Raw genomic sequence first — 141,395 nt, 5'->3', positions numbered from 1 at the left:
AAAGAAATAATTGTTGTGTGACTTGACAGTTCACTTCTATCTTTTGTCTTTGTCACTTTCACTAAAAGTAATACTTGCCATGTGAATTCACTTTGATTTTTCAACTTCTTATTTCTTCACCATTTGCAGCAAAAGTAATAATTGACACGTGAATTGACAGTTCTAATAACCCTTTGCAAGAATGGAGGCCCCACATGACAGTAGAGTTTTCATCAGTCCAGGACCACATAATACTTCAATGCTACCTTTGCAGCAGTCTCATAGGTCCCAAGTCGTGTGGAATGAGCCACATGATGCTGGTCTAATCACATGTCGATGATCTATAGGCCCTACATGACAATAGAGTTTTCATCAACCCAGGACCACGTGATACTTCAGTTCTACCTTTGCAGCAATCTCATAGGTCCCAAGTCGTGTGGAATGAGCCACATGATGCTAGTCTAATCACATGTCGATGATCTACAGGCCCCCACATGATAGTAGAGTTTTCATCAATCCGGGACCACGTGATACTTTAGTGCTACCTTTGCAGCAATCTCATAGGTCCCAAGACGTGTGGAATGAGCCACATGATGCTGGTCTAATCACATGTCGATGATCCACTGGTGTATTACATGGTCATGATATCGATGACAAACTCATCCCATATCTTCGTGCTAGTAGATTTTATGGACCGATTCAACTAGACTTCTTCCACTTAGATTACCACCTCATTACGGCTTTGATTGAGAGATGGAGACCACAGATACATACTTTCATGTTATCTTATCAAAAGTGTACTATTACACTTCAGGATATGAGAATGATATTTGATTTGTTTATTGATGGCAACGTTGTTATTGGGTCTACAGGACAGTCTTAACAATTATTATGTCAAGGTTTGCTAGGGTTAGTCCCGGATCGAGATGTAATGAAGAATAATTCACTTGCACTGACTTAGTTAAGGGATAACTTTGACCACATTCTAGATTACGCCGATAATATTACTATTCAAAGGCATGCTAGGGCATTCATATTACGACTAATAAGTGGATCACTGTTTGTAGATAGATATGCTCACAGGGTCAATATAATGTTTTTACCACTACTAGCAAATTTCAACACAATAGGTCAATATAGTTGCGGTACAATGTGCCTTGCTTGGCTTTATAAAGAGCTATGTAGAGCTACATCACCACAAGTGCAGCAAATGGGCGGCGCACTGTATATTTTACAGATTTGGGCCTGAAACAGAATAAAAACAATTGCACCAACTATCTCCCAGATAGATCCAATTCCAGATACACTAATAGGCAACCGGTTCGTATTATATCCTAATGTTATACTGTTTTATTTTACAACTATAGTATTAAATCCAACATCTTATTAATAATTGAAAACAACATACCGTATAGGTGGATCAATGCTAGAATTATTATCGAAGTTACAACGCATATACTAGTGTAACTTCGGTACCAACTAGACCGCATAGAAGCCAGAGAGGTAACTATTCTTAACCTTTTAATTACATGTCAATTCCAAATAATAAATTTTGACCTTTTATATTATTTTATCTATGTAGTTTTTATAGGAGCAACACTCTGATGATGTGGTGGATGCTATGCCAGATTATTGTCTACAAGGAAGACAAATATGACGATCGGTTGTGCCACTTATTTGTTTTCAAGTTCTAGAGTGGCATCAACTTGACAGAGTATTGCGATAGTTTGGGTTAGCTCAACCCGTTCCACCACCACCACGTTAAACAGATGATATGCACGGAATAAAATTAATATCTTCGACCTCAAACTGGATAACCGAACATCAACACTGGATAGCGCTCTGAGAATTAAGGCACCAACGGATTGTCAGCAGCAATCCTCTAACCCAGCCTTTACATTTCTATTCATAATAAATGGAATGGTACAAAAGGATTGCACATTGGTGGGTGTCTCAAAAGGGTGCGTCAATTAGTTTTATGGTAACATTGTATTTCTTTATTAATTATAAAAATAACTACAATATTTAAGTTTTCATATTGATATCTTAATAAATACATTTTATAGGAGGATGGTCTGGAGAATTGCCGCTTATGGACGAGTGAAGTTCGTCACCCGACAATGGATAAGATTAAAAGTGTAGTCAATTCGATGTTTCATACACTTTAAATGTTTGATCGTATTTCCCAAATATCACTTCTATAGCCGGCCCCCTTTCCAACCATTTCCAGATAATATACATGACACGCCCTCAGCCTCTAGGAACCCTCCACGACATTATCGCCAAACTACCAAGCCATCAAGAGAGATGGAGATTTCACGACCTACGCCAGACTCTAGTGTTATGCAGATACTATCACTAGTTGCATTCTATCCATACTGCTCATACACGGAATTGAACCAATCTTCACACGTGCCCACTTATGAAGATGATTATCAGGGTCAGGATACAGGAAAGGCACCAAGGCATTCTTCTATGTCTTTTCCGTCATTTACTCTAACTCCTTACAATTACGATTAGACTAGATGGGAAGGCATGGCTAGCACATCGTTCGACTTCTTCTCTCCTGCACAGACACATACTTCATCAGAGTCTATTTTTCCTGCATTCTCTCGATAATCACTGGATGATCCCTCAAGCCGACTTAACTTATTTTCTTCAGATTTTCCTGAATTATTTTCCTCAACTCCTTATTCAAAGGATTTTGGCTCTACAATTCAAGATCCGGTTGTTGGGGAGAGTTCAAGATCTTGATCTCAACCTCCTGATTTAAATCTATCTATAGCTGACAATGATGTTGGAGATTTTGAGGAGACTCAACAGGGGCCATCATTTGATGGGCGTTAGTACAATATAAGGCACCCTTAAGAGAGGAGACTACGACATTATTGTACAGATAGTTATCTACATAGTCATCATTAAAGGTGATTCAAAATATTATTATTATCAAATTTATATAATTGAATTTAATTTTTATTAATATTATTCTTATTTGTTAATTTAAATTTATTCAGATCATTATTTTCATTATTATTTTTTTATAATAATTAAATCTATGGGATTTTAATAAATTTTAAGTTTAATAATAATTAAATATATTAAAATAATAATTAAATCTTTTGATATTTTAATTTTACTTTTAAAAAAATTATAAAACCAATTTTGAATGATTGCCTACAGCAATTATTAGAACGTGATACTTATTTAGCAAGTACTAGACTTCTTTAATATTAAAAAAAAATTCACAAAAAAAAGTGGTAAGGCGAGAATAGAGAGCCAAGCACCCAACACTTAGACACTTTTTTATAATTGTTAGACGCTTTTTTAATAAGCGCTAGGCGCTTGGTGCTTTTTTGAGAAGCGTTAAGGATGACACTTTTTTAATAAGTATCACGGCTAGTGTTTCTTTGATAGGTGCTACTCTCTTGCGCATTTTACAAATGTACCAAGCACAATTTTTCATTGCTATGTAACAGAATATTTAAAACTTTTACTTTCAACTCTAAATTCACAAATATAATTCTCAAAATTCTTAATCCACAATAAGCCATTTAGTGAATTACCATGTATTTATAAAATAACTGTCTGAAATATATTAGTATGGAGCAGACTTGTCCAGAAGATGCGTGCTGAACTTTTAACAGCCTATGACATATGTATATATATATATATATATATATATATATATATTTATTTATTTATTTAAAACATTTATGGTTACTTCACAAGCATACAAATCAGGATTCAATATCATAAATAGAAAAATTTCCAATTTCTGTTAAAAAATTAATGATAACGTGTAGAATCTGTACCACGTGTTCAATCAACAAAACCAGGCTTATGACAGATAGGTCCATGTCAAGCACCAGCAATTGCAGTTTAAGACCATCCACGTCCATGTCCAGGTCAAACGCGTTGTTGTCTTCTCTTACATCTTCAATTAGTGCTGCAATTGCCTGACTTTTGGTAGTTGCACACTCTCCAAAACCCATTTTCAATGAACCCAATTAACAATATCATATATAATAAATTATACATTTAAACACAGTTGATTATATTAAGAAACCAACTGATATACACATTCTATCAACTCTTTGAATCCTACAATTTCAATAATCATGAAGCTGGCGAGGGACGTAAAAAACAAAAACCAAAAAAAAGAAGAAGAAGAAGAAGAAAACAGCTTTTGTGGCTTTGGCTTCCTTCTACAACACTAAAACTAAAGTACAAACATTCTCACGTCATCAATTTAAAATTCTTTTCTTTAAAAAGAGATCTTTATGTTTTTCATATTAAATTAATTATTATTAAAAAAAGAAAAATTTACATAAATAGCAAAAAAATCTTGTAAAATATTATATTAAACAAAAACACATTTTAAAAACTCATCAAGTAAAAACTTATAAAAATGCACTAAGTGTTTATAATATGCATATTATTTTAAAATATAATAAAAATCGAAGTCAAATCTCACAAAGTAAATTAAATTAATTAATATATTAGAACTCGTAAATTTAATTCGATGTAAGTACATCAAATTTAACTTTAAAAAGTTTTGGATCTAATCCCAATCTCTTATCCCTTATCAAATAAAAAATTAACTAATGTATTAAGAATAAAACAGTGTTAAGAGTTGGATTATGTTGCTTAAGAGTTACAGGGACAAAATTATTAATAAAAATTAAAAGGCGTTAGATCCGATAATCCGCAGCGGCAGCTGGCAGGGACACAAGCCTCTTGAAATCTCATTTACCCCACCAAAAATGAAAAGAGAAGCATCCAATATGACCAACTAATCGATTGCCAGAAGAAACCCCCCTTTTAAGTGCTGGTGTCTACTTTAAGAGGCTGCTTCATCAACTAAGCTCATATCCTGAGATTTCAAGCAAGAGGAAAGATGGATGCAGAAGCCTTCAAGAGTTCCCTTGAATCCCCATTAATTTCAAACTCTGAAAATGGTATTGAGCCAGCCAAGAAATGCTATGAAAAAGCAGAGATAATTTCTGAACTGAAGAAGCAAATGAACTTGGCAGGGCCACTAGTGCTTGTCAGTTTCTTGCAATACAGTCTACAGATGATCTCCGTCATGTTTGTAGGCCATCTCGGAGAGCTCTCTCTTTCAAGTGCTTCAATGGCTACTTCATTTGCTGGAGTTACTGGTTTTGCTCTCATGGTAGCATCTTTATTCTCCTTATTGTAGGTGCATTTATTGATCGTAAAGAGTGTGTAGATATATATGATCATAAAGTAGCACATCCATTCCTTAGATTTTAGAAACTGGTTAATTTTCTCTAATAATTTTTTTGGCCTGTGATGATAGCTGGGAATGGGAAGTGCACTGGAGACATTCTGTGGGCAAGCCTATGGAGCACGACAGTTCCATATGCTTGGTGTGCACTTGCAAAGGGCTATGCTCGTTCTTGTACTTACAAGCATCCCTATATCATTTATTTGGGTTTTCACAGGCCAGATTTTCATAGGCCTCAATCAAGACCCACAAATTTCAATCCACTCGGGAATCTATGCACGGTGGTTGATCCCTGCCATTGTTCCATATGGCCTCCTTCAATGCCAGTCTAGATTCCTGCAAACACAGAACATTGTTTTGCCATTGGTGTTAAGTACTGGCATCACAAGTTTGGTCCATGTTCTCATTTGCTGGACTTTCATCTTTAGATTCGGCTTTGGCAACAAAGCGGCTGCCCTGTCTATTGCAATCTCTTACTGCATCAATGTGTTCATTTTAGCTATCTATATCAAGTTTTCTCCAACATGTAAACATACTTGGACAGGTTTCTCCAGGGCAGGAACCAAAGATCTACTTAGTTTTCTTAAATTAGGAATACCTTCAGCTCTCATGGTTTGGTGAGTCAATTCCACAACTTTGATTTTTCTTTTTCTTTCTTTTTTCTGTCATTATATATAATTTGTCTATTTCGGTATATCAGCTTGGAATTCTGGTCGTATGAGTTTTTAGTTATTATATCAGGCCTGCTTCCAAATCCGAAACTACAATTGTCAATGATGAGCATCAGGTTTGAACACATCATTGGCACGTAATTTTCTATTCACTTATGCACCTTTGACAACAAAAGAAAGTCTAAAAATTCAAAGATATTGCCATAATTTCCTATTCTCTAATATAGTAAATTCTGCAGCTTGAATACGAGTTCTGTGGTATTCAGAATCCCCTTTGGCCTTGGTAGTGCTGTGAGGTAATATACACAAGGACATATTAATCCTAACCCGATTATAGCAGCAATGTTTGGATTTTTGCCGATTATGGGCCGGTATAGCATAACTGTTTTGATAAATTATGATTGCCTTCAATTTCCTGTTTCGTTTACTTTTCTTGCTTAAAGCACAAGAGTTTCAAATGAGTTGGGCGCCGGGAGACCTGATGCTGCATGTTTAGCAGTACGGATTGTTATATTCTTGGCAGTTGCGGAGAGTTTGTCCCTCGGCTTAGCTCTAGTTGCAGCGAGGAACGTTTGGGGCTTCTTGTACACTAACGAAAAGGAAGTTGTAAGATATTTGGCGTCTGTATTGCCAGTGCTTGCATTATCCAACTTCATGGATGGGATGCAGGCTGTGCTCTCAGGTTCAACACTGGCATAACCATTTAGAAATTTCATATCTGAAATACAAATACATTACTATAGACCTTTTTTAAAACTCGATGTCTTTGCCAAAACCTAGGTACTGCAAGAGGCTGTGGGTGGCAAAAACTTGGTGCATGTATAAACTTAGGAGCTTATTACCTTGTCGGCCTACCTTCTGCTCTAGTGCTGACTTTTCTGTTCCACTTTGGAGGAATGGTAAGATTATTACTTCTTTAAGAGTATTGTTGTTCTTGGATTAATTTCTTTGAGGTTAATTGTTGCAGGGACTTTGGATGGGAATCACATGTGGTAGTTCTGTGCAAGCTCTTTTGCTTTTAGCCATCACCATGCACACTGATTGGGACCAGGAAGTACGTAAATGTCTTTCCTTTTAACGCCATCTTTAAGTTAACCACATGATTTTTTTTTTATCTAATTTTTTTTGTGATTCTCTTAGGCAAAGAAGGCCAGGGTTACAGTATATGGTTCCAGAATCCCAGGAGATGTGCCTGCTGAAGTAGTTTAATAATTAGTTACTACTGCTGCCTGGAGCGTTGGCCGTATGCAGCTGTGGTCATGATCAATGCAAAGTGAGCCCCACGCTCAAGCTCTAAAACATAATATCAAACTATTTATCTAAGCATTTGAGAAATTCAGTTTATGTTCCTGTCTGAAGCCCTTTTAATTTCTTAGAAAATTTTATTAAGAATTATAATATTCTTTTATATATATATATATTGATAATATATAAATATATAAATATTATTTTAATTAAAAATAGACCCACTTAAAAATACCTTAAAGAATATGCCAACACTTTTCACTAAAAAGTAATTTGACAAACGGGAAGGGCTTTTCTCCTTTTTTTTCTTCTCCAGCAGACCATGATGGGGTTTTCTCCCTCTCGAGGAGGGAGGCTCTCTCCCTCTCTATTTTTTTTCCAACTTCTTTTCCATTTTCTTCATTTATTTTATTTTTTTATATTTTTCACTTATCATTATTACTCTAATTCACGAATCTTACTTAAAAATTGAAAGGTATTTATCGGATACATTAAATAGATCCCTGATCTTTTTTTTTCTTTCTATTTTGCATATCACTCTTAAAATTAAATACGTAGAAACCATATAATGAATGCATAAGAAATTTCTCCATCATATATATATATATATATATATATTAAGAATTAAACATGAAATTTCATAAAAATTCAGTATTCGTAAGCTATTTTTTAAGTGCGGCTCTCTCGGATTACACTTAATATGGATCAAGCAGCTTCATTTATCTATACTAATTCGGTTCTCCGAAATTATTTTTTTCTTTTCATAATTTTTCATTTGCAGCGATTTGAACAATCTTATCAAAAGTCTACCATGCTTGTTTAATAATAACCAAATATGAAGCCAGAACAAAATGGAAAATAAAAAAAGGAAATAATAATTAAAATTTGATGGATAAGGAAGAGAGATTACCATAAATCCAAACTCTAATTCAACGTTCTTAACGCTTTTAATGCTCATTGATGTCGTCTACAGGGAGGGGTTGGTGGCAAGTCGATGTTGACTTAGGTGCTTGCCGAAGCACCAGGAAAAAACATTATTGAAATGGGAAAGGAGAAATTTCAGGGGGTCTCGTCTAGAAGGAAACTATCTTATCCAGCTACGCTTTACTGAAATTAATAAATATATTATTATTGTTATATTTATATTAAAATAATATTTTTTTTAAAAAAAATACTATATTAAATTACACTCAAATCAACATTCAGATAGTTTTAAATAGGATTGTAAAGATTTTAGTTTCATTGATATTTTTATAAATCATTTTTTATTTTAAGATTTTTAATTAGGAACTGAACCCAACAAATACTATTCTATAGTTTTAATAAAAAAAATGAAATAAAATTATCAAATTAAAAATACACACAAAGTTGAGGTATCTAATTCTTAGATGATGTTACGTTCGGCTAAGACTTTTCATATCCTGCCACCAATAGGATTAAATGTATTAAATGATAAATTAATTACAGAATGACATCAAAGTAGAAGAAGAATGCAGCTTTAATTTAAAATAGAAATATTTTTTCTGTTCATAATTTTTATTTATTTTATTTTATCACACATATTAAAAAATAATAGTTATTATGGTTAGAAATAATTTTTTATTAATTTTTATCTATTTTTAATATAAAATAAAAATATTAAATTTTATTAAATATTAAAAAATAATTTAAATTCTTATTTTAAAAAATAAAAAATAGTGATATTTTATAAAATAATTTTTTATTAATAAAACAAAATTTTAAAATTAAATTATTTATTATTAAAATAATAAAAATTAAATTATAAATTTTATTAAATTTTAATTAATATATTATAACTTACATGATATAATAAGATAACACTGTAATTTCAAGTATAGGAAAAATTCAATGCATAAATTAATATAATTATTAATTTTTTTAAAATTATTTTAATTTTATTACATAATAATCCTCTAAATTATGAGTTGTCATTAAAATAAAATTACGTGACAATAGTCTAATAAATCAATATGAGAATCTAATAAATCAATGCGCGGTGTCATCCGTGTGGAAGGGAAGATTTGTACACCGTTGCACCTGGTTCTCCATCAAAACTCGCCCCCTCCTGAAAAAGTCAAGTTTTCATATAAAGTTACCATTAATTCTATTTATCTAGTAGATCTCTGTTACATTTGTAATAGTAGAATTTCCGGTCGATTAGCCGGCGAAGATTCCTTATCAATTAGCTGGTCAATTCATTGTTGAATTTCCAAAAAATGTTATAATTACCTCCATTTTTTTATAGTATAAAAGTTAACGATTATAAAAACAAAGGGATACAATTCTTACACTACTACTCTTGAGTGCTAAGCAATTTTTTATGCCATATTTTCTAGTTTACTGATTTGAGCGTTGGAATGGCTGCCGTAGACACTAACCACCTCACATTTTCTTTTTTATACGAGTGACCAATCACAGCACAACTCTTTTTTTACTGCATTATTTGGTTTTATTACCGAGAAATTTATTGAATTCTCTCCGTTTATTTGGATTAAAACCGGTCTCTTATTCTCTTTCTCTTAACAAGAAATCTCTCTTTTCTCTTTCGAAATAGCTGACAATTCACGAGTTGCTGCTAAGGTTGTTACCAATAAGGACGCTATCATTTCTTTCATTCCTGGCAGTGAATAAAACACATCCTCTATGGTCAACCAAGCAGATCTCAATAATCTGAACAATGAGCAAATGCTCCAATACATCCAAAGATTGCAGGCTACTCTTAAGCAATACAAAGTTTCGGAGAGGTCTTCTTCATGGCTCCTAGGATAAGGGAGGAAGCATCCATTGATATTCGAAGGATCCGGATAGAAGTGATTAAAAAGCAAACCCAAAAGGCAGAAATTCGAAGAAATGAAAAAAGTCGTAGGAGCTACCTAGTGTCCCGAGAAAGAGGCGACCGAGGTAAGTATAAGAATTACACTCTACTAAATGACTCATAGACACATATTTTAATATGGATTAAAAAGAAATGACAAGAAAGTCAAATGATCTCCTAATCTCAACCCTAAAAAAGTTGAAAGGCGAAATAAGACAAAGTACTATCATTCTCACGAAAACCACGGACATACAATGAACGAATACCGGTAGCTAAAAGACGAGATCGATAGGTTAATGAGAGACGGCATACTTTAAAAATTTGCTAGAAAGAATAGAGAAAAAATGAGGTTTGAATCCGAAGTAACAATTTCTAAAACCATTTGTCAGGGGTTATTCATGTAATTACAAGAGGACCGGGTGGCAATAAGGATCTACAAAAGCAAACGTCATAGATATTTAGCTTCTGATCAAACTCTGAGATTTGAAATTGATCAAATTAGATGATCGAGTCTTTTATTTTGTTCTTGAAAGAATATTTGTGATTTATTGAAATGTTATAAAACTATGATGCATCCTTCAAACTTTTTTTGATATGGAAATAAAAAATGTTGGATGGATGAAAGCATGGAGACAAGAACAAAGGCCATAAGGCGGAAATCCGCCAAGCATATGACCAAATAGTAGTTCCGATAAACAAGAGTTTCAAGGCTGCAAGGCGGGAATTCGCCAGTCACATGATCGAGTGTTAGTCCTGATAAACAACAATTTCAAGGCCACTAGGCGGGAATCCACTAGGCATATGACTGGGTGTTAGTCCCGATAAACAAAAGTTTCATGGCCATAAGGCGGAAATCCACCATGCACATATTTGGGTGTTAGTCCCATAATAAAAATATCCGAAGCATTTCATACTGAGGCCGCAAGGCGGAAATCTGTCAGGCAAATGACCAGGTGTTAGTTCTAATAAACTAGAGTTTTAAGGGTACAAGACAAAAATTCGTCAGGCACATAACCAGGTGTTAGTCCCGATAAACAACTAGAGTTTTAAGAGTATAAGGTGAGAATCCGCCAAGCACATGACTGGGTGTTAGTCCCAATAAATAAAAATTTTAAGACCACAATGCGGAAATTCGCTAGGTACATGACCGAGTATTAGTCCTGATAAACAAAAATTATAAGACCATAAGACGGAAATCCGTCAGACACATGATCGCGTATTACTCCCAATAAACAAAAGTTTCAAAGTCATAAGGTGAGAATTTGCCCGGCATATTTTCGAGTATTAGTCCCACAATAAGAATTTCCATAAGCAACTGTTTCAAAGTTACAAGAAGGGAATCTGCCAGACACATGACTGAATATTATTCCCGATAAGGCATATGACCGGGTGATTGTCCTGCTAATTAAATCATTCAAGGCATTTTTTATGCCAAGCCTCAATATGTATATTTGCCAAGGTTGAGGATCAGGTGTTAATCCATTAATAAAATTGACCAAGTTATTTATGTTTAATTTGGCCATTGATTAGCGAAAATACTAGATGAGAGTTCTGATTATGATTGAGTACCAATCCTAGTATACTTGACGAAAATAAGGTAACTATCATTTATGCCCGAGCGAGGCAGTGTAAGCCTAAAGAGCCAATCCAGATATGTCACGTGTCCAATATCATGAAGACAATTATAAACTTTAAATTTGAAGAATCGAAAATCAGCGGAGGGACCTCTTATGTTACATAACAATCGCCCAAAGTAAATTATGAGCTGTCACCATAAGATAGGGTTACGTGACAAGAGTTTAATAAACTAATATGTGGTCCCCCTCGTGGAAGAGAAGACCTGGACACAGTTGCACCTGATTTTTCATTAAAACTCATCTCGCTCTGAAAATGTCGAGTCTTCACATAAAGTTACTGGTACCTTCATTTATCCAGCAGATTCCTATTACACTTGTAATCGCAGAATTTCCTGCCAATTAGCCAGCGAAGATCCCTTATCATATAGCCAATCACATCATTACCGAATTTTCAAAAAAATACTATAATTAACTTTATTTTTTTATAGTATAAAAGTTAACGGTCATAAAAATAAAAGGACGTAATTCTTACACAATCATTCTTAAATTCTAAGTAATTCTTTACACTATATTCTCTAAATTATTGACTTAAACGGCATATCTCACCTTTTTTTTTTTTTTTCAGAATGATCAATCATAATACTCCCTTTCAATTGCATTAGTTTGTTTTAGTATTTATAACACTCTCGCTTATAAAATCACCCATAAAATATCATATTGTTTTGCGGTTATATATATATATATAGATGGTGCTATTTATAAAAAAATATATTAATAATTTTTTATTAATTAAATATGTAAATATTTTTAATACTGGAAAAAAGTTTTTCAATCTTTCATTGATAAACTGAGATGACATATGGCTTAATTTATAAGATTGATTTATATTTGATGTTTATAAGTTATTTGAAATTTATAAGTTTTAAAATTTGTAAATAATTATGTATTTATATTAAAATATTTATAAATAGTTAACAACTAGTTATTAATAAATAATATTTTTTTAAATTATAAACTTATATAATATTGTAAATAAATAAATTTTTATAATTTATAAATTAATTCACCCTATAAATAAATATAGTAAGTTCGCTTTTGGAAAAAAAAAAGTGACGACTTAAACGAAGTTTCAGTTTCACGTAGGCGATACACAACTTCTTAGTATGAGTGTGTCCCCACACAATCTAATGATGACGATAAAAGGTGATAATAATCGATTTCTTAACGAAGGAGGTTAGCTATACACGTGGATTCTATGAATTTGGAGTACATGTAGATTTTATGAATTTATAGTGAATTTGAGAGATTAAAAGAAGTCAAATTCATTAAATTTAAATTCAAAATAAAATAAGAAGCAATTGAAAAATTCAATGATAAAATTTATAATTACAAATCCATTAAATCCATATAAATATATTTATGAAAAGATTGATTTGTCAAATGAAATTTTAAAAATATTAATTTGCAGCTGGCGAAAATCTACCTTATAAGGTGTTAGAAAATAATTAATACTTAGTGATGGTGGCAATACAAGTCGTCTGAAACATGATTGATGGCAGCAATAATTGGATGATTATTTCACAGTGAAAATAAGGGATGAACTGAGAAAATCAAATAGGAGGAAGAGATGAAGAAGAAATGTGAATGGATCAAGAACTGAAATGTGTAAATTAGAAAAGAGATAATTTCATTTGTGCACATGAAGTTTTTCAATTGAAAAAAATGAAAAAGAGAGAAATTAGATATGAGAGAATATTATTGGATTAAAATATATTTTTTTTAATAAATTGACTAATAAATTTTTAAATAGAAAGAATTTTAATTTGAACAAATTATAAATTTAAAAATTTAATTTTAAAATTATAAATATAAATTTATTAATTACCCTAAAATATACTTTACCAGGTTTCTTATCCAGCAAGCCAATTGATAAACTGTAACTATAAATATAAATATAAATCCACAGTCCACCCTCCTCGTAACCCTCCAAGCGAAGTTTCACTACTCGTTTTCACGCCAAAAGCGGCTTACCGGTACGCTTTGATTTTGGTTGGAGAATTAGGCTTCTTCGTAACCAGACTCTCTGCGATCCCATTGTTATCTTTTGGACTCTTCATCTCTATCTCCTTTTATCAAAGACTGCTAGTTACATTAGACTTGGGTTTTGTTTCTCTTTGATTTTGCGTGGCTCACTGGAACGCGCTCTACTAGCAATGGACTCTACTCTGGTGATCAAGGTCCCTTCTTTTTTTCTTTTAATTCAATTAATCTTTTTCTGGTGTATTATTTTATTGTTAGTGTTCTTTTCGTGTTCTATTCTGAAGAAGGAATTAGTATTGAGTTGTGTTTTAATCATCTGGGATCATTGCTTGGTGTTTCCCTTCTTTGTTGTCGTTATATTATTTTCTCATTTATTTAGCTGAATGGCTTCGGCGAGGTTCGTATTTGAATTGCTCATTTGATTATGGGCGTGTATCTTGATTCGGGAAAATCCCTCTTAAATCTGAGCTTGTAGGGTGTTATTGGACCTCATAATATAAGGTAGTAGCGAAGAGGCCTGTGGAAATTGAAGAAATTTCTAGTTATGTTCTTTTAACAGGTGCTGTTGCCACTCTTTCTGCAGTACCTTATTGTAGCAACACCATTGTGCTTTGAAAAAAAATAGTCAATATTATCGGGGATCAGTTTTCAATACATAGTTTTGCTAAAGCTCCTGTGTCGGAGCTTGATATTTAGACAAGCGTCTGTACTTCAAAACGAGAGGAGACTTCAGCAGGGTGCTTAATTAAACGACATCTCTAGCACTTTTAGGCCAAGCTAGATACTCCTGTTGTAGATAATATTTATTTTGAATAGTACCAATGTTATTGTATGAAGTTCCCCACTTCATATCTCACCCATGCTTAAGCTTAAGAGTAACATGGAGAGTGTATTGCCTTATTGGACAATTGTAGTGTGCATAGATATAATGCAATTTTCAAGGGCTGTGGAAAATGCATAAGGCTATGTAATTATGTATTGCTGAGTGACGGGATGCTATGTTTCCATTTTAATGTATTTCTTCAACATGTTAGTTCGCTGTACACTTGATATAAATTCAATTTTTTCCCACACAAACTGGATGATGTGATCTTCATGGCTTTTCCCCCTTTTATTTGCTTCAGGTTAAGTATGGTGATACACTTAGGCGTTTCAATGCTTATGTTAATGAGAGTGGACAACTTGATCTTGACATGAGTGGACTAAGGGCAAAAATCCTTGGTCTGTTTGATTTCCCTCTTAGTTCTGATCTTACTCTGACTTATGTTGATGAAGATGGTGATGTTGTGACACTTGTTGATGATGATGATCTGCTTGATGTGATGAAACAAAACCTGAAAATTTTGAGGGTTAATGTACAGCTCAACAATGAAAAATTTAGTAAATCCTATGCCAAATCCAGTGGTAGTTCAACCCCCATGAGATCTCCTCGAGTCCAGGATCCATTGCCAAACATCAACCTGAATGCTGCTGATGTGCTTAAATCTTTTCCAGAGCCATTTCGTGAGTCTCTTTCAAAGATATCCCTTGGCTTGACTGACTTGACATCAAAAGTTGCTGCTCCCAGTCCTGTGATTTCTGAGGTTCTTGACTGCTTGTTGAAAATGGCAAAAGCCTCCTTGAATCCTTCTCAGCAGTCTCAAGTTGGTGCAAGTTCAAGCACCCAAACAGAAGCTACAGAACACCCAATGGCTTTGGAAGTGCCTACTGAGACAAATGCTACCAGTGATGAACCTAGCCGGAAGGTGAGGGTTGCAGATGTGGTTAGAGGTGTAGGTGTACCTGTCAAACCTGTACCTGCTTCTGTTGATTTGAATCTGGATCCTTGTGATTCTAATCCATCTGGATGCACAAATGTTATCTCTGCCTCAACTCCTCGTGTTGTTGATGGGAAAGCAACTAAGGAAAAAAATGATGGTCAGCCAAGTGAGTGGCCTTCCGGTATTGGAGCGTCCTCTAGCTCTACTGATTCAGCAAGGCCTCTTGGTAATGAATGTCCAGTTGGTTGGATGCATGCAGTAAATCACTCATCTAGTAATTCTTTTATGCTGCCTCGAATTATTTCATCTAGGAGGAGAAATGGTCGGAATGGTGCCATGGTTGGCATGTTTCACAGAGGTGTTCAATGTGATGGTTGTGGGGTTCATCCAATTACTGGACCTCGTTACAAGTCTAAAGTGTAAGGAAAATATCTAAAAGTTTGGTGTTCTGCTTGTAAGATAACAAATGTAGATTTGATCCCATTTTTCTTTTCCATTCATGCAGAAGAGAGGATTATGATCTCTGCAGCATCTGCTTTGCAGAAATGGGTAATGAAGCTGATTACATCAAGATGGATAGGCCAGTGTTTAATCGACATCCACGGGCAGTCAAGGGGTTACGTTATCCTGTAAAGACTTCTCATCTTTACTAACTTATATGGCTAATGTAATCAGTTGCTTGAATTTTTCTAAATTGTTTTTAATTTTCCCTTTTGTCTCTAAAGGCACAGAAGCTTGGTCCTCCACTGTTATCAACTGTCATAAAACATTGTGGAATAAAACCAGGTCCAGTTCAAGCTAAGCTGGACAGTCGCTTTATTTTGGATGTAAACGTGTTGGATGGTACAATGATGGCTCCATCCACTCCTTTTACCAAGATTTGGCGGCTTCGCAATAGTGGTAGTGTTGTGTGGCCTAAGGGAACACGTCTTGTGTGGATTGGGGGAGACAGATTTAGCCATGCAGATTCTGCTGAGTTGGAGGTAGCATCTTCAGTTGCTTGCTATATTTTTTCCCCTAATTTATTTTACTTTATTATTTTTGAAATTTATTTTATATGACTTCATTTAGTGGTTTCATGAATTCCTGCCAGATTCCTGCGGATGGTGTGCCTGTGGATGGGGAACTTGACATTGCAGTTGATTTTACTTCTCCCAAGTTACCTGGTCGATATATTTCATATTGGAGGATGGTATCCCCATCAGGACTAAAATTTGGGCAACGTGTCTGGGTTCTTATTCAGGTAATTTCAATTTTTACTGTTCCCTTCTAACTTTCAGGATGTATATATAATATATAATTTGCTTTATTTGTTATTTCAGGTTGATGCTTCCATTAAAGACTCAGTTAGGGATGGAGTTGAAGGTTTGAACTTGAATTTGCCCCCTGACTGCAGTGGCTCCAAATTCCATCAAATTATTGACGTGAATCTGCAGCCTGCAATGGATAGTGGTTTTCAGGGTCCTTGCAATTCCTCAGTTTCAGTGCCCATGGTTGACGTTGAGCAGCCTATGAAGGACCAGGAGATGAATTTTCCTATAAATGATATATTGTTGGTTGGTGATGGTGTTTCTACTCCAACTCCTAATCAGGCCTCCTCTTCTGTGTCATATCCTATAATAGACTTTTCTGAAGCAGCCCCTGCTGTTCCCTCTGAAGTCTTTCCTGCTATGGATATCCCAACTTCATCTGAGGACGTCATTGTAAAAGACGCTGTTGAGAAGTCTCTTCTTAAAGAACTCGAGGAGATGGGCTTTAAGCAGATTGATTTGAATAAGGAGATCTTGAGGATGAATGAGTACAACTTGGAGCAGTCAGTGGATGATCTCTGTGGCGTCTCTGATTGGGATCCAATTCTTGAGGAGTTGCAGGAGATGGTAGGTTTGCCAAGGAGGACGTTTGAATCCTTATTTTTTTTATGATTTCAGGAGCCACTATTGCTCTGTTAATCTGTTTTCTAAATGCATAATGGTTAAATCTTTTAAAGAAGCTTGTACTGGAGCATAGGCTTATAGTTTCTGATATGTGTGTGGGTGCAGGGTTTTCCTGACAAAGAAATGAACAGGAAGCTGCTGAAGAAGAACAATGGAAGTATCAAGCGTGTCGTGATGGATCTTCTTACTGGGGAGAAGGCTTAATGAGATGCTTCTAATCCCTGCGTAGATAGTCTAATAGATGTGAAAAATAAATTGTAGTGATAAATATATGTGGATGTGAAGTGTTATAGCTTTTTCATTTGGAATCTCTAAGAATTTCTGGGGCTGGCTGAATAATTTAATATTATATGAAGATTGTGGATAAATATGTTTAGAACTACTTAATTTGTTCTCATTAGATAATATTCTCATCTTTGTTGTTGTTTATTGTAATTATTTATCTCCTTCATTTGGCTATTGAATTTGAGAACTTGCAGGTTCACCTTTTGAAGAAGTATTAGTAGAAGTAAGATTCATTCTTTGTGTCGTGCGCGTAGATTTGCTGTAATCGTGCTTCGACCCATTTGTTGTTTCTCTTGTAACAGTAATTTAGTGTGTAATTGGATTCAGTAGGTGAAGTGAAGGATTAGAATTTAGAAGCTCGGTCTTATGCTTTTCTGGTTTGGCCGTGGGCTTAGTCCTGACTGTGATAGATTAGGGGATTTTTACCAATTCAGAGTTGGAAAAAATAATTGTCAATTTGAGATTCATTGAAAAATATTTATAAAACCGTTAAGCGTCGTCAGTATCTGGTGATTTTTAAAAAAGTACTAAATTGTTGTTTTTTAAATAATGGCCTGGCATAATGTGAGAGCTATTAAGTCATTGTTTAAGTGGCGCGTGATCTTAATTTCTTTTATTTTTTAATTATTAATATAATATATTTATATTATATTAATTTACTAATTTTATTTATATTATATTTTTTATGATAATAAATTTTTTATAAGATATTTTATTAATTTTAATATATTATTATAATTAAATAATATCAATTATAAATTTATTTACTAGTTTTATAAGAGTTTTATAAAAAATATAATAAAAAATTATATAAAGAATATTTAAAATTATAATATTATTATATTATTAAATATGTACAAAATTATTAAATTAAATTACTAATTAAAAAATAGATAAATAAACAAATATAAACATTTAAAATTATAAAATTAAATTTATATTTTATTAGATTAGTTTTATACTGTACAAATTTAATAGTAAAATAATATTAATTTTATAATACTAAAATTATATAATATTATTAATATTTTAATTTTAATATTAATAATAAAATATATTAAATATATTAATATTTAAAATTATAAAATAATATTATATTATTAAATAGTGTCAATTTATATATATTTAATAGCAGCATAATATTATAATTTTAAATATCTTTTATATCATTAATTTTTATATATTAAAAATAATAAAATATATAAAATATAATAATTATATATCAGTAAATTTATAATTACTTGTTATAATAATAGATTAAAAATATTACTCATATAATTATTATTAATTAAATTAATAATTATTTTTAAAATTATAAAATAATATTATTATGTGATTAAATGTATATTAAATTATTAATATTATTTCATCATAATATTATTATATTAATATATTAAAAATAATAAAATATTATAAAAAAATAATTAAAAAATTTTTATCACTAAATAAATATATACAATATCATAAAACTGTTTTTATATATCTAATTATAATATAATATTAATTTTATAACATTAAAATTATATATTATTAGTAATTTTTTATTTAAATATTAATAATAAAATATAGTAAATATTGATATGTTAAAAATTATAAAAAATATTATTATCATAAAAATATAATATAAATAATATTATTAAATTAATATAATATAAAATATTATTATAATATATTAATAATTAAAAAAAAACAAACACAGTGGCGCCAGGCCACAATTGGAGACGTAAATATTTTCTGATGCGCTTGTGGCGTCAAATCCCAATTTTTTGTAAACATATTCTCTCTGAATTTAAATTGATAAAATTTCTTTTCTTGAACCCTAAATTAATCAAAACCCTAGATTAGGAGCCCATACTAGAAGCAAGCTGAAAAATGGAGCAAGACTGAGCTATTATTTGATGAATTGTTAAAAATCTATTTTAATAGTGAAATACATGGGACTTGAGGGATTGCCTTTTACTCTCTGCGTGTGTATGTAGGGTTTCCAAGTAGCTTAACTATAATGCCACACTAGAACAGGAGCACGCAGAGTTGAAGGGAAAGCACCTTCAGATGTTCAAATGGAGAGAAGATGATATTAGAGTTTTGAGGTGCGGGAAAATGAGCAGAGAGCTTTTATTCGGTGAAAGCGAAAAGCAAGCAATAGATACAGAGGTGGTCCTGTCCAGGCATCTCTCCTCCTATTCAGTGGGGCTGTGTCCCCATGTTTTTGACAATTATCAGTTTCCATGTGCTCTCTATTAGTTTTATGGCTCCCACTTTCTTTATTATAATATCTCCTCTTCTTTTAATCTATTACTTTATTGGACACACACTCAATCTCTTCCATGATTTTGTCTGTAGATCCAGACTGAAGCTCTGTGCCACAGTTTTTAAAAATACTACATATCCCATCTATACTCTTTTCCCCTTTCGGGGGGAGATTCTTCTCTCCTCCTCATCAATTTCAAAGGAAACCTCTTTGAACTTTGAGCTTTCTTTGCTCTTTGGTTTTCTCCTTCTCTCTCTCTCTCTCTCTCTCTGCGTCGCACATGTGGGTTCTTTTATTTCTGCCTTGGAGGGCATGTCAACAATAAATCTCTGATTTTTTATCTCTGGGCCTCAATCTTGAGATGAGGTTTATTATCAGAACACATCACAGAGCATGTCTTGGTTGCTTCTCTGTTCCATTGTCAGCTTATCCATTTAACGACTGTGAACGAGCTTTTCAATGCTTTCCTGTTTGAGGTCTTCTATGTCATTCTAAATATAGAGAAGTCAAGTTATAGATGTTGAATTCTTTCCTCAGTTAGAAACATGGAATCTGGGAGTGGATTTTACTCAGATAATGAGTTCAAATTGGATGCTAAATGGCTCATTGATCCCAAACAGCTCTTTGTTGGGCCAAAAATTGGAGAGGGTGCTCATGCCAAAGTATTCGAGGGCAAGTAAGTTTGCAAATCTTTTGAAATTATGACTTTTGTTCTTCAACTATGTGGCCATAGAAATGCAAATTTACATCTTGATTTCTTGGCAACTACTTGTATTTATTTACATCTGGATGAATGATTAACCTGCCAGGGAAATGCAATTGAGCAAAGAGCTGGGTGAGCTCTTCCAGAGATTCAGGGCTTTTTCATTCTTTGCATTGATAGTTTGGTGAATGGTTTTGTTTCGATCAACTAAATTAACTTGCTTGGATTCCCTTCAGATATAAAAACCAGACTGTTGCCATTAAAATTCTTCATAGAGGGGAAACTCCAGAGGAGATCACAAAGAGAGAAGCACGATTTGCAAGAGAAGTTGCAATGTTATCAAGGGTTCAACATAAGAATTTGGTGAAGGTTGGATTTGATTTAAGACTCTTTGATCATACAAATGGCAAAAGATCCAATTGCTAAACTTATATAACAACTCGTGTGCTAACGTAAATGTTGAAACCTTGTGTCTCGGCAGTTTATAGGTGCCTGCAAGGACCCTGTAATGGTCATAGTTACTGAGCTTTTATTGGGAGGGACACTGAGGAAGTACTTGCTGAACATGAGACCAAGGTGCTTAGACACGCGAGTTGCCATTGGTTTTGCACTTGACATCACTCGTGCTATGGAATGCTTGCACTCCCATGGGATCATTCACCGTGATCTGAAACCTGGTAATATTTTCGTTTCTATTCTCCCATGTTTGTGCTTTAAGTTACTATTTCGAGTCTGCTCATAGCTTCTCAATGTTATTAGATTGGATGGCTTGAGGTTGTGAGTTGCGAATGAATCATAATGCTCGCAATAACCCATTGATGTGATTTGTTATATCTTCCATCTTCTAGTTGTCATTTAATGTGTGCTTAGTGATCTGTTAGTTCTTACTGCCAGAGGAGATTAGTTTGTTGCTCATATTGGCCTTTCTTCCTATGTATTTATTTATTTTTGCAGAGAACTTGCTCTTGACCGCAGATAAAAAGACTGTCAAACTAGCAGATTTTGGGCTAGCAAGAGAAGAGACATTAACAGAGATGATGACAGCTGAAACAGGAACATATCGTTGGATGGCACCTGAGGTACTTCATTAATGGAATGCATAGTTTAAGTTTCTTTCTCTAGATACACTTTCAAGTATCACTAGTTTCATTACATGATGACAGTTGTACAGCACTGTTACATTAAGGCAAGGAGACAAGAAACACTATAACCACAAAGTGGATGCATATAGCTTTGCAATTGTGTTGTGGGAGCTCTTACACAACAGATTGCCATTTGAAGGCATGTCAAATCTCCAGGCAGCATATGCGGCAGCTTTCAAAGTAACTATCAACTTCATTCCTTTTTATTTTGTCAAAGCAATGGTTCTTTTCGAGAGCTGTTAAAAAATTAACTCATACGGAATTCTGCTGTTGCAGAATGTGAGGCCTAGTGCTGAAAACCTCCCCGAGGATTTGGCTGTCATTCTAACTTCATGCTGGAAGGAGGACCCAAATTCACGGCCTAATTTTAGCCAAATAATCCAAATGCTCTTTAACTATCTTGCTATTATTGCTCCTTCTGAACCAGCTATTCCTCCTCGAATTTTCACTTCTGAGAACGCCATCTTGCCACCAGAATCTCCTGGTACAAGCTCTTTAATGGCAGTACGAGACGACTGTGGGGATACTCCCAAAGCAAAGATGGAAAACCAGCCAAAAGGTTTCTTCTTCTGCTTCAACCAGTGTTATTAATCCTCAGCAGCAACAGAAATGACTAAAACCTTTGTCCATCCTTGGGGCTAAAAGTGGTTGGAGAAGTTCGGTAGACAATAGGCACTAGTCTCTGAAGTACATTTTGATAACATAATAAATAGTTAAATTAATAAATTTACATTTTTTATAGTTAGCAGAGATATTGCAATGAACTTGTCTGCTGATGCTGCTGAATTTAGTCACTTGTTAGGATCACAATGCTGGGAGAGTAACTTTGTCACCCATTAGAAGCTTGGGAGATGGGTTCATTCTATGTCTGACTAAAAATTCAAGAGAAAGGAAACCAACTCCAAATTTTGTAAGACAAATAGGGAAAGAAATAAACAGAGGAGCTCAATTCGAGTTCCTTGTAAGAATAAGAGGGGCGAATATGTATCCCTGGTTGTAAATGGTCTTTCATTTTGTTCTTAAAGATGTGCCAGTAGTGAAGAGAATTTAAGATTTGGGATTGCTTGCCTGTTGCTTTATCTGAAGGTTACCTTTGTTTCCTTAAACATATCTTTATCCTGGTTCTTACGTCACGTCGAATTTGTCAGATCCGCTAGACTATTTCCAGAAGTCCAAGAATGCAACAAACGGAAGTCAATGGAGTTGTGTTTTATATGGAGGCTTGGCTGCTGGTGGATGAAAATTATCGAATTTCCATTCTTTTGTTCTTTCTCAATCGAGTATATAAGATAAATGGGAAATAATAAAAATAATTAAATTTTAATTTTCACGCATTCACACAATTTTTCAAATTATACATATTTTAAAAAATAATTTTAAAATTAAATCATGCATATTTTAAAAAATAACATATTTTAAAAAATAATTTTAAAATTATACAGAATTCAAAAATATTTTTAAATTCTGTATATAAATGCTAATTCGACATCCATTGTGTCAAACAAAAGCAAGCTGATCAAGTTGATTGTACTACGGAAGCACCGAACAAGCTGATTGTGTCACGGAATTAGATAATCTAATCCCGTGAAAAATTCTTCGGCACTTAATTTAATATTTTTAAAATAAAGAGTAATTAAAAAATAAAATGTAATAATTTTTTTTATAAATTTAATAATTTTATTTTTTAATTTTTTTTTAAATATATATTAAAATTTAATATTTTTAAAATAACGAGTAATTAAAAAAATAAAATATAATAATTTTTTTATAAATTTAATAATTTTATTTTTGAAAATATTTAATCCGTCTTATTTATTTATTATTTTAAAATTATTATTTATTTTTTTATATTATAATAAAAATAAATTATTTATTATTAATTTTATTTTATATTTAAGTTTTTGTAAATTTTTTTAAATATATATTAAATTTTAATATTTAAAAAATAATAAATAATTTTAAAATAATAAATAAATAAGAGGGATTAAATAATTTAAAAAATTAAATTTTTAAATTTTTTAAAAAATTATTACATTTTATTTTTTTAATTACTCTTTATTTTAAAAATATTAAATTTTAACAGTCTACTTGTTCGGCACTCATGTAAACGCAGTTCGACACCATGGGCGTGGCGCTCACCAGACATCATCCAGTCCTGCGAGCATCCAGGCATCCGTGTACTCCCTTGTCCCATGCAGGCCTGTTGAGTGTTCGGGTGTTTTATCCAGTATTCAGATTTTTCTTGTATGCGGTCCTCACAATACTCGGCAGGTAGTCCCGCTAAAGTCCAACTAGGCAACGGTAAGAGAATTTTAAGGGAATAGCGGAAATAGAATTTCGTGGACAAATGCTCTCATAAACGACATTATTTTATGCGAGCAACACCGAAATAGCGAATAGCGGTAAGAGAATTCGAAGCAGCAGCGAACGACAGCGTATTGACGGCAAAGAGGAAAATAGGAAAATAGAAAATGGGCTTAAATGCGTAGACACATCCTTTTGAAAAATGGCTTTCGTGAGGAAAGGATATAAAGTCAATAATGACAAGTGGAGAAAAGACATTTAAACCGGATAAAAGGATGGCGTTCATGGCCGCATAAATGGGCAGTTTAAAATTTTCAGAGACACATGCAGCATGCAATAAATACTCTCGCTGAAAAGACTTTAAAACCACATGAGAATAGCATGTAACGGCAACAATTAAGGGCAAATTAGTATTTTAATAATATTCAAATCAACACTGTTATCAATTGGAGAAATGAGTTTTAATGTAATATATATATTACTTTGGTATTGCTGCACTTGCCGATCTTTGCACGCAGATTTTTGGTTCTTGTCATTGTTTCGTTTCATAAGACCAAATGCAATGAAATTGCAGCTTCCTTGCCATCTTCATCTGCATCAAATCTTTGCTTCTGCTGTGTTGGGTAAATATCTAGCGATCTGATTTTTTTTATCATATTTTCAGCGGCCTAATAAACTTCTTCGGCGGGTATGCATTCCTTCAGCCAAAAACTCGTGAATATCATCAGCGGATATGTTAAACTAATTGGGATCCCTAGTTTTCATCTGCCTGCATTTCATTAAAAAGATCAAGCGCCTCCTTGCTTGACTGTAACAAGGAACTGTGGCACTCCAGACAACAGATTCCTTGTCAAACAATCTTCGTGCTTCGCCCACTTCAACGCATTTCGCATGCATAGCAACAAGAGCCATAACTAAGTCAACATTTACATCAAGCCCATTTTCCCATGTGTTTTCGGCAATCCACTCTCCCAATTCTATTAGCCAATCTTCCACATGCTGCCAAAATACTAACGAAAGTACTCATCAACCCGATACCCTCATTTCATAGATTAACCCTACAGCAGCCTCATAATACCCACTCTTAACATCCCCTGAAAACGTCTATGCAAAGACATCTCTTTCGGACAATATCAAACATTCTAATGTTCAAGGCTTTGGAGGAAATTGCTTTATTGTGAAGGCCCTTATGATGTCGTTATAAGCTAAAGAATTGGGATCGTCGTTTATGTCGAAATGGACAGTGCGTAGTCCATGGTGGTAGCTGGGGAGGAGGACGGCGGCCGACTCGATAAGGTTCTCCGTTATTGTAGGATCGAGGATAGCGGCGAGTTTCGAGGAGGTGGGCAGGCACTTGGTTCTGGTCTTTGGTTGTTTTGGATTTGTTGGAACGTCAGGGTTTATGGGTTCCGTGGGAAAGGGGAAATGGAAATTTGGTGGAAACTGAGGAAGTGCACTAACCATTTTTCTGTGGCCATCTTCGTTTTGCCATTTTGGATGTTGACGGCCGTCCATATTAAAGGAAGGTAACATTATGGTAGCAGTTGACGGTTTTGCAAACAAAAAATTTTACATTTTAACATCTAATATGTAAATTGAGATTTTATTAGTATTTTTTATTTATTACAGTATCAGAAGTTTTTTTTTTTTTAAAAAAAAATTATAAGACAGATACTCAATTATGGAGCCACTAGATTATGAGTTGATGTAATTCTCATTCTTTTTTAAGATATTCGTGGGTGTTTTTTTTAAAGATATTCTTTGTGTTTAATATTTAAATTAAAAATATTAATTTTTATTATTTAATAATTATAATTTTATAGTTTTGTATATAATTGAATTAGTAGATATTGAAAAACTATTAGAATTTTTTTATATTTATATCATTTTATTTTTTATAAATTTAAATATTCATTCATACTATCATTTTATATTTGATGATTGCTGGATTTCTTCACCCCGGTATAAAGGTCAGGCCCATGAAAACAGTCCATGATCCGAAGGCTTCAATATTCCCCTCGAGAGCCAGGTCCAGCCCGCTCAGTCACAGGGCCGGACTCCGCCTAGACTCCTCAATCAAACCGGCCCAAACCTCTCGGCCCAGTAATCAGGCCCTCACCAGGCTCAACTTCAGCCCTACCATTCAACCCAGCCCGGAAAGGGGAAAATGACCAAGATGCCCCGCTGGTAGGTCCTTCCGCATGCGTATCAGAGGAGAATCATACGTATCAGAGGAGAATTAATGGCCGTTACGCATGGGACAGAGATCTGATTTCCTCGTACGTCCGTATCAACGTAGCAGGGACAGGTGGTCCAATGATACACGTTCTGTTAACACGTCACTAGCAGACAAAAGGAAACATATAAAAGGAGAAATACACTCCTCTAGTTCTAAGCTTTTCCACTTTTACAGAACCCATTGTAAAACCCTATTTTCTGGATTTCAGATCATCAAATGGCGCCGTCTGTGGGAAACGAAGGAGATCTTTTCATCACCGGAGTTTTCACTTTCAAAACCCACTGAGATCCACAAGGGCAAACCACCAAGAAAATAACCTTAACGTCATTCCAAATAATCTGAGCTCTGCCCAAGAGGGGCAACGGTTCTTATTTTTCAGTCCTACAACTCTAAACAACCAACCACCCATTCTTTTTAACCCCTCGCCGAGCTTGGCCGGGAATGTGCCCTCCACGAAAGAGATTTTACTATCACAAAAGTTTTCAGATCCACCCATTGAGATCCACATAAGGTACGAAAGTTTGAGCAGATAACCCAGCTGAAAAGAAAGGTTCATTGTGCTAAAGAATATTTTGATGGTCTTTCAGATAATTTATTTTAATATTTATTAGATTTTATTACGGCTGATTTTTCTTTGAAGTCTGGTGAATATTTTCTGTAAAAAAAAAAAAAAAAAGGGTGAGGAATATATGTATTGTTGAAATTCTGAGGTCCACTGTATATATATAAAAAAATATATATATAAAAAAAAAAAGAGAGAAGAAGAAGGTGAGAGAAAGAGAAGAGGAGTCCGTGAGAAAAAAGGAGGTCGGAGCCGTGTTTAGCAATACAGAAAGAAACTCAGCAAATCCGACGACCACAGCGATAGATTGCTCGTTGAGGTCGGATCCATGTTCGAAACTAGATTCGTGGTCGAGGTTGGAGTCGCATTTCAGGACAGATGGAAAGCATCGGGGCGACAGGGAGACAATACAAAAAAGAAAGCTTACACGAAAAAGAAAGCTGGAGATTTACAGTAACCCAGCTGAAAAGAAAGACCCAGCTGGTGTAAGAATATCTTGACAGTCTCTTAATCTTCATTTTCCTACCCTCGTTGTTTATTTTAACATTTATTGAATTTTATTACTACTAACTTTTTCTTTGAAGATCTGATGAGGTGATGAGGTGAAACTTCAGATTGAAGTGCTTGTCTCTGAGTGTAGATTTTAATCTTTTCTGTAAAAGGAAAAAAGAATGAGAAGTATATATATATTTGTTGAAGTTGTGAGATCGGCTGTAAAATCTCAGGTTAGCAAGTTAGAGAGAAAATTAATAAATGAAAAATAGACAAGTTCGGACTAACATTTCAGGTCGGACATAGCCATCCAACTCTATTGCAGAGCAACGCCCCTCAAGTATCAGAGCAACCTGGAGATAATAGGAAATAATCAAATATCCAGTCGAGGTGGAAAAGTTCGGACGCAGTATGTCATCCAGCTCGAAAACAAGGTGAACTGAGATACCCAGATCGGCATGGTCGGCATTAGCCCGTCTGGTTGTCGAAAGAACGACTGATCAAACACCGCTAGTAAGACCGTCAATGGTTTCGCCGGTCGAAGTAGCAGAACTGAAAAGAGCTCGGCAAATCCAATAATCACAGTATTATAAGTGAAGGCACGTTGGCTTGAGAAGGAATAACTGGTGGACTTTCACTAAAATCAACAACATCGTTAAGAGATTACACGTGGGAGCCGAACCCATGTGCGAAACTAGATCCGTGCTGGAGATCACGCTTGAGATCGGGGCCCTGTTTGAGGAAAATAACAGAGTAAAGACGTGAGTGGAGATGCTTTCAACAAGAAGTCAAGAATTCCTGACCCACACAGGATGATTAGGGCCCACTGCCAATCAGCAACAACTTTTCTCTTTTCTTCTTCTTCATCATTGTTCGGAAAGAGTGAAAAACAGGGAATCTGTTGCTTTGGGTTCACAATGACAGTGATTTCACGCCTGATGAATGGCGTCAGGACAGCCGGCGCGGGAAGGTGACGATCCAATGTCGTGTCCAATCATGGGCGTCACCGGTGAAGCCCGAAGCCGTGCGTTGTAACAGCAGAGAAAGCTCGGTCACCTCGAGGACGGGGAAGACAACCCAGCGGATAACCTAGCTGAATAACTAAGTTGAAAAGAAAGACCCAGCTGGTTCAAGAATATTTTGATTAGTTTTTAAATAGTTTATTTTAATATTTAGTAAATTTTATTATTACTAATCTTTTCTTTGAGATTTAAAGAAGTGAAATTTCAGATGATGAATATCTTTGTTAAAAACTGTGAGATCAACAATACACATATTGTAGAGATTGGATGGGCAGATCTGCTGTGAAGTTCCAGGTAACAGGTTAGAGAAGAGGAGTCCGTGAGGAAAAAGCAGGTCGGATGGTTGAAATAGCAAGAATGGAAGGAGATCGAGCAGCCAAAGACGCGCCGACCTGAGGAAGAAGTTACTGGTCTGGTCGAATTCCAACGAGTGAGGTCGGCACGGAAATAAACGATGTCGGTGCTGCCGATCTCGTCGCCATCGATCTTGAGATGACCAGCGTCACCAGCGCTCCACGAGCTGCCAAAGACGTGCCGACCTGAGGAGGAAGTCGCGGGTCTGGTCGAGCTCCAACAAGTGAGGTCGGCGTGACCATGTAGCAATGCGACCATGCAGGCCGGCGTCGACATGAACGATGTCGGTGCTACCGATTTCGTCGTCATGTGGACTACGTGCTTGGGACAGCCCAGTTCAAACCCAGATGGCAGTGGCAATCTTCAACAGCCCACTCGGTGGGGAATATCACGAGAACAGGAGAATGGAGGGAAAACAACCCGCTGGGAGGAGACGAGTTTTTGTGCAGACTAAGACTGGTTGTGTCTTGAGGACGGAAGTGGATCGTGGCGATAATGCACATACAGTGAAAAGAAGGTTGCAAATTGCTCTTAAAGTCCCCACGGAAGAGAGTTGCTTGACTTTTGGGGATATGGTACTGAGTAATGACCTCAGTCCTGTTCATAATGATTCTCCTCTTCTTTTAATACGAAACATTGGAGGACCCACATTTTGAGTGGATTCATTGGCCTCAAGCTTCAATCCCATTCTGATATGCTGCGAAGGGAGCTTTCTACGATTCGAGAGGTAAGCATCCGTATTTTTCAAATAATAATAATAATAATAATAAATAAGCCTTGCGTCAGTATTGTCCTGAATGCCCTCATATCAAATGCTTGAGTTTTCTATTATTAAGGAAAGAAGAATTATTATTTCAGTTTTTAAAATTAATAATGTTCAGTTAAAAATAAAATAAAATAAATGAAAAATAATTAATATGTCATGGAGAAAATAAATAAAATTAACTAGCTCAATGGAAAAGTTTTCGCTGCTAGTTAAAATAGCATGAATATTCTAATGAAAGGGATTATGTATTTAAACATATTGCTTTTGTAAAGTAAAATCCTGGAGAAATTTACACATGCAAAAATATTGTTCATTGCATCCCTGAAATTGCATGAGTTAATACTTGCATGCATCTGAAAGGTGAAACCGAGTGACATGTGTGACATATTATTTATTGACGGATATTATTGAATTAACAACAAGCATTCGCGTTATATACGCTCTGTGCAAGCTCTTATTTTGCAGAAAAATTCAGAAAAATAAACAAGACCTCAGTTAGGCACAAAACCAGCTGAGATGACGAAGCGACAGTAAGGCCAATGAGCCTGAATCTTGTGCAAAAACCTCAAGAAGGCACAAAAAACTGCCGGCGGGGCCCTGAGGTCACCCCGGAACGGCAGGCGAGGATCTTAAAGATGCCTCCCGGAGCATGAAGACCGGGATCCCCTAGAACTCCCGGGAAAACAAAACAAAAAACTGCCGGCGGGCCCCGAGGTCACCCCGGAACGGCCGGCGAGGATCTTAAAGATGCCTTCCGGAGCATGAAGACCGGGATCCCCTAGAACTCCCGGGAAAACAAAACAAAAAACTGCCGGCGGGGCCCCGAGGTCACCCAGGAACGGCCGGCGAGGATCTTAAAGATGCCTCCCGGAGCATGAAGACCGGGATCCCCTAGAACTCCCGGGAAAACAAAACAAAAAACTGCCGGCGGGGCCCCGAGGTCACCCCGGAACGGCCGGCGAGGATCTTAAAGATGCCTCCCGGAGCATGAAGACCGGGATCCCCTAGAACTCCCGGGAAAACAAAACAAAAAACTGCCGGCGGGGCCCCGAGGTCACCCCGGAACGGCCGGTGAGGATCTTAAAAGACCTCCCGGAGCATGAAGACCGGGATCCCCTAGAACTCCCGGGAAAACAAAGAAGACCGGGATCCCCTAGAACTCCCGGGAAAACAAAATAAAAACGGCCGGTGAGGATCTTAAAAGACCTCCCGGAGCATGAAGACCTCACTGAGGTCCTAGCAAAGGAAGACCTCAATAAGGTCTTGACAAAAGAAGACCTCACTGAGGTCCTAGCAAGAGAAGACCTCAATGAGGTCTTGACAAAGGAAGACCTCAATAAGGTCTTGACAAAAGAAGACCTCACTGAGGTCCTAGCAAAGGAAGACCTCAATAAGGTCTTGACAAGAGAAGACCTCAATGAGGTCTTGACAAAGGAAGACCTCAATAAGGTCTTGACAAAAGAAGACCTCACTGAGGTCCTAGCAAAAGAAGACCTCAATAAGGTCTTGACAAGGAAGACCTCAATGAGGTCTTGACAAGAGAAGACTTCAATAAGGTCTTGACAAAAGAAGACCTCACTGAGGTCCTAGCAAAGGAAGACCTTAATAAGGTCTTGACAAAAGAAGACCTCACTGAGGTCCTAGCAAAGGAAGACCTCAATAAGGTCTTGACAAGAAGACCTCAATGAGGTCTTGACAAAGGAAGACCTCAATAAGGTCTTGACAAAAGAAGACCTCACTGAGGTCCTAGCAAAAGAAGACCTCAATGAGGTCTTGACAAGGAAGACCTCAATGAGGTCTTGACAAGAGAAGACCCCAATAAGGTCTTGACAAAAGAAGACCTCACTGAGGTCCTAGCAAAGAAGACCTCAATAAGGTCTTGACAAGGAAGACCTCAATGAGGTCTTGACAAGAGAAGACCTCAATAAGGTCTTGACAAAAGAAGACCTCACTGAGGTCCTAGCAAAAGAAGACCTCAATAAGGTCTTGACAAGGAAGACCTCAATGAGGTCTTGACAAGAGAAGACCTCAATAAGGTCTTGACAAAAGAAGACCTCACTGAGGTCCTAGCAAAAGAAGACCTCAATGAGGTCTTGACAAGGAAGACCTCAATGAGGTCTTGACAAGAGAAGACCTCAATAAGGTCTTGACAAAAGAAGACCTCAATAAGGTCTTGACAAGAGAAGACCTCAATAAGGTCTTGACAAAAGAAGACCTCACTGAGGTCCTAGCAAAAGAAGACCTCAATAAGGTCTTGACAAGGAAGACCTCAATGAGGTCTTGACAAGAGAAGACCTCAATAAGGTCTTGACAAAAGAAGACCTCAATAAGGTCTTGACAAAAGAAGACCTGCCTGAGGTCCTAGCAAAAGAAGACCTCAATAAGGTCTTGACAAGGAAGACCTCAATGAGGTCTTGACAAGAGAAGACCTCAATAAGGTCTTGACAAAAGAAGACCTCACTGAGGTCCTAGCAAAGGAAGACCTCAATAAGGTCTTGACAAAAGAAGACCTCACTAAGGTCCTAGGTAGAGAAGACCTCAATGAGGTCTTGACAAAGGAAGACCTCAATAAGGTCTTGACGAAAGAAGACCTCAATAAGGTCTTGACGAAAGAAGACCTCACGGAGGTCCTAGCAAAAGAAGACCTCACTGAGGCTGAAGACCTCAAAGAGGCAGAAGACCTCAATGAGGCAGAAGACCTCACTGAGGCAGAAGACCTCAATGAGGCAGAAGACCTCAAAGAGGCAGAAGACCTCACTGAGGTAGAAGACCTCACCGAGGCAGAAGACCTCAATGAAGAAGAAGACCTCAAAAGAGGCAGAAGACCTCAAAGAGGCAGAAGAACTCAATGAGGCAGAAGACCTCACTGAGGCAGAAGACCTCACCAAGGCAGAAGACCTCAATGAGGCAGAAGACCTCACTGAGGCAGAAGACCTCACTGAGGCAGAAAACCTCACTGAGGCAGAAGACCTCAATGAGGCAGAAGACCTCACTGAGGTAGAAGACCGGCGAAGATCTCAAAGATCTCCCGAAGCAAAAATAGCCGGAGTCCCCAAGATCATCCGGTGCTACAAGCAAAAACAACTCATAAAGAACATAGTTCTGATCTCACATAAAAGATTGGGGCACGGGACCATAAATGAAAAAGCTAAACTCCGACCTCCCAAAGGAGCTCAAGTCATCAGGTAGAGAGACTTTAATCTCACACCACAGCCAAAAGTACCAAAGCATCATGCCGATCTCAAGAAAACGAGCGCAGTACTGGTAAACCCGATAAGACATACCGAATTAAGGCAAGGCGATTCCTAAGCAAACTGCATACCAAAATACAAAGCCAAACAGAGAATCAGGGGCAATCATAAGAGGCACCGACCTCGGGAATTGACCGCTCACACTAAACCATCTCAGCTGGCCTAGAGAAAGGTCCAGGCAACAAAGAGCCCGCAAAACGCTCGAGAGAAGACAACCCATAAATACTCAGGGGCAAAAAACATACACGAGAGTCCAACGCTCAGACAAAAATAATAAAAAGGCAAGAAAGGGATACTTTCGACAAGAGCAGTTCTCAGACCGCACGATCATGAATAGAGTTTAAAGATTTATCCCCTCACCAGTCATGGAATAACTGCTGAGGAGATAAAGGGGCAATTGATGATCGCTGGATTTCTTCACCCCGGTATAAAGGCCAGGCCCATGAAAACAGTCCATGATTCGAAGGCTTCAATATTCCCCTCGAGAGCCAGGTCCAACCCGCTCAGTCACAGGGCCGGACTCCGCCTAGACTCCTCAATCAAACCGGCCCAAACCTCTCGGCCCAGTAATCAGGCCCTCACCAGGCTCAACTTCAGCCCTACCATTCAACCCAGCCCGGAAAGGGGAAAATGATCAAGATGCCCCGCTGGTAGGTCCTTCCGCATGCGTATCAGAGGAGAATCATACGTATCAGAGGAGAATTAATGGCCGTTACGCATGGGACAGAGATCTGATTCCCTCGTACGTCCGTATCAACGTAGCAGGGACAGGTGGTCCAATGATACACGTTCTGTTAACACGTCACTAGCAGACAAAAGGAAACATATAAAAGGAGAAATACACTCATCTAGTTCTAAGCTTTTCCACTTTTACAGAACCCATTGTAAAACCCTATTTTCTGGATTTCAGATCATCAATATTTAATAGCTAATCTTATAATGATTTTGAATTAAACACTTTAATTTGAATCACTATATAAATATATAGCTAACCATTAAATGTTAATATCTATCGGCCAAGAGCTATTCAAACGGCTAATATACCGAATAAGACTTTTTCTCTTACAATTAAAATTCTACAATTATTTTTAATATTTTTAAAATAATAAATTTATATTGTCTTTTTTAATATATTTTTCATTCATATTATTAAATTATTTTTATAACTAATAAATTTTATTTTTTCGATGCATATAAATAAGTGTTTATTAAAAAATTAACAAATATCAAAAAGGAAATTAATTTACGATATAAAAGGATGAGAAAAGAAAAATACATCTATTTTTATGAGAACGTGAGTGAACGATTTGTTGCTACTTAAATATCTATTGGTATAGGTTATACCAGATTCCAGTATTTATGAATGACAGGACCATTTCTATCAAGCACCATAAAGTTTGGAATTGGGAAGGCAAATGTGGCATTAACATCAGAGAATCCATTTAGGCTCTCCTCTCCACTTCTCTGAGCATTTGATTCCCTCTCTAAAAATGTGGTGTATACTACCTGCCAATTTGACAAGACGTAAGGAATTAGATGCAACTATTATCTCTAAAGAATAATGGTATAAGGCATCAACTCTATAAATTCGAGCGTGTCTTCACAATAGCCAGGTAGACAGGCCTGAAGGAGCTCAGGAAAAATCATCAACAACAATCAAAATGGCACAACCCCGGGTCTCCCAAACCAGGCAACAGCACGGCTGGGAAACAACCTCCCACGATTACCATGTCCACGTTGCAGGAATAGAAAGGATGCCCAGCATTCTTCCTGATGCCCCTCGCTACCCAAATGTCTTCAGGGCCTTAAACAACAGGGTAGCTCATGAAGAGGAACCTGAGGAGAATTCCCATAAAGAGTGTTTAGTTCAAAAGCAGCAGAGTCCTACTAAGCCACATAAGAAGGTTCAGATAGCAGAGCAGGACAAAATTATTGAAGACAGCATTGATGCGGAAACCGACGGCTTTATCCGGCAGAAGCACAAGGGTTTTGAGCTATGCAAATGGAAGACCTTCAAAATACACTAATTAATTTGTCTTGAGAACAAAATGACAGGCAGAAGTATCTCAGCTGTAGTGTTACTATTAGACCAGCTATATAAATAAAGATGGCCTGTCTTTCTCGTTTCAGCAAAGTTTCTACTTACTACTTCCTTTTTGGGTTTGTTTGGGATATATAGCATGTTCATGCCATGCATTTTACACTCTTACTACAATCAATAAATCAGTTAATGTAATATTCTTTATGTTTTGTGTTGCGCTGTTGTTATTCTCTTGTAATGGTTTTGATTAATTACACTTTATAAAGTATTAATTTTAGTTATCGCTAGTGTTGCCTCATTTCCTTTAAGTTCTTAGCCTGTGCGAGAGTCACTGCGATTATTTCGACAAAAAGTGCAATGGATGATTTTTATTGAACAAAAGATCTGTATATGTACATGACTGTTCTTACAAGGCTATTAATTCAATAATACTAAAGTCCAACAATTAAAGAGCTGCCCTCTTTGTGTAGTAGCCGTCATTTCTCCACTATGAAGTTGGTGCTCCGAGAAAATTTTTCAGGAGAACGAAATCATTATGAATAATACTGATGCAATATCGGATCCTATCTCGTAATGCAAAGCGTTTAGTATTTCAATCTTGGCTTTCCTTTCCCCTACTAAGAATTTTTGAAATGCCAAGGTAAAAAAATGACAACATCATACGTCGCTGTTGATGAATAATTGGAGCATGATGTAACCGTAGGCACAGGTAAGTTATGCCAATCCTATTGCCTGGTGCTGTGTCGGCAAATTTATTCTTCGTCTTTGACAACTACAATCGACTTCTGGTGGTAAATATTTAAGGTTAATTGCAGGGAATCTGCCAGAGTTGGGACTAAGGACCCCTCACCCAATAATCGTGCTGGGAATATCACTATATCTCTGGTTCTTGAAATTGCATCAATAAAAAGCTCAACTCAGAGAATCCTACAACTGGTTGCATTCCCATGTGTGATATTGACAAATTAAGGACCCAACTCAATCATGCAGTTTTATCAATACCGTCTATTAATGGAATCACCTTTTATCTGGAAAATTTATGTTATGTCAAGTTTATGATGAGATTTTGGACGGAGAAGTCATGGAAGCACTAAATATTGAGACCATATTTCAGATTTGCCAATGAAAAATCTGCTTAAAGGAAAACAAAAAAAAAGGGGAAATTCATCATCGGAAAACCTGATCGATTCAGGAAATCAGATTTCAGGAAAATGAGAACGAGGCTGTAAAAAAAAAAAAAAAAAAAAAAAAAAAGAAGACGGTATCAACATTTAAAATAATTAGAGATATCATTACCATTAATATCAAAGCGAACTATTAAACAATTTGGACTTGAAGACGATTGATTTCAAATTGAAAACCAATCCTACTTATGCAGCAGAAAAAATATTTACAAAAAATATAAATAAAAGAAACTGACAAAAAAAAATTTCTAAAATTAAGTTTTCCCTTTTTTTTACTATGTATACAATAAAATTGTATTGACAAATTACAGAAAATAAATTCTACATTAAGTGAGCGCACCATTCTAAAATGCTTGAGTCAGTGTGGGCAGGTCTCACCTCTGAGCTCCAACAGAAGCCAAAAACAGAATATGGAATGGAGGTAGAGCGAGTGAGCCGTCTTCCTTCTTTTGAAACAAATCTGCAAATCAGTTGCTGAGTCAGCTTTTAATAGTAAAAGACAAAGATCTGGGCCCCGCCTTGTTTTCTTCGACGCGAAGTTTCATCAGTTAAAAGAGGAGTCCCGGTCCCACCCAATCAGACCACTCTTACTCACTTACTTCCTCTGTAACCGGGCGTGCCAGACAGCTCTGCAATTTTCATGCCATGTGTCATGCATTCTTTCGCTATCAGGGAAGTGTGGGGCCAAAGGGACAAGTGGACCTGAAAGGGAACGGCTTCAGAAGAGCTCACGCCACGCGACTTCAGTGGTGGTCCTTCGCTAGCATTAGCAAACTGACAAAATGGCCGTTGGAGTTGGATTGACAGAGGTTGTATTTTGTAGTCCTCTGGAGAATTTTACACATTGATCTAATACTTCTTAATTGAACAATGCACACTCATAAACCTAATTATATCGACAATGTTTAAATTTAACAATGTTTTTTATAATAGGTCTAACAAAAAAATTTAAATTTAACCTGATCTTTAACTTTACTACATTATTTTATTTTCGCTATAATAATTTTTAATATGGATAACAATGGTAATCCATTTAATGAGAAAAAATAATAATATAAACACAAATCCTATATAACTATATCAATTAACAAATTGAATTTAATTACTATGAAATATATTTTATCTTAAAGATGTTTATTTTTCATTATAGAAAGTAGAAAAATAATTTATGTTTAAAAAATAGTTTTTGTGCAGGAAATATTTTCAGTAGAATTAAAAATAATTGAAACATGATTAATGTATAGTTGCATGGAGCTGGTATTATCATCAGAATCCAAAGCTAGCAATTAAATGATGATAAGATGATAAATTGAGACATAGCTCAAGAAAGTAGCATTAATGATGCAAGCTACAATTATATATATATAATTAAGGCATTTGATGAGATTTGGAAATTCATTAGGTCACAAGGGATCTTCAATGCGCAGCTACTAAAAAAGCCAAATATCCACACGACACCAACGTCTCTGTGCAAAGAAATTTGCAAGAAAAGTTCTGCTCCTTTCGACACAACCGACCCAGAAACTTTAAATAATGAATAAACAAATACAAAGATTAACCCTTTACTATATACATATATAAAGAGCCTTTTGGTGCGCAAGCAAAGAGTAGAAAAGGAGACCTGGCTAGCTTTAGGGCACCATGCTCTTTAATTTGTCTTACGAAAGAAAAAAAAGAAACACTTCATTTCACTGTCTGTCTCTTTCTTTGCCTTCCTTTTTCCCCTGTGGAAACGTGCCGACACTGTATATATTAAAAGAGAAACGTGCATGCGGGAATTTAAGATCAGTGAGTGCTTGGGGTCTCTCAAGATAAAAGCTTTTCTCCCTACCTCTTCTACTATATACTTCTCTTTCATCTTTCTTTCTCTCTCAATTAGACTAATTACTTGGATTTTAGTTCTTCTCTCACCATGACCATGGTAATAGCTTTCAGCTTCATTTCATTGCTCCAACCATGGAAGGAATTTCATTTCTTCCTTGAGTGGCCATTCAAATATAAGCAACTTCTCCTTACAAGCCATGGATAATGACATGGAGGCATCCATGCAAGGGGAATCAAGAGTTCCTGGTCCGACTACTACATTTATTTATATTTTTTTTTACTTCCATAGCTGTAAAATTGTCATCATCGTCATCATTATCATCATGCATGTTTCCCTTCTTCGTTTCGTTTCCAATTGTGGTCTTCCTCCGTTTTTTCTTTTTGCGTCAATATCTATTTTCTCTTGAGCTTTTAGGATTTGTATCTTTACCACTTATTATTAGAAGTGTTTGTTTGATAATTAAAATAAATAATGACTAGTTAATAGGGAATGCTGTTGCTGATATAAGGTATTGTTTGATGAAGCACTCAGAGACTTGAGATTGTAATTAAACAGTACCGTGTTCGAATATGCTTGAAATGAAATATAATAAAATTTTCTTATTATCTACTGATCTGCTACTCCTATTTCATTCTTGTATAGTTTCAGCTGCTTAAATTCTTCTCTCTTTTTCCCTCTTTCCTGATATTCGCTTATTTAAAGCACCTCCAATGGATGATTATATGTTAATTGGCAGCAGCTTTGGTTGTTGCCCAGCTCTCCCAGTTAATAACTTTTTGAATCAAGCATTTCATATCTAACTAAAGTACCCTTTTTATTCAATAAGTGTTGGATGTAATGTTAAAACTCATAACTCAAATTCAATATTTGAAAAAGAAATAGATGATGCCAAACAGATAGATCATGTTCCAATATGTGTGTGTTCTTTCTTAAACTAGTTGAGTGACACCATTAATTATGGCTAGTGGTGACTCTTATTTTGTCTTTAATTTTTGACCTACTGCGAGCATTCCCCACATCAAACTCAAATCAAATGGAAGTATGTAACCCAAACACTAGCCATTAGTTGCTGAAATTTTAAACATAACAAGCTGCAATGACCATTCTTTTTCCCTACATTTTCTTTTCTTTAATCATGAAAAGCTCATCTAAGTTGACTATGGGTTTGGGTTGTGCCTGGGGAAGATTCCACACGTTTATAGAGATCTCAGATGCCAAAAACTAAAAAAAAGCTTTGTTTTATGGTAATCATTAATCTCTATGTTCATTTTCTAACAACTTAATCATCACCGATGGCTAAATCTATGGTCGTTCCAAGAGAATTATAAAGTTATGACAGAGAGTCAAATAGTTACTTGCTAATTGATATCCCAACATCATTTTGGTCTTTTTAATAATTGTGGACCCTAATTATAAGATAATAAGCTTGCATCTTGTCATATAGGCTATAGCTAGCTAGGTAAATATAGGGGAAGGTGAATTTTTGTTTTGCCTCGATCTCTACTTTAAATTAATCATGATGCCCATTGAACCCCACTCGATGGATGGATGATGGATCTCTTTCTATCAAAAGTCTAAAGCATTTCAAGTCCATGCATCCTTTGTGCAGCAAATATCTTGTTAAAGCTTAGAAGGCTTGACTTATATATATATATCGTCGACTTGGTGGTGGGGGAAATGATGATGATAGAAGCGAATGCCATTGAAATGACAAGTAATGCTTTTGTGAAACACTGTGTTTCTAAACATTTGATACTGTTCAATGGAGAATCTATCCTAAATAATACAGTGATAGATGGAGGACCATGATGTTGGGCTCTCCTGCTTCTTAATAAATCCACTTGTTCCAAATTCTTTATTATAAGGAACCTCATGCTTGGCCCAATAACGTTCAATGAAGCCCAACAGCCCACTTCTTGCTTAACAAAATAATGTTATCCTTTTTAAATACATCACATTAATTAACATTTAAAGTCATATGTGTGTTGATTATGATTGAATGAGAGTAATTGTTTGATGGAGGATGTAATGTCCCACCACAAAGCCTTTGATTTTTGGCATAATTCAGCTTCCATAGCCAATCTTCACATCCTCATGTGTATTGAATCAATAACCATCCTTCACATCAAAGCTACAATTCTTCTCCAACATGCAACCTGCCTGCTTTAATACATGTCTACGTCTCTGTTTGGTGGTTGTCTTTTTATACATAATTTTTATTTTATGATTTTATCACCTAATTAACTTTTAAATCACATGTCCACTAATATATTTACATAATGATATCAATTACTTTAGCTTTACAACATTTAACGGAATTTAAGTGACTGCTCGAATTAAATTTTAATAATTTAATATCTAGAAAATATAATTTTATAAGAGTTCTGTGAATTAAAGAAAAATTTAGTTCGTGAGGAGGATATCTCTCCTTTTATTCTCCTTTTTTATTGGTGTGCCATGATATTTCTGTTATAGGACCACATTTTCTGTCGTATGGACTTGTACGTATGGATAATGCAGTGGTTGTAAAGTGACTGGACTTATTGTCCTTTCCTCTCATGATAGAGTTGGAGAAAAAGAGACCGAATAACCTGAACCGATCTGACTGGAGTCTCAAAATTGAATGAGTGAATCAGACTCAACCGAAAAGTCTAGGAACCTCCAAGTCGCTGCCGTCCTGATGCCCCTGCAGTTATCAAATCCTTATTAGAAACATCAATTAAAAATATCTCATGGACTTTAAATGGCATGGGTACAAGAAAACAAAACTCATTAAAGATTAGGTTTTTCTTCCACCAATCAGTACTGCAAACCAGAAAAACCTTTGTTTTTGGCTCTTCTGTGAAGCAAACAAACTTAACTCAATAATGCGAGCAAATCAAATGCAAATTAATTAATTTATTTAAAGTGAACAAAAATTAAATATAATTATAATCAATTTCTACGTGTCAGTCATCCACGAAGTAGCGGTACTCGATTTCTACGGCTCAAAAGCTTTTCTCAATGAACATAAGAGCAAGTATAGGAGAGATGGCAGCTCTACTCATCGCGTGTAATGTGAAATTTTACCGCCACAACCCTCAAAATTCAACTCCGCCTTCCAGGAACTGACGTATCTCGGCGGACAACGCTGACGTAGACCCAGTCGTTGGGAAGCTGACTCAATATGGATGTTGATTTCTGGCCTTCAAGAGTCCATTCTAAGCACCTCTCTGCTGCGCAAGCTGCTAGATACAACTCTGGTACTAAATGGTTTCGTCTTTTTTCTTTGTTTTGTTTCTGGAATTGATTATCTATTTGAGAGGTTTGTAGTCTGGTTCTGGAAGTTTTGAGCGATCTTTTTCTAGTTAACACGTCTCAAGAGTCCTTCTCTTTTGTTTAAGTTGTTTGCACATACTTCTATTAGTAAATTTTCTGGAATGATCTGTTATTTGAGGGATTTCAGAAGAGCATGTGTTTGGGAAATTATATATATATAGTTTTGGTCTCTGAGCTAGTGAGGACAATGCACAACTCCTTATTTGGTAGAAGTTTTGTAGATTCACTTTGATTAATGCCCTGGAATTTAATTAATGGGTCCACGGAATCTTCGAAGATTTTATTTTCATGCGCTAATTATAATTAAGGAATTAGGGTTGGAGCCATAGAAGGTCATAGTGAGCAGCTTCCCTTGCTAAGGAAGGAGCTGAAAGTTCAATATTAGATAATGGGGGTTAATCAATAATAAACCACCAAAAAACATGACAAATTATAAAAATTCTAAAGGGCAGAATCCAGGGGAGGAGTTCTTTGAGATTTGTTTAGATCTGTCAAAACTCCAGTAAACTTCAGATGAACTTGAGGCATTGAGATTGTTGTTTTCCAAGGAAAGAACAAATCTTCTGAATGCAAAATCAGAACCTTCAAGCCAAAATTCAAACCTTTTGATCAAGCCATCCGGTTCCTTAAAATCAAAACATCTGCAGGACAGCAAGAATATTCTAGTATCTAATATCTATCATGCCAATGGTGTAGAAGAATGCAATGATGAATGTGATGAGAAATCAAAAGATGAAACCAGTTTCAGTGAAGATGAGAGGTTAAACCTTTCATTTGACTAGCCCAGTTAGCATGTGTTAAATGCATGTATTTTGGGGAATTTTCAGTGAGAGCTATAGAAAGGAAAAAAGTTCTATAACAGGTGTAGTTTGAAGTGGTCCACGAGTTATGAGAATGCACATGGGAAATTTCTCTGGGTGCTGGTATTTTTACGTCGATTCAAATGTGTTGCTCGTTTCTTTCGCGAACCAAAAAACAAAGAGAAGAAAAATGTGTTTCTCATTCTGAGTAGTTGTTCCTAGATTTGAATATTGAACGATTATAGAGAATGAATTAAAGTTTTTGTTTAATTCTGAGTAGTTAAAGTGCAGAATGATATTTACTTGTTAGGGACATGTTTGGTTGGAGCTTAGCAATCATCTGTATATGTACAAGTATCCGCATGAAATCACTCCTGCAGTCCTGGCTTCCTGCTACTATAATGGATATAATTTTCCTCTGTCTCTCTTTTTCTTTTCCTTTTTGTTTTTTTCCATTTTTCACTCTTTTGATTTGCATTCGAATCAGTCGCCTTGTGTTAGTGGAATCCTAGGTGTTCCTTGGTTTCAAAACCATGGTATCCGCTTTTCTGGTCTTTATTGGTCGCTGCTGCTAGATTGATGAATATTTAATCCATGTAACTTTTCTTTTCTTCTGTTGTTCAATGTATCAGCAGATCATTTGGCAATGGATGATTCAGATGGAGATGAGGATACAAGAGCATACTTTCCATGCCCCTTCTGCTATGTAGACATTGAAGTCCATGTTCTCTGCAGCCATCTGCAGAATGAACACTGCTTTGACTTAAAAAATGCAGTATGTGCTTCCTTTTATATGACAATATGGTGTGTGTAATATTGCTTAGGGGCCGTGACTGTGTGAGTTCGTATGTGTATGACTGTGGGGCATAGCTATCTATGAGCTGCATGTGTGTGTCTATGTGTAAGCTTGTGGGCGGTATCTATATGTATGTATAGATGTAACTGGCATCGGTAACAAGTCTTTTCAATAGTTTAATAATCATCAAATTGCATTGGGATGGATCCTCTCTTGTCCAACCTAGCTGTTTTAGCCTCCTCATGGGGGCTTCAACTGGGGGCTGTACTCGTATTAGCATCAGTAACAAGGCTTTTTGATAGTGAATTAATCATCAAGTTCCATTGATATGGATACTCTCTTGTCCCCCCTAGCTGCCGTGGCCCCCATTCCAACTAATGGGAGCTTCTTCTGGCCAGTATGACAGATTATAAAGTGCCTTAAAGGATACTGTTCAACCTGATTTGTTTAAGGGGACAAAGGTCATAGCAAGCATAATAATTGGGCATCTTGCAATGGAGCACTCAATTCCTTATGCTATCTTTTGATACTTGAATTTGACGGTGACTTAAATGTTGTGCTTTCAGGTGTGTCCACTTTGTGGGGCAAATTTGGGGAAAGATGTGATTGGGCATTTTATTGTACAACATGCAAGTTCATTGAAGGTGCTATTCACTTGTTTTTATCTTCACATGCTTGCATGCAACTCATCTCATCTCTTGATTCTTGAACTAGATTGGGTTTTTATATTAATTGCTTTTGGATTTAACATATGCATGATCTCGGATCTCGAACTAGTTTTGGTTTTAAATTAATTAATTTTGGATCTAATATATGCATGATATGTATAAGGGTAAAATATTGTAGGGTCTCTAGGTTTTAGGAAAATTAACTATTTAGTCCTTATTATTCTTAGAGGCAATTAAAATGTCTATGATTATCTTAAACTATAGTAATTTGATCCTTCTGTTAGGAAATTCATCTGTCAAGGGAAAATGTCAGGCAATGGAGAGACTAATTTTTAATTCCAAAAATAACCTCCTCCATTTTGTCCGCCCTTCATTTTCAAGAACATAAAATAGAACTCTTAAAATTGAAAAATCTCCCAAACAATCAATGAGTGATTTCCATCTACACAATCTGATTTGCAAAATACAACCCATCAAGACAATCTGAATGTAAAGAATATAATTCTCCATATTTGCTTATGAATATAAACACAGAAGAGCAATGGAAACTTGGAACAAGTATGTAGAGGTGATGTGTGAGCTCTTAAATGCAACCAGGACTGTTTCAGAGTTGCTACGCTGTGAGCTCATACCTGCTCTTTGTGATGCTTCCAAGATTTGTGATGCTGATGAGGATTTGAGGTGCACGATCAATAAGGACCTGTGGCTGCCGACTGAACTGAGAATTAAGGGAGGGATGTTGCAATGACCAACGAAGATCTGTGATTGTGGCTAAGAGTGAGAAAGGAAGGAGATGAACGATCAGTTGAGAGTGAGAAGGGAGAGAGAACTTCACCCTACCCAATCCCTAAAACCAAAACCACCGCAACAAATAGAAGCTCAAATGAAATTAAAGCACAAGAATTCTAAAACTGACAGAAAAGGAAATATTCTTTCCAGCTCTATTTAGTTGCGGAGAAAATCAAGAAGAAAGTAAAGGAAACTGAAATGTGTCGAAGGCATAAACTTCTTTTCCATTTTTCAAATTATAAAAGGGTATATTGACTTTTCACTCAAAACAAACAGATCTGTTAATAAATCCTAATAGAAGGACCAAAGGGTTATATTTTAAGATTATGAAGGATATTTTAATTGTCTTTGAGAATTACAAGGACTAACTAGTTAAATTCCCTAAAACCCAGACCCTACAGTAATTTACCCTTTGTATAATCCTGTAAGCACCACCTTCATCAGAACTTTTTAATGCTTTGCAGCGCAGGAGAAAGGCTCTAAAATTTGGTCTCTGGACTGGTAGTTCATCTGTGATTAGCAAGGAACTTAGCTCATTTCTTGGATCTTCAGCAAATGGTAGGGCAAACACAAATGAATCTGCTCCAGATACTCTTCTCTCTCCATTTCTTGGCAGTGGAAGCCATTCACACCTGCAAGGAAGCCAGCAAGGTGAATCTTCCAATAGAACAGCCCATTCAGAAAGGTATGCTCTTCGCATGGCATCGTGACATATACTGTTTCTGGGATTCAGGCCCCCAAATTCAGATACGAAGTGTTGTGGTTCTTTCTTGAATTGTAAAGATAATTTTGGTGTCATCCCTTCATTTGTATTATCTTTTAATTTTAGATTCGGATCTCGTCAACTTTTTGTGGAATTTTCTAAAGTATCATGCTTCACTTCTATCTCCATTTCATTCTCTTTCCTACTTTGCATTGTAAAGATAATTATTGTCTCATCCCTTTCCTATGTATTATCTTTTCATTTTAGATTTGGGTCTTGTTAACTTTCGTCTTGCACTTCCTTTTCCTATGTATTATCTTTTCATTTTAGATTTGGATCTTGTTAACTTTTGTCTTGCACTTCCTTTTTTGTTGGCTGACCTTGTGTATTTTTGTATTTAATTAGTGGGAGGTGAGGAAACCAGTTAAGGAACAACAATCCTGCTGATTTTATATTTTTTTGCCTTCCATCTTTACATGCATAATAACTACATTACATGTCATTAATGATTGAATAATGTTAGTTATCATTCTACCAGCATAATGTTGCTCATTTCCGTAAATATTCCTTATCATATGCCGTTTGATGTGCATGTGCTTGAGTAAGGTCTGTGATGCATCCTTTGACTGAACTACATGGTGAAGGAAGCTTGTGTATAGTGCAGTTGTTTCTGTTGCACTGTTCACTACCTTTCCATTATGGAGATCGAGATTAGAAGTTGATGGCATTTAATGAATGATGAATGAGATTTTTGTTTCAATTTACTCTGATTGTTTCACTAATTGGAGGTTTGAATATTTGGGGATGCCTTTACGAATTACGAATGAAAAGATTGCTATGTTTATCTATTTAGCAAATTAGACAATGGGATAATGCTAATTGCATATCTTATTTGCAGCACTGCGATATATTCACGTGATGGAGGTGAAGCAGTGGACTCTGAAGAGAGGAGGCTGAGAGCAGCATTTGTTCAACAGTTGATTTCCTCAACCATCTTCTAAAGCCTTCTTAGTTTTCCACGTGAATATACAAAAAATTGCATCACTCATCGTTTACCACCTAGGAATGATGCAACATCTACTTGGTTTGGGGGGGTGTTCACTACAGGAACATGGTTTTAGGAAACGTATACTAGGAATAATATTCCTGGAGTGGATAGTGAACGGCAAATAAGTGGGGAATCAAACACACATTGTATTTAATGCCTCTACATGTATGTAGCTTCTTTAAAAACTACATTTATCTAATGAATACCAAGTAGAAAACTGATCAGTTGGTACTTTGCTAAAGCTAGTCTTCACTGCGGTCTCCAGAACATAAAATTCACCAGATATTGGTGAACCTTTGCTTTTTAAGATATTTAAGGTGATATTAAGTTCAAGAAATCTATAAACTGCAAAAAATAAATTGATTCGAGTTATTTTCTACTTCAGCATTATACAAGTATAGTTAGGCGAGGAAACAGATGAGGATGTGCAAGAAACCGGTACTTCGATTCCCCTATTTAGCTCAATAAGCGGCTGTACTGGGATCTCAATACCCAACTGGCGCAGTATGCTTAACCACATTGACTCGGTTGAGCACATAATACTAAACAAATGATGCATCTGCCGACTTACTACAAGAGCCCTTCGTGTACCATTTAAAGGTATAAACCTTTAAAATTAAGGTAAAATTGACAAAATTAAAACAGCTATAACACGCTGAAGCTTTGGTTTTTTCCTGGCTTTGAAAAGTTTTGCTGAAACAGTGAAAACTAATTGCACAAATCTGAGAAGATAAAGTTCAACACCATAGAAAAAGTCTAGCGCATTTTAAAGTATCTACTCAATGATGGACTGAATAACACCAGCCCCAACTGTCTTCCCTCCTTCTCTGATAGCAAACCTCATCCCTTGTTCACAAGCCACAGGCACAATAAGCTCCACAATCATCTTCACACGATCACCAGGCATAACCATCTTTGACTCCTCATCCTTATCATTCATAATGGTGGTCACCTTGCCAGTGACATCAGTGGTTCTCATGTAAAATTGAGGCCTATAACCAGCAAAAAATGGTGAATGCCTACCGCCCTCTTCCTTCTTCAACACATAAACAATGGCTGAGAACTTAGTATGTGGAGTGATTGTGCCAGGTTTAGCCAAGACCATTCCTCTCTGAATATCAGCCTTTTGGACACCTCTCAACAGCAATCCCACATTATCACCAGCCATGGCATCGTCCAAAATCTTTTGAAACATTTCAACTCCGGTCACCGTAGTATTCCTAGTTTCCCTTAAGCCCACAATATCTACGGTATCACCCACCTTAATAGTTCCCCTTTCAACCCTGCCCGTGGCAACAGTACCACGACCAGTAATTGAAAACACATCTTCAATAGCAAGCAAAAATGGTAAATCAGTTTGCCTTTGCGGAATAGGAATGTAGGTATCCACAGAATCCATGAGTTCATAAATCTTATCGACCCATTCATTGTCTCCGCGCTTAATGTTCGGATTAGCCATCAAAGCCTCCAAAGCCAAAAGCGCGGAGCCAGAAATGATGGGTATGTCATCACCAGGAAACTCATAAGAAGACAGTAACTCACGCACCTCTAATTCCACTAGTTGCAAAAGCTCCTCGTCGTCCACCTGGTCCTGTTTATTCAGAAAAACAACCATGTTGGGAACTCCAACTTGTTTTGCCAGCAAGATGTGCTCCTTGGTTTGGGGCATGGGACCGTCGGCGCCGGAGACGACAAGGATAGCGCCGTCCATTTGAGCAGCGCCAGTAATCATATTTTTCACGTAATCAGCGTGACCAGGGCAGTCCACGTGGGCATAATGGCGCGACTCGGTCTCGTACTCAACGGTGGCCGTATTGATGGTAATACCACGGGCGCGTTCCTCAGGAGCGGCGTCAATTTCATCGTATTTCTTGGGCGCACTGTTGCCAGTAGCGGCTAAAGCCATGGTGAGGGCAGCTGTAAGAGTGGTCTTCCCATGGTCGACGTGGCCGATAGTTCCAATATTGACATGGGGTTTCTTCCTCTCGAATTTCCCTCGGGCAGCACGGACGGTGAAGGAGCGGCGGCTGGTAGTGATGGCTGTGGAGGATGACGGGGAGGTGGAGGAGAGGAAAGGGGAAATGAAGGAAGAGGAGAGAAGGGTTTTGGGAGTTAACTTAGCTGGTTGTGCAAGGAAAGAGGAAGGGGATAAGGAGAAAGTGATGGAGGAGGAAGGCGAGGCATGAGGATGAGGATAAGCTAATTTAGAGGTGGTGGAAGCCGTGGCGGAGGCTGAAATTGCCATGGGAGAGGGAGCGTAGATTGGATTGGAATGGAATGGATGGGGAAGAGAAGAGGATTACTTTTGTTATCTGTTGTTCATCAATTAAAGTGGGTTTTGTGGCTCATAGCAAGTTAATAGGGCCCCTATCGGCAGCCCACAAATCCTGGCCTCTGTGGTGCAGCCACGTCGTCAATTTATGTCCTCCAATCTCATGAACCGGTTGGCCTCCAATTCCACCAGAAGAAATTCAATGGGGCAGTTTGTATGTAAAATTTTTCACTGTTATACGAATTAATTTAAAAATTAATAAAATTATTAAATTTATTATCATTATATCTAAATTTAAAATTTATAATTATAATTTTCTACGCAAAACATATAAAAATAAAGTATAATAATAGAATTTTAGTGATTTAATAATGAAAAAAATATATTTAGAAAATTTGAGTTGAATTATATTTATTTATAAAATTTTAAATTAAATTTTTTATATCAATAATATTTATTTATATAATATATGAGTATAATAAAATAGTTTACATTTTGATACTCGAACAAAATATATTTTTTCTATCTAAATTTTAAATTTAATATAATTATATTAAAGTTATAATTTTAAACAATTTTACTATTTTTTATAATTTTGATTAAGTTGTAAAATATTTTAAAATTTTCATCTAAATAACCCCAAGACGAAAGAATTAATCAGCAACTTAACAAGTAAAAATTAATGAAACATATTTTTCATCTACAAACTCAAAAACTCTCAGCTTTGAAGATGAATCTGATTTCAATTAAGATACACGAAACTTCAAAATTAGATCAAATTGATCGAAAAGATCAATATAATTGAAAATTAAATTAAAATTTAGTTTGATTTATTTATAAATCTTTAATTTCAAATAACTAGTTTTAATGCATTATTATTGATATTTGCGTTAAGGTGATCATCTCTCTCCTTACCTTTTTATTATTTGCGCGGAAGGATTATCGACGGTTTTATCTAAATTTGAGGCTCAAGATTGGTTGCATGGTGCTACTGTTACAAAGAGAGCCATTCCGGTTTCTCATTTATTTTTTGTAGATGACTCCCTCTTCTTTACTAGAGCTTCGGATGAGGAAGCACATCAGTTGAAGTATTTCTTGACTCTTTATGACCAAGCATCTGAATAGAGAATAAATTATGATAAGTCGGCAGTGATATTCACTCCTAATACAGATTATGGGCTTTGTACAAGTATTTGTCAATGTTTGGACGGTAATTATCTTGGCATGCCTTCGGGCATTGGCAGAGATAAGAAATTAATTTTTAATTATGTGGTTGACAAAGTGGCGAAGCGTATTCAAGGATGGAAGACGAAATTTCTTTCTAAGGCTGGGAAAGGTATTCTTTTACGTACTGTTGCGCAGTCAGTTCCCAATTATGTTATGTCATTGTTTTTGTTACCGGTGAATACTTATAAAGATATTGAGACTATAATGAATAGTTTCTTTTGGGGCAACGGGAATGACACTGGTGGTGGTATAAGGTGGTTTCGATGGAAACGGCTTGCAGTTCCAAAGGTAGCTGGTGGTTTAGGGTACCGGGACTTACGACAGTTTAATCTTGCTTTAGTGGCTAAGCAGGGTGTTGGAGGCTTTTGAAGTATCCTAATACCTTGGCTTCTAAAGTGTTAAAGGCTAAGTATTTTCCCCATTCTGATTTTTTCCAAGCTCCTGTGGGTAATGGTCCGAGTCAATTTAGAGAAGTATTTGTGCTTCTCGCTCTATTTTAACTTATGGCTGCAGGCAACAGATTGGGGATAGGCATTCCACTCACATTTGGACTGATCCTTGGATTTTAGAAGCATGTGATCCTTATATTCGGACTGAGGTTGCTGAGAACATGCCTTTTGTTATGGTTTTCGATTTGATTTTGAATAGGACGTAGAATGCCGAGTTAATTCGGACTCATTTTCAGTAGCATGATTCTGACTAACATTTTGCGTATTCCTTTATCTCTTAGGGAATGCGATGATGATTGGTGCTGGGTTTTAAATCGAAAGGGTGAGTATGTTGTGAAGGAAGGTTATCGTGTGGCAATGGAGGATAAGCTTGCTGAAGTATCTGACCATAGTTTTCCATGGCATCTCATCTGGAAAGTTGCTGTTTCGGCTAAGGTACAGCTTCTCATTTGGCGTATTTTACGAAATGCTTTGCCTTATAAACATAATCTTCGAGTTCGTCATATGGATATTGATGAGTGTTGCCCTGTTTGTGGTGTTGGTCTGGAAACAAACTTTCATGTTCTCTATTGTTGCTTTTTTGCAAGATCTTGTTGGTTGCTGTCAAATTTAGGTTGGGTATATTTTTATTCTCTCAACACTATGCTATCTTATATTCTTACTTCTTTGCCTGTCTCAACGTGAAGAGGCTTTTATGTTGATATGGAGTTTGTGGACACACCATAATGATGTTGTATGGAATTAGATTTTTCAGCAACCTATTTATTTATGTGGTTAATAGGGCTAGCATTGAAAGAATGGCAGCTGGCTCGGTTACATTTTAGAGATTCTGGTACTAAATCACTAGTTGCAGCAGTTTGGCAACCTCCTCCCCTTGGACAGTATAAATGCAATATAGACATTTCAGTTCAAGCTAATGGTTCATATGGGTTGGGAATGGTGGTTTGAAATTCATTGGGATACTGTTCTGAAGGTCAACTTATGGTTGTGCCTGGTTTAATGGATCCTCTATTAGGGGAAGTGTTATGTTTTAGGGAGGCATTGAGCTGGTTGAAGTCTAAAAATTATTTTCCAATTTGTGTGGAGACGGATTGTGAGCTGATCGTTAATGCTTTGAATTCTCCACACACTGATTCTTCGTATTTTGAGTTGATGATTAATGATTGTAAGGCTCTTCTTCAAGAGTTGCAGTATGTTTCATTTGCTTTTGTTAGGAGATCAGCGAACCAAGTTGCTCATACAGTTGCAAGGGCGGCTAGTTCTATGTCTGATTTTGATTGGGTATGCCCTCCTTTATTCTTGTACGACACTTTATCCTTTGATGTTAATAATATGAGCTGAGCTCTCATTTTGATTCAAAAAATAAATATATGTACAATAAAAATAATTTTTAACATATAACCGATTGTTTATTTAAAAAAAACCTTTTTGAAGTGCAAAAATATTTTGAATCTCAAAATTTAAGGGAATTTATTTTAATAATATAGAAGCTGAATGTAGAAATGAAGAAAAGTGATACTGATAACAGCTGAAGAACTTATTTTTAAATGAGAAGAGGAGGATATTGTTAAATTCAAACTCGACTCATTTAGAAAATAAATGGAGACCGATCGAGATTTTATAGAATTGAATTTCGAACCGTTTATGAATAATTTGGTTTGTTTAGGCTACTAATCAAACAGCAGTTCAACTTCACCAATATCCAAATGCAACGGGTATTTGCAGGTGAATACAGGAGTAAATCTGCAAAAGCGGCAATTTTTTATAACCCACATTTCTATGCACCTTCAGAATAAACGAACTCAAATACTTGGGGCTATCTTCATGAAAAATCAATCGAGCAGATACCTACTGCAACATGAGTAACAAAATTCTTCCTAAATCAGTTTCAAACTTAAGATATTAATATCTTGCTTCAAGTTGTGCATTAAAAATTTGGAGGAACTTGAAGAGCTTGGTCATTTAATTTGTTAATCAAATATTTGCATCAATATGTTACATTAACTTCAGATTGCAAGATGTTCTTTAAGTGGTATATACAAAGATTCTCAGTTAAAATTGAGGCAGCATAAAAGCTATCCAGAAACTTTCCTACTGTTTTCATAGTCCTACTGGGGAATGGAGGTCCTGCTGCCACCCTCAAAGACAAATTTGGCGTAGAACTTGTACCATTACCATTGAATAAAATCAATGTATCTGTTCCGCAATCAATTTTTGTTTGCGAAAAGAATTCCAAAGTGATTTGATTTAAGGAACTGTTCTAGAAAATGAGAACACTTTTTCAGACGATTCCAGATAAAGTCATATCCTGGGCGTGGAATCTTTCACTTCAATAACAACCAGAAAATGAGAACTTATTAAAAATACTTGATTAAAAATATTTCACTCAAATCTCTTCATTGGACTTCAAATGCTACCGGCAACAAAAACAAAACTCATTAAAAATTAGATTTTTCTTCCGCCAATCAGTACTGCAAACCATCCAAACCTCTGTTTTTTGCTCTCATGTGAAAGCAAACAAACTCAACTCAATAATCCGAGCAAAGGAAAATACAAAATTATTGGTAGTATTAATTAATTTATTTAAAGTGAACAAAAATAAATATAAATATAATCAATTTCTACGTGTCAGTCATCCACGAAGTAGCATTACTCAATTTCTACGGCTCAAAAGCTTTTCCCGATGAATATGAGCGCAACTATAGGAGAGATAACACCTCCACTCATCGCATGTAATGTGAAAATTTACCGCTACCACCGTCAAAATTCAACACTGCCTTGCAGGAGCTGACGTATCTCGTCGGACAACGCTGACGTAGACCCAGCCATCGGGAAGCTGACTCAATATGGATGTTATTTCTGACCTTCAAGAGTCCATCCTAAGCACCTCTCTGCTGTGCAAGCTGCTAGATACAACTCTGGTAATTGCTTCTATCTTTACAAAATGCTTTGGTCTTTTTTCTTTGTTTAATTTCTGGAATTGATTATCTATTTGAGAGGTTTGTAGTCTGGGTCTGGAGGTTTTGGGCGATCTTCGTCTAGTCGACATGTCTCAAGAGTCCTTCTCTTTTCTTTAAATTGTTTTCACGTACTTCTGTTAGTAAATTTTCTGGAATAATCTGTTATTTGAGGGATTTCAGTTGATCCTCTGTTTGGGAAAATATATATATATATATAGTTTTGGTCTCTGAGCTAGTGAGAACAATACACAACTTCTTATTTGGTAGAAGTTTCGTAGATTCACTTGATTAATGCTGTGAAATTTAATTACTGGGCCACGGAACCTTCGAAGATTTTATTTCATGCGTTAATTATAATTAAAGAATTAGGGTTGGAGCCATAGAAGGTCATAGTGAGCAGCTTCCCTTACTAAGGAAGGCGCTGAAAGTTCAATATTTGGATATTGCAGGTTAATCAACAAACAAAACTACCAAAGAACATGGCAAATTATGCTGAAAATTCTGAAGGGCAGAATCCGGGAGAGGAGTTCTTTAAGATTTGTTTAGATTTGTCAAAGCTCCAGAAAACTTCAGATGAACTTGAGGCATTGAGATGGTTGTTTTCCAACGAAAGAACAAATGTTCTGAATGCAAAATCAGAACCTTCAAGCCAAAATTCAAACCTTTTGATCAAGTCATCCGGTTCCTCGAAATCAAAACATCTGCAGGACAGAAAGAATATTCTGGTATCTAATATCTATCATGCCAATGGTGTAGAAGAATGTGATGAGAAATTAAAAGAGGAAACTAGTTTCAGTGAAGGTGAGAGGTTAAACCTTACGTTTGACTAGCCCAGTTAGAATGTGTTAAATGCATGTATTTTGGGGGATTTTCAGTGGGGGCTATAGAAAGGGCAAAAGTTCTATAAGAGGTGTAGTTTGGAGTTCTGTTCATGAGTTATGAGAATGCACATGGGAAATTTCTCGGGGTGCTGGTATTTGTACGTTGATTCAAATGTGTTGCTCATTTCTTTTGCAAACCAAAACAAAAAGGAGAAGAAAAATGTGTTTCTCATTTTGAGTAGTTGTTCCTAGATTTGAATATTGAACAATTAGCGAGAATGAATTAAAGTTTTTAATGCTGAGTAGTTAAAGTGCAGAATGACATTTACTTGCGTTGAATCCCACATCGGTTGTGGAAAGGGGTAATGTGCCCCTTATATGGGCCATAGACACTCCTCCCCTCAAAGGTGAGTTAGGTCTGGCCCAAATTGAATATGGTATCAGAGCCTCCCCATCCGATGTTGGGCCTTCTATAGATATGTCACGCACTAGTACAATACTGGGCGTTAGAGGGTGTGTTGAATCCCGCATCGGTTGTGGAAAGGGTAATGTGCCCCTTATATGGACCATAGGCACTCCTGTTCTTGAGCTAGCTTTTGGGGTAATCTTGTAAGCATCATCCTTCATCAGAACTTTTTAATGCTTTGCAGCATAGGAAAAAGGTTCTAAAATCTGATCTCTTGACTGGTAGTTCATCTGTGATTAGCAAGGAACTTAGCTCATTTCTTGAATCTTCAACAAATGGTAGGGCAAACACAAATGAATCTGCTCCAGATCCTCTGCTCTCTCCATTTCTTGGCAGTGGAACCCATTCACACCTGCGAGGAAGCCAGCAAGATGAACCTTCCAATAGAACAGCCCATTCAGAAAGGTATGCTCTTCACATGGCATCGTGACACATACTGTTTCTTGGTTTCAGACCACCAAATTCAGACACTAAGTTGTGGTTCTTTCTTGAATTGTAAAGATAATTTCCCTTTCATATGTATTATCTTTTCATTTTAGATTTGAATCACGTTAACTTTTGTCTTGCACTTCCTTTTCTTGTTGGTTGACCTTGTTGAAGATTGATTTAAAATTAGTACATGGTTAACGTTAGTTTGATTTAGTTTTTGTTAGTTATTTTCAGTTCAGATTTTTTAGGTTCTATTTTCTTGTCTGTTATTGAGTCAAGCCAGTGACAGAATTTTCTCATTCTGTTTTATTAGTTTCTTTGTAATGCCTATTTAAAAGGTACTGAGCCATTATTGCAGTGTACTAAAGTGAATAGCAGATCGAACTGTCAGATATATTGCAATCTCTGAATAAAGTCGTCAATTCTCAAATTCAGTTTGCTAGTTTCAGTTAACTATAAATCGAATTTCAGCATCGTCCGAATTTAGATAACTAATTTTATCCTCCGTTCTTTGCGATCACCAATCCCCTTTCCCTAACAAAAGTGGTATCAGAGCCTCGTTCGTTCAAAACATTAGGCGTTAACTCATGGCATCAAACGGCAATGCTATGAGTATTTCTCAATCGGCAATTCTTGTTTTCAAAGGTGAAAACGAATTCAGGAGTATCCAGATGATAATTCTATTTAAGTCTCAAGATTATGGGACTTGGTTGAGAAAGGGTATCCTGACGCAGATGAAGAGACCAGCATTGTCCGAATTTCAGCATTGTCCGAATTTAGATAACTAATAGTTAGCTATAAACCAAATTTCAGCATTTTCCGAATTTAGATAACTAATTTTATTCTCTGTTTTTTGCAATCATCAATCCCCTTTCCCCAACAAAAGTGGTATTAGAGCCTCGTTCATTCAGAAAATTAGGCGTTAACTCATGGCATCAAACGACAACGCTGTGAGTATTTCTCAACCAGCAATTCTTGTTTCAAAGGTGAAAACGAATTTAGGAGTATCCAAATGATAATTCTGTTTAAGTCTCAAGATTATGGGACTTGGTTGAGAAAGGGTATCCTACTATCCTGACGCAGATGAAGAGACCAGGTTGAAGGAAACTAAGAAGAAGGATTCCAAAGCATTATTCTTCATTTAGCAAGTTGTGCACGAGTCAGTTTTTTTAAAAATAACAACAACTACTACTAAAAATGCTTGGGCGACCTTGCAGACGGCGTACCAAGGCGCTTCTAAGGTAATCACGATTAAATTTCAATTCCTTCGTCGTGATTTCAAAACCTTGCAAATGAAGAGTGGAGAGACAGTGAAAGATTTTCTCTTAAGAGTAACTGCAATTGTTAATCAAATGAGGTCTTATAGAGAATAAATCTTGGATCAAACTGTTGTTGCAAAGGTGTTAAGGACTTTAAGTACAAAGTTTGATCATGTTGTGATAGCCATTGAAGAGTCTAAAGACTTGGCCACATACTTATTTGATGAATTGATGGGATCCTTATAATATCATGAAACGAGATTATACAAATCAAATGAAAAGAATGAAGAGAAAGCCTTTCATGTAAAAGGTGAAGCAGCTAGCAGAGGACGTGAAAAAGGAGGATACAGAGGTAGAGGAGGTCGTGGCAGAAACGATCATAGTATAGGAGATGAGCCAAAAAATGAGCAGCATAAACAAAGAACAGAGAATCAGGGAACTAGCAAAAGCAGTATTCAATGTTATTATTGCAAAAAATATGGGCATGTAAAAACAGATTGTTGGAAACAAAATCAACAAGCTAATTATGCAGAAGAGGAAGAGGAGACCAAGTTGTTCATGGCTTATGAAGATAGTAGAATAACTTCAGGTGATATTTGGTTTTTAGATAGTGGATGCTCTAATTACATGACTGGCATAAGGTCATTGTTCAAAGAGTTTGATGAGTCATACAAGTTGACAGTGAGGCTTGGTGATTGTTGAATCCCACATCGGTTGTGGAAAGGGGTAATGTGCTCCTTATATTGGCCATAGGCACTCCTCCCCTTAAACTAGTTTTTGGAGTGAGTTAGGGGTGGCCCAAGTTTAACAATGATGATAAGGAAATGCAAGTTGAAGGCAAAGGTATCGTAGCAATTAAAAATAACAACATAATATAAAGCTCCTGCACAATGTTTATTTCATTCCAAGTTTAACACGGAATTTGTTGAGAATTGAGCAACTCATGGGTAGTGGATATTCTGTTTTATTTGATGATGGATCATGTGAAATTAGAGATGAAAAATCAGATTAGATTATAGTCATTGTTTCCATGTCTAAAAATAAGTTGTTTCCTCTTGAAATCTCTAGTATTGAGAATAATCATGCTCTTATTGTCAAAGAGAGCAGTGAATCCATGTTGTGGCACTTATGGTATGGGTATCTGTATGTAAAGGGTCTCCAGTTGTTGAGTAAAAGACAAATAGTTTTTGAGTTACCTAAAATAGAGTCTCTAGATTTGTGTGAAAGGTGTATTTATGAGAAACAATATAAAAAATCGTTTCCTATGGGAAAGTCTAGAAGAGCAACTGAATGTCTTGAGATTGTGCATGCTGACTTGTGTTGTCCCATGAAAACGCAGTCTTTTGGTGGGAGCAGATATTTTTTATTGTTCACAGATGATTTCAGCTGAATGAGCTAGGTGTATTTTCTGCAATCCAAGTCAAAAATTTTGTGGTTTTCAAGAAATTCAAGGCATTTGCTGAGAAGCAAAGTGGGCAAAGTGTAAAAACACTTCAAATCGATAGAGAAGGAGAGTTCGTGTCCCATGAATTTAATCATATAGAATTAACAGCTCCATATACGCCAGAGCAAAATGAAGTAGCTGAACGAAAGAATCGCACGATGGTGGAAATGACAAGAAGTTTGTTAAAAGCCAAGGGATTATCAGATGATTTTTTAACAGAAAGTATTGCAACTATCGTTTGCTAAATTTATTACCAACAAAAACTGTTTTGAACAAAACACCATTTGAAACTTGGAGTGTTAGAAGACCCTCGATGAGCCCGTGAGCCATTTGAAAATTTTTTATTGTATTGCCTATGCTTTAATTGATTCTCATAATTGTAGCAAAGTTGATGATAAATCAATAAAATGTATTTTTGTTGGTTATTGTATTTAATTAGGCTGTATAATTCTATTAGTGGCAAAGTAATTGTGAGCAAGAATGTTGTCTTTGATAAAGAAGCAAGTTGGCCTTAGCAAGAAAATCCAGACAGTGTATAGATTGAAAGTTCAGTTGAAATACGACAAGCAGATTCTCTACCTATTTAAATATAGCAAGCTACTTCTCCAATTTCAGCAATCTCATCTTCATCTGAAGATGAAACTCCTCCTAGAAGATTCAAATCATTGGCTGAAATTTATGAGACTCGGAAAAAGAAGAGTGGCACAATACTATGAAAGATGAAATTGCAGCAATTCAAGGGAATGAAACTTGGGAAATGGTGGATCTTCTTAAAAACAAGAAAGCCATTGGTATCAAATGGGTCTTTAGAACAAAGTTTTAAGCAGATGGCAACATTCAAAAATGAAAAGCTCGACTTGTAGTAAAAGGCTATTCATAGCAACAAGGTGTGGATTACTATAACACCTCTCCCGTTGCACAGTTTGAAACGGTTGAGAACTCTTTTAACCTTAGCTGCTCAATGAAATTGGCCAATCTACCAATTTGATGTCAAATCTGCATTCCTAAATGGAGAGTTAGAAGAGGATGTGTACGTGTCTCAACTTGAAGGTTTTGTTATTTGTGGGAAAGAACAGCAAGTGTATAAGCTAAAAAAGGTATTGTATGAGCTTAAAGCATGGTACAACAAAATAGATAGCTATTTTTTGCAGAATAGTTTTGAACGAAGTAAGAATGAACCCACTCTCTACTTAAAGAGGCAAGGTACAAATGATCTTATTGTTTACCTTTATGTTGATGGTATGATATATATGGGTTCTTCTTCTTCTCTAATTAATGAGTTCAAGTTAGAGAAAAAGTTTGAAATGTCAAATTTGGGGTTGTTACATTATTTTCTTAGATTACAAGTCAAGAAAGTTGAAGATGGAATCCTCGTGTTTCAAAGGAAATATGCAATTGATTTACTTAAGAGTTTAATATGTTGAATTGTAAGACTACAGCTACTCTCATGAATTTAAATGAGAAGTTACAGGTTGATGATAGAACTGAACTAGCTAATGCAAGTTATTTTAGAAGTACGGTTGGTGACCTAATTTACTTGATGCATACAAGACCTAACATTACCTTTTCAGTTGGGGTAATTTTCAGGTTCATGCACTATCTTTAAAGCATCATCTTGGAGCTGCAAAAAGAATCTTGCATTATGTAGCTGGTACTATTAATTTTGGGTTGTTGTATACAAAAACTGCAAACTTTATACTGTTTGGTTTCAGTGATAGTGATTGAGCGGGATGTTTAGAGGACAGAAGAAGTACCTCAAGCTATATGTTTAACTTTGGGTTAGCAGCTATTTGTTGGAGTTCTAAAAAACAAAATACAACAGCCTTGTCCTCATCAAAAGCAAAATATGTAGTTGTAACTGCATCAGCATGTCAAGTAATTTGGTTAAGAAGAATTCTTGCATACTTATGGCAAGAACAAGATGGAGCAACTGAGATTTATTGTAACAATAAAGTAGCAATTGCAATGTCTAAAAATCCAGCTTTTCATGGAAGAACAAAGCATATAGACATTTGAGTTCACTTTATTCGTGATGCTGTGGCACAGGGATGACTTCATTACACTATGGCAGTATAAATGATCAAGGATGACTTCATTACACCATTGCAGTATAAATGATCAAGTGACAGATATTCTTACAAAGTCATTTTCTCAAGATAAGCATGTCTATTTCTGAAATTAACTTCGAGCGTGCAATTTTAAATCAGAGGAGTGTGTTGAAGATTGATTTAAAATTAGCCTACGTCAGTTTGGTTTAGTCTTTATCAGTTGTTTTCTGTTCAGATTTTTTAGATTTTATTTCCTTATATGTTATTGAGTCAAGCCACATTCACTGTAGTGGCAGTATTTTCTCATTTTTATTTTATTAGTTTCTTTGTAATGTCTATTCAAAATGTATTGAGTCATTATTCAGTGTACTGAAGTGAATAGCATATCAGACTATCAGATATATTACAATCTCTAAATAAAGTCGTCAGTTCTTAAATCCAATTTGCTAGTTTCAGTGAGCAATATTTTTTAACTATCTAGTATGTTATTTAATTTCAGTATCGTCCAAATTTAGATAATTAATTTTATCCTCTATTGATCACATCAATCGTCAATCCCCTTTCCTCTGGACCTTGTGTATTTTTCTATTTAATTAGCGGGAGGTGAGGAAACCAGTTAAGAAACAACAATCCTGCTGGTTATATTTTTTTGCCTTCCATCTTTACATGCATAACAACATTACATGTCATTAATGATTGAATAATGTTAGTTATCAATCTGCCAGCATAATGATGCTCATTTTCATAAATATTCCTTGTCATATGTCGTTTGATGTACATGTGCTTGAGTAAGGTTTGTGATGCATCCTTTGACTGAACTACATGGTGAAGCAAGCTTGTGTATGGCGCAGTTGTTTCTGTTGCACTGTTCACTGCCTTTCCATTATGGAGATCGAGATTAGAAGTTGATGGAATTTTGAGGAATGATGAATGAGATTTTTGTTTCAATTTACTTTGATTGTTTCACTGATTGGAGGTTTTGAATATTTGGGGATGCCTTTACGAATTACAAATGAAAAGATTGGCTGTGTTTATCTATTTAGCAAATTAGATAATGGGATAACGCTAATTGCATATCTTATTTGCAGCACTGCGATATATTCACGTGATGGAGGTGAAGCAGTGGGCTGAGAGCAGCATTTGTTCAACAGTTGATTTCCTCAAACCATCTTCTAAAGCTTTCTTAGTTTTCCACGTGAATATACAAAAAAAATTGCATCACTCATCGTTTACCACCTAGGAATGATGCAACATCTAGTTTTTTTTTTTTTTTTTTTTTTGGGGGGGGGGGGGTGTTCATTACAGGAACATGGTTTTAGGAAAGATATACTAGGAATAATATTCCTGGAGTGGATAGTGAACGGCAAAGAAGTGGGGAATCAAACACACCTCGTATTTAATGCCTCTACATGTATGTAGCTTCTTTAAAAACTACATTTATCTAATGAATACCGAGTAGAAAACTGATCAGTTAATACTTTGCTAATGCTAGCCTTCACTGCGGTCTCCAGAACATAAAATTCACCAGATATTGGTGAACCTTTGCTTTTTGAGATATTTAAGGGGTTACTAAGTTCATGAAATCTATAAATTGCAAATATAAATTGATTTTATTTTCTACTTCAGCATTATACAAATATAGTTAGGCGAGGAAACAGTTGAGAATGTGCAAGAAACCGGTACTTCGATTTCCCTGTTTAACTCAATCAGCGGCTGTACTGGGATCTCAATACCCAACTGCAGTATTCTTAACCACATTGATTCGGTTGAGTAGATAATACTAAACAAATGATGCATCTGCCGACTTACAACAACCTGGTCCCCTGATGGCTAAGAAGAGGCATAATAGCCCTTCATGTAAAATTAAGGGAAAATTGACAAAATTAAAACAGCTATAATACGCTGAAAGTTCGGTTTTTTCCTGGCTTTGAAAAGTTTTGCTGAAACAGTGAAACTAATTGCACAAATCTGAGAAGATAAAGTTCAACACCATAGAAAAAATCTAGCGCATTTTAAAGTATCTACTCAATGATGGACTGAATAACACCAGCTCCAACTGTCTTCCCTCCTTCTCTGATAGCAAACCTCATCCCTTGTTCACAAGCCACAGGCACAATAAGCTCCACAATCATCTTCACACGATCACCAGGCATAACCATCTTTGACTCCTCATCCTTATCATTCATAATGGTGGTCACCTTGCCAGTGACATCAGTGGTCCTCATGTAAAATTGAGGCCTATAACCAGCGAAAAATGGTGAATGCCTACCGCCCTCTTCCTTCTTCAACACATAAACAATGGCTGAGAACTTAGTATGTGGAGTAATTGTGCCAGGTTTAGCCAAGACCATTCCTCTCTGAATATCAGCCTTTTGGACGCCTCTCAACAGCAATCCCACATTATCACCAGCCATGGCATCGTCCAAAATCTTTTGAAACATTTCAACTCCGGTCACCGTAGTATTCCTAGTTTCCCTTAAGCCCACAATATCTACGGTATCACCCACCTTAATAGTTCCCCTTTCAACCCTGCCTGTGGCAACAGTACCACGACCAGTAATTGAAAACACATCTTCAATAGCAAGCAAAAATGGTAAATCAGTTTGCCTTTGGGGAATGGGAATGTAGCCATCCACAGAATCCATGAGTTCATAAATCTTATCGACCCATTCATTCTCTCCGCGCTTAATGTTCGGATTAGCCATCAAAGCCTCCAAAGCCAAAAGCGCGGAGCCAGAAGTTATGGGTATGTCATCACCAGGAAACTCATAAGACGACAGTAACTCACGCACCTCTAATTCCACTAGTTGCAAAAGCTCCTCGTCGTCCACCTGGTCCTGTTTATTCAGAAAAACAACCATGTTGGGAACTCCAACTTGTTTTGCCAGCAAGATGTGCTCCTTGGTTTGGGGCATGGGACCGTCGGCGCCCGAGACGACAAGGATAGCGCCGTCCATTTGAGCAGCACCAGTAATCATATTTTTCACATAATCAGCGTGACCAGGGCAGTCCACGTGGGCATAATGGCGCGACTCGGTCTCGTACTCAACGGTGGCCGTATTGATGGTAATACCACGGGCGCGTTCCTCAGGAGCGGCGTCAATTTCATCGTATTTCTTGGGCGCACTGTTGCCAGTAGCGGCTAAAGCCATGGTGAGGGCAGCTGTAAGAGTGGTCTTCCCATGGTCGACGTGGCCGATAGTTCCAATGTTAACATGGGGTTTCTTCCTCTCGAATTTCCCTCGGGCAGCACGGACGGTGAAGGAGCGGCGGCTGGTACTAATGGCTGTGGAGGATGACGGGGAGGTGGAGGAGAGGAAAGGGGAAATGAAGGAAGAGGAGAGAAGGGTTTTGGGAGTTAACTTAGCTGGTTGTGTAAGGAAAGAGGAAGGGGATAAGGAGAAAGTGATGGAGGAGGAAGGCGACGCACGAGGACAGGGGTGAGGATGAGGGTAAGCTAATTTAGAGGTGGTGGAGGCCGTGGCCGTGGCCGAGGCTGAAATTGCCATGGGAGATTCTGGGATTAGAGCAAGAGAGCTTAGAGTCGGAGAGGGAGCGTAGATTGGAATGGAATGGAGTGGAGAGGATGACTTTTGTTATCTGTTGTTCATCAATTAAAGTGGATTTTGGGGCCGGAAATCAAAGGGTTCAATGTCATTCAGAATACCTGCGGCTCATAGCAAGTTAACAGGGGCCCCTATAGGCAGCCCACAAATCCTGGCCTCTGTTGGCTTCCAACTCTTCCATAAGAAATTCAACATCGAAAGATTATGGTACTAATTAGCAAATTAACAAATAAAAATTAATGAAGCATTTTTTACGTGCGAACTATAAAATTCTCGGCTTTGGGGATGAATTCGGTTTCAATTAAAATACACGAAACTTCTCCTGTTAGCAGCATTAAAAAGGATTGCTAGCTTTCCATGCTTCTCTTGTGGCTTGAATCTATACTTCAAGGTCACAATTGGGGAACCTTATGCCATACCAGAGATTACTCAACTCTATTGTAAGTACTTTAAAATTAGCTACTCTAAACCAATCAACTGTATGTATACCAACCCCTCATCCTACAAAGATATTCCTACTTATTTTTCACATAACATTAACAAAATATAATCAATATAAATTAAACAGTAATTTTTATATTAATTTTTAATACATATTAAATAGAGATATGTGTTATGAGCAAGAAATAAAAAAGTATTAGGTTAATTTCGATAGTCAATTGTAATCGTAGAAAATAGTTGTGATACTTAAAGTAGTATAAATAAAAATTTATTTATAAAGATAAAGATATTTAATTGTTTCTTTCTCCCTATTTATATTTTTTTTTCTCAAAATCTATTTCTCTCTTTCTCTCTCTCCCTATTTCTCATTCAAAGGGAATTAAAAAAGTAAACATGATCGATGTGATATAAAATATGATCATAAATAATAAAAGTGAAGGATCTTAATTAGGACTCCATATGTCTATTTCTTTCGAATGCTAATTAGATTCTTTTACCAGATATTATCAACAGACTGGAGCTCACATCAACTGATGTGTAACATTGAAAATTGTTGTATATATCGAGAATACAAAAGATAGTTCTTATAAGATGGAAATATATTCTCCAAAAAGCAATTAATACTCTCTCAGGCATAACGTCGGCTCGCCAGTAAGAGGAAACTGGGAAACATAGCACCCGGTCCTTGCCACCTCTTCATTCTAGTTAAACTCAAACCAAGCATTCACTCCTGTCTTGAACATTCTTATTAACACCAAAACCAGATTTCACTGGAAGATTACAGAGGATTAAAATAAAAATATACTTATAAATACAATAATAATACAATAAATAATTGAATATAATATGAATTTTAATGATGTATTATTCTATTTCAGCAAGAATCAAATATTGCCATCCCAGTTCTTCGAACCATAAATGGTTAAATAGGTCCCAAAGGCCTCAAAGTTGTGAGGGACATCACCCACACGTTTGCTTGAATAGGTCAAGACATATAACTGCATCTAAGGTAATGAGGCCATTACATTACACGCTCAATAAAGAAAATCAATAGATAGCATTAATAAAACAGCAGAAAGCCAAAGCCAAAGCCAAAGCCAAAGCCAAGCATATGAAAGTACGAATCTTTCTGTGATGACACAGCTGTAAAAAACATTTCTATCTTTTTACAGCATGTGGCGCCTGCCAAAAGCATAGCCTCAAATATTTTCACCATCCTAGTTCTCACAATTTCCTAGAGGAACTAAACTTGAATAACAACAAATTCCGGAAAAGGATGCAAGCTCGCATTTCTATCATCAGCATGACCATGTCAACTTTCTAAAGCAAAGTTGCATTAACCATACAGCTTTACACTATTTCTTAAGTGCATTCATCTTGTCTCTGAGATAGTAAAGCTTGGCCCTCCTCACTTTCTTCTTCTCGAGCACCTTTATTTCCTTTATGTTCGGCGAGTACCTATAATCACCATTCATTTATATGAACATAAAAAGAAGCTGAATGTAGTAATGAAGAAAAGTGATTCTGACAACTGAAGAACCTCTTTTTGAATAGGAGGGGGGAGGAAACATTGTTCGCTCCCTTGCGAGGTTGCAAACTATCACTAAATCTTACATTATATCGCTTATCTACAATACATATTACATTATTCAAAAGATCATTCAGATGGCGCCAAGAACTACAACTTTATTTTATTCAATACTAAGTTTTACATTCAACAATGAAATGATGATGACATTTCACCAGTTGCTTATGCAACAAAAGACAGCAATGGATTTTCTTGCGTCAAGTTCTACCTCACTCTACAATAGATGCACCTCCCTGATCCTTGCAGGGTGGGGAGCCTGGTGCACTGGAGACGCCCTTATTTTTATAATAAAGGAAGATGTCGACAGACGTCAGCATCTATGAAGGAAGGATTCTAATTTCTAAATACATATGCTGCTTTTGTCTCATATATGGTAATTTCTCATACTATCAAATATATAAGCCAAAAAAGAACACATGCACCATAAACCCAAAATCCAAAGTGAATACTCAGGCAATCACATTTTGGAGAAATTTGACCATTAGAATTAAACAGCAGTTCAACTTCAACAATATCCAAATGCAACAGGTATTTGCAGGTGAATATAGGAGTAGATCTGCATAAGCAGCAATTTTTTATAACCCACATTTCTATGCACCTTCAGTATAAATAAACTCAAATACTTATGCATTATGTAAGGTTATCTTCATGAAAAATCAATCGAGCAGATGCATGAGTAACAAATTCTTCCTAAATCAGTTTCAAACTTAGATAATAATATCTTGCTTCAAGTTGTCGATTAAAAATTTGGAATAACATGAAGAACTTGGTCATTTAATTTGTTAATCAAATATGTGCATCAATATGTTACGTTAACTTCAGATTGCAAGATATTCTTTAAGTGGTAGATACAAAAATCCTCGGTTAAAATTGAGGCAGCATACAAGACATCCAGAAAGAAAAGTAAAATAAAAAGAACAAAATGGAAGAGTGTTTAAGGCAGCATCTAAAGAAAATAGATACATAAATGGTTCAAGTGGAACAATGTATATGACAGTACTTACAGTGGGAAGAGGGATTCAACTCCAACACCTGCCACTAGCCTCCTTAATCTAAAGGTAGTATTTAATCCAGCATTACGCCTTGCTATAACAATGCCTTTCACAATTGACACACGTCTCTTATTCTCAGGTACTTCCTAGTCATATCAAGCATCAAGATGAAAATTAATTTTATCAACACCATTTTTATAAATAAATAAATGTCTACCATCCCCCAGGAATTAACAACAACACATTAATAAATAAAAAAAGATAATAATAACAAAAAGTAGTTATATTATACCACTTTGAGTTGCACAATATAACCCGGCTTTATATCAGGTATCTCCCTCTGTGCCCTTGTCTCCTGCACTGCTTCCTTGTCCAGAATCTGCAAACAATAAAATCCTCAATAGCTATAATGATGGGGAGAGAAACAAATCAACTATGGTCAGCAATATTCTCTTAATATGGAGAAAAGAATGCATGCCTGCATTATATGCCTTGCAGTTTTATCAAGTCTCTTGAATTTGATATGGGGGACGTCATCTGTGATAGGTGTTGAAGGGACTTTGGAAGCTGATTCAACAGACTTTCCTACTGTTGTCATAGTCCTACTGGGGAATGGAGGTCCGGCTGCCACCCTCAAAGACAAATTGGGCCTAGAACTTGCACCGTTACCATTGAATAAAATCAATGTATCTGTTCCATAATCAATTTTTGTCTGCGAAAAGAATTTCAAAGTGATTTCATTTAAGAAACTGTTCTAGGAAATGAGAACACTTTTTTCAGACGGTTCCAGATAAAGTCATAACAACCATAAGGTGCAATGTTAAAGAGAAAAGCAGGTGCTTGATATCTCTCATAAAGCTTCCAATAAGCAAACATCCAGAATTATTAAATATAATTGAAAGCAACGACATTAGATAGCCATGAGCAATGAAGCCATCAACTGCTAATTAAACAAAGTGGACTCAAAATTTTCCATCCTATCTTCATGTTAAATATCAAAAAGTAGCATAAGATCCGAAGAAAGAACATACTGATGTCACAGAAGAGCGAGAAGCAAGATGGTGAAATGACCGGAAGATTTGATTCTTCGAAGCAGGATTTTCATCTAGAACCAAAGAATCGGACCCCAACGAGCTTAGTCCATGAAAATAACTGCTAGAAATAGCTAAACAAGGTCTTGCGGATTTGAAATGACCAATATAAGAACTCTGTCTCCGAATTAAACTCCCGCAGAAAGACTGCATTTCTTTTCTGTACCTGGAAAATGGAGAACTAAACACTGTTTGGTTGATGCGAAATCGAGAGAAAGTATATAGGAAAATGAAAAGAATTTGAAACCCTCTGGCGGTGGTAGAGGATCGGATCCTTCGGACCGCAGCAATGGTGTCTCCCCAGTCCCCAGTGGAAACAAAAAACCCTTGGCTCCTGATTGAATTGGGGGTTTATGATCGAAGCACGTTTATAGACCAAAATGCCCTTAGTCTAGACTTTCGTGAAAAATCCAAAACCATTTATGGGTCATGTCTAGATCCGCAGTTGAGTTCGCGAGGGCCCTGATTGAATCGGGCTTTATATAAGCCTCAGAATCAAAACAATGGGCGTGAGATATAGGTTTTTAAAGTGATGCCCATTTGAGTGCAAGACTTTTTAAGTAACAATTTATTTGTTGTTATTAATAATAAATTTCTTAACGTTTTTTTACTTTATCACTAGATAAATTTTGAGAAATTTATTGAAGAATTACATCATTATGAGAAAAGCATATTATAATTAATTATAAAAAACTAATAAGTTGTTTAATATTTGTAATTAAAACACAGATGAACAAGGGTGAGAATATGGGAGACCCACATTGGAAAGCCAACTTTTATGTTTATGATAATCCTTTTCTTTCCCCTTTTGACTGATCAGCTTTTGCCTTTTAACCTTCATAATTTCATGTGCACTAATGCTTCCAAGGTCCCACTGTCACTGTGCACGTAGAAATCTATACCACAAATCTGGTGAAAAATGCCCCTTTCTGCTTTTAACCATGCATCTGAATAAGTAATTTAGTTATATATCTCTATAGAATAACCAAAACTACATCGGATTCAATAAAGTTGTATTGTTAATGACAAAAAAGAAGGGAAAAAATAAACAATTTGATTAATCAAATATAAAAAGTCCAGTTAAGAGTTTAAGCACAATTGAATATAAAAAGAGAGAGGGGGTTGGGGTGGTGGTGGTTCTTCTTCACTCACTGCCATCTATTTGCCCCTTCGAAAATATTTCTTTACTTCCATTAATGCCGCGAAGAACACCTCGATCTGGCAGCATCTTTCTCTTCTCTCTCTTACTCTCTGTCTCCGCTTATTTAATTGAGTTCTTCCCAACTCATTCACAAAGCTTGCTGTGTCATCTTGATATAGATTAGGCTAAACAAACATCAACCAGTTTCATTAAAGGTGATCGAAGCCATGCAAGACCACCCGATTGGAATTCCTGCTTGTTTCATATCTAGCGGTAACCAGGTAACTGATGATCCTGCCACGGTAACCAGGTCAGGTCAGAGCGTGTTCATGTCTGTTTATCGTACAAAAATGATGGATCAGTGCCGTCTGATCACCATAACATGGTGCAAGAATTTGTTGCTTCATGGCCTATCAGTATCAGTAGAAGGCCCTGAAGGAGAAAACCAGTACACCTGCAAAGTGGAGCTGAAGCCTTGGTACTTTTGGAGGAAACAAGGCTCGAAGCGCTTTATAGTGGATGGTAAAGCTATAGATATCTTCTGGGATCTCAAGGCTGCAAAATTTAATGGTGAAACTGAGCCCCAGTCTGAATATTATGTTGCTGTCGTTTGCAATGAAGAAGTTGTGCTACTTCTGGGTGATCTAAAGAAAGATGCATACAGGAAAACTGGGTGTAGGCCTGCTCTCATTGAACCCATTTTGGTTTGGAGAAAGGAGCACATATTTGGCAAGAAAAAGTTTTCCACAAGGATGAAGTTTCATGAGAAGGGCAGGCTTCATGAGATCTCAATAGAGTGCAAGAACGGAAGTCCGACTAAAAGCAATTCTGCTAATGGGGTTGAGCCAGAATTGGAGATAAGGATTGATGGGCATTTAGCCATTCATGTGAAGCATCTCCAATGGAAGTTTAGAGGTAATCAGTCCTTTAATCTTAATAAGCTAAAAGTAGAAGTGTACTGGGATGTCCATGACTGGTTATTCAGTCCTGGTTTAAGACACGCTTTGTTTATCATTAAGCCAATATTGCCACCCACATCCCATTCCTTGCCAACATCACCCTCATCACAACCATCATCGTCCTTGACATCAACACCAATGTCTTCTCAGACTGGAAGTTCAGGTTCATTAAAGAGACTTAATGCCAGTGCATCATCTGATTTTTGCTTGTTTCTCTATGCTTGGAAAGGTGAATAATAGAGACGAAGAAGCAGCAGCAGCAGCAAGACTGTAATGACCTCAAACGCCATCCAAAAAGAATAAGGTTGTAAAAAGGAAATATGAGGTGTTGGCGTTATGGGCCAGGATATGGATACAGATTGGGGTGACTGGTGAGAGAGAGAGACAGTGGTGATTGGGATGAGAAAGGAAGTGGGACCCAGGAGAGAGGTTGGGAGTTAGTTACAGCTGGGGTTCAACAAGTGGACATAACTGGACAAGACAGATTGTATCACATACAGGACCAATAATGTCATCTCCATCTGTTTTGCACAAAAATTTCTTATTTATTTTCTCTTCTCTTTCCTGATCTGTCCTTGAAATACGAGCAATTTGCCTTTCACATTACCTAAATCTGTCAATTATATGTACGCTCCCTAAATATTATATACAGCAAAAAATCTTGACAAGGTGTTTTCAACAGCTTACTAATGTCTGTATGCGGCAAATTAAACAATGTTGACTGGTGCATGTGATGATAGGTGAACGAAAGGATTTTTTAGTGATGGGAATAACTAATATTGAAAGAATTGATTGTCATTTGTGCTGCACATGAACATAAAAAATCTATAACATCTTTTTTTTTTCACTCTTTCTTTTCAAAAAAAAAAAAAATGAACATTCTTTTTGTGGAAATAAGATCAAAAGTAAATATTCTCTCTCTGTTTTTGATACTGCAGTTTATGCAAAATGTGCTCTCTCCCTGACCTACTGTCAATTTCATGCACTATGATACTAGAAAACATCATAGAACCATTTTTAAGTCGAGGGCGTTAGGTGGTACTAAAATATTAAAATTATTATAGTAATTAGCTGTAATAATATAATAAGGTTAGTATTTCAATCAGGAAAATTGTAATCTTTAATTAAAGTAATTAAGCTGCAAAACAATTTTTTTTTAAAAAGTCATTAGAAAGATGATGTGCCACTAGATGAAAACAATTGAAGCTATGGAAAATTACACAATCTAATCCTTTGGTGTACGAAACAACAGTTTAATTTCTTATTTGATCTAATTCTTGCAATTATTTCACAAGAGTAAGATTTTTCCTCATCAACCAATATGGCTAAGCATTAAATGATGTTGTTGATCATCATTATTAACACCTTTCAACATTATTGCCTCACATAAAATAAAAATAACAATAGAATAAGAATAGCTACATAACCATTTGACCATGACTTCAGAGTATTTATAACTTCATTTAAAAAAAAAATAATAAGGTTTTTACTATGTCAAAAGCTGCAATAAACAAACGATCAGTACAGATATTTTGTCATTATTTACCGAAGCAAACCACTTAGCAAGGAAGAACTTATTCTTTCCGCAAGAGGCATCAGGGTTTGCTGAAAGAATTATTAATAGATGAAGAAAAAAAATCTAACTACTGAACATTGAATTTCAAAGTTTGGTAAGGGTAAATGCTTTTCTACCTACAAACTTAACTGCCACCACCTGGTTGTGGCGTGTCCCAGCCGTTGATTTTTTCGTTTTTCACATCCTTAGAGATGTCTGAATTTTGTACAAAAGCTTCATTGTAATAAACAGAAGAAGCTGATTTCTCTGTTATCCATATGTGCCTTGCTGAGAATGTAGCCTATCCGAGAAGGTAGCCTATCGTTCATCAAGCACAGAAAAAAAAAAAGTACGAATCTAAACAAAAATTATTAACTCAAGTCATAAACGATGTGGGATGGTAGATCTTCTTGTAATTCTATTTTGTCACGTCAGATATAATGGCTAAGTTAGAACTAAACTTTCGAGTAATGGTATTGTGATTTGTTAGTATTTTGGACAGCTCCATTTCATTTGATTAACTCAAATCATTTAATAATTTTTTAGTTAAATTATATAAACTTCGTTAAATACATTTTTCCAATGATGTGGGATGTTGCATTGTAAGTGGAAGAGAAAGCTACAAAAGCACAAGCATGTTCAAGGCAAATAGAGATGTGGATAATTGATAAATGTTCAAGGCAAATGAACGAATTTAATACAATTTTGTATAGCACTATCAAAATACTAAGTATTTGACCCGAATAATATTGTAGTGGAATGAAACGTAGATTGAATCTAAATCAAACCAAATAAGTGAAATAGATTGTACATGTAACGACCCCAAAATGGACCGTCACCGGCGCTAGGATTCAGGTCGGCTTAAGGCCGCCAGAACCCGTAGCAAGCCTGCTATACCCTCTGTGTACCTGTAAATCTCATACATGATCAAACATAAACTGTGAACATAACAATTCTTTTCTCTGTACCAGGGCTTACCCTGTGCATGCACTATCTCAGTACCCAGTACTCTGTACCCCTGACTAGAGCTTGCTCTAGATGGGTTGTCTCATACTTGGTAAGCCTGGTTTTTCACATACTCTATAAACACATATACATATACAGATCATGTACACAACAAAAGATTTACAATACAAACCACTAAGTCAAGCACACATCTAACTGAATATACCACAAGCATATCTCTTTAATATTACATGTCCACTCTAAGCTATTACAAGTCTCTTCTCTTTTTCTGACTTCTGACTTCTTCTGAACATCCCCTGTACACTGTACACTGAACCTGCAAGACTAGGGTTAAGGGAGTGGGATGAGCTCTATAGCCCAGTGAGTAGAATACGAAAACATTTCAATAAAATATGATCTGATGGAATGCATCATAACACAGACAGTCCACATCAAGAGTAAACCTGTCACCACATAGTCCCAGTAAACCGTGCCAGGCCGTAGACTGGGGTCCTGGTCTTCCTGTACCATATATGTATATGTGTATATAACACCTGTACTTACCCTTTGCCAGCATAGACCGTTTGCCTATACCCGCCAGGCCGTAGAATGGGGTCCTGGACTTCCTATACCTGCCAGGCCGTAGAATGGGGTCCTGGACTTCCTATACCTGCCAGGCCGTAGAATGGGGTCCTGGTCTTCCTGTCTGGAACTACTGGATCATTCAGCATTTACCCACACCAATAAGGAAGCGATGCAATGCAACATCTTTATGCATTCTAATGCACTCACCCTATGACATAAATATGATGCATGAGATATGCTAAAAGTAGTTAATGTCTGAATTAAATCAAGAAATCAGTTTAGTTCCACTCACCTCTGGCTCTGGACTGACTCTGCAGGTTCTGTACACTCTGGAGCAGTACTCACTGCTGCTCTCTCTGGGTCCTCTGGTCTGTATAAGCACATAAAGACTCAATATGAGGGACCAAACTATCATAAGCATAACTCTATAACCTCCCCAAGAATCCCCTTAAACTCACTCTAAAACTCAAGCAAAGCATGCAAAAGAAGAGCTGAACAGAACACTTTCGGCGGCAGGTTCGGCGGCCGAATGTCCTCTCCAGAGACGAAACTCAAACACCTTCGGCGGCACCTTCGGCGGCCGAATCCCCCAAACAGAGCCGAACATGCAAAAACACTCGGGGGCAAGCTGTGGCAACCAAGTCACCAAGCAGGAGGTTCGGCGGCCGAATGATCCTTCGGCTGCCGAACCTGAGTTCATCCAGAACTCAGCTTCAACGGCAAACCATCTTTTCCTTCCCTTCAACCACTCAAACCATATATACTCCACCTCCTCAACACACATATACTCATGTATATGATCACAGGGGTCCAAACTTATCTAATAACCCCAAACCACAAATCACACATAACACATAAACATGTATAACTCATCAAAACTATCATTACTAATCTACACATGCATCTCCTTCCATAACTCCCATAAAAACCTTCAGAAAAACATAAAAACATGTTCACGAGCATCACTTACCTCCTGTAACAGGAAGATGAGTGATCTAAACAAAGGAAAATGGCTCAACTCTTCTTCACCCTCACTAACTCTCCAAAGCTCACTTTTGCTTCAAACCCTTCACAATTTGGTAAACGAGCAAACGCCTGCATGAGCTGCTCAAACTGAGCAGATAAAGCATAGGAGACGTGGCCAAGTTTCTGGCAACAAGTTGGACATAACACCTGTCCACAATGCTGACTCAGGATTGCTCAAAAGCTGGCTGACCAACTCAGCTTCGGCTGCCGAATCGCATGCAAAACCATGCAACATTCGGGGGCCGAACCTGAACTTCGGAAGCCAAACATGGGGCACTTTCGGCGGCCGAACTTATCTTCGGCGGCCGAACTTGGCTCCTCTGCCTTGGTTCATTTCAACTCAAAACTAAAGAACTGTAAACCCATAAACCATATCATAACACTTAGAAAACATAACTCCTACCCGTCTATAGAATCCCAACACCCCGGATTCCACCAGACAACAGGAATTCCGGTGCCGGACTCTAACTGGGTATTACATTCTCCCCTCCTTAAGAACATTCGTCCTCGGATGTTCCTAAAACATACAAAAACAAAACACAAGGAGGAAAATAACCTTAAAACAAATATGGATACTGCTGGAGCATAGACTCCCGCGTCTCCCATGTACATTCTTCTAGATTATGGTGGTTCCATAAAACTTTTACCATCGGAATCTCCTTGTTCCTTAGCTGTCTGATCTGCGTGTCCAGAATCCGCACTGGCTGCTCTATATAGGTGAGATCTGCATGAATCTCCACCTCAGGCTCACTCAGAACCTGATTCGGATCTGACACAAACTGTCGAAGCATAGAAACATGAAATACCGGGTGAATCCGATCCATAGAAGCAGGTAAATCCAGCTTATACGACACATTTCCGATCCTCTGCAACACCTCAAAGGGTCCAATGTACCGTGGAGCTAATTTACCTTTCTTCCCAAAACGAACCACTCCTTTCATTGGAGACACTTTCAGCAATACCCAAGTACCCTCCTGAAACTCTAACTGCTTCCTGCGAACGTCTGCATAACTTTTCTGTCTACTCTGAGCTGTTCTGATTCGTTCTCTGATCATGGGCACCATTCTACTGGTAATGTCTACTAACTCTGGCCCTGCAAGAGCCTTCTCTCCTACCTCTTCCCAGCAAACAGGGGATCTGCACTTCCTCCCATACAATGCTTCATAAGGAGCCATCCCGATGCTAGCATGATGACTGTTATTGTAGGCAAACTCCACCAAAGGTAGATGTTGCCTCCAAGAACCGCCAAAGTCTAACACACATAGTCGAAGCATATCCTCTATGGTCTGGATGGTCCTTTCTGACTGTCCATCAGTCTGTGGGTGGAAAGCAGTACTAAAATCTAATCTCGTGCCCATTGCACTTTGCAGACTCCGCCAAAAGCGAGAGGTAAACTGAGGTCCTCTGTCTGAAACTATAGACACTGGAACTCCATGTAATCTCACTATCTCATCCAGATAGACCTGTGCCAGCTTATCCACAGAATAGTTACTCCGTACTGGAAGAAAATGAGCAGATTTCGTGAGTCTGTCCACAATCACCCATATCGAGTCTATCCTGTTGGACACTACTGGTAAACCCACTACAAAATCCATGGCTATGTTCTCCCATTTCCACTCTGGAATCGGTAATGGGTTAAGCATTCCGGCTGGTTTCTGATGCTCTAGTTTCACCCTCTGACAAACCTCACAGGCTGTCACAAACTGCGCCACTTCTTTCTTCATGGCTGGCCACCAATAGACCCTTTTCAGATCCTGATACATCTTGGTGGTTCCTGGGTGAACACTATACCTCGCATTATGAGCTTCCCTCATAATGTCTTCCTTCACACTGCCCCTATCTGGTACACAAAGTCGACTCCCATAGCGAAGGATCCCTTTGCTGTCAAATCTGAACTCTACACTATTGCCTGACTGAACAGTCCTGGCAATTTTCATCAACTCAGGGTCCTCATGCTGTCTCTGAGCTATCTGCTCCAGAAACACAGGTGTCACTCTCATCTGTGCTATCACCGCACCTGTACCAGACAACTCTAGCTGTAATCCCTCGTCAAAGAGCTTATAAAGCTCCATCACAACTGGTCTCCGCTCTGCTGCTATATGGGATAAACTGCCTAGTGACTTCCGGCTTAGGGCGTCTGCGACAACATTCGCCTTACCCGGATGATACTGGATCTTACAATCATAATCACTGAGCAATTCAACCCACCTTCTCTGCCTCAAATTCAGCTCTCTCTGACTTAAGATGTACTGTAAACTCTTGTGATCAGTGAAGATCTCGCATTTAACCCCGTAGAGGTAATGCCGCCACATCTTAAGTGCAAAGATAACTGCTGCCATCTCTAGGTCATGGGTAGGGTAATTCAACTCGTGCTTCTTCAACTGTCTAGAAGCATAAGCTATTACTCTCTCACTCTGCATCAAAACACAACCCAATCCCACTCGAGATGCATCACAGAATACTGTGAAATCCTCATTACTGACAGGCAGAGCTAACACTGGTGCTGTTGTCAATCTCCTCTTGAGCTCCTCAAAGCTCTCTTCACACTGGTCTGACCAGATAAACTTCTGGTTCTTCTGAGTCAACTTGGTCATAGGAGCTGCTATCTTTGAGAAGTTCTGAACGAACCTCCTGTAGTAACCTGCCAGTCCCAGAAAGCTTTTAATCTCAGTCACTGTCATGGGTCTGGGCCAGTTAGCTACAGCTTCTATCTTCTTGGGGTCTACCTCAATACCCTCTGCTGATACCACATGTCCCAAGAAGGCAATGCTCCGTAACCAAAACTCACACTTCGAGAACTTGGCATATAAACCATGCTCTCTCAGTGTCTGCAAAACTATCCTCAGATGCTGGGCATGCTCCTCTGCATCTCTGGAATACACTAAGATATCATCGATAAACACAATGACAAAGTGATCCAGAAACTCACTGAATACCCTGTTCATGAGATCCATAAATGCTGCAGGGGCGTTAGTCAACCCGAACGGCATCACTAAGAACTCATAATGCCCATATCTGGTCCGGAAAGCTGTCTTAGGCACATCTGCCTCTCTGACTCTCAACTGATGATACCCAGATCTCAGATCTATTTTCGAGAAACAACCTGCTCCAGCTAGCTGGTCAAATAGATCATCAATCCGTGGTAAGGGATACCTATTCTTGATAGTGACCTTGTTCAACTGTCTGTAGTCGATACAAAGTCTGAGGGATCCATCCTTCTTTCTAACAAAGAGCACTGGAGCACCCCAAGGTGAGGTACTAGGGCGGATGAAACCCTTATCTACCAAGTCCTGCAACTGCTCTTTCAACTCTGTTAACTCAGCTGGCGCCATCCTGTAGGGAGGAATAGAGATAGGTCTGGTACCTGGCAGTAATTCAATTTCAAACCCTATCTCCCTATCAGGTGGTAGTCCTGGCAAATCGTCTGGGAACACATCGAGAAACTCTCGGACTACTGGTACTGTGGCTGGTTCCCTCACCTGACTGTCTAGCTCTCTCACATGAGCTAGAAACCCCTGACAACCCCTCCTAAGCAAACGACGAGCCTGAAGGGCTGAAATCATACCTCTGGGTGTACCTCTCCTGTCTCCTCTGAAGACACACTCTGACCCATCCTGGTCTCTGAGACTCACTAGCTTCTCTCGACAGTCCAACGTAGCACTATATGCAGATAGCCAATCCATCCCTAGAATGACATCAAAATCTGTCAAGTCTAGAACCACAAGGTCAGCTGGAAGGCATCTACCCTCTATGAATACTGGACTGAAACGACAGACTGACACTGCCACTGATGGGTCACATCTAGGTCCACTGACCCAGAGAGGATACTCTAACTCAGAACTGATCAAACCCAACCTCTCTATGGCTCTCGAAGCAATAAAGGAATGAGAAGCACCGGGGTCCATCAAAGCATACACATCTGAACACCCAATGATGAGATTACCTGACACCACTGTGTTCGACGTGTTAGCCTCCTCCTGTGTCATTGTGAAAATCCGTGCTGGGGCTACCGGATTTCCACCTCGGGAACCTGCTGCTGAAGTAGAGGCTGCCCCTCTCCCTCTACCTCTGCCACTACTCTGAGGCATGGCTGGAGCCACTGGCTGCCCTACTGGCTGTGCTACACTGCCTGAACTCATCTGCTGGGAAGGTGCCCCAAAAGTCACCTGAGGACACTCTCGAGCAAAATGCCCCACCTGTCCACATCTAAAACAGGCTGAAGATCCCAACTGACAAGCTCCTCTGTGTGGTCGTCCACATCTCCTACATGCTGGAATAGCTGTGCCAGAGCTTGAGCCACTACCCATTCCCAGACCAGACTTGACTTTACTCCAGAACCTACTCTTTGTTCCTTTTGTCTTATCCCATCTTTTGCTATCTGAGGTGCCTGAACTGGGGGCCTTAGAACCCGAAGCCTGTGCCTGAGACTGTTTTTGAATCTTGGCACTAGCTTCCATCTTTCTAGCTGCATCCACAATAGAGTGGAAACTCTCCTTTTCTGCTGGAAGGATCAAAGAAGAATACCTGGGATGTAGTCTCATGGTATATCTTCTAGCTTTCTTCTGATCAGTATCATAGGCCTGACCCACGTACTGAAGCAAATCTAGGAACTTATCCGTAAACTCATCAACCGTCATCTCATCTGTTTGTCTTAACTGCTCAAACTCTATTAGCTTCATCTCCCTGGAGCTATCAGGAAAAGCCCATCCTGCAAACTTATTAGCAAACTCTCCCCACGACATACTGTTCATTCTAGGCTCAATATAGTTTCTGAACCATTCCCGAGCCTTTCTACACTTTAGTGTAAATCCCGCCATCTCAATGGCTCTACTACCATCCGCACCCAACTCATCAGTAATCATTTTCACACATCTCAGATACTCAAATGGATCATCTCCTGTATTAAACTTCGGAGCATCTAATTTAAGGTACTCAGTCATCTGCACCTTACTCCCAGATGAACTAGGTGGAGGTATTTGTACACCAGGGACTACTGGTTCTGTTTGTGGTGGTGGAGGTACTGGTTCATTTATTTCTGGGTGTGCTGCACTTGGATGGATAGGGGAGGATGGATACATAGGATATTGAGGATATGGGGGATATAATGGGTAATAATAAGGATATGGCATATATGGCATAGATGTAGGATATGGGTCAAATCGAGAGTACTCCGACATACCTTCCATCGGATACTCTGGATCTTGGGAAACAGCTGGATAATCAAACCCTGAGGCCTGAACACCTCCCAGAGATTCTCCCATACCTTCATCCATAGACGGATCAGTCTCCATGGCCTCCCTCCCTTCCTCTGATCTACCTCCTCTAACTATCCCTCTTCGGCTCTCGTCTACAGACCTTCTAGGGTCTATTGACATGCCTTCCCTGCTAGATCTCTGAGACCTTGCCCTTGGCAATGCAGGAGGACGAGCAGCGAATCCCTCACTATCTGATGGGACTCCAGTCAATCGAGCTGATCGACGAGTTCCTCGCATCTTAACTCTGAAAAACAACACATACTTTAGCGTATCAGCACAGAAACATATAGCTCAATCAGAATACACATGCACATTGCATAGAATCAAAAAGACAGGACTCCACATCCTATCCTAGTGGACATGATTCCCTATTGTGCTTGATCAACTGTTCTCTATGAGCCCGACACTCTCTCTATAGGTCCGATCATGTGAACCTAGGGCTCTGATACCAATCTGTAACGACCCCAAAATGGACCGTCACCGGCGCTAGGATTCAGGTCGGCTTAAGGCCGCCAGAACCCGTAGCAAGCCTGCTATACCCTCTGTGTACCTGTAAATCTCATACATGATCAAACATAAATTGTGAACATAACAATTCTTTTCTCTGTACCATGGCTTACCCTGTGCATGCACTATCTCAGTACCCAGTACTCTGTACCCCTGACTAGAGCTTGCTCTAGATGGGTTGTCTCATACTTGGTAAGCCTGGTTTTTCACATACTCTATAAACACATATACATATACAGATCATGTACACAACAAAAGATTTACAATACAAACCACTAAGTCAAGCACACATCTAACTGAATATACCACAAGCATATCTCTTTAATATTACATGTCCACTCTAAGCTATTACAAGTCTCTTCTCTTTTTCTGACTTCTGACTTCTTCTGAACATCCCCTGTACACTGTACACTGAACCTGCAAGACTGGGGTTAAGGGAGTGGGATGAGCTCTATAGCCCAGTGAGTAGAATACGAAAACATTTCAATAAAATATGATATGATGGAATGCATCATAACACAGACAGTCCACATCAAGAGTAAACCTGTCACCACATAGTCCCAGTAAACCGTGCCAGGCCGTAGACTGGGGTCCTGGTCTTCCTGTACCATATATGTATATGTGTATATAACACCTGTACTTACCCTTTGCCAGCATAGACCGTTTGCCTATACCCGCCAGGCCGTAGAATGGGGTCCTGGACTTCCTATACCTGCCAGGCCGTAGAATGGGGTCCTGGTCTTCCTGTCTGGAACTACTGGATCATTCAGCATTTACCCACACCAATAAGGAAGCTATGCAATGCAACATCTTTATGCATTCTAATGCACTCACCCTATGACATAAATATGATGCATGAAATATGCTAAAAGTAGTTAATGTCTGAATTAAATCAAGGAATCAGTTTAGTTCCACTCACCTCTGGCTCTGGACTGACTCTGCAGGTTCTGTACACTCTGGAGCAGTACTCACTGCTGCTCTCTCTGGTTCCTCTGGTCTGTATAAGCACATAAAGACTCAATATGAGGGACCAAACTATCATAAGCATAACTCTATAACCTCCCCAAGAATCCCCTTAAACTCACTCTAAAACTCAAGCAAAGCATGCAAAAGAAGAGCTGAACAGGACACTTTCGGCGGCAGGTTCGGCGGCCGAATGTCCTCTCCAGAGACGAAACTCAAACACCTTCGGCGGCACCTTCGGCGGCCGAATCCCCCAAACAGAGCCGAACATGCAAAAACACTCGGGGGCAAGCTGTGGCAACCAAGTCACCAAGCAGGAGGTTCGGCGGCCGAATGATCCTTCGGCTGCCGAACCTGAGTTCATCCAGAACTCAGCTTCAACGGCAAACCATCTTTTCCTTCCCTTCAACCACTCAAACCATATATACTCCACCTCCTCAACACACATATACTCATGTATATGATCACAGGGGTCCAAACTTATCTAATAACCCCAAACCACAAATCACACATAACACATAAACATGTATAACTCATCAAAACTATCATTACTAATCTACACATGCATCTCCTTCCATAACTCCCATAAAAACCTTCAGAAAAACATAAAAACATGTTCACGAGCATCACTTACCTCCTGTAACAGGAAGATGAGTGATCTAAACAAAGGAAAACGGCTCAACTCTTCTTCACCCTCACTAACTCTCCAAAGCTCACTTTTGCTTCAAACCCTTCACAATTTGGTAAACGAGCAAACGCCTGCATGAGCTGCTCAAACTGAGCAGATAAAGCATAGGAGACGTGGCCAAGTTTCTGGCAACAAGTTGGACATAACACCTGTCCACAATGCTGACTCAGGATTGCTCAAAAGCTGGCTGACCAACTCAGCTTCGGCTGCCGAATCGCATGCAAAACCATGCAACATTCGGGGGCCGAACCTGAACTTCGGAAGCCAAACATGGGGCACTTTCGGCGGCCGAACTTATCTTCGGCGGCCGAACTTGGCTCCTCTGCCTTGGTTCATTTCAACTCAAAACTAAAGAACTGTAAACCCATAAACCATATCATAACACTTAGAAAACATAACTCCTACCCGTCTATAGAATCCCAACACCCCGGATTCCACCAGACAACAGGAATTCCGGTGCCGGACTCTAACCGGGTATTACAGTACATGCTAACCAAATGATTGAATTATACTGATGGAGTGCCATCATTGTCATACAAACATGGTGTTTGAATCCTAATCCCATACAAACTCTTCTGCTATAATTTCAATGGCCAGACTCAAACATCTATTTCAAACAAGAGTCTATATTCAGAGAATATTGGCCTTATGAGGAATCCTAACAGGGATTTGACACCATATATAAACAGGAGGGGCCATATTACAACCTAATACACTTGATCAATTACTATAGTAAAACCATTATACATGCAATAGTTGAATTATAAAATTTCCCCTACTTTACTAACTTAAACTTTGGAATGGTTGCACTAGCCAGCCAATCTGCTGCTGTTGGTTCAAACTCAGCTAAGGAGCATAATACCCAAAGAAATTATCCATGTACTAGATTAAGTCTTGAGTGTCAACTTCATGCTACATGGTCATTCAACCTTCTTCTATATCCTTTTGTTTTTATTTATCAAAAAATAATTCAGAAAGAAGGAATAGGTTTCTAATCATTGAAAGTTGATTTGATTAATTAGTCTAACTAAAAATTTCACTAATCAATTAATTAGTCTAACTAAAATTTTCACTAATCAAATTGAATTTTGCTGCCTTCATGAGGCTATTTCAAGCACATATATTGTAAATTAATACAGCCAACTTCAATTAACTAGACAAAATGAAATACATAAATTACATAAATTGCTCCTAATTCATTAAATTACTCTAATGATTGATCAATAATTCATTTGGTTAGAATCTATGTACTACAAAGACCTGGCAATCTAGTGATCATAAGCAAACTTTTGCCAATATCACATAATCCTATTAGTTTGTAAAAGAAGAAATTGTCTCTTTGATCTTGCATTACTAAATACAGATAATTAGTGAAATAGTCCCGACCCAAACTGACCCAAATAACTTTTGACCCACCTTTCACTTAATCTAAAATAGTTAACCCAAGTTATTTAATAGTTTCGTGCTAGCTATTATATACAATTTCGATTTTCTATAATCTCCGTGTCACAGCTTCCGCAGCGGAAGCATATGGCTGACCGTTATAATTAGACAACAATAAATTAAGTAATATAATGTTTTGGAGAAGCAGATGAATTCATTTGATAATTGGGGGGCGCTTGTCATTGATAATTTAGTAGATGCATTTAAATTTTATGTATCTAAAAGGAAACCTACAAGCTGTATTATAGGGAGGCAAACCTCTTTCAATACAATAGAGCTTTGATATGATTTACTAAAAGTTTTGAGCACTAGGGTTCCAACCACAAGGATGGTTGATTTTCCTGCCACAATAATTAGGCTCTCTAAATCTACCTAAATCAAAATAGCAATTACAAAGTGGTAGTAATCTTTTAAAAATGAAGTTTCTGATGATAATTTCTTTAGCCCACTTGAGAAACCAACAACAGCAAATATTAGTCGTGCACTCTTTAAACAAAGAAACGCAAATGGCATGTCAAAAGTAATTCTGAAGTACCTTCTAAAGGATATTATAAAGAAATGTATTTTATTATAATTGAATGTAGCTCAGTATATCAATGAGCTAAATTACACAGCTTTAAATAAGTAGAAAAACAACCATAGTAGCAAATAAACAGGAGAAAATAATTGAACTAACTTAGGCAATCAAACTCATCACTCGCAGAATCATAACCACTTAGACACATTCAAAGTAAAACATATTTACAAAAATACACCTTATCACTCCAATGCTCTAGCACACGGCAATCACCTTATTACTCCAGAGGGATGAACACATCCTTATAACTCCTTAAGCTATTATCCCCCCTCAAACTTTGTCGGGGCTGAAGACAAAGTTTGTGTCGAAATTGAGCCAGGCGAGCTTTAGTCATTGACTTAGTAAATATGTCAGCCAGTTGGAAAGTGGACGGAATGTGCTTAGTGATTAAGACCCCTTGAGCAACTCGTTCTCTCACATAATGATAGTCCAAAGCTATGTGTTTGCTACGGGCATGAAGAACCGGATTAACAGTCAAATATAAAGCACTTAAGTTATCACCATAAAGTATAGGTGGATTACGTTGAGGAACTCGTAAATCATCCAACAGATATCCTAACCAAGTTAGCTCTGCGGCGGCATGAGCCATAGCTCGATACTCTGCCTCGGTGCTGGAACGGGCAACAGTAGTCTGTTTCTTGGCACACCAAGAAACAATATTAGACCCTAGAAAAGTGCAGTAACCAGTTGTGAAATGTCTTGTCATCTGACAGCCGGCCCAGTCTGCATCAGAAAAAGCAGAAAGAGCAAGTGACGTATCTGCTGTAAGAGAAAGACCTAAGTCAAGAGTGCCTTTTAAATAACGTAAAATACGGCGAACATATTTGAGGTGGGACATGTGAGGAGAGTGCATAAATTGGGAAACATAATTAACACTAAAAGAAACGTCTGGACGGGTAAGCGTGAGATACTGCAATGACCCTACAAGCACACAAAAATAACTTGAATCATCAACAAGTGTGTCAATGGATGTAGACACCGATTTTTGGACCAATGGCGTGGGCATAGGCTGGCATTCTAGCATTTGAGCACGCTCCAAAATGGAATAGGCATAATGAGTCTGGGATAGATGAAGTCCAGTGGTTGTGGATTAAACCTGAATGCCCAAGAAGTGATGTAAAGGACCAAGATCTTTCATAGAAAATTCTGAATTTAAAACCTGCAAAAATGACTGAACAAGAGTACTGGAAGAGCCTGTAAGAAGCATATCGTCAACATAAATTAGAAGAATTAAAGTACCAGCTGCCGAATGGAAAACAAATAGAGAAGGATCTGCAAGACTACAATAAAACCCATATTTCAGTAAAAAAACACTCAGTCTATCAAACCAGGCACGCGGCGCCTGTTTCAATCCATAAAGAGCTCGTTGGAGCTTACAAACATAGGAAGGATTATTAGAATCAATCATTCCTGGTGGCTGTTCCATATAAATATTCTCAGAAATAAATCCATGCAAGAAAGCATTTTTCACATCTAACTGACGAATAGGCCAATGCCTGACCAACGCAACAGTTAAAACCAAACGAATTGTGCCCGGTTTAATAACAGGTGAAAACGTTTCAGTGTAATCTACACCGTCTAGTTGATGAAACCCTTTAGCAACAAGACGGGCCTTTAACCTATCTAAAGTGCCATCTGGTTTCAACTTAGCTTTATACACCCATTTACACCCTATAACATGCAAATCAGATGTACGGGGAACCAAAGTCCAAGTCTTATTTCTAGTCAAGGCATTAAATTCATCAAGCATAGCATTTTTCCAACCATTATGAGCAAGAGCATGTTTAACATTTTTTAGTTCAGGCAGAATAACAGAAGACATAGTAACATTCAAAGCATATCGTGGATTGGGTTTAACAATACCTGATTTTGAACGAGTAATCATAGAATGATTAGGTGTTATATCCTCAACATGCTCCTCAGGTACATTAATTTCAGCTAAAGAAGAATTACCTGCTCCTGCACTAACCGAATCACCTATGTGTAGAACCTCTAAAGACTACTCCTGTTGTGCACTAGATTCAATCATGTGCTGATCCGTGATGGGTTGATCATGGAGCAACGGAGCGGCAATAGGAAGCTCCTCTGGTTCCTGGTCTTGAATCAACTCGGCTTCTGGTTGTTCTGCAAATACCCCAACTGCAGAAAACTGATCGGCTAGTACATCTGAAGTATAAGGCAGAACGTGGTCTGTTAATTGGTGTTGAGATGTTGTAGATGAACCAGCTTCCTGAGCTGCTGCTGGTACAACAGCAGTTTGGTCCGTTTGCAAGGGCTGTCCAGCAGACACAGCAGTGGCTGTTTGTTGAGCAGCTAGTGGGTCAGCTGGTGACTGTAACACTACTGCTGACTGTGTGCCTGCTGCTGGCGGGGGCAGCACATCAGACTCTTCTTCACACGGCAAAATACCTGCTACATCAACAGCTGAAATAAATGGTGCACATTCCTGTAAACTAAGAGAAGAATCAGTTACATTAGTTTGGGTATTTAAACCAGAACAATTAGGTAGCCAAGAATTCATAATTTTAAGAGCAAAGGATTTATCAAAAGATGACGACTTGAAAGGAAAAACTGCCTCATCAAAACTTACATGACGGCTTATGATAAATGTTTTAGTTCTAGGGTTAAAGCATTTATAACCTTTGTGTTTTTCACTGTAACCAACAAAAACACATAAGCAAGATTTTGGATCAAACTTATGACTTCTAGAATCCCAAATGTATGGAAAGCACTTCGAACCAAAGACCCGTAATGAACTATAATCAAAATGGAATCCATGTAGCATATAAAATGGTGTCTCATTGCCCAACACAGTAGTAGGTAACCTATTCAAAAGAAAGACAGCAGTCTGAAAAGCCTCTACCCACATACATAACGGCATATGGCTATGGTACATCATAATTAAACCTAGTTCACGTATTACTCAATGTCGCCGTTCAACGACACCTGTTTGTTCAGGAGTATATGGACATGAAATGTGATGTTTTATGCCATGTGCAAGAAAATGAGAAGACAAAGCATTATTAACAAACTCACCTCCTCCATCGGAATGAAAAACTTTAATTCGCTTCCCAAATTGTCGAAATATAAATTGTTCAAATGCTAAATAAGTAACAAAGAAATCAGATTTCTTCTTTAAAGGAACTATCCAAGAATATTTTGAAAAGTCATCAACAAAACATGCATAAAACTTAAACTTAGAAAAAGAAATTACAGGGGTTGGTCCCCATAGATCACAATGAATCTTATCAAAACTAGATGAACTAGTATGTTCTGAAGAATTAAAAGGAAACTTACTCAATTTGCCTAACTGGCAACTATCACACAAAAACTTAGATTGCAATGAACCTTTTACATCAACTAGATTTTTATTAAATAAAACTGAAACTGCAGAAGCTTGTGGGTGTCCTAATCGTTGATGTCAAATCTCAGTGGTACCAGTCCTAAACCGATTCGAGAAATAAGCTGTAGGTACTCCAGACAACGTATACAAATTACGCCTCCTTGGTCCTGTTAAGAGCACCTGTCCCGTTTCCCGATCCTTTACATTAACAGACACGGTAGAGAATTCACAGTTTACAGGATATTCATCAGTCAGTTGGCTAATGGATAACAAGTTCTGTTTTAAATCAGGAACAGATAACACATTAGAGATAGGCAAATTATATTTTTGATTTAAACAGGTTGTACCTACACCATCAATTGGCAGGAAGGTACCATCCCCTATCATAATCGAATCAGGTCCATCATACTTATCAATATTTTTTAGAAGAAGTTTGTTACCTGTCATGTGATCAGACGCGCCCGAATCAGCTACCCAGTCCGTTTCCACGACTCCATTGTTAAGCGTGAGAGCTGCAAGGGCTTGTGGAGGATCTTCACGTTGTGCTTTAGATATCCACCAGCAGATTTTGGCTATATGCCCCTTTTTGCCACAGTATTGGCAAATTTCATCCTTATAAAGTTCCCGTTCAGCGGGAGTCATTCTTCACTGACCAGGTGGTGGAGGGCGACGTTGAGAGGAGTATGATCCTCTGTTCTGACCCTGTCCTCGAGTTTGTTGGGCCTGAAACCCCCGTCCATGAGAATCGAAATTGTTGCGTCGATTCGAACTGGAATTGGCTTGTTTCTGTTGATTACCATAAAAGGCAACATGCGCGATCTGGTCAAGCGCAGAATCCGACTGATTGGAGAACCAACTTCGCCTCTGATCCAGATTTTTTAATTGGGAAACCAGCTCGTTGTAACTTGGCCGTGGTGGTTTGAGCATGGTGGTGGTGAAGGTCTCATATTGCGGACCTAAACTTGTGAGAAGACAGAAGATCTTTTCATCGTCTGGAACTTTCTTCCCGATTGCAGCCAGATTATCACAAATCTCCTTAAACAAGCGTAAGTGCTCTGTGATTGTTTTATTTTCATCTTTTCGAAAATAAGTTAGCTGTTGGCATAGGGTAAATACCCTTTCTTGTGAATCTTGTGCATAGCCCTCTTTTAATGCACTCCAAACAGCACACACAGTTTCTAGCCCAATGACAAGTCCCAGAGATTCTTCGCTAAGGGTTCCGTAGATCCACCCTCGAAGCAATCGGTCGGACTTTTGCTATGTCTTAAATTCATTTGACTGCTGTGGTTGATAATTTTCTGGAATTGGTGTTGGAGGAGGAGTGAATTTCTGATCTGCTGGAAATTCCGCCACTAAATGATCGGATAATTCTTGACTCTCAGCTAAACTCAACACATGTTCTCTCCAAAGTTGGTAATTGGTTTGTTTCAACTTTAGTGTAACGAAATTCGCTACATTCAAGGTAGAAGAAGCCATGGTGAGTGGACAGAAAGAAAAGAAAAAAAGAGCGATACTTTTGCTCTTTCAGGCTCTGATACCAAAAGGATATTATAAAGAAATGTATTTTATTATAATTGAATGTAGCTCAGTATATCAATGAGCTAAATTACACAGCTTTAAATAAGTAGAAAAACAACCATAGTAGCAAATAAACAGGAGAAAATAACTGAACTAACTTAGGCAATCAAACTCATCACTCGCAGAATCATAACCACTTAGACACATTCAAAGTAAAACATATTTACAAAAATACACCTTATCACTCCAATGTTCTAGCACACGGCAATCACCTTATTACTCCAGAGGGATGAACACATCCTTATAACTCCTTAAGCTATTACCTTCAACAAATAGTAGGGATAGAATATCCCTGAAAATTTAATTATTCAAATTCAAATTCGATTTTTATCTTTAACCCGATTAAAAATCTAAATTTATTTCAAATTCGATTATTATTATCCGAATAAAATTCGAATATTTAATTAATAATTTATATAAAAAAATATTTTTCATTAATAATTTTTATTTAAAAAATTTAAAATTTTTAAAAAATATTTAAATTTTATTTTTTAAAACAAATATATAAAAAAACTATAAATATTATTGTAAAATATATATATTTTTATATTAAATTAATTATTTATATAAACAGGTGTAGGTAATCGATATTCTATAAATAAATAAAACGCGATCTGAACTTACAACGGATATTATTTTTTAAAATCGAATCCGTTCGAAATCCGATTATAACTATTCGATTTAACTTATTAAATTTTCGTCAAATAGGATACCAAAAATATCCTACTCCATTGCGGCTTAAGGCCACCATGGGGAAGAGTCAAGATGCCCGCCTTTACTTTCGCATTTTCCTGCTTCATAAAAACGAGGCCTAAACGAGACAGGCTGCCTAAAAGGACCAACAACAAAAACAATTCAACATACAAGCCCAGTCCATCCAGCAGACTACAATGAATTCAAAAACGGAACTGGAGACAGGCTGCCCAAAAGAACCAGCTACAAAAACAATTCAAAATACAAGCCCAGTCCATCCAGCCAACTACAATGAATTCAAAAACAGAAGTGTAAATGGATTTAAATTCAAAACACAAGCCTAGCCCATAAAGACGCATATGGACTCTAGAACTAAAGCGCTCGTGTCTATTAGTAGTTTAATTTATTTGGTTTTTTGACAAAAAAAATTTTTATTTCATTTCTTTCATAATAACACAAAGAAAAATATAAATTTTTGAAAACCTATAGACTTGAATTCATTGTATTCACTCTCACACGGTCCTAGCAATTCCAACCCTAAAAATCAGCTCGCGTGCAGTACTTAACTTAATTCATCGAATTAAATCAATTTTAACTTAATCAATCGAATTAAATCAGTCTTTTCTTCAAAATCCCAATAAATAAAAAGATTATATTTTAAACTCTATTATTTTTTAATTAAATTTTTTTTAAAAAAAATCCCTTTTTTGACATCAATACTCCAATAGTCAAATTTAATAGCAAAGTTCTAATCCCTTTGTAAAAGGGTTGTAAATTGCAATGTCGTCAACTGTGAATTAATTAATAGGTTAATTGCCTAAGGATAAACTCAACACATTCACAATCAACTTATTACATCTATACAAACCATTAGTTCTCCTCTAATATCATTTTAACTTGACCTATCATGATTGATTTTCTATTTCTTGCTTCACATTATTTTTTTAAATAAATTTAATATAAATTAAAAAAAATAAATTAAATCAATTTCAATTTAAATATTGAATGGAATTAATTCTCCATAATGCAAATTTAGACTAATTCAAGTATTGAAACTGGTTTTAAACCTATTTTACTTTAATAAAAATAGTTTTGAGTGATAATAATTAAATATGCCAAAAATAAAAATTCACTAGATTTTTTTTATTTAATAGAATAGATAGTTTATCTCATAATTTTTTAGTATAGCTAATAAAATTAAATAATCTCAATCTCACATATTCGTTATATTTATAAACTTTTAACAACTATACCAATTAAATTTGGTTGGTGAAAAAGTTTGTTGAGAAATTTTTGAATTTGCCTTTTAAAATAAAATTAATGTTTAAAGGATAAAAAATGGCACTTGACACTTTATTTTATATTTTATTTTTAAAATTATGAATTCGTATATAAAATAAAAATATAATTGTTTATAAAGATTATAATTGTTATATTCTAAAGGCATGTCTCTGTTAGCTTGATCACTGTTTATGTTAATACTGATTAGATTATTTGATATAATTCATCTTTATTAAATTCATCTCTTATTTACTATTTATTTCTGAACGATTAAATTTATAAAGGATTTATATAATTTCATTGGGTTTGTATTAATTTTAAAATGAATCTGTCATGTTTCCAAACCACAATATAATAGGAATATAATTTCTTAAAATACAATCTGATGCAAAATATTTAATCTTGAATTTTATGATAAATTTAGATTTATCTTAATTTTTGTTGTGAATGTCTGGAGAAACACAATAGTCTTTCGAAAAGAAAATTTTAAAGCGCACCAATAACTTAACGGATAAATTGATAAGTCGAATAGTCCTGACCCACCAAGCGAAACCAGTAGTTTATTGATCTCGACCGATTAAAGATAAAGTTTCATTAAAAAGCGTTTCCACGTAGTAGAACCTCCTCATAAAATATAAAATTTTAATTAAGCTGATCATGAGCCGCCATCTAGTCGTTTAAGAAAATATTTTTAGTAATTTTTAAAAGTATGACAAGAGTTACAAGTCTGTAATAAAATTGAAGGCGAATCAATTTTATAATTTTATAATTTTTTAAATTTTTTATATTATAATTTTTTCTTGATCCACCAAGCGAAACCAATAGGTTTTTTGTCACTACCAACTAAAGATAAATTTTCATTAAAGAGCGTTTCCACTTAGTTAGGACCGGCTAAAGATAAAGTTTCATTAAATAGCGTTTCCACGTGTTAGAACCTCTTCAGACTGATCATGAGTCGCCATCTAGTCGTTTAAGAGAATATTTTTAGTAACTTTTAAAAGTATGATAAGAGTTGCAAGTCTGTAATAAAGTTCAAGACAAAAAATTCATCGTTTAGGATCAATTTTATAATTTTTTATATTATAATTTTTTCATAATTTTTTATATTATAATTTTTTTTCTAATTCACCAAGTCAAACCAGTAGTTTTTTTTGTCACGACTGGCTAAAGATAAAATTTCATTAAAAAACGTTTCTACTTAGTTACACCGGCTAAAGATAAAGTTTCATTAAAGAGTATTTCCACATGGCCGCCATCTAGCCGTTTAAGATAATATTTTTAGTGATTTTTAAAACCATGACAAGAGTTGCAAGTCTGTAATAAAGTTCAAAGCAAAAAATTTATTGTTTAGACATCAATTTTATAATTTTATTATTTTTATAAATTTTTTTATAATTTTTTATATTATAATTTTTTCTTGACCCACTAAGTAAAACCGGTAGTTTCTTGATCACAATCAACTAAAGATAAAATTTATTGATCACGATAAGCTAAAGGTAAAGTTTCATTAAAGAGCATTTTAACGTGGTAGAACCTCATTAGAAAATATAAAATTTTCATGAGGCTGATCATGAGCCGCCATCTAGTTATTTAAGAGAATATTTTTAGTAACCTTTATAAGTATGATAAGGTTTCAAGTCTGTAATAAAGTTTTATGGCGAAAAATTTATCATTTAGGAATCAATTTTATAATTTTATTAATTTTTAAAATTTTTTTATAATTTTTTATATTATAATTTTTTCCTGATCCACCAAGCGAAACAAGTAGTTTCTTAATTATTACTAGCTAAAAATAAAATTTCATTAAAGAGTATTTCCACTTGGTCACGATCCGCTAAAGATAAAATTTCATTAAAGAGCGTTTCCGCCTGATAGAACCTTCTCGGATAGTATAAAATTTTCATAAGGCTCTCCATCTAGTCATTTAAAAGAATATTTTTAGTGACATTTAAAAATATGACAGGAGTTGTAAGTCTATAATAAAGTTTTCGGAGAAAAATTCAACGTTTAAACATTAATTTTATAATTTTATTATTTTCTTAAATTTTTTCATAATTTTTTATTATGAATAAATATTTTTTTAATCGTTTCAAATGCTTTTTAATTTTTTAAAAATTTAATAAAAAAATTTAATTTTTAATATTTTAATTTTTAAATTTTATTTTAATCAAACATTATTAATTAAAAAGAATAATAATTTAATTTTTTAAAAAATAATTATTTTACGTAGAAAGTATTTTTCTGTTATTTTTATTATTTAATTCAACAATAATAATTCTTTATTTTTTATAATAAATAAACCCAAAATGAAGGCTCTATTTGTATTTAAACTTTATATAATTGTTAACATGCGTCTGTTTAAAATAAAAATAAATCATTATTATAAGTAAAATATGAAAAATAAATAAAATCCAATTCATATTTCAAACATTAAAAATTTAATTAAATTTAATGAGTTTCTGAATTAGAGTTGTCATGGCTTCCACACTTGGAAGTTGAAGCACGATAGTTTTTAATTTTATGCCATTTGTATTTCCGTACAATATAATATAAGTGGATCCGTAGCTTTTCGTCCGATTATGTAGCTCTGCTTCTTCTCTGACTTTGCTTTGCTTTGCTTTCTTCTTTGTTTACTCTTTAAGATGCATTAGGGGACAAATCACAATGGATTAAACAAATCAACAACAATCATCACCCGTTAAAGGTCATTCAATTAACTAAACATCAGCCGCATCTGATCTGATTTCCTCTTCTCAACTTCGCATTTAACCCTATCTTTTCCATGTGATTAAGGGTCATTTCATTTCCATTTTGTTTTTACTTTTATAATCTCTTCAATTTTTTAAATCTCCCACGCTAAGCAACTTGGGCAGTTGACCTTCTCCATCTTTTCTGCAGCTGTTTTGGCCTTGAATTGTATAAAAGGCAGCCCAAGCTCCACCATTTTCCATAATCATCTCTCACTCTTAACTTCTCAAGCTTTTTTGGGGATATTGTTCTTGTCTGAAAGAAGCTCTACAGCTCAAGTATCAATGGCAGCAACACCTGCTTTTCTCTTGATTTCAATTCTTCTCTCTTGTTTATGTTGTTCCTCTCATGGACTTATTCTCTTCTCTTCCCTCCGGAAAACTCTTGTGGTCTCTGCTTCACCAAAAGCAGGACAAGGTAACTCAGTTCCCTCCATTTCTCTCTCTCTCTCACACATACACATATAAGCTTGTTATCTGTTTCCTTTTCAATCTGAATTCTCTATTTTACATAAAATTGACCTTATCATGATGAAAAATTAATCTTTTTAATCCACTAGATATAAATTTTGCACATTTTTAAAATTGGGTTTATCAGATTCAGGCTTTTTTTTTTTTACTTGATGAAATTGTCTCTCTTCTGTTTGCAGTTCATAAAGCTGGTGTGGACAATATCACTGTAACCTGGGGAGTAAACCAGACGTTCCCAGCTGGGACTGACTCAGCCTACAAGACCATCAAGGTGAAGCTGTGTTACGCGCCTGTAAGCCAATCGGATCGCGCCTGGAGAAAAACCGAGGACAACCTATCCAAGGACAAGACGTGCCAATTCACCATTGTTTCCAGGCCATATACTTCTGGCAGCAAGAACCAAACGTTTACATGGACCATCGAGCGAGACGTGCCCACTGCCACGTACTTTATACGCGTCTATGCTTACAACTCTGACGAAGACGTGGTGGCTTATGGTCAGACCACAGATGCTCACAAAACCACCAACCTGTTTGATATTCAGGCGATCACCGGCCGTCATACGTCACTTGATATTGCCTCAGTTTGCTTCAGTGCCTTCTCTGTTTTGGCCTTGTTTGGGTTCTTCATGAACGAAAAGAGAAAGGCCAAGAAGACTCAAGGAAAGTGAAGACAAAAATGTAGACGCATACTGAAGAGTGGCATGGCATATGTTTCAGTTATACTTTGTGTTATTGGTTGGCAAACTTAGTAGTTGTAAAATTGGATTGGAGGCAAAGAAAAATGTTATTATTTGCAGCTGATAGTAGTAAAGGTGGTCATTCTCAAATAATGTAAGCAGAGGCTTTCTAATGCTAAGTATCTCAAATTATGTTTCAGTGGCAAAAAAAAAAAAAAAAGAGTTTGGAATGAGCTGTAACAGATTCATTGACTTGACTTCCATTTCATTTTACTATGATGTATCATTGATTAGGAAATGATCACCACAAATGCCTACTTCAATTTAATATAATTTCATTGACTCCATTAAAGAAAACCACGAATGCGTATGCGTGGATGAATTTATTATTTTAGTAGATATTATAACAATCAACACCAAGTGGTGCTGCTTAATCTCATAAGAAAAGATTGCTCCAGTATTCCTGATCAGAAGACGAAAACTGATGATTTCATTAGCTTCAGGTTCAGCAACCAATAAAATGTTTGTTAACGTGAAGTTTAGCCATAAGAGGAAAATCCATATACATGCAACAAATGGTTACAACACAATCATGAATTGCTTCCTTTCCTTTAAACAGCTCCTATCCTTATTTTGCAAGACAATATATTTATTTACATTCTTATACAATTATGCATTATTTTAATTCCTTTAAAATAATTTTTAAAGTTAACAATATTTAAATTCTTTTATTCTAAATATCAAAATTAACAGAAATGATATCAATCGAGTTACAAATTTCTCGATTATAAAGAGGAAAAAGATGACAATCTAATGCTAAACTATACTGTTGACAAAGTAAAAAAGCAGTGTGGCTAAAAAAATAAAGATTGAACCACATGCTAAGGTGAAAAATCTTCTCTTATGGGCGAACTCTCTCGCATTTAGGACCCCTTTCGTGTCTGGCTTCTCTATAAATTATCATCTCATCAACTTCTGAGACGAGGAAGACATTTTCAGCTTTATGATATTGTCTTCCCGTTGGTGTTGAGGTGAAGAACATCATTAACAAGTTTCTCCGGCAATTCTTTTGTAGTCTGAAAATGGAACCAAAAGAAAGTCAAGCTCAGATCTGAAAATGTGCACTACGAAATGATCTGATAGAATGAAGATTCTAAAAGGCTAACCTGGAAGTGTCTCATATGCAGTATAGGTTGACATCCAACATCTGCAATTGACTTTCCACTGGGAGTTTGATGTTTAAATCGCTCAGCCTCGTATGAGGCAATGGCATTTTTTTCATCAGGCAGGTGCTGGCAAACTTTTATAAGGGAACTAAGAGAGTTCATCTGGCAGATCACAGCAAACATCATCTTAGAGGCCAAATTCCAGGCATAAATTTTTTCAGGAAGTTTGGATGATGGTTATAACTCTAAATAAGAGGCAAACCTGCTTCCTTCAGCAAATGTTAACTAAAATGACTAATGTTAATGGAATAATCAACGCTTCAAACTAGCAAGTTCTTAGAATTGGAGTGTGAATGGAACTGCAAAGCCTATTGGCCCTTCCAATAATTATGCAGTCAAGGCATGCAATGATAAATATCCCAGGACTATAGTTTTTCAAATATTATATGAGATAGACTCTAGCACACTAACGTATAAATTAATACAAATTAGGTCATGTCATGCTGCACGCAAGTGTAATCTTCAATGAAGATTACTAACAGCAGGGCAGAATACTTGCCTATAGTGAAGGTAAGAGATGTTCCCAGTAGGTCAGCGTGGTGCATGTAAAAATAGAAAACTTGATTGTATTGACAATCAACAAAATTTATGCAGTAAGTGGACTAAGAAGAATATACTAACCTTCATGTATGGACAGGAAGCACAGCCGCCATGAATAGAACATCCCTCCCCGCTAGAAACTCCAGGTACAACAGGTAAGACAATGTCCCCTGCTTCTACTGATTCTTGATCAGGAGATGAATTTGTTGATGTTCTGGTTATCGAGTCTGATGAGACCGGAAAGACAATTTCAACGTTAATTTTTGCTCCCCCAGAAGACTTTGCAGAACCCAACAGATGCTGAACTGCTGCAACAATTGAAGTAATCATTCCTGATTCTGTGCCTAACACAAATTGGAGTTGATCATTCACATTCCTATCTAGTGCTTCTTGAACTCTCTGCTTTATAAAATCTAATATGTTTTGGGTGGAACCTACTACCCCCATTCCTCTCCTCTTTGCTTCCATTGCTAAAGAAAACATTTCTCCAGGGACCTCAAGGTGAGCAGTTAGGAATGCATCACAATACATCTCATTTATTCTATCCACGACTTCCTGCCCAAAAAGATGATGAACAATACACGTTCCATCCTGAAAGAAAAAAGGCACATCATCAAGAAATTTAGAAAACAAGATAGCAGGAGGGCATTAACCCAGAGAAAACAAATAAGATCTAAAATGTCCTGGACCTCAAAATTGTAAGCTTGCGGTGACAATATTTAAAGGAAAGGACTGAAGAAGCAACTTCCAAAGCAAATATTCTAAAGGCATTTCTTCCTACCCACATGCAAGTTACCAAAATAAATGCACAAGACATAACATCTTTTGCAAAATCTCTCTGCCAGACATGTATTCTTGTGCATTTCAATGACAAAAAGCTTCCTTTCAGCAGCAGTGCCTCTGTAGTAACAAATATAATCCGACTTTTCCATTCAATATCTGAGAAAATTTTACACTTGTGTTGCTGCATCTTCTACTATATTTCAAAACAACTACATGAACAGAAGATAGTACTACAATCAATAACCAAAACAACACCAGACCAGTCTTCAGTGGGCATATTGAACAAATACATTCCTTCCCCAATAATATCCATAGTACGCACCATATATTGTATAAACCACACACAGTGATTTAATTAGTACGCACCATATATTGTATAAACCACACAGAGATTTAATTCGACATTTCCACCCTAGTGCAGCTAAAACTAAAATGAGAGCTCACCTGATAATAATGCAAACGAGGTAGCAACGCTCTTATAGTGTCTCTATTATGTGCTGGATGTACTTCAGTAATTTCATCATCTGTCATCGCTGTCATTTGTTGAAACAGTTTAGCAATATTGGCACCCATGTATGAATCAGGCCCATACCACACATTTAAATCTGGAATTTGAGTAAAAGCCTGCATGTAATGAAAAAAAAGGGAACCCCATAATTAGATGCTTCATGCCACACAATATGCTGACTTGAGACAATTCTAATACTACTAACCTTCAGGATAGTCTGCACAACGTTAGAAGAAGTACAGGTGATTGTAGGCACAAGCTCATGAGCATAAGCTTTTGTCTCAAGTGAAGTATTTATGTAGACAACATGCAAAGAATTTGGAGACCTCGAAGCTGCTTCAAGATAATTCATGTAAGCAGGGCTAGATGCAGCATCTGCCAAAGAACAACCAATGCGCTCTTTTGACATCCTATAAACACCAACCTGCAGTTAAATCACAGTGAAACAAAGTTAACGACTGCTTCATGATACTTGGAACAGTATAGTTAACTTATCCTATCGCTGGAGCTCCATTTAAAATATCCACAAAAGTGAAAAGGTGGAAACATTCTCCGTCTAGGCTAGAAGTTCTAGAATATGAATCGCCCGTCCGAAACAAATTACATCCCTTAATTAGTAAGAATGAGTCAAGAAAAACCCAAAAAGAAAACCGTGCACGCACATGGAGATAGAGAGAGAAGACAAAGAAGCATTATATCATTATAGCTATTAGCCTTTCAGAAAAGGGGATCTTAATAATGTAATATGTCTAGTGCTAGCCTTTATATTTTTCATATTTTTGCTGGATTTATCACTTCTACCGAATGTGGCAAGTAGCATAAACGTTTAAAAAAAAAAACACGAATATAAAGGATGGCCCACCTCTCCAAATCCAGCTTGATCAAGAATTGCACGTACATTTTCTGACATAAAATCAACACCCAAGACCGTTATGAATTTGCATCCAGCTTTTGCCATGTTGACAGCACTATCTGCCATGACTAATGAATCAGATACATGGATGTGAGGCCAGTGCTTTTGTGCAGCAGTTAAAACGCCTTGAACTTCAGGGTCCATGTAAAAGTGAGCAACAACACCAATTTTCTTCTCCTTTAGCACGTTGACAAGTTCTTGAACCTTGGACTCGTCCGGTAATAGATATCTTGCCTATGAGAGAGACCAAAATGCTCTAGTAAATGCAAATGAAATGGAAAACAATAGTACTGCCAAGTTCCACAATGTCGGGTAAAAAACCTTCCTATTGTTTAAAACATGGTTTCCCACTAAATTTTACAAACAAAGAGCACAATACTTTTGGTGCTAAAAGCGTTAAAGAAAGACCATCACAGTGAAATCAAATTATAGGACTTCACAGCTAACCTGTGCTTCAGCGTAGCTTCCCTTGGCCTGTATACCCTCTGAAGTGATAACCAATGAAGGAAATGGATCGAAAGGCTTCTTCCCTTCCCTTTCCGCCACCAATTTCTTCGTCCTCTTCTGCATACTCACCAACACATTATGCCAAGTGTTTACTCTTGATCTTTCGCTGCCTGGTAACCCCACGTTCAGCGCCGCCAAATCCTCTGTCTTCACGCTCAACACCTCTTCAGGTGCAGCCCCGTCCAGCACCGATAACAAACAAGCACAAAACCCTCGCGTAATCTCCGAATCGCTGTCAGTTAAAAATCTCATCTTTCCATAGTGATCTAACTGGGCATCGAGCCATACTCGGGCCGTACATCCCATGACCCGGTTGGAGTCCACCCGGGAAGAGTCCGGAAAAGGAGGGAGAACAGAGGCATAGTGAAGGACCCGTTTCACGCGGTCGATTGTTTCCGGCAGGGACTGGAATTCGTTTATCAGGTGCTGTAGTTTAGCAGGCACGAGATCAGTGGTAAGTGAGGGAGAGAAAGCAACAGCGGAGCATGAAATGCGAGAAAAGTTAGGGTTATGAGAAGAAATGGGTTTGGAATCAGAGTGGACGCAATTGAGCGACCTAAAGGAAAAAGAAGGAAATTGGGTTTTGTGGGAAAAGTGGCTGCGGTTGGGCGCAGTGGTTGGGGAGACAGAGAAACGATAAACATAGTAGGAAGAGGCTTTCATGGAGATGGTTGCAGAGGACTCCATGGAAGTTCAGAGGGAGAGGGATCGGCGTAAAAAGTGAGTGAACGTGTCAGAGTGAGAAATGTTGAATGAATGGTTGTTAAGGATGGATGCGGAGAAAAGAGAAGAATGGCCTTTTAAATAGGGCAGCGGATGTGCTCAGTACCTGGAAAATGAAGTTCGCGCCACTCAGCATCGCTATTTTTTTTTATTCATACGAATGTTTAAAATAATTTAGTTTACACAATAACTCTTCCCCCATTAACTTTTACCACTTAATTTTTATAAAATTGTAATCATTTCATTTAAAAATTTTATAAATGACAATTATTACAAATTTAATACTTGAAAAGTTACAGCATATTTAAGCTAAATTTACACGTAGTAATTAAATAAGTATATTTATAAAAATTAACAATAAAATTATTAAAATATCAATTGATTTTTATATAAAGATTATAAATTAAATTAAATATTTATTTTTTAAAAATTTAAAAGTATAGTTTTAAAAATTATTTTTAATTGCATTCCGAGATTTAGTCTGGTGGAAAGTGCATCCTTATAGCCTTGAGAGGTCTAAGGTTCGACTCCCTCAACCCCTATTTCAAAAAAAAAATTATTTTTAATTAAAAAATTATTCTTAATTAATGCATAAAATGAAAATATTAAATTATGTTTCTATAAAATTAATTAATTTATTTCTATTTTAAAATCACTCAATTAAAATATATTTATATGAGATAAAATGCACTTTTTTAATTTTTTTATTAAAAAAATATTAATTATTTTGAATTATTTATATTATTTAGTTATTAAAATTTTAATTATATATATTATTTAATTTTTATAATTTTAAATATTAATATTATTTAATTTTTTTAATTAAAATTAAAATAAATTAATCATAATTTTTTTATAATTCTTTAATTTTATAATAAATTAAAATATTTTAGTTGAGCGATTATTAAAATAAAAATGAATTAATAAATCTTATGAAAATACATAAATCTTTTAGTAATTCTTTCAAACGAAAAATTTAGGATATAAAATCTTCATTTTCAAAACTAAAATCATCTCAACATGATATTAGAGATCATATAGAAATAGTTAAGGTTTTTTTATTGTCATTATTAATAAAAAATAATGCAATTAATAAATTAATAAATTTTTGATATTGCAACTGTTTTTAAGATTAAATTGTCTCGACTTTAAACTTCATGGAAAGAAGAAGGAAAATTGTTGTTGAAGCTGAAGTTTCGTCGCAACTTGTGTGGTGGTGTGTGGAGATGAGGCAAACTAGTCAAGACTCATGGAGGGCAGACATCCAATTCCAATTTTTCTTCCTTGCTCTATTTGTGCCCTTTCCCTTCTTCCAATAGTCAGAATTACTTGGAAAAAAAAAAAAGGAGGAATTATTCAGGCTCAAATTCTTTTTTTTATTATTAGAAATTTGGCAACCCCTCAATTAAAGGTGTCCTTGTTAAATAACCATCAACTTTTTGTTTGATTTCAAAAATTTCAATTTTTATTCCTTTTCTGCAATCAAGCATTTTAAAAGAAGGAACGAATTTATTTTTTTTAATTAAAAATTTTTATTTAGAAAAAATAATAATTTTGTATAATTTTAAAATTATTTATTTAAATTCTTTTACCGAGAAATGAGGAGTAAAGCATCAATTTTAGTTATAGCACTTATTGATCAATTATAGCTTGGAGGAGATGATGACAGCAACTGAGGATTTTTGTGAGGCTTCAAATTCAATTGTATCAAAGGTAGGGGTGTAAATGAGCCAAAACGTTCGTGAGCTATTCGAGATTCGATTCGATAAAAGCTCGACCGAGCTCAACTCGATTTCTAAACGAGCCAAGTTCGAGCTTAATTTTTAGGCTCGTTTAGTAAACGAGCCAAGCTTGAACTCTATAGTATTCGGCTCGTTAAGGCTCGTGAGCTCGACTCATTTCTGAATTCATGAGCAGGCTCGCAAATAGGCTCGTGAACAGTCTCGTTAAGTAAACTAAAATAACTATTATAAGAGAAATAAACTAAACCCTGCATATACTTTCATGAGCCAAATCTGAATTTTTTAAAATTCAGCTCTATATAATTTAGTTATACTCTTAAACTTGCATATATTTAGATCATTAAGATTTAAAAACTCATCTTTATAAGTTTACATGCTAATTTATAGATATACTTATTTAACTAAAATTATTTTAGTTTTAAACTCATTAGTTTTAAACTAAAACTCATTATACATGTAAATAAATTAAATTACTCGTGAACTATTTGAGACTCAGCTCGATAAAAACTCGACTCAGCTCGATAAAAGCTCGATTCGTCTAAACTCGTTTGCTAAACGAGCCAAACTTGAGCTTCTTAATACTCGATTCGAGTTCGATATGAGTAAAGCTCGAATTCGGCTCGAGTTCGAAAAAATTTTAACGAACCAAGCTTGAGTTCTTCAAAACTCGGCTCGGCTCGATTCGTTTACACCCCTAATCAAAGGGTAGGGTGTTGAGAGGTCTTGGAAAAGTTGAGAGTTCTTGGAGAAATTCATGGATTCAGTTTTGGAGGGGATTTATCCATCTGGAGATAATATGTGTGGCCCATATTTACATGTATTTTGATTTATGGCCAGATTTCTTTATATTTTTCCCCTACTTGTGGCAAAGGCCCATGTTTGTCCATTGCAATTTGTGCACGCCCTAATCTCGTGCTAAAAGAAAAGCAATGGGACATGTTAAAAAATTAAATTTTTTAATTTTAAATAAAAGAATTCTAACTCATTTTAATTATTAAAAAATTAATTCAATTAAATTTTTTTATTGCAATTTGAGGGTAAAAGAAACGGGGAGTTGCCTTCCGTAGTCGGGGATTTTGAATTGGATGTAAAAGTCTAAGGTGTCGGAATTATTTACTAAAAAAAAGTAAAAGAAAAGGGCCCACTTCATCCCAATTGGGCTCAGCCATCACTAACATTATTCTTAAATCTGAGTCGACGAAGATGCCCTTGTAGGGCTTTTGTCTTTCTTTGTTGCTTCCGTCTCTCTTGACCATATCTCGTTGGTTTTTCGGCTATGTCTGCAGCCAATCATAAAAAACCTCACCATAATATAACCAGCAGCAGCGAAGAAACTAGGCTATTTTAATCAACTACTCAATGCAATTATATTTTATTTAAAAATAAAATAAATATATAATTTTATATTATGTACCTACGAATTTGACAAATTATTGTTTTCGTTATTTTCAAGTGGCCTTCCAAAAATCTTACTTATGCATGGCTGCCTGAACTGTGAAGTAGAGAGAACTTATCTAAGAGTGTCTTGAACTGAGGAAATTCATTAAGACTGTTTCAAACCCATGCTCACATAATGCTACCTCTTTCGTCAAATCGATAACTTTTGCTTGCCCCCTTTACCAATTCCTATTGTCAAGTATTCTCCAATGGCTTAAATTATTTATGGATTTTTAATCCAGACCAGACAAAGCAGGAATAAATTAGTGCATCTTACTGATTCAATCAATATGTTTCGCATAGTGTCAGACAACATATACTAAAACTAAAAAGAACATAATGCTAATTTATTTAACTCTTCAAATATTATTTTTTAATCCACAATGCATTATAAAGATAGACCAATCCATTATCTGAAGCTTAGCACCACAAAACATTAATTAAGAAAGGAAAATAACATAGAGCATATAACTAAATTAAATCCCAGCCTTACAATCATGTCCGCTGTGGATTAATAGTTATTGGTTAATGCACAGTCGGCACAACCATGAGAGGTACTTTCTTACGAATCACAAGATAAAAGACTTCGCTCATGTCGAGATCTTCGTGTCCTTGACCATCAGGTAACTTCCAATCGAACAAGAAGAGGAGATTAGCCAACACATATTCAACTTCTTTGAGTGCATATGATATTCCAGGGCAAAGCCTTCTTCCAGAACCGAAGGGAATGTACTCTTTGTGTTGCCCCTTGAAATCTGCTGGGTTGTCAATAAACCTCTCAGGGATAAAATCATCAGGCTTTTCCCATAATCTTGGATCCCTTTGAATTCCCCATGCATTGATTAAAACTCTTGTATTTGGTGGAATATCATACCCATCTAGCTTGGTGCTTGTAGTTGTTTGTCGTGGAATCATTCCCGAAACATGGTGCCTCAGTGTTTCTTTCACAATGCATTTTAGGTAGGTCAACTGATCAAGATCGGATTCATCTACTTTCGATTTGTTTCCGGCCACTCTTCTTACCTCTTCTTGTGCTTTCTTCATTATGTTTGGGTTTTTCATCAGCTCTGCCATTGTCCAATCCATGGTTGTTGCAGTAGTATCAGTTCCTCCAATAAACATGTCCTGCAATTATTAAGAACAATTTAACTACATAACCATGATATTAATTTGTTGACAATGAAAGAAGAAAGAGAGATAGATGTATACCATTAGGACAGCTTTCATGCTTTCACGAGTGAAGTCTACAGTAAGCATGCCATTCTTTTCAAGCTGGAGAAGAATGTCCACAATATCTTTCCTATCTTCAGCTTTGTCTTGGCTTTTTGATGATTGATGCTCATCAATTACTTGATCAAGAAAACCATGCAATTCTTTGGAAGCTTTTTTTACCTTTCCGGTGAAGCCTGTTAAAGTGTCAAGCCACCCCAAATAGGGAAAAGAATCTTTAAAGCTGAAACTTCCCACAAGGTCTATTGCTCCCCTAACCAAATCCCCTGAACTACTCTGACGCTCACTTTCATTATCATAAACTGTACCAAGAGCTGATCTTGATACGATGTTGTTGGAGATTGTAACAAGCATCTCACTCAGATCAATCGGAGATCCTTCAACACATGCATCGCGCAACGTCTCCACTAGCTTAGCAGTTTCCTCCCTTCTTACAAACTCAAAATAATTCACCTGCTTCTGGCTCAAGAGTTCAAGAACGCACACCTTTTTCACTTGTCTCCAATATTCACCATAGGGGCAAAAAGCGAGATTTTGGCACCCGAAAAACAGGACGTCTCCAGCGCTAGTTTTTGGCCTATCCGCGAAAGCAACGTCATGATTTTTAGTGATTTCATGAGCAATCTCTGCAGTTGAAACTACAAGAGTTGGAACTCTGCCGAAATGCACAAGCATAAGGGGGCCATATTTATCAGAGAGTTTCTTGAGGGAGCGATAGGGGAGAGCACCTAGTTGGTGAAGGTTTCCAATGATTGGGAGCTTTGGTGGTGATGGAGGTAATTTGAGTTTGTGAGTTCTACTTAGCCTAAAGAGATAAACCAAGGATAAAAGGAGAAGAGAGGAAACGAGCATAGGATTGAATGGAACGATTTTGGCAAACTCTTGCCACCATTGTTGCAACAAAGCCACGGTTTCCATTGCCTTCTTCAGGTAAGAGATTAGAGTTGAGTTGCAGATCTCCACCCCTGAAGGCCTCCATTATATAGCGGCGTAACTGGGCCCACAAATATATATATTATATCTATCGCCGTCAATATAATCTGTGCTTCTGTATTCAATTTATGATTAAAAAAAAAGGTACTGTAGTTTAATGCAGTTAATAAAGTGAGAAGTTTAGCTCTACTATTCTTAAATATTATTATAAATTAATCCTTAGAATTTAATAAGATATATAAACATTTTTAAATTTAACCTTTAAATTTTATTTTATTAATAAAAATATTTTTTTAGAAATAGTTTCTTTAAGTACAAATATCCCTTTATTTTTATATCGAATTAATTAAAGTGTATTAGTAAATGTATAGTAATTACGTTTTTAAATATTAATTTCTTTATTATATTAAAAAAAGGAAAAGAAATTGTCAAAGTCCATATGCAGATGTCATCCAATAGCTCCTTCAGCTCATAGTACATCAATAAAGATAGTCGTTTCTATGAATTGAATATCATGATATGACTAGATCTTTTTTTCAATATAATAAAAATAAAAAATCTAAATCAGCAGCCAAGATTGAAAATTATATAAAACAAAGAGTTGCTAATTTTTTAATAATTAGATTATATGGTTAACGTCAAAGTATTTAATTGAAATAATTAATATCTGTACATATAATATTATATATATATATATATAAAAAAAGGATATATATAGTTTTCACATAAAATGATATAATATAGCGGCCCAATATGACCAGTAACAGTATTTCTATTATCTGTCAATCATTTTGACTTCTCTTTTTTTTTTTTTTCTTTTTCTTTTTATAGAGAAAGTTATTTAAAATTTTTTTACTAACATTGCTATGTATAATTTATTAATATTCTCTATTTTTAAATTATAATTAAATAATTTAAAAAACTATTTTATACAAAAAATACCTTTTATATAAGAGTAATTTTGTAGCTTAAACCTTTGGCAAAAAATTCTCAGTGGCAAAGCAGCCTATAATGATCAGCTGCAACATTTAAACTTGACTTTTTAAGGTATTTTTTTAATCAGAATTCAAAAATCAAAATAAATAAATTATTTCTGAATTTTGCTTAATTTAACTTGATTCAATGGTTGAAACCATATTAATCATTTTATAATCCAAAATTAAGCTTTTTTTTTTTTGTCTAGTAAAAAATAATTCCAACCATGCCAAATTTAGAATTGTAAGGTAGTCAAATTTGGAGCCTTTGGCTTGGGCATGGAGCACTGATTGCAGAATAATCAAAACTCAGTCTAGAAGAGTAATACTTACTATACTTTGATATATTGAGAAGGCAGGCATGCCCAAATTCCACATATATATTTAATATAAATATTAAAATTAACAAATTATATATTAATGAAAATGTGTAAATAATTGATGTACATTTTTTTTATTTTTATATAAGATAGTCACATAATTGCAGTTCCAAATTGAATTCAAACACTTGCACATGTCACCGGTCTAAGAACAATATGTCAGATTTTTATTTTTATATTTTTTCTTTTATTTATAAGCAAGGTCCACTAATTTAATTATTATTTTTTTAAAGTTTAAATGATGAATTTATAGATTCAAAAAATGTCAATTTTTGTTTTATAGTTTATAAACTGGTTTAGTCTTTAAAATGAGAATTTTAAACAATTAATTTAAAGTGATTCCATATTCAAAGCAATATATCACTCATATTCAAATTTGATTCAGAAAATTGAAAAATCTATCTGCGAGAAAATTAAGTGGCTAGCTAATATTGAAACTAGCTAGTTAAAATGAGACTTCGCCGGCTAAAAGCGAGATTTCTCAATAACTTAATAGAAACTGACTTTTTTGCAATGTTTTTAGAATAATTTATTGGAAATTAAGATGCGCCCTTTTGCCGATAAGCTTCTTCTTTTTCTTTTATGTATGTACAAGCCAAATTGAAGTTCAAAGCCTAATATTCCTCGAGACCGTTAATTTTGAACTCACAAGGACATCTATCCAACGTGGACATGCTCTTATTTTAGTAGTAGTCCCTACTCACTTGGCACATTAATAACAAATTTTAAATTGTTTTCGCATAAACTTTACATACTCATTACATCAATTCTATTAAATTTAATTATCATGAAAATAAGCTTTGGTGTTATCTTCATAAAATAGCTTATAACAAAATGAAGAAGCAGGATGTAGTAAAAACAAAGACAGGATAGACTCAATACTACCTTGTTGAAATCGGAGAACTGATCGCCTGTACTTTGGGCACAATGAAACACTACAAGAATTTTAAAAATTACGAACGAAAATTTCCGTTAGTGAATAATTTTACTAACGGAACTGTGACGGATTCATTCCGTTGGGAAAAATCTCGTTGGTAAATTATTCACTAACGGAATTTGTATCCATTAGTGTCACTAACGGATCACCAATGAAAATATCCGTTGGTAACACTAACGGATTAGTAATGGAATGCAATTCCGTCAGTAATACTAACGGAATTTGCTCCGTTAGTGAATATAAAATGGCGTTGTTTTCCTTCGCGACAGACATGGATTTGTTAGTGACACCAACAGAAATTCCGTTGGTAATCCATTGGTAAATCATAAAATTACAAAATCATTCCTATATTTTCATACATTATTAAAATAAGCCCTGCACCTGTACCCTGTACATTCATATACATCCATCATCATCATCCTGGACATTATTAAACTATATACGTAAAAAACCAAATTAATCATTAAAATATATTTAAAACTTAAAGATTTTGTACTACAATTATACTTTAAAATAAAAATTACCAACTGGTCATAACAAAAGAGACATACTAAACTAAACTAGCAAACTCATCATCTGTATCATTATCACTGTCTGTATGATGATCACCAATGACAGGGGCATCATCATGCCGCTGCTGTGGAGACGGAGCTGGAAGTGCCCTAGGAGCAGATGTCTGAGTGGATGTCCCAATACCCTGTTGTGCCATCATCCTATGCATAAACGCCTGCAACTCCTCCACCACTGTGGTAATTCGACCATTCTCTGTCTCTAGCCGATCAATTTTATTTTGCATCCTGTTCATTGCTTCAATTGTAGGAGGATCCAATGAGGGTGCAGACGTGTATGAAGCGGAACAATGAGATGGCTTATGAAAATATGTAGAAGGCTGGACCCTAATCCATAAACTCGACTCTTTTTTTGCCCGCCAACCACTTCGTAGTAAAGCTGGGCCTCATTTATGGGTGTCAGCTCATTGCTTCCCTCTTGTTGCTGTGTTGCTGCCTCCTTTAGTTGTACGTATTTATCTTGCATTATAAATATCAAATAACGTATTAGTAAAACGATTTAAGTACATCAAAATTGTTTATAACTACATTTATTATCAACTTATATAAATAGCTTTTGACTTAGCATCAACAAACTCCTCCGTCCCCTTTTTCTTATGTGTAGCCTCGAAAAGCTCATAAGGATGTGGTTCTCTTCCTAGTCTTTCTCTCTGTTACCAATTATAAGAAGGATAACAACTAGCATCGCAAAAAAATATTTATAATAAAATAAATATTTAAGGGATTACTAATATCATCCTCTGCTGGTGGGTATACTGTGAAACTGATTCGCAAGCGTGCCTGGAAATGCCAGATCCTGACCCTCCAGCCTCACTGCGCCTATTGGCAGAAAACTTATCACACTTCTCTTTATATTCAGAAGTGTGACAAGTTTCCTGCCACTTTCTCAAAATAGAATCTGGTGTAGCCAGATTCTTCGTCTTCCCTTTCCTGATTTTCCACATTTAGCCCCTATATCTCTCAGCAGCCTTTTTCTGCCATGCAATTTTGACCAAGCTGTCAATTGCTTGGTCCCATAGGAAGTATTTCTGCAAAACGATTAAAGTATATGAGTAGTTAGTAATTACACATTTCATAATATAGCTCAAAATGTTTAAAGAATTATGCTTCACCTTGAATTCCTGCCAATAAAACTCCTTAGTGTCATTTGGCACTGTCTTCCAACAGTGCCCTTCCGCGACCAATCTTTCTTTTATTATCAGAGTAATCCTGCGACTGCACATCTCCGACGGATGTAACCTACATGAACAAAAGTGAGTTAGTATAGGGAAACATTGAAATTAATCGTAATTAAGAAATAATTAACTATTACTTGTTATTAATGAGTGAAATGGTCTGTTGGAATGACCGTGTGCCGCCTACAGTAGTGGTCGAACCCGCAGATGCTGGAGCAGATGATGGAGTAGATGCTGATGCAGATCCTATCCCTCTAGCTGATGCAGTAGCAGAAGAGGATGCAGGTTGAGCTGAGTGTGAATGTGATACCGAAGGTCGTGGAGCTGGAGGGGGACGGTGAGGAGCTATAGTATGACGGTGAGGAGGTGGAAGGGGACGGGGAGGCAATGCATCGGTACATGGTGGAACTGGTGGACATGATCGATCCCTATGACATGGCTATACACCGGATGCAAGTGGTACCCATATCTGAAGTTCCGTATTCCCAAGTCCCGTCGATGTCCGCGGTAACTGCAGCTCATGCTCTTGTACGTCATCTGCAGTTGCCTCCTCTTGACTTGTATGAGCAGGAAGTCGAACCGGTCCTCTGGGCTTCTTAACCCTTCCACGTCCCCTCATCTGTGAACAAAAAAAAAAGTCAATGCAAATTGAACCTAATATAAAGTTCATAAACATTAAATTAAAAACATACAAACGTAGTAAGTTACTCACTGAGAAATAATGGAAATATACTACTCCAAACTGATTTAGAATATAAATTAATTCATTATGATTCATACGAATCGAACTCATTATCACCATTTACATCTGCATCAGAATCAGGGTCACTAAGAAACTTATCTTCATCTGTCGAAACATCATCATGAATCTCAGTCATTCCTCCACTAGGATCATTCAAGCAATGTTGTTCAGTAACATCATCCAGATTTACTTCTGCGTAATCAATCTCATCTTCTTGAAAAGGTTCATATGTCTTTGAAGACGTTTCAGATACTTCAACAACGGATCTACCTTTAACTTTCATTACAGCCCACCAATCATTTTTGTCACGACGCTTGCTCGGGTATGAAGTATAAACGACCTGTGTTGCCTGAGAGGCTAATACAAATTGCTCGTATTTAGTGTATCTTCACTTATTGTTAACATCGACTATGCTATACTGTCTATGCACCTTGGTACCCGTATTTGGTGTTGGATCAAACCAGTCACATTTGAAAAGTACAGTCCGCTTAATTGGTAACCCTAGATACTCCAACAGCAACACCTCAACCAACTGTCCATAGTAGTCACTTTCTTCAGAACTGTAATTACTTCCTTTTATACATACACCAAAATTCATTGAGTTAGTACTTGAATTTCCATTGATTGTGTTGAATTTACATCAATTAACACAATACCCATCAAAAGTGGTGACACTTCTGAGTGGTCCATTTGGCAAGTGCACCAGTTGGTGAACTGGATACTGCACCTGCTGGTGCACTGGATCTATTGAATCATCAAATTAAATTATAAACAGTTAAATTTGGAAAACACATAGTGAGGTACTAAAAAAATTAACTGACTCCACCATATAGTTACCGTCACACTCACCAAAAAAAAAAATAAACATGCAAATTCATAAAATCTATAGAACACTAGAGCTCCAATCAAAACACTAGTTGGAGAAAATTGTGATAGTGCTTAATGGAAAAATAACTATTGAAAGTAGTACCATCTGACGTATTGGTACAGTTTCAAGTTGTCGATGAAAAAATCAATAGTCCTCTTTCAGATGGCCAAAAATCATAGTAAAATCCTCTCAATAAAAACCACCACAAGAATAGAAAAGATAAAGATCCAAAGAAAAATAACAAACCACCCAACAAAACTCCGATCCATACAAGATAGCCTCCACATATACATGCACAAGTTGGAGAAGATTAACTAGATAACTCAAAAACGAAGAGGGATCAAAGGGGGAAGCCACTTCTTCTAGGCAAAACCAAAACCAACTAATGACCTTGAGAGCAAACGAACCCCAATAATTAGTATAAAAAATAATAACCCTTGCAACGGATACCACATTTGGCCACCAAAGATCCAAAACTTTCTCAAACTCTTTTGCTCCCTCTTCTTGACTTTCTTTCTCTTTCTCTTTCTCTTCTACTTGTTAAAAAGATTCTATACACATTAAATTAAATATGATAAAATATATTATTGATAAACTATTATAATTTTAATCATTGTTATTCTCATATAAATTTCCAAGAGTCTTATGTTGGGTATTATATTGAAACTAAACACCCTTCCTTAAACCCTTCTTCTCTTTCCCGTTTTATCTCTCTTAAATCACATAATTTTAATACCAATTTCTCATCTATTTACATTTCTAATGCCCCTTCAATTAGTTCCAGATCACTATTATAATCTGGTTCCATGGTAGTGCCATTAGAGCCCTGCTCGAAATGAGCTTTACTTTTAATGAATTTATTAGAGTTGTAAACAAGTCAAAATCAAACACTGGCTTTTTAAATTTCACGTTTCTCTTTAAATTCTTACTTCTTCCCTCTATTATTCTTCTTCTATATTTTCTTAAATGATAGCAAGATCTCATACATATGATAGGTTTTGATAATTTTTCGAGATCTCAGTAATAGAATATTCAAGGTGACCATCTTTCGAACAAAAATTTATAAGGTGCATTTTTCAGTGTTGTGCACTTAGCAAGTGCACCAGCAGTACACTGGAAAGAAATTACAAATTTTAAGAAATCACAAATTTGACAAAAATCAAAAATTTCAAAAATATCAAACATTTCACAAAATTTTCACAAGACTGGAGTACATGATTAAGGCAAAACATGAATCAGGTAAAATATGAATAAAAAATCAAGTGAACATGAATGAGGAAGAAAATAGCTCACCTGTGGACACTGTCTGTCGAAAATGGTAAGATTGAAGAGAGAGAAGGGCTCACTTGTGGATCGTGATGCCGAAAAGGGCGCACCTGTCGACGGTGGATGGCGGTGGCGGTGAAAGACCTAGAGGTTGGATGCAATTTCAAATTTCACAGAGATTTTAATTTTCCAAGCACAGAATATAGGGATTTCAATTAGGACATTTTATATTTGGGTTTATAATTCACTAATGGTCCGTTAGTGCAAAAAACATTACATAAAAAAATAATAAAATCAGCTACGAATTTCTAACGGAAAAAATATCCTTTAATATTTCACTAATGGACCTGTGACGGATGGTTTTGAGCGTATTCTTCACTAACGAAAATACTTACGGTTATGTATGTCCGTTAGTGAATAATACGTTTTCATGTTCCGTTAGAGATAACCGTTAGTATCAATAAGGGACTTCAATCGTCAGTGCAGTCCGTTAGTGATGAATTGAATTCTTATAGCGAGAAAAGGAGCAGTTTAGTCAAAAGAGGGATCCCCTGCATGGATGACTGGTGTCCAGCTTCCGGAAGTGAATCATGTGATCTCCTGTACAGACATGAGCATACATATCTTCAATCCTACCTCACTTGGAGATGATCACTGTAGATGAGTTTTATTGGAAATTTTGAAACACAGCTACAGAAAGACGCTGATGATAGAAATAGAATTGGTGGTGACAGAATAACCACAAACGAAATTATATGACTGAATTAAAATTTGTAAGAGTGATGATGTAAAGGAGCAAAACTGTATTTTGGATTACGTCCGGAGCATTGCACCAAATTGACTCGTCGCTTTGAGCAACACTCCTCAGGTATAGCGAAATAGCTGCTTTACAAAACAAGCCACTCATTGCAGATAACACATAGGACCTACTGACAGACAGTTGCGCTAAATGAGTAAAAAAGATAATGGAAAATTATTATTTTTAACACATATTGATCGCTCGCTTAACCTTTGAGCTTGGAACTTGGAAGCCCCAGCTAGATGGGACACGTGTTCACTGAAAAATTTTTCTTTTTTAAGTTTTTCTCTATTATAAATCGTTAGCAGGCGTGGATTTTCCTTTTTATTCTCTTTTTCTCTATCCTTATGATATCAATTACGATGTTATCTTCTCCTGTTTCTACTGTGGCCATTACTTAGTGGCAGCGGACGTCCCCTGCCTGTATTGAGCTTTAATGAACAGCAGTCAGCTCATTAATATGAACCATAACCAGAACCAGCTGAATAAGACACAGGCTATATCTTTTTGACGCATATCCGATCTCTGACGTGCTGGAGTGAAATAACGATATTGCTTATTGTGGTCATAGATTTATCTTAATATGATATATGAAGCTGCAGAAAGAGCCTGACATATGGCTTCAGTTATTTATCAGAAAGAGCGTGGGCTTAAACCGCTTCCAGGTTTCACTAGCCAGATAAGAGAGTGATTCATGTACAATGGACTTTGAACGATAATACTAGAAATGCTTGTGTGAACCTGCTTTGGGCTTCATATAACCAGTTCATCATTATAAAATCAAACCGTTTAGTTTTAAAGGTTTCATCAACTCATTTTAACATTTATATAAAAAATCATATAATGTGAATACTTGAAAAACTCAACAGTACAAATCTTCAAAGAATCTTTTTTTTTTCACAGAAATTAAAATTTTAATTTCCCAAAATACAATAATGTTTAAATAAAATGACTTAATTTGAAGGAGAAACTAATAAAATTCTTCAAAATCCAGACCAAATATAATTCTTCAACAAGATAATGGCAACTCGCATCAAAACAATCCAACTGCCAGAATGCTAATCGAAACGGGCGAGTTCTCGTAGAGGACGATTCCATGTGAAATAATGAGATATTAAAGTGGATCCGACGACAGCACCAGATTTTTCTCATCTATCCCATTTTCATCGACTAATTGGGCTGCTATCTCCCAAACCCGGTTGACAGATCTTAGCTAATAAGAATTTGCCGGCCATCTTGAACAAAGAAGAATTCGCCAAGACCAGGAATTGCAAAATCATATAATCATCAGTCGGGCAGAGAGGCCTTAACCAGCCAACCCTTCCCACCACACGAACATAAATTACCACCCACGTCCTCGAACAATAAAGTTATAAATTAATTCCTGGATTCCACATTAATCGTGTACATCTAATTGGACTCTCATTGAGTTAAAGATTAGGATAGGTATGACGGTACAGTCGCTGCAGATTGATCAACCATAATCACGTACGGCCACATAATAGAGGGAAAAAAAACAATGGGAAATATATTTACATCCGCCAGCTTTATATAGTTGGACGCCAACAGTAATTGCCCAGGGGCCCTGGAGGTCAATACCCGATTTTGTCATTTACAGGGTTAAGCATTGGTAGTCTACAATCTGGCAATCACCTCCTGAATTGGCCCCTCGCAAAAAAGGGGTGCCTTAGAGCTTCCCGAGCAGTTAGCCTATCCGAGGGATCATACCTAAGCAAACCTTGCAAGAGATGAATCAAATCTCCAGCTGAATGATCAACATGCTGCATTACTAGATTCTGAAATAATGGAGGTGGAAAAATATCAAATTAAAAAGAACAAAAAGAATCCTAAAACTCATTCTGGTTAATATATTCCAAAATAATACCAACCTGAAGACGAGGTAACTTCATAACAGCTTTAATACTTTCCCTCGAGGTAGCACCTTCAGGCCAGTCCAATCTTCCCCTCCTGATATATTTCTCAGCATGCCGACTGACCAAGACGTAAAAGAATTATCAAGCAAAGAGAACATGAAATAAGAGACATCCATGATGAAGTTGAAGATAATATGCATACTCGACTCTCTTCAGCATATGCTGTGGTAGGGGCCCAAGGACCCTCTCCATCATTGCTAGGTGCTCCAAATTCTCATGGGTTTGAAATAAAGCCTCCCCCTGCAAATCAGTTGCAAAGTTGTACGGTTAATGCACACATTATTAATAGATAGCAGTAGATACATATATGGTTCCAAAGAATTACTAGAAAGTACAAAAGCAAAGTTAAGATTCATACAGTACATAATTCCACTAAGATGCAACCAACACTCCATATATCACAAGGATAACTCCACCCAAGTCCTACATGAATCCCAAGAAAATAATCTTCTGACAAATAATTTAAATAAAATAGGAACATTTAACGCAGAATTAAGAACCTACCTAGAATAACTTCTGGAGCCCGGTAATGACGTGTCGATACAATATAGTTCTGCTCTTGGCGCTCATAAGTAGTACTACCAAAATCAATCACCTTAATAGAACTTGACTTTGGGACTCTCTTGAAGTAGGAGCTCTCCTTTGGCATTCGTGACATGCCCTGCAGAGACCACAAGACAATGTGATATGCCACCCTCTTGTGAAAACAGCAAGAACCAAAAGTATTTTGTTGAAAATAAAATTACAGGCATTAAATTAACCAAACATTAAGACCCTAATAACATGGGTACTACCTTGTAGTCAGGAACTTTAACATATTCAGGAGAAACTAGAAGAATATTCTCAGGTTTCAAATCAGTATGAATCAAGCGCAAGTCATGCATAACTGCAGAGTTCAACAAATACCGACAAATCAGGCGTCTGGATACCAACATAATTATATCAGCCCTCTAAATTGATACAACTATGCAGTGAACCATTTTTTAATTTCGTTGGAAGAAAAAAAGCACAACTAGCTACTTCCTTAATAAGAAACTGTATTGTATGTGTGTGCAAAAAAGGACATCTTATAATCATAAGTAAAAATCATACCGTAAAAACCTCGATTACAATGCTAACAAGAAAAAAGGAAAATGCAAGGATTTGTTGAAAGTAACTAGCTTAGGTAATTATTACACACATGCTACACATTCCAACAGTTGTCTTCCAATCTCACGGACAAGATCAATGGGAAATGAGCGATAATTGTTTTTGCGAAGAAAATCGTATAAGCTTGGTCCAAGCTTCTCAAAAACCTGTTCAAACCATTTACATCCACCCACAAGTCTTAACCCCCAAATTATTTATTAAGTGGGGAAATTAATCCATTACAAATCAATCATATACTTACAATACAAATATGGTTACGATAGTCAAACCAGTTCCGTATTTGCACACAACTGCAAGGAATAAACACATTTAACCAGAAACATAGCATTTAAGATAGCTTGTTACTGGACCTGGAACTGCCAATAAAACCAGTCAAGATATGTTGTAGCCTACTCACCGGTTTCCACCTTTATCATGTTTACCAAGCTGTTGCAGTACTTCAACCTCTATCATAGCTGCTTCACGATACTTCTTGATCCCTCGGACAATTTTGATAGCAACCATCTCCTTTTTTTCTCTATCCCAGCATTCCAAAACCTGACCAAAGGTGCCTACACAAGCAGCAAATAGTCCAGGGAAATATGATGTCACATATGAATTGCAAAACAATGATACTCAAATATTAAACTTCACAACAAGACTTACCTTCACCCATCTTACTGTGTATTTTATCTGCATATATGGGAAAGAAAAAAGGAGAGAATAAATTTAGTCGGTTAATAACAAGCACAAGCACATAACATGAGCAAAACTACTCGATCATCTAGGGCAGAATAGTTTATTAGGAAATGACAAGTCTTAATGCATGGAGTTCTAAAAGTTTCTGGTAACCAGTGACAGAAAAATAAGCAGCAGCAGCAGCAGCACCCCATGCATTATAACATCAACATGGAACCTCAATATAATTTTTTAAACCAGAAGTAAATGTACTACATGAATAACATTCAATGTCATTTTAGAAATTGACTTATTACAAAAACCAATAACGGTTTAAAAGGTAAAGTTGGTAAGCATAATTACATCGAGAAGTTAAATTTTCTCCAATCGCAAACATGTAATGGCCATCCTTGTTATCTTCCCGCCATGGGGGAGAACCATTTGTAGCCACCCCCTTTACAAAGAGAGAAGTAGAGGTAGTAAGGTCTGAGGTTGCTCCAGAAGATGCATAGCTTGTTTCATTCCCAACCTCTTGTCCACAAAATAATCCTACCTGAGCCTACACACAGCCACCCATTCATGTACCACTCAAGAAATTAAATAAAAACTTCTATCCTGAAACCATCATACCCTGGGATCCCCTTTACAAATGCAAAAACTCATCCACGACAGGAAACAAACAAATTTCAGTTAACAAGATGCCAAGACCATATTAGCAGAACACCAGAAAAGCAGATAATGCCATACCCAGTGAGGCATTCCTTTAAACATATTTATATAAATGTCTACAGCAAATTAAGGAAATATTAAGAGACACTACGCAGCTCAAACAATATACCATCAAATTTCTATATATTTCATGGAATAGCACATGCATGATTTGTTGGCATAAACTCTGTAATAAAATTCTCCGATCATAATCCCGTAAAGAAAATTTTAAAACGCGGGCCGTGATAACCCGAAACAATATAGACATGCATGCGTGCCTGTTATTATAAAGGCCAAATATAGGTCACGAACAAAACGAAGCAAAAGCTAAATAATTTTTGTTGAAAAGGAATACCATACACAATAAAAGACTCAGATCAGAGCAAAGAAAACAATCTTATGCGTAACTAAGTGTATAACCAACGATAAGCATAATAGATCTATTCCATAAGTAATTTAAAAAAAAAATCAAATAAAGAAGAAAGCTAGAATACAAAGAATAAAAGCAACTACCTTAGGAAGTTGAGGAACGTCCCAGCCCAAACGAGCTCTTTTCCTGGGACGGCGATCCATGTGAGTATGGGGAAACTCGGTTATGCGCTCCATCTCCATAATCGAAAGCAAGATCGAGGCGAACTACACAGAAAATCAATAAACAAAGGAAAAAGAAAGGAACCCTGAGGAGAAATAAACAACCAGACAGAAAAATATGAGGATTAGGTTGGATGAAGGCTTCATTCAGCTAACCCTAATTTTAACCCTCAATAATACGAGGAAGAGTCGGTGGACACGATATTTGGCCGTCCACGTGTTTCTATCTTAGCTGTGCATTGGACCGGGACACGTGTTCACTGGCTTAAAAAAAATGGTTTTGTATTTTTTTTAAAAGATAAAAGTCATAAATTCATTGATAGAGATGGTCTTACAGAAATGGAGTCATGGGCCTTAAAATTGAAAGAATAAATGAACATTGGCAAAAGCAACAGAATTGAAGCCCAGAAAACAAGTCCATAAACCGAGCCCGAGGCTCAATGAACCCTAGGCTACCAGAACAAAAAAAGTGCCTTCTTCAGTGTTGCCGGTGATCCTGGATTTAGTTTCCAGAAAACGGCTAAAGTGTGACAACACCATTTCGAGCTCAAAAACTTGTATGCAAACCATATCCAAGCATAGAAGCCCATTACCAGCTGTCTACCAAAAGTCTTTAAAAAATAGTTAGAGCAAACGGAAAGGAAGAGAAAAAAGCTAGGTATTCAGTTAGTCCAACCGATCACAATCAAAATACTTACTATGGTTCAATTAGCATTTGACAACAACACGGGCATTCTAGTCTATATTTGGATGCGTAGAAAATAGAAAGATTTGTATTTGGATACGGAAAAAATAACTTTAGAAAAAGGCCTAACTATTGAATTTTAATGTAATTTTAGTTGATTTATGGACCCATCAAGCTTGATTGATTTCCCTTAAAATTATTATTTTAAGGTATGACATCAATCATTTGTCGTTTTCACTGAGGCGCAAAAATTGGGTTGGACTTTGGAGCCACTGCGCTGTTGTGGTGGGATCCATCCTCAATCCGGCCAAAAAGCAAAGGCAACCTTACATTGCATTTCCTTCAAACTTTCTTTAGATTATTTACTTTCCCAAAAGTCGATGCATACGGATAGCCTCCACTCCACAAGATCATTATCATCAACATGCTCCTTATCCAGCAGATTTTAATTACTCTCTTTTCTTTTCTTTTTTTCTTTTAATAATTGACTATCATTTGAGTTTACATTTAAAATCTTGTCACTTTAAAGATAATTTTAATATTAATAAATTAAAATTTATTTATTAGCAGATTATTAAAATATAAAACGTCTATTATATATTCAATATTTAAATTTGAAATATTTAATTAAAAGAGAATGAAGTATTATCATAAGTATAATATTATTTACTGTTACAACGGATTCTTTATAATTTTATATTCATAATTTTTTTGATAAAATATGTTGTTATTGGAAATAATCAGATGCGGACAAACATAATTGATTGGGTTGAACATATAGATCACATATCAAAATTATTAATAAACAATTCTAATAATTTTATTTTATTGTATACTAATTAAATTAAAAACTAATTTGCTTTTAAAACGACAAGATGAGGTTATAAAATTTGCTAACACATTTATATTTGGCCGCTAAAATAGAAAGCAAGATCATATTGACATGGTCAAGTGTATTTTTAAATCAAATTTGTGGACAATAGCTAGATGTGCTTCCCTTGTAGTTTAGCCACATATGACTTTACCACGTGCTCTGTTGTCGTTTTCCCTCTGGATTCTAGTGGCACATTTTCTCCGTGACAGACCAAACTGACTCATTTTTCCAGAAAAACTAATGTTTAGTAATTTTTTAAATTTATTAATTTTAACAGTTAAATATTATTTAAAATATTTTTAAAATAAAAAATTAATTAATAATTTTTTTTAAATATTAAAATTTTAAAAATTAATAAAATAAATTAATAAATTTTTAAAAATATTAAAAATATTTAATATATTTCAAAAAATAAGACACTAATTAATAAATTTTTTTATATATAATAAAAAAATTAAATAGTAAATTTTCTATTTCTTTTCAGTTTAAGGAAATTCTTTATAAGAGGAAGCTAGGAAGTTAAACTGCCTTGCCAAGGTTCACACAAGATAAAGTTGCTTAGTGTTGAGCATCATGTGGCAATTCTTCATCAACATCCTTCCCCTCTTCTTCCTCTTCTCATTCTTAGTTGTTAGAAGGTTCCTGAATCCTCCTGTAACCAAAAACCTCCCACCTTCACCACCAAAGTTTCCGATTCTTGGAAACCTTCACCAACTAGGCCCGTACCCCCACCGCTCTCTACGCTCGCTGGCTCAACGTTATGGTCCTCTTATGCAACTCCACTTTGGCAGTATCCCTGTCCTTGTTGCCTCATCTGCAGATGTTGCGAGAGAGATCATGAAAACCCATGACCTCACTTTCTCAAACAGACCAAAGTTTAACATTGCTGATAAACTTCTGTATGAAGGGCAGGATGTGTCCACAGCACCTTATGGTGAGTATTGGAGGCAGATGAGAAGCATTTGTGTGCTTCAGCTTTTAACTAACAAGAGGGTGCAATCATTTCGAAGTGTAAGAGAAGAAGAAACCACCATCTTGGCCGAGAAGATCAAAGAATCTGCTTACTCGTCATCCCCAGTTAATTTGAGTGAAAACTTTGCATCTCTCACAAATGATATTGTATGCAGGGCGGCTTTGGGAAGAAAGTACAGTGAAGGAGAAGGTGGGAAGAAGTTCAAGGAGTTGTTAGGGGAGTTCATGGAATTGTTAGGTACTTTCACCGTCGGAGACTTCATCCCATGGCTTGGTTGGGTAAACGGCATAAATGGTTTTGATGCAAAAGTGGAGAAAATTGCCAAAGAGTTTGATAAATTTCTAGATGAAGTAGTTGACGAGCATATGGATATTGCAAAAAGAAGAGGCAATATTAACCACAGAAATATAGAAATAGAAGACCAGAAAAATTTTGTGGATGTTCTGCTTAAGCTTCAGGAGGATGACATGGCTGGCTTTTCCATGACCAAAGTTAACATCAAAGCCCTCATCTTGGTATTCATGACTTCCCTAACTTCAACTATAATTAATTAGAAATTAATGAAGTACAGCATGTTCTAATTAGTTAATTGGCAGGATATGTTTGCTGCTGGAACTGATACTACTTACACAGTCCTAGAATGGGCAATGTCAGAGCTCCTGAGGCACCCAAGAGTGATGAAGGAAGTGCAAAACGAGGTCAGGAAAATTGGCAATGGCAAAGCAGAGATAACAGAAGATGATTTGGGTCAAATGCATTACTTGAAGGCAGTGATCAAAGAGACTTTAAGGTTGTATCCCCCAATCCCATTGCTAGTTCCACGAGCATCGACCCAAGATGTGAAAATACAAGGATACGACATAGTTGCTGGTTCGACGGTATTTACCAATGCATGGGCCATTGGGAGAGACCCTGCGCGATGGGACCAACCTGAGGAGTTTAGGCCTGAGAGATTCCTGAATAGCAGTTTAGATTTCAAAGGACAAGATTTCGAATTGATTCCATTTGGAGCTGGTAGAAGGGGATGCCCTGGAATTTTATTTGCCATGATAACAAACGAGCTAGTGTTGGCAAAGATTGTTAATCAGTTCGATTGGGAATTGCCTGGCGGTGCCAGTGGAGAAGATCTGGACATGACTGAATGTCCTGGTCTTACCATCCATAGAAAATTTCCTCTCCTTGCTATTGCAGTTCCAAGGTCTTAATCCACCCATATAATTCAGACAAAGTTAGGGTTTTAAGATTAGAGAAATCATTTTAAAAAAGGATTAAAATAAATTTAGTCTCATTATTAGGAATTTTGAATTATTATATTAATTTCATATTTTTCAATTTTTCTTGTTTCTTTATTGCTTTATATTCTGATAAAAGAAATTCTAAAAAAATAAATAAATAAAGATTGTTGCACTCGGCCAATCAGTCAACTAGTTCCGTAGATTTTGATTTTTAATATGGTTTTTAAACCTGGTCGGTCTAATAACCGATGGAAACAACGGATTTAAAGGTTAAATTTCAATCGGATCGTCGAATTGGTATAGTGCTGATTTTAAATACTTTTCAACAAATACAAAATTCATGTTCCTTAGCGTTATTCATTCAGTAAGTTCTGATAAAATTATATATAATTTCAATTTCTTTTAAAATAATTTTTTTAAATTAAAGAATTAAAATTTTTTATTACAAATAATAGTTATTATAAAAAATCAATTAAATTAAATTCTTAAAAATATATCAATTCTAAATGGAGAAATTACTTAAATAATATCTATTTATATATTAATACTAGTATACTACTCTTTCCATTCTATAATTTTTTTTTCATTTTTTCTATTTTTAAATATTATTTATTTATTTATTTTATATTATAGTTAATATTAAATCGATTTTATTTTATTTTATTTTTAATATAATTATTTATTAATTAATTATTTTTAAGTTCAAATAATAATGATTTTTAATTTATATAAAAAAATAAATTAAATAATTATAAAATAAAAGAAATATTTTGTGAATACTAAAATAAGATAACTCAAACCAATAATATATACTGAATTTTTTTTTCCTGATTGAAATCGCCATGTCCGTCCCATATGAAAATTATATCATTTTGACACCGACCGTAACGACCCGAAAATCGGACCGCTACTGGAGCTAGGATCCAGATCGGCTTAAGGCCGCCGGGACCCATTTTATTTTATTTTATTTTTAATATAATTATTTATTAATTAATTATTTTTTAAGTTCAAATAATAATGATTTTTAATTTATATAAAAAAATAAATTAAATAATTATAAAATAAAAGAAATATTTTGTGAATACTATAATAAGATAACTCAAACCAATAATATATACTGAATTTTTTTTTTCCTGATTGAAATCGCCATGTCCGTCCCATATGAAAATTATATCATTTTGACACCGACCGTAACGACCCGAAAATCGGACCGCTACTGGAGCTAGGATCCAGATCGGCTTAAGGCCGCCGGGACCCGTAGCAAGCCTGACATGCAACCTGTAAACCTGTTTAATCCCATACATGATCAACAATAATACATAAAAATTTAAAACTTTACTTTCATACATTCTATCATCCACCAAACTCAACCTGTGCATGCACTGAATCATATACATAATCATAAACTTGACCCCTCTGTGGGATCTCATCAAAGCCCCCAATGGGTGGCATAACAAGAGTTGAGTTGGCTAAATATGGACATCAATAACATTAAGATCATGTTTCAAAAGGGATTACATTAAACTATGGTCAAGCACACTTCTAACCTCAATATCATTACATTACATATCTATACATCATTATACAATCTGTCATGTCCACTTTCTAACTATTACATACATAAGACTTCATTACTCTTCTTGACTTCTCTGTCTAACCCATACCTGCAAACCTGGGGAATTTGGGAGAGGGGTGAGCTACTAGAGCCCAGTGAGCAGAATAGTAAAGCATTTAAAACATATGATAACATGAAATGCATCACATCACAACTAATCATATCAATGATGAACTTGTCACCATTTAGCCCTCTACATAATCCAATCATGCCAGGGGCGTAGTGCAGGCCACACCTGGTCTTTCTCTTATACATAACATAACATAACATACATAATCCATGATGCCGGGGGCGTAGTGCAGGCCACATCCGGTCTTTCTCTTACATAGTGCCAGGGGCGTAGTGCAGGCCACACCTGGACTTCCATATCATATCATCATGTCATAACATATGAGGGCTAATGGATCATTCAACATTCATCCACATCAACAACATATTATGCAATGCAACATATTCGTGATTTCTAATGCAAGCATCCTAGAATATCACATGGCATCCGTGATGCATGAACATGCTCAAAACTGATTTATTTATTTATTTAAAAGCATAAGAGTCATTCCACTCACCTCTGGCTAGCTCTGACACTGACTGAAGCAGCTGACTCACTGCTGGGGTCCTCGGTTCCTCGGGTCCAAACCTACACAGGTGGACTCAAATGAGGGACCAACATACTAGAACATAACTCTAAAAACATCCCCCAAAAACCCCCTAAAACATCTCAAAACATCCATGCAAAACATGCAAGGAAAGGCTGGACAGGGCACTTTCGGCGGCAGGTTCGGCGGCAGGTTCGGCGGCCGAAAGTCCCTCCAGAGCCGAAAGTCAGGCAGGTTCGGCGGCACCTTCGGCGGCCGAAACTCCCAGACAGAGGCGAAACTCATGCATGTTCGGCAGCACTTTCGGCGGCCGAAACTCCCAGACAGAGACGAAAGTCTCCTTTCGGGGGCAAGCTTCAACTCCTTTTGGAGCCATCCTTTTGGAGCCATCCTTCAACTCCTCTGGGAAGACGTCTAGAAACTCTCTAACCACTGGCACCGAGGCGGGCTCTCTAACCTGACTGCTAAGCTCTCTCACATGAGCCAAATACCCCTGACATCCCCTCCTAAGCAACCTACGAGCCTGAAGAGCTGATATCAGACCTCTAGGTGTACCCCTCCTGTCTCCTCTGAAGACAACCTCTGACCCATCCTGACCTCTGAACCTGACTACCTTGTCCCTGCAGTCCAAGGTAGCACCATGGGTAGATAACCAGTCCATCCCTGGAATGACGTCAAAATCTGTCAAGTCTAGAACCACAAGGTCGGCGGACAAGCATCTTCCCTCAACAAACACAGGACTACACTGGCAGACTGACTCTGCCACTGATGGGTCACACTTGGGTCCACTGACCCAGAGAGGACACTCTAATTCAGAGATCATCAACCCTAACCTCTGGACGGCTCTCGGTGCAATAAAAGAATGAGATGCGCCCGGGTCCATTAAGGCATACACATCTGAACAACCAATGACTAAGTTACCTGCCACCACGGTGTTAGATGCATCTGCCTCCTGCTGAGTCATCATGAAGATCTGTGCTGGAGCTGATGGACCTTCACCTCTGAAACCCGCTGAAGAAGAGGCTGCCCCTCTCCCTCTGCCTCTGCCACTGGCCTGAGTCATGGCTGGAGCTGCTGGCTGCGCTACACTACCTGAAGCTGTCTGCTGGGACTGTGCCATCGGGGCTGCTCTTGGACATTCTCGAGACATATGCCCCTCCTGACCACATCTGTAACAGGCCGTCGTCCCAAACCGACATACTCCTCTGTGTGGCTTACCACACCTTGCACAAACTGCATTATCCGCACCAGAGCTTGAGCCACTCCCTAGTCCCAGACTGGACTTAACCTTGTTCCAGAACTTGTTCTTCTTAGACTTCCTGGGACCTCTGTCCCACTTCTTGCTACCTGAAGTTGCTGCACTCATTGAAGAAGAGCCTGGGGTCTTAGAACCAGAAGGCTGTGCCACTAACTGTTTAACTGTCCCCTGAACGATGGCACTGGCCTCCATTTTCCGGGCCATATCCACTATGGCATGGAAGCTCTCCCTATCTGCTGACTGGATCAAGGAGGAATATCTGGAGTGGAGTTTCATGATATACCTCCTTGACCTTTTCTGGTCTGAGTAAAGGCTTTGCGCTGCAAATGGCAACAGCTCCAAAAATCTGTCTGTGAACTCCTCTACACCCATCTCATCAGTCTGCCTCAACTGCTCAAATTCTATCATCTTCAGCTCCCTTGAACTATCTGGGAAAGCCCATCCTGCAAACTCGTTTGCAAACTCCTCCCAAGACATGCTATCCACTTTCGGGTTCACATAATTCTTGAACCACTCCCGTGCCTTCTTGCACTTAAGTGTGAACCCAGCCATCTGGATGGCTCTACTATCATCAGCCCCAATCTCATCTGTGATCACCTTGACCCTCTCCAGATACACAAACGGGTCATCCCCTTTTTCATACTGGGGAGCACCCAACTTCATGTAGTCAGTCATCTTGACCTTGCTCCCACTGGCTGAGCTAGGTCTAGGAGGTTGGGTAGCTGGGGCTGCTGTTTCTGTTGGAGGAGGAGGAGGTGCAGCATCCCCTGGGGTAGGGTTTGCTGGATTTGGATAGTAAGGTGGGGGTGGATACATTGGGTATTGTGAATAAGGTGGATAATAAGGTGGGTATGGCATCTGTGTGGGATAAGGGCTAAAGCTGTGGTAGTCCGATGTGCCTCCTATCGAATACCCAGGGTTTTGTGAGAAGGGTGGGTAGTAAGGTGGCTGAACAAATCCCGAGGCCTGAGTGCCTCCTTGGGATTCTCCCATTCCTTCTTCTGACATACTGACTCCCAGACTGCCATCCCTCCTCTGCTCTACATCCATATCATCCCCCATGTCCTCTGACGCTCCTCCCTGAACTGTTCCTCTGACTGATCTGCTTCTACCCAGATCCAAAGACCTTCTAGGGTCTCTCACTGCTCTTTCTCTACTAGACCTACTAGACATTGCCCTAGGCAATGCTGGAGGACGGGCGCTCGTGCCCTCATCCTCAGGTGGTACTCCAGTCAATCTTGCTGATCGACGAGTTCCTCTCATCCTGTTTTCTGAAAACAGTACACATCACATAAACATTAGCATCATATGGTTCATGTGGGCACACATGAACCCGCATCACATATTGTAACAGCCCGGCCCCGTACGACCGGCCCTGTTACCGCTCACAGCCCGTGACCTTCCTCTGGGCCCAGCCACTGTGAGCAGCTCTTAACATCCCTTCACCCTCACGGGTTCCAGGCAGGATTTGTCCCTCGGGGGAGCCATTACGGCCAGCCCTAGCCCGAGTGGATTTGGCCCAATTCCTTCCTCTGGGAATTAGGTCGCCTCCCCCACTGCTCGAACCCTTGACCTCCCACTTTAAGGGAATAGTCTGGTGAGAGTGAGTACCAATTGTTCCAGTGGAACAATTGGTACTCACTCTCAACCGACTATTCCCTTAAAGTGGGAGGTCAAGGGTTCGAGTAGTGGGGGAGGCGACCTAATTCCTGGAAAAGTGGGAATTGGGCCAAATCCACTCGGGCTAAGGTGGGCCGTGCTGGCTCCCCCGAGGGACAAATCCTGCCCCAAGAGCCCGTGAGGGTGAGGGGATGTTAAGAGCTGTAGCAGGGCCGGGAAGAAGCCCGGACTGCTACGGTAACAGTGCCGGTGGAAAAGGGCCGGGCTGTTACATAAAAAGGCGCCTTTTTTATGTAACAGCCCGGACGTGAACCCCGGCACTGTTACCGCTCACAGCCCGTGACCTTCCTCTGGGCCCAGCCACTGTGAGCAGCTCTTAACATCCCTTCACCCTCACGGGTTCCAGGCAGGATTTGTCCCTCGGGGGAGCCATTACGGCCCGCCCTAGCCCGAGTGGATTTGGCCCAATTCCTTCCTCTGGGAATTAGGTCGCCTCCCCCACTGCTCGAACCCTTGACCTCCCACTTTAAGGGAATAGTCTGGTGAGAGTGAGTACCAATTGTTCCAATGGCACAATTGGTACTCACTCTCACCAGACTATTCCCTTAAAGTGGGAGGTCAAGGGTTCGAGCAGTGGGGGAGGCGACCTAATTCCCAGAGGAAGGAATTGGGCCAAATCCACTCGGGCTAGGGCGGGCCGTAATGGCTCCCCCGAGGGACAAATCCTGCCTGGAACCCGTGAGGGTGAAGGGATGTTAAGAGCTGCTCACAGTGGCTGGGCCCAGAGGAAGGTCACGGGCTGTGAGCGGTAACAGTGCCGGGGTTCACGTCCGGGCTGTTACACATATCATAGCATATCATTAATACACATGCATATAATCATGGCATTTCACATCATCATGTAAGACAGGACTCCACATCCTATCCTAGTGGACATGACCTTTCCTATTGTGCTTGACCTTCTATAACATCTACGAGCCCAACACTCTAGGTCCGACCATATGAACCTAGGGCTTTGATACCATTCTGTAACGACCCGAAAATCGGACCGCTACCGGCGCTAGGATCCAGATCGGCTTAAGGCCGCCGGGACCCGTAGCAAGCCTGACATGCAACCTGTAAACCTGTTTAATCCCATACATGATCAACAATAATACATAAAAATTTAAAACTTTACTTTCATACATTCTATCATCCACCAAACTCAACCTGTGCATGCACTGAATCATATACATAATCATAAACTTGACCCCTCTGTGGGATCTCATCAAAGCCCCCAATGGGTGGCATAACAAGAGTTGAGTTTGCTAAACATGGACATCAATAACATTAAGATCATGTTTCAAAAGGGATTACATTAAACTATGGTCAAGCACACTTCTAACCTCAATATCATTACATTACATATCTATACATCATTATACAATCTGTCATGTCCACTTTCTAACTATTACATACATAAGACTTCATTACTCTTCTTCACTTCTCTGTCTAACCCGTACCTGCAAACCTGGGGAATTTGGGAGAGGGGTGAGCTACTAGAGCCTAGTGAGCAGAATAGTAAAGCATTTAAAACATATGATAACATGAAATACATCACATCACAACTAATCATATCAAGGATGAACTTGTCACCATTTAGCCCTCTACATAATCCAATCATGCCAGGGGCATAGTGCAGGCCACACCTGGTCTTTCTCTTATACATAACATAACATAACATACATAATCCATGATGCCGGGGGCGTAGTGCAGGCCACATCCGGTCTTTCTCTTACATAGTGCCAGGGGCGTAGTGCAGGCCACACCTGGACTTCCATATCATATCATCATGTCATAATATATGAGGGCTAATGGATCATTCAACATTCATCCACATCAACAACATATTATGCAATGCAACATATTCGTGATTTCTAATGCAAGCATCCTAGAATATCACATGGCATCCGTGATGCATGAACATGCTCAAAACTGATTTATTTATTTATTTAAAAGCATAAGAGTCATTCCACTCACCTCTGGCTAGCTCTGACACTGACTGAAGCAGCTGACTCACTGCTGGGGTCCTCGGTTCCTCGGGTCCAAACCTACACAGGTGGACTCAAATGAGGGACCAACATACTAGAACATAACTCTAAAAACATCCCCCAAAAACCCCCTAAAACATCTCAAAACATCCATGCAAAACATGCAAGGAAAGGCTGGACAGGGCACTTTCGGCGGCAGGTTCGGCGGCAGGTTCGGCGGCCGAAAGTCCCTCCAGAGCCGAAAGTCAGGCAGGTTCGGCGGCACCTTCGGCGGCCGAAACTCCCAGACAGAGGCGAAACTCATGCATGTTCGGCAGCACTTTCGGCGGCCGAAACTCCCAGACAGAGACGAAAGTCTCCTTTCGGGGGCAAGCTTCGGCAGCCGAAGGCTGCCTCCACAAGGGGGTTCGGCGGCCGAAAGTCCCTTCGGCTGCCGAACCTGATTTCTCTAAAAGGGCAGAAACTTGGTTCAAACATGCACAAACGCCTCCAAACTCAAACCATCATGCATTTAGCTCAACCAAAACATGCATACAAGCTCCTAGGGGTCTCAAACTACCTTAAACCCCAACTACAACACATCAAACACACATTACAAGCCACATTGTTCATGAACATACATTTATACCCATAAACATGACTATAACCTAAACATGCATTCTACCCCCATGAACTTCATAAAACTTACTTAAAACATAATATAGGCTAGAGATCGACTCTTACCTCTTAAAGATTGAGAGTAGAGGCGACCAAACTTGGAGTTGGGAGAGATTTGAGTTCTTGAACCTCAAACCTCCAAAACTTTACTCAAAAGCTCAAATCTTCAAAACAAGGTTAAAACAAATGAAAAACTTGAAAGATCTAGAGGAAAAACATCAAAAATCGGTGAGGGACGGCAGAGAGCTCACCTTGGCCGAAAATGGGGAAAAACTCGCCTGTTTTCGGCTAAGGGACCCTTTTATAGTGGCTGTCCAGGCCACGTTCGGGGGCCGAATGTGCCTCCGCATGCATGCCATATTCGGCGGCCGAACTTGAGGTTCGGCGGCCGAACCTGGACTTCCCTCACTTATGCCTTCGGGGGCCTAAGGCTCACCCGAAATGCATGCATGTTCGGCGGCCGAACTTTGAATTTCGGCGGCCGAACCTGAGCTTTCCTCCAAGGTTATTTTTATTCAAAAACTCATTTCCTCTTTACTTAAAATCATCAAAAATATTAAAACATTTCATGAAAACATGGTTTTACCCATCTAGAGGTCTCCGACATCCGAGATTCCACCGAACGGTAGGAATTTCGATACCGGAGTCTAGCCGGGTATTACACCGACGCTTGAGACCATCATGTCGTATACAATTGTCTGGCTTAGAATTTGGCAACGGCTTACATAGAGAGATTCGGGAAACAAAAAATAATGAACGAAAAGCACAAATTTAAGGAAAAAATTTGTTCAAACGACGTGAACATGTACTCGTAATATAAAATTAAGAGATTTATAATTTAACTTTTAAATATTATTATTAGTAATACGTAAATTTTTATAATTTTAAAAATTTATTAAAATATTTTTTTTCATAAAAAAATAATTATTTTTTTTATTTTTATCATTAAAAATATAATAAAATATCAAATTATCTAATTTTTTTTCTTTCTCCTCCTCTTTTTTATTTTTTTTCATTAATTCATCGTGCTCTCTTTCTTTTTCTTCTTTTTTAATTTTTTTTTATTTTTTTTATATTCTTCTTTTTTGAGGAGGAGGTGGAGAAAATTTTTCTTCTTCTCTTTTACCGTCACATTGTTAAAAATATAAGAACTGACTAGTTAATAATAGTAATATCTAAGTACTAAATAAAAAATTTATTTGAGGATAAAATTAGATTTTAAAAATTTTCAAGAAAAATAAACGAAAAAACTATTTCGGAAAAAAAAGATAATGACATTTTAATAAATTTTTAAAAATACAGGGACTGATTTGCTAATAATGACAATATTTATAGACCATTATAAATCTTTCTATAAAGTAATACCGAAAAATATTATTTATGAAAAATATTTTTTTAAAAAGATAATAATAATTTTTTTATTTTTATAATTACATCTTCTTTTTATTATTATTATTGATCATTTAAACTCTATATTTTTATATTCATTTTAATTATATTTTATTATTAATTTTTTTATTAAAAACTAACAAAAGTGTCATATCATTTGACACAATATTATCACATCACTTTGATATACAAATTAAATTTAGAGTAGAATTTATTACAATTTAAAAAATTAAGATTTAATTTATAAATTTTTAAAGTTTATTACAATTATATTTTTTTAAAAAAATTAAGTTTTTTTTTTATTATTTCTCTTAAAATTAAAATTTATAATATTAAAAAAATAATTTATATTATTATTATTAAATTTTAATTTTATCAATAATTTAATATATCAATTTATTTTATTTTAATTTAAATTAATTCATATTTTAATTTTTTTAAATTTGTACTAATTATTATTGTAATTATTAAAAATATAATTAATAATTATATTAATTATATTTTATAATGTGTGATGTGACTAAAAAATAAAATTATATTCTAATAATTAAACTTATAAAAAGGAAAATATAAGGTGATGGTGAGTGTTTACGGCAGCTATTCTGACACTTAAATTAGTCTATTAAAAAAATAATGAATACAATATTTACAATTTCAATATTTAAGTCAGTATATGAGAGTGGAGAATAAATGTAATGAATTGTAGTGTGAAATATAAAATTGATTTAAAATTATATTTTATATAATTTATTTTTGAAAATATAAAATAATAAAATAGTTATAACTATTTTTTAAAATAATATTTATTTTTACTTTTAATTATATTATCAAGTATGTATTTTTTAAATTACAATAATTTAATTTAGAATTAAATTAAAATAAAATTAATATATTAAATTATTGATAAAATTAAAAAATTTATAATAATAATAATAATGTAAATTATTTTTTAATATTATAAATTTTAATTTTAAGAAAAATAACTAAAAAAATTATAATCTTTAAAAATTTTTTAATTACATTATAAATTTTAAAAATTTACTAATTAAATTCTAATTTTTTAAGTCGTAATTGATTATATTTTAAATTTGGTTGATGTAGCATTATTGCTATAATAATGTATTAAATAATATGATATTTCTGTTAATTTTTAATAAAAAATTTAACAGTAGATTTTAATTAGAATAAATATAAAGATGTAGCTTTTAATTAGTGAATTATAAAAAGATGGACTGTAATTATAAAATTTAAAAAAAATAAAATTTTTATCATTATTTTTTTAAAAAGTAACTTATTTTTATTATTTAATTATAGTATTGAAAATAAAAATATTAATAAAAAATCTATAATTGTATTAATATAAGTTTTAAAATTTAGAATATTTTAAAAAAATGTTCAAATATTAAAAAATATGAAAAATATATTCTAAAAATTACAGCCTAAATCGGCAAAAAGTCTAATAGTTTTTCTCAGCCGCAGAATATGTAAATCTAAGAATAATTTGTCTTCACAATTATAGATCATGGTGTGACCACTTGAAGATATTTTCCCCATTTGTTTTTGTTTGGCGGAGAATAAAGGCACACTTGTAAAATCCTATCATACCTCTCATCGCTTGTAATTTTTAGGGCATTCTAGCGTTTACCATGAGATCAATAAATAACTCATTTATTACAATTCGATTTATTGTTTCAATGCTATGTTCACATGAAAACCTTCTTTTCAAATTGTTGCTTTCAATTGTGGTTTCCGATTTTGGAAAAATGTAGGTGGTCCCGAGGATTTATTTATAAGCTTAAGAGACTAACAAAGGATGCTAATAATTAAGAAACGAAAATGGGGAGTTACGTTCCATTTGGAACGTCATCGATTTTGCTTCCATTGTCCTTCACCATCTTAGCGCTATGCTTCATCATTTTCCTGTTGAACCGATCTCCACTAAGAAGCAAGAAAACTGTACCACCTTCTCCACCCAGGCTTCCAATTATCGGAAACCTCCACCAAATTGGTTCGCACCCTCATCGCTCTCTTCGATCCTTAGCTCAGATCCATGGCGATGTCATGTTGCTTCACTTCGGTAGAATTCCAGTTCTTGTTATCTCATCAGCTGAAATGGCATGCGAGATTATGAAAACCCAAGATCTTGTGTTTGCAAATAGGCGTAAAACAAGAATGAAAGAGAAACTTCTCTATGACCATAAGGATGTGGCTGCAGCTCCTTATGGTGAGTACTGGAGACAGATAAAAAGCTTATGTGTTGTACATCTACTGAGTACTAAAAGGGTGCAATCTTTTAGGGCGGTGAGGGAAGAAGAGACGGCTTATATGATTGAGAGGATTAAAAAGACTTGTTCTTCTTCACCCATCAATTTAAGTGAGGTCTTTGCGAGGCTTGCCAATGATGTAGTTTGCAGATCAGCCCTTGGGAGGAAATATAATGCATCAGAAGGAGGGACAAAGTTCAAGGATTTATTGGGGGAGTTTGGAGAGCTGTTGGGTAGTTTCGATGTTGGGGATTATATATCATGGCTTGGTTGGATAAATCATGTAAGTGGACTTTACGCAAGAGCCGACAGAGTTGCTAAAGAGTTGGATAATTTCCTAGATGAAGTAGTTGAACAACATAGAGGTGGTAGTGGTGACGGCAGAGACGAGAACACTAGCAAGGACTTCGTGGACTTTTTGCTTTGGATTCAGAAAGAAAACATAGCTGGTTTTCAAATTGATGCGACTAGCATCAAGGCTCTCATCTTGGTATTCACTTCTCTTATTATTATTATTATTATTATTATTATTATTATTATTATTATTAACAAAATAGCTCAAATACTTTGATAAATCCTCAATCATATCTCTGTACTTTTTTTTTTTAAACATCTGTGTTCTGCTAGGATGTATTTGCAGCAGGTTCAGATACTACATACACAGTCCTGGAATGGGCAATGACAGAGCTCCTAAGGCACCCAGAAGTGATGAAAAAACTCCAAAATGAAATTAGAGAAATCTCCAGCAACGAATCATCAGCAATAACAGAGGACCATCTGAATGAACTTCCATACTTAAAAGCAGTGATCAAGGAAACTCTCCGCTTGCATCCTCCAATCCCATTGCTAGTCCCCCGATTATCAACCCAAGATGTCAAACTAAAAGGATTTGACATTGCAGCAGGAACCGAAGTGATCATCAATGCTTGGGGAATAGGGAGAGATCCTGCCTTGTGGGATCGATCTGAGGAGTTCTGGCCAGAGAGGTTCTTGAACACTAATATAGATTACAAAGGACATCACTTCGAACTGATACCATTTGGGGCTGGCAGGAGGATTTGTCCAGGCATTGCATTTGCGATGAGCGCAGATGAGCTTGCATTGGCAAATGTATTGCACAAGTTTGATTGGGGATTAACAGGAGAGGAGTTGGACATCACCGAAAGCACAGGTCTTACCATACATAGAAAATTCCCTCTTCTTGCTGTGGCAACTCCATATTCCCAGTAATACTAGCTCCATGCATTTGTAATCCCTGCTTTATTTTTATTATTAGTAGTAGTAGTATAATGGAATGAGGTGAGGATTACCCTTCCCACCTTCTCTCTATTTTTTCTCATGTCACCTTTCCTTTATGTAACTAATTAATTAAAACAGGAATCCTTCTCCCTGGATTAAGATTAAAAATTAATTATAAAATTCATTCCGTCTCCTATTATTTCTTTATTATATCAAATCTCATTCTAGGTAGCTTGTATGTATCATTTTGCACCAATTCAGTGATAAGAGTATTATTGATTTGCTGAACTTAATTTTTTTTTTTTCATAAAAATTAATTTTTTTCAATATGATTTCCCAACGTATCAGAAATAAACACGAATTCATTTAATTTATTTTCTAAATAAAAATTCATTTTTTAAGAGAATAAGGTTAATTTGAATCCTATTTAGGAAAATATTGCCGGCCATTGATGGTAGGCGGCGGTGACGCTAGCTTCGATATGTTAGTTGAATCAGGTTGGAGATAAGTTTAGTCTTTGGCTGAGTGTCTTTGAGTTATTGAGTTGAGCTAGTTTTGTAATCTTTTCCTTGGACCGAGTTTTCTTTATATGCTGCTTTTATCTTTGGATGAGAAAAAAAAAAAAAAGAAAAAGAAAACAAAGGAGACAGCTATGCTTAAAATAGTGACGACAAATTGCAGCATGCTAGGAATATGAAATTGATGAAGATTGGATTACTCTGGAGAAAAATCAAACAATTATTTAGACATCGATGCAGACTGGATTTGGAAAGAGAGGTCTAAATAACAACTCAAGAAATGCGGCGTATTCGTATAATTAGCCATTATTTATGGAAATTTACAAAATACTCCATGAATCTACAATTTTTTTCTCGCACTCATCAAATAACATTTCCATTTTTTACTTCTTTCTTTTTTTTTTTTTTTAATAGTGTGCAAATCTAAGTAGGAGCTGTATAAAAACATCTACTTGCCCACAAAAAATTGCTGAAATTTTCAAAGACAACTCCGATGACTCTTCTTCAATGGCTAAAGGAATCAGGCCTCAGGCCTTCCTTGCTTTTAGCTACCATCTTCGTAGCTCTGGTCCTCAGGTTTCTACTGAAAGAAAAACAGAGAACAAGAAACCTCAATCTCCCACCAGGGCCTGGAAAGTTGCCCATCATTGGCAACCTTCACCAGCTCGGTACCATGCCTCACATAGCTCTCCATCGGTTGGCTCACAAGTATGGTCCGATCATATTCTTACAGCTTGGTGAGATCCCAACTGTTGTAATTTCTTCCGTTAATTTGGCCAAGGAAGTGTTCAAAACCCATGATCTTGCTCTCTCTAGCCGTCCTCAACTGTACTCAGCCAGATACCTGTTCTACGATTGCACTGATATTGCCTTCGCTCCTTACGGTGCTTACTGGAGGAATATCAGGAAAATTTGCATACTGGAGCTACTCAGTACCAAGCGAGTCCACTCGTTTGGCTATGTCAGAGAAGAAGAAGTGGCTCGTTTGGTTGCTCGGATTGGAGAGTCTTATCCTCGCACCACCAATCTAAGCAAGATGATTGGACTCTATGCAAATGATGTCCTTTGTAGGGTTGCTCTTGGAAGGGACTTCTCACGAGGAGGGGAGTACGATCGGCACGGCTTCCAGAAAATGCTCGAGGATTACCAGGCGCTGCTTGGAGGATTCAGCCTTGGAGACTACTTTCCTTCCATGGAATTTGTACACAGCTTAACAGGAATGAAGTCCAAACTCATCAAAACCTTCAGACGTTTCGATCAGTTCTTCGATAATGTCATTAATGAACACCGTAATTCCGAGGGAATGCTGGAGGAGCAAAAGGACCTTGTAGATGTCTTGCTTGATATACAGAAGAATGGATCAGATAGTGATATGCCTCTTACCATGGGGAACGTTAAAGCTGTGATCTTGGTCAGTAAACTGATTCAGAACTCTTGATTTACTTACTCCCAATTTGGTGTTAGATGAGTCAAAATTAAATTTAGTTAGTAATTGTTACGTTTTTGCAGGACATGTTTGCTGCTGGAACTGATACAACTTTCATAACGCTTGATTGGACGATGACAGAGCTGATCATGAATCCCAGGGTCATGGAAAAAGCACAAGCTGAAATAAGAAGCATTGTCGGGGAGAGAAGAGTTGTGCAAGAGAGAGATGTGCCTCAGTTTCACTATATGAGAGCTGTGATCAAAGAGATCTTCCGATTACATCCTGCTGTCCCACTTTTAGTCCCAAGAGAATCCTTAGAAGATGTTATGATTGATGGGTACAATATTCCAGCCAAAACACGTATTTATGTCAATGTATGGGCGATGGGGAGGGATCCAGAACAGTGGGAAAATCCAGAAGCATTTCAACCAGAAAGATTTATAGGGAGCAGTATAGACTTCAAAGGGCAAGATTTTGAATTGATACCTTTTGGAGCTGGTAGAAGAATCTGCCCAGGTATTACATTTGGAACAGCAACAGTTGAGCTTGCTCTAGCCCAACTTCTCCACAGCTTTGATTGGGAACTTCCTCCTGGAATAAAAGCAAGTGATATAGATAATACTGAAGCTTTTGGCATCTCAATGCACAGGACGGTTCCTCTGCACGTCATTGCCAAACCACACTTCCAATAAGGCAGAAATGGTCATAATTCTGACAGTGTCACTCATATATCTTGAAGACAGAGTGGATTAGCTTAGTACTGCATGGTCCGTTGGATATCAAAACAATAAAGATGAATGTGACGCTTTGAAGAAGAAGAAACGATTTTGCGATTTTCTGTTGTTGTAATATTATAATAAGAACCATTTGATACGCTACGCAGGTGTACAAAGAAGTGGCTTCTCTTTTATCAGTGCAATATGTCCTAATTTAATCATCACAGTGATGATGAACTCATCATGACATCAATATCTGTACCTTTCCTTGATCTCATCTCCTATTAATAAAAATTGCAACAGAATTCTCTTTACACAGGAATTTAGAATGTAAAATTTGAACAAGGGGAGAAAGAGCAACATGTATCTAATTATTACAGCTATATAGTCTTATGGGCTGAAAGTTTGGGCAGATTGGATTTCATTAGAAAACAAATGTCTGGACCTAAAATACTTTATTTAGCCCAAGTGAATGGCAAATTTACATGTAAAAGGGGAAAAATATGAATCCATTAAAAGTCCAATGCTTTTAAAAATTTTTTGGAAAGGTCATTTATAACCAAGTAAACCATAATGTAGGAGAAGATGTGTGTGTGTGGAGAATGGCATTTTCTAAAATATCCATGATTAGTATTATTTCAGTAATAAGGCTATATATCAAAAAAGTAATATTTTATTATTTAAAAAAAGTTTAATAACTTTTGTACATTACATGTCCATTATCTTTATATAATTTTAAAAATTAAAAAAAAATTAATCAAACAATTTTTTTTTAAAAAAAAATCTCAAATTTATTCGTCGCTAATAATATCTGATGTATATCAAATTGTTATTAATAATGTTTAACAATAAAAGTTTATGCGAAAAAAAATATAAATAAACTCAATTGTTTTTTTATTAAAAATAAAATCAATTGTCAATATTATTATAATAAACATAAAATAAAATTTAATATTATTTAAATAATAATTCTAATTTATATAAAAATTCTGCGTGATTTATTAATTTTTTAAAAAAATCTTACCATCCAAATTTAATAAATAATGTTGTTTATTAGTTTAAATTATTTTTTCTACTGCAATAAAATTAATATATATATATATATATACACACATTATTAAGTTGAAAAAACTCATTTTAATTAAGGATTATATTAAAATTTTATTGTTTAAATTAATTTTAGGATTCATAAAATTTTAAAGTTTGTATCATATTTTAAATTATAATTTTACTATAGGTTTATATAAACTCATATAAAACCAATTTAAGTAGTAACTAAGAATTCTATTATTATTCATATCAAAAATTAGTTTTATAAAATTAAATGAAATTTTATAACCAAAATTTTTGAAAAATAGAAATCATCTTTTAAGTTTTTTTCCATAAAATTTTAACTAATATTTCATATTATCCTAAGGAATATGACGATGCATGCTTCTAGATGAGGTTGTCCTACAGTCCTGCTGCTCAGTATATACTAAATTCTAAAATAATATAAAAGTAATTTACAATTTAATTTTTTTATTGATATAAAAGTAATTTTTTATTGAAAATTTTTCTTAATTCTTAGTTAGGTTATTGAAAATTAATATACTATAATTATATTATAATAGATAAAAAATTATTAAAAATATATATATATATAAATTAAGCTATTAGTATAAAAACATGGGCATAAAGCTAGCAATATGACGCTAATTTATTTAACCATTATGCTTCAAATTCAACACTACAGAAAATTTTGCACGAAACTAATCCACAGGGGACTATGAAGATGGACTAATCCATTATCAGATGTTTAGGACCAGGCACAAAACATAAATTAAGAAAGGAAATATAACTAAATTAAACTCCGACCATAGAATTTTGTCCACTGTGGATTAATAATTATTGACTAATGCACGGTTGGCACAATCATGAGAGATTCTTTCTTACGATTCACAAGATAGAAGACCTCGCTCATGTCCAAGTCCTCGGGTCCTTGACCATCAGGTAACTTCCAATCGAACAACAAGAGAAGATTAGCCAACACGTATTCAACTTCTTTAAGTGCAAATGATATTCCAGGGCAAACCCTTCTGCCAAAACCAAATGGAATATACTTTTTGTCTTGACTTTTGAAATCTGTTGGATTGTCAATAAACCTCTCAGGAATATAATCATCAGGCTTTTCCCATATTCTTGGATCCCTTTGAATTCCCCATGCATTGATTAAAACTTTTGTATTGGATGGAATATCATACCCTTCTAGCTTGATGCTCGTAGTTGTTTGTCGAGGAATTATTCCCGAATGGTGTCTCAGTGTCTCTTTCACTATGCATTTTAAATACGTCATCTGATCAAGATCAGATTCATCTACTTTCAATTTGTTTCCGACCACTCTTCTTACTTCTTCTTGGGCTTTCTTCATTATGCTTGGGTTTTTCATCAGTTCTGCCATCGTCCATTCCATGGTTGTCGCAGTAGTATCAGTTCCCCCGATAAACATGTCCTGCAATTATTACTAAACAAATAGTTAACTACACAACCAGAAAATTAAAGACAAATAAATAAAAAAGAGAGAGAGATTATATACCATTAGGATAGCTTTCATCCTTTCACGAGTGAAGTCAACAGTGAGCATGCGATTCCTTTCAAGTTGGAGAAGAATATCCACTATGTCTTTCCTATCATCAGCTTTGTCTTGGCTTTTTGACGCTTGAATATGTTCTTCAATCACTTGATCAAGGAAACCATGCAATTCTTTGGATGCCTTTTTCACCTTATTATTCAAGCCAGTTAAAACATCAAGCCATCCTAAACAGGGAAAAGAATCTTTAAAGCTGAAACTTCCCACAAGGTCTATTCCTGTCCTAACTAAATCTCCTGATGAGTTGCTCTTACGACCACTTTCATTATCATATATTGTACCAAGAGCTGATCTTGATACGATGTTGCTGGAAATTGTAGTAAGCATCTCACTTAGATCAACTGGCGATCCTTCGGCGCATGCATGGCGCAACTTTTCTACCAGTTCAGTAGTTTCTTCTCTTCTCACGAACTCAAAGTGTTGCACCCTTTTCTGGTTCAAGAGTTGAAGAACGCAAACTTTCTTCGCTTGTCTCCAATATTCACCATAGGGGCAAAATGCAATATCTTGGCGCCCGAAAAATAGAACATCTCCAGCGCTGGTTTTTGGCCTATCTGCAAAAATAGCATCATGATTTTTAGTAATTTCATGAGCCATCTCCGCAGTTGAAACTACAAGGGTTGGAACATTGCCAAAATGCACAAGCATAAGGGGGCCATATTTGTCGGAGAGTTTTTTGAGGGAGCGAAAGTGGAAAGTACCTAGTTGGTGAAGGTTTCCAATGATTGGTAGCTTTGGTGGTGATGGAGGTAACTTGAGTTTGTGAGTTCTTCTGAGCCTAAAGAGATAAACAAAGGATAAAAGGAGAAGAGAGAAAACGAGCATAGGATTGAGTGGAAGAGTTTTGGCAAACTCTTGCCCCCATTGTTTCCACAAAGCTACCATTTCCATTGCTTTGTCAAGGGTTTAGAGTACTGTAGTTTAGGCTTGAGTTGCTGGCCACCCTTGAAGGCGAAGACCCCCTATATATAGGAAAAATTATGCATGGCAACTTTAAATAATTTTATCCCCTTCTTTTTTAATTCTCAATCGGCCTGCAAATCTATTTATATCTATCTCTATCTACGTGAAGATCGTTTCTCATTGTAATATATATATATATATATTTTCCAGGAAACCCATGGCCCAGATTATGCACGTTTGTTCCTTACTATGCAATATTATTTATTCACTTTTTATATAGGCTCCCTTAATATATTAAAAGCTACAGTACTATTTAATTTATTCACGAAATTAAAAATTGAGAGAGTAAAATCTGAAATTTCTTAAATTTGTTTAAATACATCAAAATGTACCGAAATGCACTTACCATCCGATCAATTCTAACAGTTAACTTTAAACATTTTTCTCTTATTAATTTAATCAATTTTTTGTCCCGTGCAGTTTGTTAAATTTAGGGCTGGCCTAACTCACCCCAAAAGCTCAAAGGGGAGGAGTGGCTATAGCCCATATAAGGGGCACATTACCCCTTTCCACAACCGATATAGGATTCAATACATCCCCTCACGCCCAGAATTTTTACTAGTGCGTGACACATTTATGGGGCGTCCAATATCGATTGGGAGGCTCTGATACCATGTTAAATTTGCGCCCGGCCTAACTCACCCCAAAAGCTAGGTCAAAGGGGAGGAGTGCCTATAATTTATATAAGGGGCACATTACCCCTTTCCACAACCGATGTGAGATTCAATACAGTTATTATACATTTAATATTTAATTTTAATCATAATATTTAATAAATTTATACTTTCAAAATTATATTATAAATTTTATTTAATTATAATATTTTAATTAATTACATAAAATATATTATCAGAGATATTTTAATATTTTAGAATAATTTAATTTTAACTATTAATAAATATAACTCAATTTTATATTAGCAACCAACATAATTTTTATTCGTAGCTAATATAATTTTGTAAGTTGTTATTAAATTTATATTTTATATATATAATTTTGATGATATAATTATTTCATTATATTATATATTTAAGTTGATTTAAATAATAAGTAATATAATACACTTGATATTAATTGTTCTTGATATCCTTTTGCAAATGATTTAAGTTTTTTAACCAAAAATTTCGTCCAAATTACATATATATTATTTTATTTTATTTTATTTATGTAATATAATATTTATTTTAGTATTTTGTATTTTCAAAATTATATTGTAAAATTTTGTTACTTATAAAATTCTTAATTGATAATGTTAAACATATTGTGAAAAATTTAAAGAAATTAATTCTTTTAGCTCTCATATATATATATATATATAGATTTGGTTAATTTCACATGGAAAAAAGATTTTTTTTTTTTTTTTGAAAAAAAATACAAATAGAAGTTTCCATTATAGGAGAACGACGAAGGAAAAGGTAAGCCAGCTGGGGTCAGAATATCGATGACAAATTGCAGCATGCTTAGACTACAAATTTTGTACTTGGAGATTTGCATTCTTCTAAAAAAAATAGGGTTTGGTATTGGTATTGATGTTTTACTAAATAACAAGTCAAGAAATGCATCCTACAGGTGGCCATTGTTGACAAAGTAGGCTTTGGATGCTTAATTTAATTACTAATGATTTCTCGATATTACATATTCAAATCATATAATATTGATATAGTTTTCTGTTTGCTTTATATATACTTCCACTTATTTATATTATTTTTTATTTTGATTTATAATATATAATTAAATTAATTTTCTTTTAATTGTATAAAAAAATTTTGATTAATACAACGATATATGACTAATGTATTATATCCACATAATGTAGATCAGTGCATTAATTATATATGATTTAATTAAGGATAAATTATATGTAACGATAGCTGTTGGAATGTGAAATACGGTGGTGGGTTACGACAAATTAAAATTGTATATAATAGATAGTACGAAATTATTAAATAATTTAGATTAATTATTTTGAATCAAATGAAAAGTGGATCTAAAAGTTATTTGTATAAGTTTGAGAGAGACTGTTTCATTATACTTTAATTTTTAAATTTTAATATAATTAACAGATCGGTCTCTCTATTTTTGAAATTGAATA

General features: G+C 36.3%; 17 protein-coding genes and 1 long non-coding RNA gene across 32 annotated transcripts; 10 read left to right on the top strand and 8 right to left on the bottom strand.

Annotated features, from left to right (window-relative positions):
• The first annotated feature begins 4,727 nt into the window (after positions 1-4,727).
• LOC110631346 (protein DETOXIFICATION 16) lies at positions 4,728-7,262 on the top strand. Its single transcript, XM_021779140.2, has 8 exons — positions 4,728-5,152; positions 5,300-5,844; positions 5,928-6,014; positions 6,138-6,194; positions 6,342-6,580; positions 6,679-6,797; positions 6,866-6,952; positions 7,039-7,262. The coding sequence occupies exons 1-8, from the start codon at positions 4,877-4,879 to the stop codon at positions 7,105-7,107; spliced, it is 1,479 nt and encodes a 492-aa protein (XP_021634832.1). The 5' UTR covers positions 4,728-4,876; the 3' UTR covers positions 7,108-7,262.
• A 6,257-nt stretch (positions 7,263-13,519) lies between these two features.
• Positions 13,520-17,672, top strand: LOC110599607 (protein JOKA2). Its single transcript, XM_021736067.2, has 7 exons — positions 13,520-13,793; positions 14,721-15,775; positions 15,862-15,985; positions 16,082-16,339; positions 16,450-16,599; positions 16,679-17,233; positions 17,396-17,672. Exons 1-7 carry the CDS (start codon positions 13,770-13,772, stop codon positions 17,492-17,494), a joined length of 2,265 nt encoding a protein of 754 aa, XP_021591759.1. The 5' UTR covers positions 13,520-13,769; the 3' UTR covers positions 17,495-17,672.
• Positions 17,673-19,851: 2,179 nt separating this feature from the next.
• Positions 19,852-22,750, top strand: LOC110630733 (serine/threonine-protein kinase STY13). 2 transcript variants are annotated; one of them, XM_043950032.1, is made up of 7 exons: positions 19,856-20,502; positions 20,636-20,661; positions 20,766-20,898; positions 21,011-21,206; positions 21,484-21,608; positions 21,693-21,851; positions 21,948-22,750. In XM_043950032.1, the coding sequence occupies exons 3-7, from the start codon at positions 20,863-20,865 to the stop codon at positions 22,260-22,262; spliced, it is 831 nt and encodes a 276-aa protein (XP_043805967.1). In that variant the 5' UTR covers positions 19,856-20,502; positions 20,636-20,661; positions 20,766-20,862; the 3' UTR covers positions 22,263-22,750. The 2 variants fall into 2 exon arrangements, with proteins under 2 accessions (XP_021633980.1, XP_043805967.1); XM_021778288.2 differs by lacking the exon at positions 20,636-20,661 and having other exon boundaries at positions 19,852-20,502.
• Positions 22,751-35,039: 12,289 nt separating this feature from the next.
• LOC122721692 lies at positions 35,040-36,336 on the bottom strand. The gene is made up of 2 exons (XR_006348418.1): positions 36,227-36,336; positions 35,040-35,925 (listed from the first exon to the last, which is right to left on the bottom strand). It is a non-coding gene; the product is annotated as an uncharacterized LOC122721692 (long non-coding RNA).
• A 4,290-nt stretch (positions 36,337-40,626) lies between these two features.
• Positions 40,627-46,074, top strand: LOC110599882 (protein DEHYDRATION-INDUCED 19 homolog 6). 2 transcript variants are annotated; one of them, XM_021736479.2, is made up of 5 exons: positions 40,627-40,953; positions 42,462-42,604; positions 43,192-43,269; positions 44,547-44,767; positions 45,684-46,074. In XM_021736479.2, the coding sequence occupies exons 1-5, from the start codon at positions 40,878-40,880 to the stop codon at positions 45,784-45,786; spliced, it is 621 nt and encodes a 206-aa protein (XP_021592171.1). In that variant the 5' UTR covers positions 40,627-40,877; the 3' UTR covers positions 45,787-46,074. The 2 variants fall into 2 exon arrangements, with proteins under 2 accessions (XP_021592171.1, XP_021592172.1); XM_021736480.2 differs by having other exon boundaries at positions 40,700-40,953; positions 42,465-42,604.
• A 395-nt stretch (positions 46,075-46,469) lies between these two features.
• Positions 46,470-48,164, bottom strand: LOC110599879 (elongation factor Tu, chloroplastic). The gene has a single exon (XM_021736472.2). It carries the CDS (start codon positions 48,076-48,078, stop codon positions 46,609-46,611), a length of 1,470 nt encoding a protein of 489 aa, XP_021592164.1. The 5' UTR covers positions 48,079-48,164; the 3' UTR covers positions 46,470-46,608.
• A 4,118-nt stretch (positions 48,165-52,282) lies between these two features.
• On the top strand, positions 52,283-60,614 carry LOC110599881. Of its 7 annotated transcripts, none has more exons than XM_021736473.2 (4): positions 52,341-52,702; positions 53,191-53,542; positions 54,311-54,433; positions 60,297-60,614. In XM_021736473.2, the coding sequence occupies exons 1-4, from the start codon at positions 52,628-52,630 to the stop codon at positions 60,446-60,448; spliced, it is 702 nt and encodes a 233-aa protein (XP_021592165.2). In that variant the 5' UTR covers positions 52,341-52,627; the 3' UTR covers positions 60,449-60,614. The 7 variants fall into 7 exon arrangements, 4 of the variants coding, with proteins under 4 accessions (XP_043805944.1, XP_021592165.2, XP_043805943.1 ...); XM_021736475.2 differs by having other exon boundaries at positions 52,349-52,702; positions 54,301-54,433; XM_043950009.1 differs by lacking the exon at positions 53,191-53,542 and having other exon boundaries at positions 52,283-52,702; positions 54,213-54,433.
• A 337-nt stretch (positions 60,615-60,951) lies between these two features.
• Positions 60,952-62,816, bottom strand: LOC110599656 (elongation factor Tu, chloroplastic). Its single transcript, XM_021736159.2, has one exon. The coding sequence runs from the start codon at positions 62,715-62,717 to the stop codon at positions 61,230-61,232; it is 1,488 nt and encodes a 495-aa protein (XP_021591851.2). The 5' UTR covers positions 62,718-62,816; the 3' UTR covers positions 60,952-61,229.
• Positions 62,817-64,253: 1,437 nt separating this feature from the next.
• Positions 64,254-67,283, bottom strand: LOC110600213 (50S ribosomal protein L19, chloroplastic). 2 transcript variants are annotated; one of them, XM_021737007.2, is made up of 6 exons: positions 67,134-67,283; positions 66,827-67,052; positions 66,274-66,507; positions 66,088-66,174; positions 65,808-65,941; positions 64,254-64,673 (listed from the first exon to the last, which is right to left on the bottom strand). In XM_021737007.2, the coding sequence occupies exons 2-6, from the start codon at positions 67,037-67,039 to the stop codon at positions 64,571-64,573; spliced, it is 771 nt and encodes a 256-aa protein (XP_021592699.1). In that variant the 5' UTR covers positions 67,040-67,052; positions 67,134-67,283; the 3' UTR covers positions 64,254-64,570. The 2 variants fall into 2 exon arrangements, with proteins under 2 accessions (XP_021592699.1, XP_043805942.1); XM_043950007.1 differs by having other exon boundaries at positions 66,827-67,238.
• Positions 67,284-67,998: 715 nt separating this feature from the next.
• Positions 67,999-69,665, top strand: LOC110631159. Its single transcript, XM_021778892.2, has 2 exons — positions 67,999-68,942; positions 69,216-69,665. Exons 1-2 carry the CDS (start codon positions 68,255-68,257, stop codon positions 69,221-69,223), a joined length of 696 nt encoding a protein of 231 aa, XP_021634584.1. The 5' UTR covers positions 67,999-68,254; the 3' UTR covers positions 69,224-69,665.
• A 22,614-nt stretch (positions 69,666-92,279) lies between these two features.
• LOC110631288 (high-affinity nitrate transporter 3.1) lies at positions 92,280-93,548 on the top strand. Its single transcript, XM_021779057.2, has 2 exons — positions 92,280-92,590; positions 92,823-93,548. The coding sequence occupies exons 1-2, from the start codon at positions 92,458-92,460 to the stop codon at positions 93,311-93,313; spliced, it is 624 nt and encodes a 207-aa protein (XP_021634749.2). The 5' UTR covers positions 92,280-92,457; the 3' UTR covers positions 93,314-93,548.
• Positions 93,549-94,021: 473 nt separating this feature from the next.
• LOC110599926 (quinolinate synthase, chloroplastic) lies at positions 94,022-98,588 on the bottom strand. Of its 2 annotated transcripts, XM_043950506.1 has the most exons (7): positions 97,740-98,588; positions 97,242-97,526; positions 96,585-96,803; positions 96,316-96,495; positions 95,170-95,679; positions 94,489-94,650; positions 94,022-94,398 (listed from the first exon to the last, which is right to left on the bottom strand). In XM_043950506.1, the coding sequence occupies exons 1-7, from the start codon at positions 98,484-98,486 to the stop codon at positions 94,324-94,326; spliced, it is 2,178 nt and encodes a 725-aa protein (XP_043806441.1). In that variant the 5' UTR covers positions 98,487-98,588; the 3' UTR covers positions 94,022-94,323. The 2 variants fall into 2 exon arrangements, with proteins under 2 accessions (XP_043806441.1, XP_043806442.1); XM_043950507.1 differs by lacking the exon at positions 94,022-94,398 and having other exon boundaries at positions 94,509-94,773.
• A 3,459-nt stretch (positions 98,589-102,047) lies between these two features.
• LOC110631186 (cytochrome P450 71A1) lies at positions 102,048-103,887 on the bottom strand. The gene is made up of 2 exons (XM_021778921.2): positions 102,911-103,887; positions 102,048-102,826 (listed from the first exon to the last, which is right to left on the bottom strand). The coding sequence occupies exons 1-2, from the start codon at positions 103,847-103,849 to the stop codon at positions 102,227-102,229; spliced, it is 1,539 nt and encodes a 512-aa protein (XP_021634613.1). The 5' UTR covers positions 103,850-103,887; the 3' UTR covers positions 102,048-102,226.
• A 9,041-nt stretch (positions 103,888-112,928) lies between these two features.
• LOC110631021 (serine/threonine-protein kinase AFC2) lies at positions 112,929-116,782 on the bottom strand. Of its 5 annotated transcripts, none has more exons than XM_021778717.2 (12): positions 116,536-116,782; positions 115,678-115,873; positions 115,303-115,329; positions 115,055-115,208; positions 114,899-114,947; positions 114,689-114,803; positions 114,303-114,394; positions 114,013-114,169; positions 113,867-113,955; positions 113,651-113,748; positions 113,464-113,566; positions 112,929-113,370 (listed from the first exon to the last, which is right to left on the bottom strand). In XM_021778717.2, the coding sequence occupies exons 1-12, from the start codon at positions 116,632-116,634 to the stop codon at positions 113,224-113,226; spliced, it is 1,326 nt and encodes a 441-aa protein (XP_021634409.1). In that variant the 5' UTR covers positions 116,635-116,782; the 3' UTR covers positions 112,929-113,223. The 5 variants fall into 5 exon arrangements, with proteins under 5 accessions (XP_021634409.1, XP_021634410.1, XP_043806248.1 ...); XM_021778718.2 differs by having other exon boundaries at positions 113,867-113,931; positions 116,536-116,780; XM_043950313.1 differs by lacking the exon at positions 115,678-115,873 and having other exon boundaries at positions 116,536-116,764.
• A 1,908-nt stretch (positions 116,783-118,690) lies between these two features.
• On the top strand, positions 118,691-120,477 carry LOC110600219 (cytochrome P450 736A117). The gene is made up of 2 exons (XM_021737013.2): positions 118,691-119,660; positions 119,742-120,477. Exons 1-2 carry the CDS (start codon positions 118,746-118,748, stop codon positions 120,348-120,350), a joined length of 1,524 nt encoding a protein of 507 aa, XP_021592705.2. The 5' UTR covers positions 118,691-118,745; the 3' UTR covers positions 120,351-120,477.
• Positions 120,478-131,292: 10,815 nt separating this feature from the next.
• LOC110600300 (cytochrome P450 736A117) lies at positions 131,293-133,242 on the top strand. Its single transcript, XM_021737115.1, has 2 exons — positions 131,293-132,299; positions 132,437-133,242. The coding sequence occupies exons 1-2, from the start codon at positions 131,382-131,384 to the stop codon at positions 133,037-133,039; spliced, it is 1,521 nt and encodes a 506-aa protein (XP_021592807.1). The 5' UTR covers positions 131,293-131,381; the 3' UTR covers positions 133,040-133,242.
• Positions 133,243-133,702: 460 nt separating this feature from the next.
• Positions 133,703-136,025, top strand: LOC110600090 (cytochrome P450 71AP13). The gene is made up of 2 exons (XM_021736811.2): positions 133,703-134,977; positions 135,076-136,025. Exons 1-2 carry the CDS (start codon positions 134,060-134,062, stop codon positions 135,685-135,687), a joined length of 1,530 nt encoding a protein of 509 aa, XP_021592503.2. The 5' UTR covers positions 133,703-134,059; the 3' UTR covers positions 135,688-136,025.
• Positions 136,026-137,409: 1,384 nt separating this feature from the next.
• LOC110630912 (cytochrome P450 71A1) lies at positions 137,410-139,231 on the bottom strand. The gene is made up of 2 exons (XM_021778555.2): positions 138,287-139,231; positions 137,410-138,202 (listed from the first exon to the last, which is right to left on the bottom strand). The coding sequence occupies exons 1-2, from the start codon at positions 139,229-139,231 to the stop codon at positions 137,606-137,608; spliced, it is 1,542 nt and encodes a 513-aa protein (XP_021634247.2). The 3' UTR covers positions 137,410-137,605.
• Positions 139,232-141,395: the final 2,164 nt, after the last annotated feature.

The sequence above is a fragment of the Manihot esculenta genome, chromosome 14, assembly GCF_001659605.2.
Source record: "Manihot esculenta cultivar AM560-2 chromosome 14, M.esculenta_v8, whole genome shotgun sequence".
Taxonomy (NCBI): Eukaryota; Viridiplantae; Streptophyta; class Magnoliopsida; order Malpighiales; family Euphorbiaceae; genus Manihot; species Manihot esculenta.
Note: the sequence above shows the minus strand (reverse complement) of the source record. Positions and strands in the feature narration are given on the sequence as shown.

Coding starts and splice junctions, on each gene's coding strand:
- LOC110631159 (XM_021778892.2), top strand. CDS start 68,255: ATGCAAGACCACCCGATTGGAATTCCTGCTTGTTTCATATCTAGCGGT.
- LOC110599879 (XM_021736472.2), bottom strand. CDS start 48,078: ATGGCAATTTCAGCCTCCGCCACGGCTTCCACCACCTCTAAATTAGCT.
- LOC110631186 (XM_021778921.2), bottom strand. CDS start 103,849: ATGGAAACCGTGGCTTTGTTGCAACAATGGTGGCAAGAGTTTGCCAAA. Junction 102,827..102,910: donor GCATGAAAGCTGTCCTAATG/GTATACATCTAT, acceptor TAATAATTGCAG/GACATGTTTATTGGAGGAAC.
- LOC110599881 (XM_021736473.2), top strand. CDS start 52,628: ATGGATGTTATTTCTGACCTTCAAGAGTCCATCCTAAGCACCTCTCTG. Junction 52,703..53,190: donor AGCTGCTAGATACAACTCTG/GTAATTGCTTCT, acceptor TGGATATTGCAG/GTTAATCAACAAACAAAACT. Junction 53,543..54,310: donor GGAAACTAGTTTCAGTGAAG/GTGAGAGGTTAA, acceptor AACAAATGGTAG/GGCAAACACAAATGAATCTG.
- LOC110631021 (XM_021778717.2), bottom strand. CDS start 116,634: ATGGAGATGGAGCGCATAACCGAGTTTCCCCATACTCACATGGATCGC. Junction 114,948..115,054: donor CATGATAAAGGTGGAAACCG/GTGAGTAGGCTA, acceptor TATTCCTTGCAG/TTGTGTGCAAATACGGAACT. Junction 113,956..114,012: donor GGCTCCAGAAGTTATTCTAG/GTAGGTTCTTAA, acceptor ATTTGTCAGAAG/ATTATTTTCTTGGGATTCAT.
- LOC110631346 (XM_021779140.2), top strand. CDS start 4,877: ATGGATGCAGAAGCCTTCAAGAGTTCCCTTGAATCCCCATTAATTTCA. Junction 5,153..5,299: donor TTACTGGTTTTGCTCTCATG/GTAGCATCTTTA, acceptor CTGTGATGATAG/CTGGGAATGGGAAGTGCACT. Junction 6,195..6,341: donor GGCCTTGGTAGTGCTGTGAG/GTAATATACACA, acceptor TCTTGCTTAAAG/CACAAGAGTTTCAAATGAGT.
- LOC110600219 (XM_021737013.2), top strand. CDS start 118,746: ATGTGGCAATTCTTCATCAACATCCTTCCCCTCTTCTTCCTCTTCTCA. Junction 119,661..119,741: donor ACATCAAAGCCCTCATCTTG/GTATTCATGACT, acceptor GTTAATTGGCAG/GATATGTTTGCTGCTGGAAC.
- LOC110599656 (XM_021736159.2), bottom strand. CDS start 62,717: ATGGCAATTTCAGCCTCGGCCACGGCCACGGCCTCCACCACCTCTAAA.
- LOC110600300 (XM_021737115.1), top strand. CDS start 131,382: ATGGGGAGTTACGTTCCATTTGGAACGTCATCGATTTTGCTTCCATTG. Junction 132,300..132,436: donor GCATCAAGGCTCTCATCTTG/GTATTCACTTCT, acceptor GTGTTCTGCTAG/GATGTATTTGCAGCAGGTTC.
- LOC110600090 (XM_021736811.2), top strand. CDS start 134,060: ATGACTCTTCTTCAATGGCTAAAGGAATCAGGCCTCAGGCCTTCCTTG. Junction 134,978..135,075: donor ACGTTAAAGCTGTGATCTTG/GTCAGTAAACTG, acceptor ACGTTTTTGCAG/GACATGTTTGCTGCTGGAAC.
- LOC110630733 (XM_021778288.2), top strand. CDS start 20,372: ATGGAATCTGGGAGTGGATTTTACTCAGATAATGAGTTCAAATTGGAT. Junction 20,899..21,010: donor AACATAAGAATTTGGTGAAG/GTTGGATTTGAT, acceptor GTGTCTCGGCAG/TTTATAGGTGCCTGCAAGGA. Junction 21,609..21,692: donor ATCGTTGGATGGCACCTGAG/GTACTTCATTAA, acceptor ACATGATGACAG/TTGTACAGCACTGTTACATT.
- LOC110600213 (XM_021737007.2), bottom strand. CDS start 67,039: ATGCAGTCTTTCTGCGGGAGTTTAATTCGGAGACAGAGTTCTTATATT. Junction 65,942..66,087: donor ATATTGTGCAACTCAAAGTG/GTATAATATAAC, acceptor TGATATGACTAG/GAAGTACCTGAGAATAAGAG. Junction 64,674..65,807: donor GTTGAATCCCTCTTCCCACT/GTAAGTACTGTC, acceptor TGGTGATTATAG/GTACTCGCCGAACATAAAGG.
- LOC110599882 (XM_021736479.2), top strand. CDS start 40,878: ATGGATGTTGATTTCTGGCCTTCAAGAGTCCATTCTAAGCACCTCTCT. Junction 43,270..44,546: donor AACATGCAAGTTCATTGAAG/GTGCTATTCACT, acceptor AATGCTTTGCAG/CGCAGGAGAAAGGCTCTAAA. Junction 44,768..45,683: donor AGAACAGCCCATTCAGAAAG/GTATGCTCTTCG, acceptor TCTTATTTGCAG/CACTGCGATATATTCACGTG.
- LOC110631288 (XM_021779057.2), top strand. CDS start 92,458: ATGGCAGCAACACCTGCTTTTCTCTTGATTTCAATTCTTCTCTCTTGT. Junction 92,591..92,822: donor TTCACCAAAAGCAGGACAAG/GTAACTCAGTTC, acceptor TTCTGTTTGCAG/TTCATAAAGCTGGTGTGGAC.
- LOC110630912 (XM_021778555.2), bottom strand. CDS start 139,231: ATGGAAATGGTAGCTTTGTGGAAACAATGGGGGCAAGAGTTTGCCAAA. Junction 138,203..138,286: donor GGATGAAAGCTATCCTAATG/GTATATAATCTC, acceptor TAATAATTGCAG/GACATGTTTATCGGGGGAAC.
- LOC110599607 (XM_021736067.2), top strand. CDS start 13,770: ATGGACTCTACTCTGGTGATCAAG. Junction 13,794..14,720: donor ACTCTACTCTGGTGATCAAG/GTCCCTTCTTTT, acceptor TATTTGCTTCAG/GTTAAGTATGGTGATACACT. Junction 15,986..16,081: donor TCAAGGGGTTACGTTATCCT/GTAAAGACTTCT, acceptor TTGTCTCTAAAG/GCACAGAAGCTTGGTCCTCC.
- LOC110599926 (XM_043950506.1), bottom strand. CDS start 98,486: ATGGAGTCCTCTGCAACCATCTCCATGAAAGCCTCTTCCTACTATGTT. Junction 96,496..96,584: donor TTGTGCAGACTATCCTGAAG/GTTAGTAGTATT, acceptor CATTACATGCAG/GCTTTTACTCAAATTCCAGA. Junction 95,680..96,315: donor CTCGTTTGCATTATTATCAG/GTGAGCTCTCAT, acceptor TTTTTCTTTCAG/GATGGAACGTGTATTGTTCA.